The sequence below is a fragment of the Dipodomys merriami genome, unplaced genomic scaffold (assembly GCF_024711535.1).
Source record: "Dipodomys merriami isolate MVZ:Mamm:240054 unplaced genomic scaffold, mDipMer1.0.p SCAF_518, whole genome shotgun sequence".
NCBI classification, from domain to species: Eukaryota; Metazoa; Chordata; class Mammalia; order Rodentia; family Heteromyidae; genus Dipodomys; species Dipodomys merriami.
The window spans coordinates 357,501-469,040 of NW_027206089.1; the positions used below are offsets into that span (position 1 = coordinate 357,501).

At 45.7% G+C, this 111,540-nt stretch overlaps 4 protein-coding genes across 11 annotated transcripts; 1 reads left to right on the forward strand and 3 right to left on the reverse strand.

Annotated features, from left to right (window-relative positions):
• Positions 1-44,688: 44,688 nt before the first annotated feature.
• Znf219 (zinc finger protein 219) lies at positions 44,689-60,755 on the forward strand. Of its 4 annotated transcripts, XM_069998382.1 has the most exons (6): positions 44,689-44,838; positions 46,731-46,889; positions 57,213-57,297; positions 57,578-59,012; positions 59,306-59,437; positions 59,702-60,755. In XM_069998382.1, the coding sequence occupies exons 2-6, from the start codon at positions 46,834-46,836 to the stop codon at positions 60,304-60,306; spliced, it is 2,313 nt and encodes a 770-aa protein (XP_069854483.1). In that variant the 5' UTR covers positions 44,689-44,838; positions 46,731-46,833; the 3' UTR covers positions 60,307-60,755. The 4 variants fall into 4 exon arrangements, with proteins under 4 accessions (XP_069854483.1, XP_069854484.1, XP_069854486.1 ...); XM_069998383.1 differs by lacking the exon at positions 46,731-46,889; XM_069998385.1 differs by lacking the exons at positions 44,689-44,838; positions 46,731-46,889 and adding an exon at positions 51,110-51,286.
• Tmem253 (transmembrane protein 253) lies at positions 45,611-48,771 on the reverse strand. The gene is made up of 7 exons (XM_069998386.1): positions 48,645-48,771; positions 48,382-48,520; positions 47,539-47,649; positions 47,397-47,453; positions 46,773-46,883; positions 46,512-46,658; positions 45,611-46,173 (listed from the first exon to the last, which is right to left on the reverse strand). The coding sequence occupies exons 2-7, from the start codon at positions 48,487-48,489 to the stop codon at positions 46,093-46,095; spliced, it is 615 nt and encodes a 204-aa protein (XP_069854487.1). The 5' UTR covers positions 48,490-48,520; positions 48,645-48,771; the 3' UTR covers positions 45,611-46,092.
• A 666-nt stretch (positions 60,756-61,421) lies between the features above and the next one.
• Arhgef40 (Rho guanine nucleotide exchange factor 40) lies at positions 61,422-80,962 on the reverse strand. Of its 5 annotated transcripts, none has more exons than XM_069998390.1 (24): positions 80,887-80,962; positions 78,267-78,464; positions 76,428-77,652; positions 76,157-76,324; positions 75,905-76,025; positions 75,296-75,392; positions 75,108-75,188; positions 74,863-74,979; positions 73,382-73,477; positions 73,177-73,289; positions 72,597-72,723; positions 70,422-70,544; positions 70,202-70,345; positions 68,418-69,028; positions 68,054-68,288; positions 67,712-67,798; positions 66,891-67,106; positions 65,861-66,031; positions 64,291-64,468; positions 63,325-63,429; positions 62,960-63,103; positions 62,335-62,465; positions 62,043-62,089; positions 61,422-61,919 (listed from the first exon to the last, which is right to left on the reverse strand). In XM_069998390.1, the coding sequence occupies exons 1-23, from the start codon at positions 80,887-80,889 to the stop codon at positions 62,048-62,050; spliced, it is 4,533 nt and encodes a 1,510-aa protein (XP_069854491.1). In that variant the 5' UTR covers positions 80,890-80,962; the 3' UTR covers positions 61,422-61,919; positions 62,043-62,047. The 5 variants fall into 5 exon arrangements, with proteins under 5 accessions (XP_069854491.1, XP_069854490.1, XP_069854489.1 ...); XM_069998389.1 differs by having other exon boundaries at positions 61,422-61,583; positions 73,177-73,292; XM_069998388.1 differs by having other exon boundaries at positions 61,422-61,635; positions 73,177-73,292.
• A 12,079-nt stretch (positions 80,963-93,041) lies between these two features.
• On the reverse strand, positions 93,042-107,036 carry LOC138810964 (ribonuclease 8-like). The gene is made up of 2 exons (XM_069998393.1): positions 106,958-107,036; positions 93,042-94,735 (listed from the first exon to the last, which is right to left on the reverse strand). The coding sequence occupies exon 2, from the start codon at positions 94,728-94,730 to the stop codon at positions 94,260-94,262; it is 471 nt and encodes a 156-aa protein (XP_069854494.1). The 5' UTR covers positions 94,731-94,735; positions 106,958-107,036; the 3' UTR covers positions 93,042-94,259.
• Between the last annotated feature and the right edge of the window lie 4,504 nt (positions 107,037-111,540).

Below are 111,540 nucleotides of genomic sequence, written 5' to 3' on the forward strand. Positions count from 1 at the left end.
TGATCAACATGCATAGTGCTTATAAACTGATATGTTGAATTGAAACCCCTTTGTACAACTACTTAAAGATTATTTTACAAAGGAAAAAATGAAAGAGAGAAAAGAGAAATGTGTGGATAGTGCTGCTGAATACCTGAAAAATGAATCTTTCTTATATACTGGCAGAAAGTTTAGCAATACTAGTGCCTGCTTATGGTACTGAAGGAGGTAGAAAATGTACCTAATGAAATGGCTGGTCTACCAATGAACATGGTCAGGAAAGAATTAAAAGTTTTTCCTGACTAAAAGTCTCTCCTGACTTGGTTTAGTTTCTTGGAGTAAAACATAAATGAAGAGATGTAAACTATATTAAAGACTGTTAATTAAGAAAAAGCAGTAACATGGTTTCCCTTATTTGCAATATCTAGTATAGGTATGAGTCAAGCGGAAAAGGTCAGATAATGTGATGTTAGGAAAATGAACCCTTAAATATGTATTTTAATGTTTTCGTTTCTTTCATGCATGTGTTTCTAATGCATTTATAAGATTATTTCTTTGTTGCTTTGTATGTCCCTCCCCCACAATGTAACCCCCGCTTTCACTATATTTGATGTCAGTATAACATGTGGAGGAGATGGGGACAAACAAGTCGTTTAAGGATTCAGGTGGACCTGTTGCAACAATGAGAAGTACAAAATGTCATGTCAAAACCAGCTTTACAATGTCGGTGTGGGGGGGGGAGGGGGGTATAATTGGGGGGGGGAGGGGGGTAAAATTGGGTGGGGGGAGGGGGGAGGCGGGGAAGGGAAGTGAAGGGTAAACAAAGGAGGAGGCTGCAATGCTTGGTAAGAAATGTATGCATTATCCTGCCCATGTAATTGTAGCCCCCCTGTACAGTATGTTCTCAAATAAAATAAAATACAATTAAAAAAAAAAAAAAAAAAAGATCTGAAAAAAAAAAAAAAAAAGAAAAAGCAGTAATTCCTGGGTTAGAAAATTTCTTGTCTTCTACTGGCAAATAAACGTAACAGAAGCCCATATCAGGGGGGTTTTATCCAACAGCAGCTGAATATAGAATAGTTTTTAATATATATCATGTTATGCCAAAAAATTTTCACCAATTTAAGAAGAGTTAGGCAGCAGTGGCTCATACCTATAATATTAGCTACTCAGGAAGCTGAGATCTGAGAATCAAGGTTCAAAGCCAGCTGGGCAGGAAAACATGAGACTTACTTTAACAGCATGATAAAAAGGTTCCTTCACCAAGATTGTATAGGAAGTTGACTTGGTGGTGTATGCCTATACATTTAGCATTCAGGAGTCCAAGTCAGGAGGATCATGAATTCAATGTAAACTAGAGTAAAACCTAGTGTCTTAAAGAAATCAAAGAGGCTGGGCACTGGTGGCTCATGCTGGCAATCCTAGCTACTCCGGAAGCTGAGATCTGAGGATCATGGTTCAAAACCAGCCTGGGCAGGAAACTCCATAAGACTCTTATCTCCAGTAAACCACTAGAAAACCAGAAGTGGTGCTGTGGCTCAAGTGGTAGAGTGCTTGTCTTGAGCTGAAAAGCGCAGGGACAGCGCCCAAGGCCAGAATTCAAGCCCTACAACAGAAAGAAAGAAAGAAAGAAAAGAAAGAAAGGAAGAAAGAAAAGAAAGAAAGAAAGAAAGAAAGAAAGAAAGAAAGAAAGAAAGAAAGAAAGAAAGAAAGAAAGAAAGAAAGAAAGAAAGGAAGCAAGAAAGGAAGCAAGAAAACAAAGAGAAAAGCTGAACTTCAGTGGCTCATACTTGTAATCCTAGCAATTCACCAGGCTAAGATCTGAGGATCACTGTTCAAATCAGTCCCAGCAGGAAAGTCCATGAGATTCTTATTTCCAATTTACCACCAAAAAGCCAGCTATGGCTCAAGTGCCAGTCTTAAGCAAAATAAGCTAAGGAACAGTGTCCAGACCCTGAGTTCAAACCTCAGTTCTGGCAAAAAGAAAGAAAAAAGAAGGAAGGAAGGAAGATAAGGAAGGAAGGAAAAGAAAAGAAAAACAAAAAAGAAAACACCTTATATAATTTAGGCTGGGTGTCAGTGGCTCACACCTGTAATCCTAGCTACTCAAGAGGCTGAGATCTGAGGTTTGCAGTTTGAAGCCAGCTCAGGTAGGAAAGTCTGTGAGACTCTTATCTCCAATAAAATACTCAGAAAAAGCAAGAGGTGGTGCTGTGGCTCAAGTGGTAGAGCTCTAGCCTTGAGCAAAAAGAGGCTCAAGGACAGTGCTCAGGCCCTGAGTTCAAGCCCAGGACTGGCAAAAAACAAAACAATACAATACAATGCAGGATTTATCATTGGGATGCAAGAAACATCCAGCATACACAAATCAGTAAATATGCCATGCCTACATAATGAAGGACAATAACCTCAATGTGTTTGTCTCAATAGAGGCAGAAAAGGAATTTGACATAATTTTTAATCCTTTCATGATAAAAACTCTAATCAAATTTGGTATCCAAAGAATGTATCTCCACACAATAAGGGCATTATATGGCAAGCACAACTGACATACTTACCAGCACAATGTTGAGAATTTTATGTCCAATAGCAGGACCAAGACAAGGATGCCCTTTCTGTCATCTCTTCTGCTCAACATAGTACTACTGGCAGGCCTAGCTGGAGCAATAGACAAGAGAAAGAAAGAAAAGCCATCCAGATGGAAAGGAGGAAGTCAGCTTGTTTCTATTCAGACAGTGTGATCTTATACATAGAAGCTTCAAAGACACCACTGAAAATGGCCAGTAAACTTGCAGGTCAGAAAAATCCATATGTTAAAATCAATAGCATGTTTATGTATTAAAGATAAACTAAATGAGGTGCTGGTGCCTGTAATCCTAGCTACTCAGAAGGCTGAGATCTGAGGATCATAGTGCAGAGCCAGCCCAGGCAGGAAAGTCCGTGAGACTCTTATCTCCAATTAACCACCAGAAAACCCGAAGTGGCACTGTGGCTCAAGTAGAATACTTGCCTTGAGCTGAAGAGCTGAGGGACCCAGGCCCAGAGTTCAAGACCCACGATGGAAAAAATAAAGATAAACTACCTAAAAAGATTCAAGAGAACACTTCCATTTATAATGGCTACTAACCTTCCCACGACCAAAAACCAAAGAATAAGGTTAACTGAGGATGTGAACAATCTCTACACTGAAACCAATAGACATTGATGAAATCCACTAAGAGAACTGTATCTCAGCACTTTAGAGACTGATTAGAAGGATAGCAAGTTTCAGGCCAGCCTAGGCTACATAGTAAAATCTCTCACACTTATCACACACACACATACACACACAAACACACACACACACACACACACACACACACACACACACACCATGATACTGGCATAAAAAACCCACTATAGAAAAATGGAATAGAGGCCAGAAATAAATGCATACATACACTTATGCTCAATTAATTTTTTTATTATTTATTTTATTTTTATTGTGAATATACTGTAAAGAGGGGTTACAATTACATGGGCAAGATAATGAGTACATTTCTTATCAAGCATTGCAGCCTCCTCCTTTGTTTACCCTTCACATCCCTTCCCAGCCTCCCCCCCGCCCCCCACCCAACCCATCCCCCCCCACCAAAGTTGTAAAGTTCATTTTCAACATGACAACTTGCACTTCTCATTGTTGAAATGGGTCCACCTGTATCCTTAAAGGACTTGTTTTTCCCCTTCTCCTCCACAAATTATGCCGACATCAAATATAGTGAAAGCAGGGGTTATACTGTGGGTCAATTAATTTTTGACCAATGTGCCAGGCACACCTGTTGAAACCTGTTGCAGATGCTGCAACCCGCTGAAACTGGGGACAAGGCAATAATGGAAACCGGACAGTGGAATTGAGGTTTGGGGTGCCAGGGGACCTGTAGCCTTCCACCAGCTTCAGATTACAAGGTTCCATTAACCAAAGTTTTGCATTTTATATAGGGAAGTATGTGTGGTAAGTAAGGTATAAACATGTACATGTGACAATATTTTGTATACAAATGGTAGATGACTTTCTTATTTTGTGGAAGAGAGCTAAATAGTAAACAGCTTACAATTTCCATAAACCTTATTCTTCCCCCAGGCTCCCAGGCAGGTTAGGGTGGAATTAGCTCATATCCAGGATACAAATCTGAATTCCTGTTAAGGCAGGACTGATTGACCTTTCTCGGAAACTCTCAGTGTTCTGAGAGTATGTTGGGAGAAGACCTTCCAAACACCCACTCCTTTTGGGTCTCATAGCTCTGCTTTTCAGGCTCTCACACACACCCAATTGGGAAAGGATAAACTCTTCAGTAAAGGTTGTTGAAAAAAACTGAATGTTCAGGGGCTGGGAAGGTGGCTCAGTGGTAGAGCGCTTGCCTTGCATGCCTGAGGCCCTGGGTTCAATTCCTCAGCACCACATAAGCAAAAAGAAAAAAGCCGGAAGTGATGCTGTGGCTCAAAGGTAGAGCACTAGCCTTGAGCTGAAGAGCTGAGGGACAGTGCCCAGGCCCAGAGTTCAGGCCTCATGACCGGACCCAAAAAAAAAAAACAAAAAACAAAAAACTGAATGTTCATATGTAGAAGGATGATATTAACTCATTACCTTACACTACATGCAAAAATCAATTGAAGAATGAATATAACACTTGAAACCATAAAACTACTAAAATGAAACAGAGGAGAAAATTCCAAGACATTGGTCTGGGCTGTGCTTTTAATGTATAATGACCCCAAAGCACAGACCACAAAAGCAAAAGTAGACAAAAGCAATTACAACAAACTGAAATGTTTATGTATAGTGATGCATAAAATGAAGAGGCAGCCTATGGAACAATGGGAAACATTTGTTAAGCATATCTCTGATAAAGGGGTGATATAAAAAATTATATAAGCCCGCTGGGAATGTGGCGTACTTGTAAGAGTGCTTGCCTAGCATTCATGAAGCCCTGGGTTTGGTTCCTCGATACCAATAAACAGGAAAAGTTGGAAGTGGTGCTGTGGCTCTGTCACTTGAACTCCACCTTCTAGCTTTTTCTGGTTAAATGGAGTTAAGAGTCCCAGGGACTTTTCTGCTGAGCCTGGCTTTGAACTTCAATTCTCAGATCTAAGTCTCCAGAGTATCTAGGATTATAGGCATGAGCCACCAGCACCTGGCAGGACTTTGTCTCTTAAAATGAACAAATGAGTAAATAAATAATGGGCAAGGGATCTGGATAAGCTTGTCTCAAAAGAACACACACAAATGATCAACAGATGTATGAAGTGGTAATCATCACCAATCATCAGGGAAATGTGAATTAAAATCACAGGGCTGGGAAGGTGGCTCAGTGGCATGGGAAGCATGCCTTGCATGCATGAGGCCCTGGGTTCGATTCCTCAGCACCACATAAGCAAAAAGAAAACAGCCGGAAGTGGCACTGTGGCTCAAGTGGTAAAGCGCTAGCCTTGAGCTGAAGAGCTGAGGGACAGTGCCCAGGCCCAGATTCAGTTCCCACGACTGGACTGGAAAAAAAAAAATCACAGTAAGGTATTAACTAAGAGCCAGCCAGAAAAGTCTATGAGACACTTATCTCCAATTAACCACCACAAAGCCAGAAATGGAGCTCAAGTGAGAGAGTGACAATCTTTTGCCAAAAAGTTAAGGTACAGCACCCTGGCCCTGAGTTCAAGCCCCAATACCTACATAAACAAACAAGATATGGATCAGTCATCAAAACAGAACACATTATAGGCCATACAATAAGACCCAAGGGGCTGGAAATGCAGGTTGGTGGTATAGCGGTTGCCTAGCATGCATGAAGCCCTGGGTTTCTCCTCCCTACCACATAAACAGAAAAAGCTGGAAGTGGTACTGTGGCTCAAGTGTTAGAATGGTATCCTTGAGCAAAAGAAGCACAGGGACAGTGCCCAGGCCCTGAGTTCAAACCCTAAGAAGGGCAAAAAACAAAACAAGAGAGACAGAGGAGAAACAAGCAGAGCCACCACTGCCTGGCCCAGCCCACAGTATCTCAACTGAACTCTGATTGCAGCAGCAACCAGCCACCTACATCACACAGTAACAACAACTAGCTCCAAGGTGAGTACCCTGCAGGGGACAGTGTATCCCTCAAGGGAGACCAGAGCTGGTGGGAATCCCCAGACCTTGACCCAGACCCCTACCCCAACACCTGGACTACAGGACCCACTAATACTGGGAACTGTTGAAGAGCTCCACCAGCCCCTGGAGCACATCCAGCTGGCCAGGCTAGATCAAGAGCACCTTGGAAGGGAGCTTAAACACCAAGCCAGGAACAGAGCCCCTGTGTCACAACAGCCAACAGTGGAAGAAACTTGAACTGTGTATTCCAGGCTGTGTAACCCAGGTGGGATACACAGCAGTACAAGTCCAACTGGCATGCACCAGGCTGGGGACCAAGAGCCAGGACTAGGCCTGGGGAGCAGGTGCCTGAGCAACACAACCAACTCCTCCCAATTGAAGTCAGAAGCTGAGCATACGCCTCAGCAGAGGGGGAAATACAGGAACTGCATCCACTGGGAATCACGCCCATGACCCCAAAAGACCTGGTGTCCAAGGCAAGAGAACCAGAAGCCCAAACCCCACTAGAACCCAACCCATATATCCCAGGCTGGGAATTGGCCTAATCAGGCCACCAGCACCTGATAATAGTCAGGAGCTCAGGCTGGTAAGGTGGTTCAGTGGTAGAGTGGTAGATCTGATTCCTCAGCACCACTTAAGCAGAAAGGGCCAGAAGTGGCACTGTGGCCCAAATGGTAGGGCACCAGCCTTGAGCTGAAAAGCTGAGGGCCAGTGCCCAGGTTGAGTTCAGACCCACAACCGGCCAAAAAACAGAAACAAAAACAAAACCTCCAAAATGTCAGGAGCCCATAGCAGACTCCAGCAACTGGGAGAGTACATCTAGCACATTCGGTCTCACCAAGAGCACCTGTAGGAGTAAACAGGAGCAGTCTAGACCACTCAGTCCTTCTAAAGGCGGGAACTGCCAGTGATCTATAGCAGAGAGCTGAGATCCCTATGTGGGTCAGACCAGCAGCTGGAGGTCAGCCCCCAACAGAACCAAAATCAGGTACAGACTCTCTCCACCAGCCCAGAAACAGCAACCAAGCAAAGACAGATATCTAAAACAAAATAAAATTTCAGATTAGACTCCAATAATCCCTGAATCCCCGTTTGAAAATCACAGAAAAATTACAAGGTTTATCAACACCCAGGATAGCAAGCTATCCGCAAAAGCCAGCAGCCAGCCAAGGGAGAGCCCCAGTGGGAGCAAAGCAGGAATGGAAGACAAAAGCTACATCCAAGAGATGCTGGAGGCAATGACTCAAGAATTAAAGTGAAACCAGGCGCTAGTGGCTCAGGCCTGTAATCCTAGCTACTCAGGAGGCTGAGATCTGAGGATCTCAGTTCAAAGCCAGCCCTGGCAGGAAAGACAGTGAGACTCCTATCTCCAATAAACCACCAGAAAACCGGAAGTGGCACTGTAGCTCAAGAGGTAGAACACTAGCCTTGGGCTGAAGAGCTGAGGGACAGCGCCCAGGCCCAGAGTTCATGACTGACAAAAAAAAGAAAAAAGAAAAAAGAAAAAAGAAAAAAGAATTAAAGCGAGAAATAGACCAGAAATTTGCAGAACACAGGGAGGAACTATTGAAAGAGATGCAGGGTCTTAAACAAGAGGTGCACGCAACAATAGAGGCAGTACACATCTCACTAAGAGGTGAGATTAGTACTTTGAGAACCAACATCGAATCCATAAATGAGTCCATTCCTCCATGCAAACCACAATGGAAGCCATAGCTAACAGAGTGAACAAAATGGAATTTAGAGTGTCAGATACAGAAGACAGAATACATCAACTGAACCAAAAAATAACAGATATGGAAAAATCACTTAAATTATGCCCAAAAGAAATCCAAGTGCAAGCGGATAGTGCCAAGAAATTTAACCTTTGTATAATTGGAGTGGAAAAAGTGAGGAATATCAAAGCAAGGGAATGCAACACCTATTCAACAAGATTTATCAATAAAAATTTCCTCCATCTTAAAAAAGAAAATCTTACCTACATAACAGAAGCATATATAGCACCTAACAATCAGGATCCTAGGAGAAACACTTCTAGACACATTATAGTAAAAATGATAGATCTGAATAATAAGGAAACAATCTTGCATGCAGCAAAAATGAAAGAGTTATATACTACAATGAGAAAAAAATTAGAATCACTGCAGATCTCTCCACACAGACACTGAATGCAAGAAAGGCCTGGGAAAGTACGATCTCAGCCCTGAGAACCAATAACTGCCAGCCCAGACTGATACACCTGGCAAAGCTAGCATTCATATTCGATGGAGAATTGAAAATTTTTAATAGTAAAGAAAAACTAAATGAATTCATAAACAATAAGCCAGCATTACAAAGAATACTAAGAGGGGGAACACAACCTGAAGAAAGTAACCAGGAACGGGGACCCGCACCAGACAGGTATTAATAGAAGTCTAACTTATTAAGCACAGGAGGAAAGAGGAAAGAAGAAAAACTGAGGAAAACAGGGAATGACAGGGACCACAATGCATCTCTCTATAATATCCTTAAATATTAATGGACTTAATTCACCAATCAAAAGAAAAAGAACTGCTGATTGGATCAGAAAACATGACCCATCCATTTGTTGCCTTCAGGAGACCCACCTCTCACTCAGAGTGAAGGGTTGGAAAAGGATCTACCAATCAAATGCCCCCAGTAAGAAAGCAGGAGTAGCTATCCTGATATCTGACAAAATAAACTTTTCATTAAAATCAATACAAAAAGACAAGGAAGGACACTATAGGGAATAATCCAAGAGGAGGATATTACCATTATCAACTTATAATCCCCAAATATTGGAGCACCAATATGTTAAGCAAATACCCTCAAACTTACAGAATAAAATAGATCCCAATACGATAATATTAAGAGACTTTAATACCCCACTCTCACCAAAGGACAAGTCTACCAACCAGAGGATTGGCAAAGAAGCTACCGAATTAAGTGAGGCCATACTTCAAGCGGAACTAACTGACATCTACCAAGTATTTCATCCTAAAACAACACAGTACACATTCTCCTCAGCAGCTCATGGAACTTTCTCCAAAATAGACCATATCATAGTTCATGCAAGGAACTTAAGCAAATACAAGGGGATTGACATAATCCCCTGTATCCTATCCGACCACAGTGGAATAAAGCTAATTCTCAAAAACAAAGCATACTGCAGAAATTGCTCAAATACATGGAAATTGAACAGCACACTTCTAAGCAACACCTGGGTAACAGAAGAAATTAAAAAGTTCCTACAATTCAATGAAAATGAAAACACATCACAAAGAAACTTGTGGGACACAGCAAAAGCAGTCCTGAGGGGCAAATTTATCACCTTCAGTGCCCACATCAAGAAAATAGAGACAGACCAAATAACTAATCTCATGTTGCAATTAAGACACTAGAAAAACATAAAAAAATGGAACCTAAAATTACTAGATGGAGCCAGATAATCAAATTAAGAGTGGAAATTAATAAGATAGAGAATAGGAAAATTATAAATAAAATTAATAAAACTAAAACCTGTTTTTTTGTTTTTTTTTTGGTCATGGGGCTTGAACTCTGGGCCTGGGCCCTGTCCCTCAGTTCTTCAGCTCAAGGCAAGCACTCTACCACTTGAGCTACAGCGCCACTTCTGGTTTTCTGGTGGTTTATTGGAGATAGGAGTCTCACAGTCTCTCCTGCCCGGTCTGGCTTTGAACCTCGATCCTCAGATCTCAGCCTCCTGAGTAGCTAGGATTACAGGCGTGAGCCACCAGCGCCCGGCTAAAACCTGGTTATTTAAAAAAATAAATAAAATTGATAGACCTTTGGCAAAATTAAGAAAAGAAGAGAGGAAACCCAAATGAACAAGATCAGAATGCCACAGGAAAAATCACAAGCACTCAAGTTTTCCAAACAATTATAAATGACTATTTTCAAAAGTTATGCTCTCTAAAGAAAGAAAATGTAGCAGAAATGGATGCATTTTTAGAGAAATATAAGTTGCCCAAACTGAGCAAAGAAGAAGTAAATCAAAAGTGGGAGAAAAACAAGGGCGGGGTTAACAATGTTCCACAAAAATGTACTCATTACCTTAAGTATGTAGCTGTAATCCCTCTGTACATCACCTTGACAATAAAATAAAATTAAAAATGTAAAAAAAAAAGAAGTTAATCAATTAAATAAGCCAATATCTTACAACGAGATACAGGAAGCAATCAGAAGTCTTCCAACAAGGAAAGGCCCAGGACCAGATGGATTCACAACAGAATTTTATAAGACCTTTAAAGAACTAATACCCATACTCCTCAAGCTCTTCAGAGAAGCAGAGAAGGAGGGAGCTATCCCAAACTCATTCTACGATGCTAATATCACACTCATCCCCAAACCAGGCAAAGACCCAACCAAAAAGGAGAATTACAGGCCAATCTCCTTGATGAACACAGATGCAAAGATCCTTAACAAAATTCTAGCTAACAGAATCCAGAAATACATAAAAAAAATCATATATTATGACCAGGTTGGCTTCATCCTAGAGATGCAGGGATGGTTTAACATACATAAATCAATAAATGTAATCCAACACATCAACAGAGCCAAGGTCAAGAATCACATGATTATCTATACGGATGCAGAAAAGGCTTTTGATAAAATACAACATTCATTCATGTTAAAAGCTCTGGAGAAAATAGGAATAGAAGGAACATTCCTTAAAACAATAAAAGCCATATATGACAAACCAATAGCCAATATTATACTTGATGGGGAAAAACAACTATCAATTCTCCTAAAATCAGTAACAAGACAAGGATGCCCACTGACTCCACTCCTCTTCAATTTAGTCCTGGAACCCTTAGCCAGGGCAATAAGGCAAGAAAAAGACATTAAAGGGATCCACATAGGGAAAGAAGTTAAACTATCCCTTTTTGCAGGTGACATGATACTATACCTTCATGATCCCAAAAACTCCATCCCCAAACTCTTAGAAATTATATCACTTTGGGGCTGGGAAGGTGGCTCAGTGGTAGAGCGCTTGCCTTGCACGCCTGAGGCCCTGGGTTCAATTCCTCAGCACCACATAAGCAAAAAGAAAAAAGCCGGAAGTGGCGCTGTGGCTCAAATGGTAGAGCGCTAGCCTTGAGCTGAAGAGCTGAGGGACAGCGCCCAGGCCCAGAGTTCAGGCCCCACGACCGGACCCAAAAAAAAAAAAAAAAAAAAAAAAAAAGAAATTATATCACTTTGGCAAAGTAGCAGGATACAAAATCAACCCACAAAAATCAGTCGCCTTCCTGTACACTGACAATGTACAAGAGAGAGGGAAATAAAGGAAGCAAGCCCATTCACAATAACCCTCCCAAAAAAATATTTAGGAATTAACCTAACCAAAGATGTAAAAGAACTATTTAATGAAAACTATAAAAAGTTAAAGAAAGAAATTACAGAAGACACTAGGAGATGGAAAGACCTTCTGTGCTCTTGGATAGGCAGACAATATAGTGAAAATGGCAATACTGCCAAAATTAATGTACAAATTCAATGCAATTCCTATTAAAATCCCAATGATGTACATTTCTGAAATACAGAAAACAGTCCAAAAATTCATATGGAACAACAAAAGCCCTACAATAGCCAAAACAATTCTAGGCAAAAAAGACAAGATGGGAGGGATCTCAATGCCAGACTTCAAACTCTACTATAGAGTCATAATAACAAAAGACAGCATGGTACTGGCACAAAAACAGACCCAAAGACCAATGGAATAGAATAGAAGATCCAGAAATAAATCCACATGCCTACAGTCAGCTGATATTTGACAAAGGAGCCAAAGACATACAATCACCGGTGCTGGGAAAACTGGGCGGCCACATACAGAAAACTAAAAGTGGACCCAAGCCTATCACCATGCACCAACATCAACTCAAAATGGATTAAAGACCTTAACATCAAACCTGAATCTCTGAAACGACTGCAGGACAGAGTAGGAGAGACACTTGAACTTATAGGCACAGGCAGGAACTTCCTGAACAGAGTTCCAGGGTCATAACAAATTGGAGAGAAACTTGACCAATGGGACTACCTTAAAATAAAAAGTTTCTACACAGCTAAAGCTGTTGCAACCAAGCTAGGAAGACAACCAACTAAGTGGGGAAAAAAATTTACCAGCAATGTATCAGACAAGGGGTTAAGATCCAGTATATACTGGGAACTCAAGAAATTAATCCCTCCCAAACCTAACAAACCAATTACTATATGGGAAAGGGAACTCTCAGAAGAAGAGATAAAAATGGCAAAGAAACACTTGAGGAAATGTTCACCATCCCTGGTTGTGAAGGAAATGCAAATAAAGACAACCCTGAGATACCACCTTACCCCAGTCAGAATGGCCCACATCCTAAAGTCAGCCAATGACAAATGCTAGAGGGGATGTGGAGAAAGAGGAACCCTAATACACTGCTGGTGGGAATGTACACTTATACAACCACTTTGGAAAGCAGTCTGGAGGGTCCTCAGAAAGATAAATATTGACCTCCCTTATGACCCAGTCATACCACTTCTAGGCAGCTATCCTGAACAACAGGAACCAGTATATAAGGACACATGCACCTCCATGTTTATTGCAGCACTGTTCACAATAGCCAGGATATGGAAACAACCCAGATGTCCCACCATGGATAAATGGATCCAAAAATTGTGATATCTATACACAATGGAATATTATGCAGCCATTAGAAATGACAAAATAATGGCATTTGCAGGGAAATGGATGGAGCTAGAAGTAATCATATTGAGTGAGGTAAGCCAAGAGCAAAGAGACAAATGGCACATGGTCTCCCTGATAAGTGGATGTTAAATCCAAAATGTAAGGTGATAGACAAAATTAACAAGACTTAAGAAACAAAGGACTTCCACTCATCTGGTCGAATCACTTCTAAATAACCCCATGCTGCTGATCACATATATGGTATATATGTGCACACTGGAGGGAAACCAGGAGGAAGACACAGAACTAGAGGGAATCAGGGAAAAACATACAACAGCTGGACCCATCAGCTGCACTGGACATTGACCAAAATGAACTAAGCAACTCAATGGCAGCGATGGGAGGGAGGGAACAAGTGGGAAAGAGGGAACAGCTGGTGCTATGCAAAAAAAAAGAAATGTACATATCACCCAATGTAGAAGAAATAACTGTATTGCAAAGCTCATAGAACTCATAAATGTTATAGACCATGATAGACAAAAAAAAATGCTATAGGACTAATGCAACTTACGGTATTTGTTAGAAGTTAGATTTCTGTGTAATAGAGGATTGCTTATTTAAGACACAAAACCAATTAGAAATCTGATCCCTTCAGACAACAAATTGGCAAAGGCTTCTTCACTTCTGACTTCTGATAACCCAATATAAAATTAAGAGAACTCTATCCCCTCTAGTTTCATAATTAAAAGGGGTAAAAGGAAAATAAGCCAGAACTTAACAATACACAAGTCCATCAAAACAAGAGTCTTTCTTAACTTAGGCTCATTGCAGAAAGTGAACTCAACAGACTGATTGACTTTTATTTTGGGTAACAGCCTAAGAGGGACACTAGAGTACTCCAGCAGAGACAATGATATGCTCTCTTACAACTGAGGTCTCCTTTGATTAGGCAGAGAGAGTGAAGTCAGGCAGAGCAGGAGTCTAGGATAGTTTGTCACAGGAAAGGGGCAGGATGAAAACAGGGAAAGGGGCTGTTGTGCTAGATTGAATCTTTCCTTGAGTTACAAGGAAGCATCTGTTTTTAGCAGACATGTGCACAAACCATAGGCCCTTCAGTTCACAGGTTATGTCTTTTACAACCACTGGTTATGTTTGGGGAGAGAGAAAAGGGTGGCAGAGGATGCAGATTCAGCAAGTTTGTAGCAAGGGCAGTTTTATGGCTGTGAGGGAAAGGTGCGTGTTTGGAGTTTAAATCATTTTCTTTTTCTTTTTTTTTTTTTGTCCTGGGGCTTCAACTCTGGGCTTGGGTGCTGTCCTTGTGCTCTTCAGCTCAAGGCGAGCGCTCTACTGCTTGAGCCACAGCACCACTTCTGGTTTTCTAGTGGTTTATTTGAGATAAGAGGCTCACGAACTTTCCTGCCCAGGCTGGCTTTGAACCACGATCCTCAGATCTCAGCCTCCTGAGTAGCTAGGATTACAGGCGTGAGCCAATGGCGCCCAGCTATTAAATCATTTTCTATCAAGGGGAAATCAGTTGTACAACCAATTCCAAACATTCATTAAACGATTAACATGTCCACATGTGGAAGTGAGCAGAAATCTGATCCAAAGGTTAAGGTACAGAAGCTCATTTGTATGTGAGTTTGAAATAGTGACCTTTTTTTGAAGTTCACTAAAAGCCAGGGAAATTAAGAGTTTAGTTAGATTTTTCCTTCTTAGACATACACATGAATAAATATACAATAGCTATATGTGACAAGTGCTATGAGAGAAAACAATAGCTTCCTGTGCTGTGAAAAAGAAAGCCAACCTGCTTTAAGCCAGGCTGGTGGGGCAGGGGAGTCATCCTGAGGAAAAATTGGGAAGCACGAGTAAAAGTTGAGCTGAACAGGCTGTACAGGAGAGGATCAGGTAGTGGGAGGGCTCCATGCCAGGCCTCAGGTGGAAAAGAGCCCAGTGGGCTAGTTACCAGTGGCTCACACCTGTAATCCTAGCTACTCAGGAGGTTGAGATCTGAGAATCACAGTTTGAAGGCAGTCAGCCATCAAAAAGCCAAAAGCAAAGGCATGGCTCAAGTGGTTCAAAGCCCATCTTGAATGCAAGATGAGTTCAAGACCCAGTACTGGCACCAAAAAAGAAAAGCTAAGTGAACATGAGGAACAGAAAAGAGTGGGGGCGCAGAGGTGGGGGTGATATGGTGGAGGAAGTAAAGATGAAATATAATATTTGACTTGGATTGTGTAAAATGGATAATGAATGATTTCAAGATATAAATGTAAGTGTACTGTGGATAAGACTTCCCCAGTAACTAGCTATTTTAGCTATTAACTGCAATTGCAACTCTGTAACCCTGGAACTCTGTAACTCTGTGTTTTTTTGTTTTTGTTTTTGTTTTCCAGCCGTGGGGCCTGAACTCTGGGCCTGGGCGCTGTCCCTAAGCTCTTCACCTCAAGGCTAGCGCTCTACCACATGAGCAACAGTGCCACTTTTGGCTTTTTCTGCTTATGTGGTGCTGAGGAATCGAACCCTGGTCTCATACATGCAAGGCAAGCACTCTACCACTGAGCCACTTTCCCAGCAACTCTGTAACTCTGTAACCCTGTAACTCTTGTAACTCTGCTTCTGCTGTTTTCTGAACAATGCAAGCCCTAACCCAGCAAAATCAATCACCACCCTTTGTTCTCTTCCCCTGTTCCCACCAGCAAAACCTTGGAGGGAAATTTAAACTTAAGGTGCACATTTCTTGTAACAATCATTGGCTAAAATCAACACCCAGCCTCCTCCTTTCCCCGCCCTTGCCCAAAATGCTTAAAAGCTGATGTGGGTTGGCACTGGGGGCCGTGTCTTGGGATCCCGATTCCAGGTGTGTTCCTGGCATGTCAGCACTTTTTGCTTAATAAAATCTTTTACATTTTCAAAAACAAAACAAAACAAAAAAACCCCAATGAAACAAAGACGCAATAACTTCAAAAGCATTCTTAGCTTGCAACATTGAATGATGTGTACTACTACTACTAGCTAGTCCCTGTTAATAAATTTGAAATCTAGGGCTGGGAAGGTGGCTAAGTGGTAGAGTGCTTGCCTTGCATGCGTGAAGCCCTGGGTTTGATTCCTCAGCACCACATAAGCAGAAAAAGCCGGAAGTGGCCCTGTGGCTCAAGTTGTAGAGCGCTAGCCTTGAGCTGAAGAGCTGAGGGACAGCATTCAGGTCCAGAGTTCAGGCCTCACGACCGGACCCAAAAAAATTTTTTTTTTAAAAAGTCTATAAAGAAAGATGCCTGGGCAAAAATCAAGAACTCTAACAACAACAGATGCTGGAGGGGATGTGGACAGAAAGGAACCTTACTTCATTGTTGGTGGGAATGTAAACTTGTTCAACCACTTTGGAAAGCAGTATGGAGGTTCCTCAAAAGACTTCACATAGAACTCCCCTATGACCCAGCAATCCCACTTTTGGGCATTTACCCAAATGTTTACAAACAAGACCACACTAAAGCTACCAGCACAACTATGTTTATTGCAGCATTATTTACCATAGCTAAGATATGGAACCAACCCAGATGCCCCTCAGCAGATGAATGGATCAAGAAAATGTGGTATATATACACAATGGAATTCTATGCCTCCATCAGAAAGAATGACATTGCCCCATTTGTTAGGAAATGGAAAAACTTGGAAAAAATTATATTAAGTGAAGTAAGCCAGGCCCAAAGAAACATAGGTCCCATGGTTTCCCTTATTTGTAATATCTAGTATATGTATGAATCAAGCGGAAAAGGTCAGATAATGTGATGTCAGGAAAATGAACCCTTAGATGTGTATTTTAATGTTTTTTTCTTTCATGCATGTGTTTCTAACGCATTTATAAGATTATCTCTTTGTTGCTTTGTATGTCCCTCCCCCACAGTATAACCCCTGCTTTCACTATGTTTGATGTCAGTATAACTTGTGGAGGAGATGGGGAAAAACCAGTTGTTTAAGGATACAGGTGGACCTGTTGCAACAATGAGAAGTACAAGTTGTCATGTCCAAAACGAGCTTTACAACGTAGGTGCGGGGGGGGGGGGGGGGGAAGGAGGGGGAAGGAGAAGGATTGGGATTGGGGGGGAGGGGGGAGGCTGGGAAGGGATGTGAAGGGTAAACAAAGGAGGAGGCTGCAATGCTTGGTAAGAAATGTACGCATTATCCTGCCCATGTAATTGTAACACCTCTGTACAGTATGTTCACAAATTAAATTAAATTAAATTAAAAAAAAAAGAAAGAAAGATGCCTGGGAAATTCCGATGTATTTGGAAACATTTCTAGCGGGCATGGTGGCTCATGCCTGTAATCTCAGCTTTGTGGGAAGTAGCAATAAAGAGGATTGCTTTCCCAAGTCAGCCATGGCAAAAAGTTTACTAGACACTCACCTCATTCAATAGTAAAAAGCTGGGCACGATGGTACATGCATGTCATTCCACCTACATGAGAATCATAGCAGGAGGATTTCAATCCAGGCTGGCCCAGGCAAAAACTTGAGGCCTTAATTTTTAAAATAACAGGAAAAAATAAAAAGGACTTAGGGAAGTGGAGCTGTGGCTCAAAGTGATAGAGCATTAGTCTTGAGCAAAAGAGCTCAAGGACAGCACCTAGACCCTGAGTTCAAGACAAATAAGAAAGAAGAAAATGGACTGGGGAGATAGTTCAAGTGGTAGAATATCTGCCTAGAAAACAAGAGGCACTGAGTTCAATTCTAGTACCACCAAAAACATCTTCCATAACATACCTCTAATTTACTATCATTTTGAAAAGCAAGAAGGTCCTTGGCTCTAATCTAGAGCACAAATGTACATTGGATAACTATCATAGAAGAAAAAAAAAAAAAAAACAGCAGCTGGGCATTGGTGGCTCATGCCTGTAGTTCTAGCTACTCAGGAGGCTCAGATATGAAGATCATGGTTCAAAGCCAATCCTGGGCAGGAAATTCCATAAGACTCTTACCTCTAATAAACTACTCAGAAAAGCCAGAAGTGGTGCTATGGTTCAAGTGGTAGAGCATTTGCTTCTGTATAAAAGCTCAGGGACAGCACCTAGTCCCAGGGTTCAAGCCCCAGGACCAGAAAAAGAAAAAGGAAAAAGAAAAGAAAAGAAAAGCTTGGTTTTCTGATAGAGAAGAAATATAGACAATGATTACATAATTAAATTCAGAGTTAAGGAGAAGATCAGCATATTGTCAGGGATCTGTTGTAGGGCCAATCCCCTCATTCCCAGCTTCTCCAACACCCTATTCCTAAAGGACAGAGACCTTCAGAGATGTTAACTTTACAAAAACCTTAACAGGTCTAATGGAACCAATTATTCTCATTTCCTCATCTGCCTTTTAAAATCTCATTAGTGGGGGCTGGGAAGGTGGCTCAGTGGTAGAGTGCTTGCCTTGCATGCATGAGGCCCTGGGTTCGATTCCTCAGCACCACATAAGCAAAAAGAAAAAAGCCGGAAGTGGCACTGTGGCTCAAGTGGGAGAGCGCTAGCTTTGAGCTGAAGAGCTAAGGGACAGCGCGCAGGCCCAGAGTTCAGGCCCCATGACCGGACATAAAAAAAAAATTAAAATTAAAATCTCATTAGTGAACACATCCTCTCTCCCTTGGCGCCAGCTCCCCAGAGGCAAAGATGGCTCTGGGTATCTCCTGCTGACACAAGATCAGTTATGAGGAGTCCCCAGGAGTGAGACTGCCTCATTCCTCTCACCATGTGAGCAGTTAAAGTCAGTAGCTGGTTCTGATCTCCAGACTCAGTCAATGGATACAATCGTCAGCCTTTGTCTTCATTGTTCTCCTGAAGGATTGTGTTTGGAGCAACAGCTCTACCACTGAGCCATGTACTTTGCTAGAATCAAATGATTTGCTTAAGAACAACATCTCATCTGACATTTGATTATCATCAGGTAATACCTAGCTGTGTGACAATTATTCACCACCAATACATCTTCTGGAATGAAGAGAATGTCCAGGGAAACTAGTCTGGGTACCCACAGGCTGATTTCCCAGGACAGAGAATTCTAGCAAATTAAGAAAGATCCTTTCTTCCTGCCTCCCTGCCTCCCTGCCTCCCTGCCTCCCTGCCTCCCTGCCTCCCTGCCTCCCTGCCTCTTCCCCTCCCTGCCTCCTCCCCTCCTTCCCTCCCTCCCTCCCTCCCTCCCTCCCTTCCTTCCTTCCTCCCTTCTTCCTTCCTTCCTTCCTTCCTTTCTTCCTTCCTTCCTTCCTTCCTTCCTTCCTTCCTTCCTTCCTTCCTAACTTCCTCCCTCCCTCTCTTTCTTTCTTTCTCTCCTCCCCCTCCCCTTTTTCTTTGTGCCAGTACTGAAGCTCGAACTCAAGGCCTCCTGCTCTTTTTTGTGTTTTCACTAACAGATGGTGCTCTACTTTTGACATTTTCAGATTTGTCTGCTAGGGCTGACTTCGAACCATGATCCTTAGATCTCAGGCTCCAGAGTAGCTAAGATTACAGGCATGAGTCACTGACACCCAGCTAGGAAAGGATATTTCTGCGTGGCTCAGGAAGATCTGTATGCTCCTGCAACAACTATATAGGTGAGTGTTTCTCAAAGTGTGGTTCAGAGACCACCTTTTTCAAAATCACCAAATCGAGGGTCCAGCTACACAGTCATTGCATCAAATTTGCTATGTTTGACATCTGGAATCTGCACAGAACAAGCTTCTCCAATGAACTTTTGGCCCAGGTGCTTTACTGGTTATGAACTATGATTTACAACCCCTGTTGCCTAAAGAAACTGGCTGGCTGCTGGTGTTCTTGTCCTCTCCCATGGAGGAAGTCAGGGATTATTGAAGTCCTAAGCTTGCTTTTTCTTTATCTACTGGCTTCAGGCATTTGTCTCACTCCTATCTTCTCCAATCCCTAATTTATTTCCTTATTTAAAGAATTAAGGAGCCAGTGGCTCACACCTGTAATCCTAGCTACTCAGGAGGCTGAGACCTGAGAATTGAGGTTCAAAGCCAGCAGGGGCAGACAAAACTGAGAGACTTTTTTTTTTTTTTTTTTTTTTGCCAGTCCTGGGCTTGAACTCAGGGCCTGGGTACTGTCCCTGTGCTTCTTTTGCTCAAGGTTAGTGCTCTACCATTTGAGTTACAGTGCTACTTCCAGACTTTTCTGTTTATGTGGTACTGAAGAATCGAACCCAAGCCGGGTGCTGGTGGCTCACGCCTGCAATCCTACCTACTCAGGAGGCTGAGATCTGAGGATCGCGGTTCAAAGCCAGCCCGGGCAGAAAAGTCCGTGAGACGCTTCTCTCCAATAAACCACTAGAAAACTGGAAGTGGCACTGTGGCTCAAGTGGTAGAGCGCTCACCTTGAGCTGAAGAGCGCAGGGACAGGGCCCAAGCCCACAGTTTAAGCCCATGACCAACCAAAAAAAAAAAAATTGAACCCAGGGCTTCATGCACACTAGACAAGCACTTTACCACTAAGATATATTCCCAGCCCATAAAAACTGTGAAACTTTTATGTCCAATTAACCAGAAGAAACCAGAAGTGGAGATGTATCTCATGTGAAAGAGCACCAGCCTTGAGTAAAAAACCAAGTGAGGGTGCAAGGCTCTGAGTACAAGTCCCAACACCCATAAATTAAGTGAGTAAATAATCTGAAGGCTCTGGTTAGCTACACTATCTAGTCTGCTACTCTTCCTTAGGGTAGGCTCCTTGCCTATATGCTTCAGTGGAAGCACTGTACACATTCTTACTTCTTTTTCTGGTTTTATTCAATTAGATACTTTCAGAACTGTTACCTATACTGAATCAGTATGTTCAGGAAAGATGTGAAACTTTTTTCCAACAAGTTCTACTCTACTCTTAGTGACCATCTATCCACTTTCTTGAAGTTCCTGTAAGTTAGTTCCACCCTAGGAATTTTACAGTCATTTCTCAGAAGTTCTGTAATTTGCTTTGAAGTTGAGTTGCTTTTGAGATCAATGGAGACAATAACATTTACAATTTTGGATTTAAGCTGTTGGGTTAAGGAGAGTGGGATGTTAGATCCTGGAGACATGAAATGAATGAAGACTTACACTCTATGTGTTCCAAAAGCTCTGAGTTCTAATTTGCACTTACACATTGAGTGCCTGAATTTGATTAGAAAATGGTAGCTTTAGCTGGGTGCTGGTGGCTCATGCCTGTAATTCTAGCTACTCAGGAGGCTGAGATCTGAGGATTGAGGTTTAAAGCAGCCGGGGCGAAAAGTCCCAGTGAAACTCTTATTTCCAATGAACCACTCAAAAACCAGAAGTGGAGCCATGGCTCAAAGTGACAGAGTGCTCATCTTAAGAAAAAGAGCTCAGGGACAACACCCAGCCCCTGAGTTCAAGTCCCAAAACCACCACAACCAAAAACAAAAAAGGAGGAGGAGAAGGAGGAAGAGGAGGAGGAGATGGAGAAGAAAAAGGAAGAAGAAGAAGAAGGAGAAGGAGGCGGTGGAGGAGGAGGCGGTGGAGGAGGAGGTGGTGGAGGAGGAGGCGGAGGAGGAGGAGGAGGAGGAGGAGGAGGAGGAGGAGGAGGAGGAGGAGGAGGAGGAGGAGGAGGAAGAGGAGGAGGAGGAGGAGGAGGAGGAGGAGGAGGAGGAGGAGGAGGAGGAGGAGGAGGAGAAGAAGAAGAAGAAGAAGAAGAAGAAGAAGAAGAAGAAGAAGAAGAAGAAGAAGAGAAAGAAGAAGAGAAGAAGATTCTGGAAATTTGGCCTGGATCTATATAGCACCGCTCTTGCCTCCCCAACAGCTTTTGTGGTTGTGTTACTCTCCTCTCTCCTCAGTGTAATGCCAAGGTCGCAGAACCCCCCACAAGAAGACCACCCAGAGTCAGACTCTACAGCTGTTTAAATGGGCTGTAGCTCGGGCCTCGTCCTACACTCTGACACAGCGGAGCCCAGGAGGAGAGCCCCGAGCTGAGGATTTGCAGGTCTTATATAGGCACACAATCAACCAGGTGTTTTGATTACCACCACGTGTTGCTTAGCAACAACACGTTGTGGTCACTGCCTCAAACTCAGGACATGAAGAAGTGGCTGACATTTGTTCTTTTCGGTCCTACTCAGTCACACCTGCTGGTGCCAGTCTTCTCAACAGAGTCCTCAGCAAACAGCTTTGGGTGCTTAACCCACTTTAGGACCCAAAGGTAATTCAGGAACAGGTGGTAGGTGATGGCAGAAGAGCTAATGATGCAGGAGGGTGTGGTGTTGAGGTAAAGCACCCCAGCCTTGTTCACCCTCTGACAAGAAGAGGTGCCTTCACAAAGTTGGAGAGACACTGATTCTTTTTTGCTGGTGCCAGTATCTGGTCCAGACTAATTCTTTTTTTTTTTTTTTTTTTTTTTTTTTTTGAGGGCTTGGGTGCTGTCCCTGAGGGTTTTTTCCCCTTAAAACTAGTGTTCTACCACTTAAGCCACAGCTCCATTAAAAAAAATTCTTTATTGAGATTTAGTGATTACATAAATTTCACAATATTGTGGGATAGTGATACTTAGCTAAAGTCACAAAAACACTTTAACCTTCACAAGGTGAATTGTCATTATCATGGTCTATAGCTTGTGAACTCTACAAACTTTGATAATATTTCTTCTCAATCGGGTGATATGTACATTTCTTTCCTTTTGCTTAGTGTAAGCTGTTTCCTCTTTCTCTCTTATTCCCTCCCTCCCATCGCTGCCTCAAGTTGCTTAGTTCAGTTTCATCAATGTCCGGTACAGCTGATGGACCCCTCTGCTGTATTTTACCACTTTAGGAAACATAATTTTTAAGCTGCTTGTTCTGAGCATTTCGTAATTCTACCTCACTTTTCAAGCAGGAACACTTTAATGGGTAGGGATTAGAGTAGATTGTCTATAGAGGATCAGGATCTTAATACACTAATTTTCCTTTTTTTTTTTTTTGGGTCCGGTTGTGGGGCCTGAACTCTGGGCCTGGGTGCTGTCCCTCAGCTCTTCAGCTCAAGGCTAGCGCTCTACCACTTGAGCCACAGCGCCACTTCCGGCTTTTTGCTTATGTGGTACTGAGGAATCCAACCCAGGGCCTCATGTATGCAAGGCAAGCACTCTACCACTGAGCCACCTTCCCAGCCTCATTAATATACTAATTTTCTTGTTAAATTTTTTTTTTCTTGCCAGGCTTGGTGCTTGAACTCAGGGCCTGGGCACTGTCCCTGAGCTTCTTTTGCTCAAGGCTAGCACTCTACCACTTGAGCCACCACACCAGTTCCAGCTTTTTCTGTGTATGTGGTACTGGGAAATCAAACCGAGGGCTTAATGCATGCTAGGCAAGCACTCTACCACTAAGCCACATTCCTAGCCCCAAATAATTTATTTCTAATAATAGAGTGAGTACAGTTAGTACGCATACATGCTGTTGCTATTTTTATTCGTTTATTTTAATTTTGTTTTATTTATTTATTTATTTTTGGGTCCAGTCGTGGGGCCTGAACTCTGGGCCTGGGTGCTGTCCCTCAGCTCTTCAGCTCAAGGCTAGTGCTCTACCACTTGAACCACAGCACCACTTCCGGCTTTTTTCTTTTTGCTTATGTGGTGCTGAGGAATCGAACCCAGAGCCTCATGCATGCTAGGCAAGCACTCTACCTCTGAGCCAACTTCCCAGCCCATTGTTTCATTATTTTTTGTTAACACTAGAACTTTGAACTTAATCTCATGCTTGCTTCTTATTACTGGTCGCTATTGCTCTACCACTTGAGCCATGGTTCCAGCTTTGCTTTTTGTTAGATAATTGGAAATGGGAGCTTTTGCTCTAGATCTCAGCTTCCTAATGGTTAGGGTTATAGGCATGAACCTGTGCATAGGTCTGTACTATAGGGCTTGAACTCAGGGCCTGAGCACTGTACCTTAGCTTATTCTGATTCAAGATTGGCATTCTTCCACTTGAGCCATACCTCTACTTCTTCTTTTTGGTGTTTAATTGGAGCTAAGAGTCTCACAGACTTTTTTGCCTGGGCTGGCTTTGAACTGCCAACCTCAGATTTCAGCATCCAAAGTAATTAAGATTATAGGTATGAGCTACTGGTGCCCTATTCATTTAGTTAAATTAAGAGTTCCAGATAGGTGGCTGGAACATGGCTTAGTGGTAGAGTGATTGCCTAGTATGCATGAGCCCTGGGTTTGATTCCTCAGTACCACACAAACAGAAAAAGCCAGAAATGGCACTGTGGTTAAAGTGGTAGAGTGCTAGCCTTGAGCAAAAGACACTCAGAGACACTACCTAGGCCCTGAGTTCAAGTTCTAGGACTAGCAAAAAAAAATCCAGATAAATGACCCAAAGAGAGTAAGACTAAAAAGATACAAATTTCTGTTTGTGCATGTGCATGTGTGGGTGCGCATGCCAGTCCTGGAGCTTGAACTCAGGGTGTGGTGCTGTCCCTGTGCTTTTTTGCTTGTACTCTACTACTTGAGCCACAATTCCACTTTTGGCTTTTTGGCAATTAATTAGAGATGAGGGTTCATGGGCTTTCCTGCCCGGGCTGGTTTTCAACTGAGATACTTAAATATCAGTCTCCTGAGTAGCTAGAATTATAGGTATGAGCCACTAACAACCTGCACGAATTTCCGTTTAGATTCTCTCTTCTGTTGCCCTTAATGATGTCATATGTAAATGGTTAAAGAGTTCATTATCTTGTTGTTTTGCTAAATTCATCTTTTGCAGTCCACTCAAAGATGTGCGTGAATGTGTGTGTGTGTGTGTGTGTGTGTGTGTGTGTGTGTGTGTGTGTAGTGTTGGGAATTTATAACTTGGGAGCCTTGTGTTTCTAGGCAAGTGCTCTCCTGTTTCAGACATACCTCCATGACCCCTTGGCAGTATCAGAGTTTGAAATCAGGGTCTTGAGTCTTCAGCTTGCTACACAAGCATTCTACTTCTTGAGCTATTCCCCTAACCCCTTTTATTTTATTTTTTAGAGTCTTCTGGTTTTTGCCTGGGTAAATCTTAGACTATGATCCTTTTGTCTTCAACTTCTTTGTAGCTGAGATTATAAGTATGACCACCATACCTGGCTTGTGATTGCACAGCTTCATTTCTTTTAGTAGCTTTTTGGTAGTTAATTGGAGTAAAGAGTCTCACATATTTTTCTGCACAGGATTGGCATCTAACTGCATTCCTCAGATCTCAACCTCCCATGTAACTAGGATTACAAGAATGAGTTACTAGTACCAGTCTAGGCTAATTTTGTTCACTGGAAATGACTGCAGTCTTTGTGACTGATAGATGGTGATTTTCTTTTGGCTGATGCTCTCCAGTTCACAATCTCAGTTTGCTCTTTTCTCCATCCCCATTTCTCCTCACTCTCATCCTTCACCACCTCTAGGAAACACAGTAGTGCTTGGCTAGTGCTGAGTTCTCAGGGACGGGTCCATACTAGAGCCAATGTGCCATCCTCAGTGCCTCTGAGGGCTGTCCAGTCACTCCTGCTTGGCACATGCTCTGTCTAAATTGCTTGGTGATAGTTGACTTGCTAATTTGTGTGTGTGTGTGTGTGTGTGTGTGTGTGTGTGCCTTGTGCGTGTGTGTGTGCCTTGTGCGTGTGTGTGTATGTGTGTGTGTGCCTTGTGCTTACCTTTGGCTGTTTTGCTCAAGGCTGGCATCCTATCACCTGAACTACATCAGCACTTCTGACTTTTTGGTGGTTAATTGGGAATAAGAGTCAATTTGTCACCAGGTGCTGGTGGTTCATGAGCTCTGAGGATTGCCATTCAAAGCCAGCCGGATAGGAAAGTCTGTGGTACTCTTATCTCAAATTAACCATCAGAAAACCAGAAGTGAAGCTGTGGCTCTTAGTGATAGAATGCTAGCCTTGAGCAAAAGCTGCTCAGGGACAACACCAGGCTCTGAGTTCAAGCTCCACGACCAACAACAACAACAACAAAATAAGCCAATTTATCTGCGGGAACTGGCTTTGAACTTCAGTCCTTAAATCTCAACCTCCTGAGTAGCTGGGATTACAGATATGAGCTACCATCACACAGATGCTTGCTAAATTTTGTTGCTGTTGATTTATCTCATTATAATGTTTATTTGTTCATGAGGTCTATCCCCTCATGAGAATAATCAGAACTAACGTCCTTCAAAAATTTTCAGTGTGCTAGAGTTGGTTAAAGGAATTTAGTTGAGCTCACTGAATATTTATAATTTTTTTATTTGTTATTATAAAGGTAATGTACAGAGTATTTACAATATTTTGAGATAAGTGATTTTTTTATTATTTCAGAAATGAGAAAAGTAAAACTGGGGAAGCTAAGTTACATTCCAGGGTTTTCATAGCAAGTTGGGGAAAAAGTCTCAGCTTTGAACCTTGGCAGTTTAAACACAAACTGTGTTTATACAAAACACACTTGAATTCAGGGCTGGATCATTGTCTCTAAGCCTTTTCACTCAAGGCTAGTGCTCTACCATTTGGGCCACAGTTCCACTTCTGGCCTTTTGGAGGCTAGTTGTTTGCTCAATATTAGTGCTCTACCATGTTGAGCCACAACTCCACTTCTGGCTTTCTGGTGGTTATGATTCAAGATACGTGTCTCATGGACTTTCCTGACCATATTGGCTTTGAACCTCATAGCTTAGCTTCTTGAGTAGCTAGGATTATAGTCACGTGCCAGCAAGGCCCAGCTCAATTTTCTTTTTTTTCAAGAGGAATACACAGTGTCCCCAAACTGTGTTTTTTCTATCCCCCCATTAATTTGTAATGCCCGTTCTGTCATAAATCAAGTTTCTACAAGTGTACGAGCACTTTCCTGTCTCATCTGTGCATTTGTATTTCTACCATTTATCAGCATGTTAAATATCCCTTATCTGAAATGCATGGGACTAGAGAGTTTAAACTTTTCTTTTTCTTCTGAATTTTAGAATATCGGAAGGGCTGGACACCAGTGGCTCAGACCTCTAATCTTAGTTACACAGGAGGCTAAAATCTGAGGATGATAGCTCGAAGCCACACTGTGCAGAAAAGTCTATGAGATTTTTATCTAAAATTAACTAGCAAAGAGTTGGAAGTGGAGCCATGACTTAAGTGATAAGAATGCTAGCCTTAAGTGAAAAAGTTCAGGCACTAAGTTTAAGGCACACACACACACACACACACACACACACACACACACACACACACACACACACACACACACACACACACACTACAGCATAGCACAGCACACAAAAAATTTTAAGAAGCTGGGTGCTGGTGGCTCATGCCTGGAATCCTAGTTACTTAGGAGGCTAAGATCTGAGGATCATGGGTTCAAAGCCAGACTAGACAGGCAAGTTGTAAGACTCTTATCTCCAATAAACTACTCAAAAAAGCCAGAAGTGGCACTCTGGTTCAAGCGGTAGAACACTTGCCTAGGGCCAAAGAAGCTCAGAGACAGCGCAAAGGCCCAGAGTTCAATCCCTAAGACTGGCAAAAAACAACAATGACAAACAAAACAATGAGACATACCATTAATACAGTGGGAGAAAAATATTGTGTTCAGAACAAGGAAACCGTAACATCACTGAAATATCCACCATACAACAACAGCAATGAAGCCTATAGTCTGTTTATGTGGCTTTGCTTTGCCACAAAGGCTGTTGTACATTGGATTTGGATTTTACTTTAGGGTGAAAACAACATTGGAAGTAGTAGTGTGACCAGGAAGTGGCTCCTGTAGGGATGAACATGAGAATGTATTCTGACCAAAAAAAAAGGCTTTGTAAACTGTCAGATTCCTTCATTTATCTGCTGTGTTAGCAATGGTTATTGTCTCCAAAGTCTCTGACTTCATAAATTCACCTAATTGCTGTATGCCAGTAGCTCATGCCTATAATTCTAGTTTTTCAGGAGGCTGAGACCTGAGGACATTGGTTTGAAACCAGCCCAAGCAAGAAAGTCCATGAGATTCTCATCTCCAGTTAACCAGCAAAAATCCAGAGTAGAGCTGTGACTAAAGTGATAAAGCATTGGTTTTGAACCAAAAAGCTAAGGGTCAGCTCCCAGGCATTGAGTTCAAATTCCAGTAGCAGGACACACACATTTAAACATACACACACGCACACACACACACACTTCACATAATTTCTTGTTTTGTTGTGTCTATCTCTCTAGTTCTTCAGAAAACTCAGTGTTCTCTATAGGCATGTCTTTCCTCCAGTCAGGGTCACCATTTTTACTCACTATTATTCCATCACCACATTTTAGAGCTGTACTGGGCATTTCACAATTGATCAGTAAATAAACGACTGGCCCCTGAGCATCCATGTCATCTGGCTATATGAATAAATCCCGTTGGGGAAAAACATATGGCACATTTTTTTATAAGAATTTCTGGAGGATGAATGGAACAGCTGTCAAGGAACCACAAAGTCTTGAAATCATCATTCTGTTCAGTTTCCCTATAGTATCCCTGAACTGCTGGTACAAAATATGAGAACAAGCCCGACACTGGTGGCTCATGATAGCTACTAAGGAGGCTGAACTCTGAGAATCATAGTTCAAAGGCAGCCTAGGCAAGAACATCTGTGACATTCTTTTTTTTTGGGGCGGGGGGGGAATCCGGTCGTGGGGCCTGAACTCTGGGCCTGGGCGCTGTCCCTCAGCTCTTCAGCTCAAGGCTAGCGCTCTACCACTTGAGCCACAGCACCACTTCCGACTTTTTTCCTTTTGCTTATGTGGTGCTGAGGAATCGAACCCAGGGCCTCAGGCATGCAAGGCAAGCGCTCTACCACTGAGCCAACTTCTCAGCCCCCATCTGTGACATTCTTATCCCCAATTAACCATCAGAAAAGTGGAAGTGGTGCTGGGGCTCAAAGTAGTAGCGTGCTAGCCTTGAGCAAAAGAGCTTAGGGACAGAGCCTAGGTCCTGAGTTCAAGCCCCATGGCTGACAAGAAAAGGGGGGAAAAAAGTGAAGTGAGAGCAATCAGAAAAGAAGTTTCTTGCAATTCTTATCTTTTTGTTAGCATAATAATAGGTTAGTAATAAAATTATTCTTTTTTTTTTGGCCAGTCCTGGTACTTGAACTCAGGGCTTGGGCACTATTCCTGCATTACTTTTTTTTTTTTTTTTTTTTTTGTCGGTTGTGGGGCTTGAACTCTGGGCCTGGGCGCTGTCCCTCAGCTCTTCAGCTCAAGGCGAGCGCTCTACCACTTGAGCTACAGCGCCACTTTTGGCTTTCTGGTGGTTTATTGGAGATAGGAGTCTCACAGTCTCTCCTGCCCGGTCTGGCTTTGAACCGCGATCCTCAGATCTCAGCCTCCTGAATAGCTAGGATTACAGGCGTGAGCCACCAGCGCCCGGCCCTGCATTACTTTTGCTTAAGGCTAGCACTCTACCACTTGAGCCACAGCACGTCTTCTGGCTCTTTCTGTTTATGTGGTACTGAGGGATCAAACCTAGGGCTTCATACATGCTAGTCAAGCACTCTACCACTAAGCCACATTCCTAGACCATAAAATTATTATTTTAAAACAAGAAGAGAGGCTGAAAAACAAAATGAAAACCAAAAGAAAAAACAAAAAGAAAAACAGTTATGAGCTGATCATAGACTGAACCTTAAAACCTAAAATATAAACATTTCCTATTTATAAATAATTGCCTTAGTTTTTATTTTTAAAATATTGTGGTTTATCTTTATTATGAAAATTTTTGGTAAATTGAATCTGTTTTTCACATTTTACCTAATATGTGGTAAAGTCTGAACTTCTTGATTCTGCCTATTTGTTCATCTCATCTGTTCTCTTCTCCATGCTCTAGAAATAAGCATCTGGTGATCCTCATGTGCTTTCTCAAGTGTTGCCCGTAGCACTTTCCTTCCACGGGCTTTAGAACAATTTACATATTCTTTATTGTAAGGTCCATTCCTGGACTACGAACAGACCTCGCCCAGTACCTGCGTTACCTAGGCAACTGGGACACCTGGAAGAGGTCACATCCGCATCCGCTGAGGTCACATCCTAACCTGATGTGGCCACACCTTTCTCCCACCTGATCCCACTTCCCTTTACCTGGACACACCCTTCCCCGCCCTCTACCCTATATAAGGCCTAAACCGCCGCCAGACCGCCCTTTTTTCCTTTGCCAGCCGCGTGGAGTGCCAACCTTGCCTGGTCCCAGCAGGTCTACTGAATAAACCCCTTACCTGAATACCACGTGCGTGGTGCAGTTCTTACTCGGCTACCTCTTTTTAAAAACCTAACATTTATGTTCTTTGCTCAAATGTTACCATTATTTGAAATATCTTCTTGGCAAGGATCCACCCCCCCCCCCCAAAAAAAAATCTGTGGCTACCTCTATTAAAGCAATGATATCAAGTTGCAATATTATAAGATAATTGCTTTCTATTTCTCCACAAGAGGGCAGTGATAGTTTCTTTGCTTTCTTTCTTTCTTTCTTTCTTTCTTTCTTTCTTTCTTTCTTTCTTTCTTTCTTTCTTTCTTTCTTTCTTTCTTTCTTTCTTTCTTTGCAATTTAGAAAGAATTTATTTGGCAAAACAAGATTAAAATATGAATGAGTCATAAAGGGAAGAAGCAAGCCCTGGTTAACATACAGGAAATGGGAGCAGAGAAGTTCAAAATGGCAGTCTTGTCATGGTTATACTTGTACCTTCTGAGAAATGAACTCCATTTTGAACCCCTATCTAGACAAGTAGCCTGAAAAAACTGGCAACCCTTAATCATTTTGCTATGTTTCTAAGGATGGAAATAATGTTTAGAGTTGGAGAACCAAAACTTGGCCGCGTCTTATTGCTCTAAACAAGAAGACAACAGGTGTCACATTTATGGCATCCATTTGCCAGATGTACCTCCACGCAGTGCCTCCTTACTGATTTAAGGACATTGTAACTTAACATTTAAAAGAAAGAGGGATCACGGCAGGGACGATGACTGGTTCCAGTGATTTTTCAGGTTTCATTCCTGCTTAAGTTCTGAATCTATACTTTAAAATATTTTTAATTTTTCCTCTTGCCTTGTCTATCTCACTTTCCCCTTAAATGACTTTAATTCATTCAAATCTTCTCATAAAGTATTATTTTTTCTTTCAGCAAGGGAGCTACTCTGCTATGTACTTCAAATTCCATCCCAGAAGCAGGTCATCTACAAATGGTTTAGTGCCAGATTCCATAGGAATATGAGTTGCATGACAGGGAGGTGCTGTTTCCATACTGCATGTACTCCATTTCCTGTGATAAAAGGCTTTTACACCTGATCCCGTGCTGACATAGAGTGGTAGGACAGTGGCCCAGATGCAGACAGGCCAGGCAGGCAGGGAGGGTAGGGGACCAGCTATCCAAGGCCAACTTAGGCTCCTTCAAAGATGAGAATAGGAACATCACAACAGTGATAGTTTTTTTAGTTTTTTCACTTTTCATTCTGTGTCGGGTCTTCGTCCATCCCAGGAAAGACAGACGGGTCCGAGGAAAGGTTAAGTGCTGCCGCTCTCGTCCAGATCCCCAGCCTCCCTAAACCCGGGAGACAATCAGACACAGCGGGGAGTCAACTCAAGCAGGAAAACTCGTTTTTTAACACAAAGCAAGCCCTTTTTAAAGCAAAAAAGAGCGGGTGGCATGGCAGGGGAGGAAAAGGAACCAATCATTATAAAGGTCACACCCTATCATGCACCTAAGCTTCCACGGGCTGGTTATGCACTGAAGGTAAGGTAAATTGGGCTCTGCCCACTCAACTCCCTCTCAGTGCCATCTTTGCTGCCCATGAGCCCTACAATTCTGTAGTGCAAAAGACTATGCCAGGCTCGTACTACCTACATATTTATTGAGATGAATTTTAATCCACAATGCATTCTAGATCCCTTCTTAGGATTGTAATTATTGCATAGATGACAGTAAATCAGTCTTCTATAAGCTGTGCAGTTTAAGGTTTAAAACTATCTCAAGCTGGGCCTGGTGGCTCACACCTGTAATCCTAGCTACACAGGAGGCTGAGATCTGAGAATCACAGTTCAAAGGCAGCCTGGGCAAGAAAGTCTGTGAGGCTCTTATCTCCAATAAACCACTAGAAAACCGGAAGTGGCACTGTGGCTCAAGTGGTAGAGCACTCACCTTGAGCTGAAGAGCGCAAGGACAGTACCCAAGCCCAGAGTTCAAGCCCCACAACCAACAACAAAAAAAAAAAAACACAAAACAAAACAAAAAAAAACTATCTCAAGCCAGGAGCCAGTGGCTCATGCCTGTAATCTTGGCTACTCAGGAGTTTGAGATCTGAGGATTGTGGTTCAAAGCCAGTCCAGGCAGAAAAGTCCTTGTGAGACTCTTATCTCTAATTAACCATTCAAAATCCAGAAGTGGTGCTATGGCTCAAGTGGCAGAGCACTAGCCTTGGGCACAAAGAGGCTCAGGACAGAGCCCAGGCCCTGAGCACAAGCCCCACAACCAACCTAAATAAATAAATAAATAAATAAATAATCTCTAGGCCAGCTCTTCCTTTCAATAACAAACTCGTGAAGAAACAGAGCACATAGTGCCACTAAGATGGCAAATTAGCTTCAGGTGATGCTCCTTCTGAAGTCTGCTCACTATCACCACTTCTGTGAGAAATCACTAGGGAAACTGAAAACTGTGTGGAAGAGGGTGGGAGGAGACGGGAATAGGAAGAAATAGGGGAGACTCAGTCTGTGGGGAGGGTGACACGGATAGGGTAAGTGGAGAAAAGCTTCTAAAGTTGCTTTGGGATATCACTTCCTGTTCCTTTACAGTAAAACTAATGACCATTAATTGTGTTTTCATCTAATGCTTTTTCCACATCTATTGAGATGATCATGCACTTTTATGTTTTATTCTGTCAATATTATATATCCAATTTAATGGTTTATGTATGTTAAACCGTCTTTGCATCGCAGAGGGAAATTCTACTTTTTAGAAAAAAATGTGCTGGTGCTAGGGTTTGAAACAGGGCCTGGGCACGGTCCCTGAGCTTTATTCACAAGGCTAGTGCTTTGCCATTGGCCACAGCTCCACTTCTGTCTTTTTGCTGACTAATTGAGTTTTACACACTTTCCTGCCTGGGATGGCTTCAAACTGATCTTCAGATCTCAGCCTCCAGCATCTTGAGGCTGATTTTTAATATGCTGTTGAATTCCGTTTATTAGTATGTTGTTAATTTTTACTGGGTTCACCATGGTTAGAGGTTGTAATCTTGTTTTCTTGTAGTGTTCTTTGTTCTTTTTTTTTTTTTTTGGTCGGTCATGGGGCTTGAACTCTGGGCCTGGGCACTGTCCCTCAGCTCTTCAGCTCAAGGCGAGCGCTCTACCACTTGAGCTACAGCGCCACTCCCAGTTTTCTGGTGGTTTATTGGAGATAGGAGTCTCACGGTCTCTCCTGCCCGGTCTGGCTTTGAACCGCGATCCTCAGATCTCAGCCTCCTGAGTGGCTAGGATTACAGGCGTGAGCCACCAGCGCCCGGCTTGTAGTGTTCTTTGTAGTGACTTTGTTATTGGGGTACTGCTGGCTTCATCAAGAGATTTTTTTTTTAATCAGTTGCAGAGTTTGAACTCAGGGCCTGGATGCGATCCCTGGGTTCTTTTGTGCAAGGCTAGCCCTCTACCACTTTGAGTCACAGTTCTACTTATAGGTTTTTGAGTGGTTAAATGGAGGTAAGTCTCATGGGGACTTTTCTGCCTGGGATAGCTTTGAACCACGATCATCAGATCTCAGCCTCCTGAGTAGCTAGGATTACAGGGGTGAGCCACCAGTGCCCAGAGACTCTTATCTCCAATTAACCACCAAAAAGCTAGAAGTGGACTAGGAGCCAAAAGTGACTCGAGTGGTAGAGCACTAGCCTTGAGTACAAAAAGCCCAGGGACAGCGCCAAGGCCCTGGGTTCAATCTCCAGGACTGGTGTGGGTGCATGGGTACCCTCCCCCCCCCCACACACACATTGGCTGCCACTGGCTAACCCCTGTGACCCGAGATACTCAGGAGGCTGAGATCCAGAAAAGGATAAAAAAAATTGAGGTCATCCTGTGCAGAAAAATCTGTAGACTCTGTCTCCAAAATAGCAAGCCAAAAGCAGGACTGAAGGCATGGCTCAAGTAGTAGAGTAGCAGGTGTGAGCCAAGCAAGTGCAAGAAAGAAAGAAAGAAAGAAAGAAAGAGGAAGGAAGGAAGGAAGGAAGGAAGGAAGGAAGGAAGGAAGGAAGGAAGGAAGGAAGAAAGGAAGGAAGAAAAGAAAAACAACATGTGGTTATGCTTGGCAAGGAACCTAGCTTGAACTTGTGGGACTGAGTGATAAGTTAGCAAAATTCAGAAGGAAGAGTGGAATGCAGACACCAGGGAAGAAATTCACTTTAGATATTCTATTTAGGTCTTGTATACCTTTTATTTTCAATGATTATAAAGGTGATTATAGAGGTGATTACATAAGTTAGGTAACGAGTATGTTTCTTTTTGGACAATGTCACCCCTTCCCTCACTCTTTCCATTTTTCTCTCATTTCCACCCACAAGTTGTATAGTTCATTTTCAACATAGTGTCTAGTGAGTACCACTGATACAGTTGTTCACCTTTTGTCCCTCCATTTCTGTGCTCCCTTAACCCTCCCAAAGATCAATACACGAACAAGCAAGAAAAAAGAAAAGAAATCAAAAACAACAACAAAGAAAAGAGCCTGGGGCTGGGAAGGTGGCTCAGTGGTAGAGTGCTTGCCTTGCATGCCTGAGGCCCTGAGTTCGATTCCTCAGCACCACATAAGCAAAAAGAAAAAAGCCAGAAGTGGTGTTGTGGCTCAAGTGGTAGAGCGCTAGCTTTGAGCTGAAGAGCTGAGAGACAGCACCCAGGCCCAGAGTTCAGGCCCCACAACCGGGCCCCCCCCCCAAAAAAAAAGAAAAGAGCCTGTTTCCATTTCCTGGAGTTCATTTCTATAAATATCATTTTATTGTTTTTTTTTTTTTTTGGGGGGGGGTCCGGTCATGGGCCTGAACTCTGAGCCTGGGCGCTGCCCCTCAGCTTTTCAGTTCAAGGCTAGCGCTCTACCACTTGAGACACAGCGCCACTTCCTGCTTTTTTTTTTTTTTTTGCTTATGGGTGCTGAGGAATCGAACCCAGGGCCTCAAGCATGCAAGGCAAGCGCTTTACCACTGAGCCACCTTCCCAGCCCTATAAATATTATTTTATATGGTCATATGCATGTAGAAATTGTGCTTTTGAGTTTCTCTCCTAAGAGTGTCCTCCTTTGGTTCACTGTGTGTATATCCCAGTGTATGTTAGATCTAACTTCCGCATAAGAGAAAATGTGCCCTTTGTGTCTCTGAGCTTAGCTTACCTTACTTAACATGATTTGTTCTAGGTCCATCCATTTCTCTGAAAATGACATAATATTATTCTAATGCCTGTGTAGAATTCCATTATGTATAGGTACCACATTTATTTGATCCATTCATCTATTGTAGGGCATCTGAGCTGTTTTCATAACCTGGCTATCATGAATAGTTCAACAGTAAACATGGATGTGCCATTGTCTTCATGGTATCATGGCTTGTAATGTTCTGTGTAGATGGCCAGGAGTGGTATGACTGTTGCTTTTTGTTGTTGTTTGTTTTTTTTTGTATGTGTCAGTTCTGGGCTTGAGCTCAGGGTCTGGATGTTGTTCCTGAGCTTTTTGTACCAGCTTAGACTGGCTTCAAACTGTGATCCTCAGATCTCAGCCTCCTAAGTAGGTAGGATTACAGGTGTGAGCCACCTACATCCAGCTTGTTCATCTTTTTTTTTTTTTGGTCCGTCATGGGGCTTGAACTCTGGGCCTGAGCACTCTCCCTCAGCTCTTCAGCTCAAGGTGAGCGCTCTACCACTTGAACCACAGCTCCACTTCTTTGTTCATTCTTTGCAGCCCCTCCCCACCTTTTTTTTTTTTTAATTCAAGGACCTTGAGAAATTAAAAACTAAGTGTTTTTTTTTTCCTCTTAGTGTTGGTAGTGGGGCTTTGTAATCTGAGCTGATCCTGAATTGCTAGGATAACAAGTGTGCAATGAATGCCCAGAAACATTAAGTTCTTAAAATCTTTCCTTTTTTAAATTTATACATTGACTTTTTTTTTTTTTTTTTGTCGGCCAAGGGGCTTGAACTCTGGGCCTGGGTGCTGTTCCTCAGCTCTTCAGCTCAAGGCTGAAGAGCTCTTCAGCTCAAGTACTCTACCACTTGAGCCACAGCACTACTTCCCGCTTTTTCTGTTTATGTGGTGCTGAGGAAGTGAACCCAGGGCTTCATGCATGCAAGGCCCTGAGCCACTTTCCCAGCCCTGATTTTTTTTTTTGGGTCCGGTGGTGGGGCCCGAACTCTGGGCCTGGGCACTGTCCCTCAGCTCTTCAGCTCAAGGCTAGTGCTCTACCACTTGAGCCACAGCGCCACTTCAGGCTTTTTCCTTTTTGCTTATGTGGTGCTGAGGAATCGAACCCAGGGCCTCATGCATGCAAGGCAAACGCTCTACCACTGAGCCACCTTCCCAGCCCTTGATTTTTTTTTTATTTTTTTATCATTACTTTGTACCATTATTGTAGCTTAAACTCAGGGCCTGAGTGCTGTCACTTAGCATTTTTGCTCAAGGCTAGCGCTCTACCACTTGAACCACAGTGCCACTTCTGGCTTTTTCAGGGCTTCATGCATGCAAGACAAGCACTCTACCACTAAGCCACATTCCTAGCCCTTATATTAGCTTCAAATAGTTGAACAAAGGGGTTCCAATTCAGCATTACAACTGTTATCTTATCAAATCCTTGTAGAAAACTGCATTTCAAGGTGGGGTGGGGTGGTTTTACTCTCTAAGGACTTGTGATGTCTTGAAATGTTCTGGCTGTCACATGGTGGAAGAGTGCTGCTACTGTCATACTTGTAGAGGCAGGAATGCTGTGGAACACCCCACAATGCACCCAACAGTCTTCCACAGCAAACGGATAAATGGCTCAAAGAAGGTCAAGGTTGATAAACTGCTCTACAGAAATACTAGCCACTTCACCTTTTTTGCTTATGGCCAGCCACTGAGATTGAAGCATATGAGTAAGTCAATTATAAACATCACCACCCAGAGAAACTAATGGAATATTAGTGTTGAAGAGAAATTCAGAGTCATCTAAATAGGGTATGCCCATAATCCCAGCACTCAAGAGGCAGAGGTTGGTGGATCTTAAGTCCCATACCAATGTAGGTCACTGAGTGAGGACTTGTCTCAGAAAACGAAACAAAAATAGCCAATGGGCTGTGAAGGTGGCTCAGTGATAGAGCGCTTGCCTTGCATGCTCGAGGCCTGGGTTTGATTCCTCAGCACCACATAAGCAGAAAAAGCCAGAAGTGGCGCTGTGGCTCAAGTGGTAGAGCGCTAGCCTTGAGCTGAAGAGCTGAGGGACAGCACCCAGGCCCAGAGTTCAGGCCCCACAACTGGACCCAAATAAAAAAAAATAGCCAATCTTCTAGTTAACTGTTCAGCTGAATATGTCCTAATAATGATTAGTGCTTTAGAAAGTACATCAGCCGGGCGCTGGTGGCTCACGCCTGTAATCCTAGCTACTCAGGAGGCTGAGACCTGAGGATCGCGGTTCAAAGCCAGCCCGGGCAAGAAAGACCGTGAGACTCCTATCTCCAATAAACCACCAGAAAACCGGAAGTGGCGCTGTAGCTCAAGTGGTAGAGTGCTCGCCTTGAGCTGAAGAGCTGAGGGACAGTGCCCAGGCGCAGAGTTCAAGCCCCACGACCGACAAAAAAAAAAAAAAAAAAAAGAAAATAGAAAGTACATCAGAGGGTAAGGGGGGAGGCACAGAAATGGAGGGACAAAGGGTAAACAAATGCAGCAGCGGTACTCACTAGACACTATGCTGAAAATGAACTATATAACTTGTAGATGGGGATGGGAGGGGAAAAAATAGGAAGAGAATAAAGGAAGAGGTGACACTGGTCAAAAATAAATGTACTCATTATCTGACTTATAAAACTATAACCCCTCTGTACATCACCTTTATAATAACAAGAAAAATATTAAAAATATAAAGTAAAAAAGAAAAAAGAAAGTACATTACACAAAATACCTCTAACATTTCCAGGGATTTGGAGCTTAAATTTAAAGCAGATCATCTTTAGAAATTAGTTCAGTTTTGGGCTGGGAAGGTGGCTCAGTGGTAGAGTGCTTGCCTTGCATGCTCGAGGCCTGGGTTCAATTCCTCAGCACCACATAAACAGAAAAAAAGCCAGAAGTGGCGCTGTGGCTCAAGTGGTAGAGCACTAGCCTTGAGCTGAAGAGCTGAGGGACAGAGCCCAGGCCCAGAGTTCAGGCCCTGTGACTGGACCCCCCCCCCAAAAAAAAGAAAAGAAAAGAAAAGAAAGAAATTAGTTCAGTTTCTTCTCTTTGATCTAAAATTGGCCTCACTTCTTTTATTTATTTTTTTGGGGGGTGGGGGGTCTGGTCGTGGGGCCTGAACTCTGGGCCTGGGTGCTATCCCTCAGCTCTTCAGCTCAAGGCTAGCACTCTGCCACTCGAGCCATAGTGCCACTTCCAGCTTTTTTCTTTTTGCTTATGTGGTGCTGAGGAATCGAACCCAGGGCCTCAGGCATGCAAGGCAAGCACTCTACCACTGAGCCACCTTCCCAGCCCCCTAGTTTCACTTCTTAGGTATATAAAGAAACTTCTCTTCATCATACTTATCTTTTTTTTTTTTTTTTTTTTTTTTTTTGTCGGTCGTGGGGCTTGAACTCTGGGCCTGGGCGCTGTCCCTCAGCTCTTCAGCTCAAAGCGAGCGCTCTACCACTTGAGCTACAGCGCCACTTCCGGTTTTCTGGTGGTTTTATTGGAGATAGGAGTCTCACGGTCTCTCCTGCCCGGGCTGGCTTTGAACCGCAATCCTCAAATCTCAGCCTCCTGAGTAGCTAGGATTACAGGCGTGAGCCACTAGCGCCCGGCCATCATACTTATCTTTGAGATTTATAAGGCATAAATTCTATTTCTCTTATACTGCAATTTTAGATTTGCCTAAAGCTTAAGAGCAGGTACGTAACACTGTGTGTGTATGTGTATGTGTGTGTGTGTGTGTGTGTGTGTGTATGTGTGTGTGTGTGTGTGTGTGTGTGTGTGTGCGTGTGCTTTACTGGAATTTGAATTTAGGGCATCATGCTAGGTAGTCAGGTTACTACTGAGCCATGCTTCCGGCTTCCTACTGTTTTGGGGGGTACTGAGGTTTGAACCCAGGACCTTGAGGTTGCTAGGCTTGCACCCTATCACTTAAGGCATTCCTCTGACCCTGTTTTTTCTTTTTCTTTTGCTGTTTTTAAATTTAAATTTTATTATATTTTTATTATCTTTAGTAGTTATACAAAGAGGTTTCAATTCAACAAATTTTGCTGGTTATTTTGGAGATAGGATCTCAAACTTTTCTGCCAGGCTGGCCTTGAACTCTGATCCTTATAAGGATCAAAGAATATATTCTTTGATATAAGAATATATTCTTACCAGACCTAATAGTAAGAATTATAAGCATGAGCCACTAGTGTCTGATTTAGCCTCATCCCCCATTTTTTGAGGCAGGGTCTCATTTTTTGCTAGGCCTGCAATTAGACTGTTACCCATGTATTTTGCTTCCTGTCAGAGTTTGGATGACAGGGAAGTGGCACCACATTCAGCCTCAGTTGAGATGTAGTCTCAAGGATTTGTCTACCTGGTCTAGCCTCAAGTGACTTGTGATTTTCCTGGGATGACAGGCTTCTGCCACTGCACCCAGGCATTGGTTAAAAATGGAGCATTGAAAACATTTTCCTCAGGCTGGCCTTGAACAACAATCCTCTGCATCTTAGCTTCCCAAGTAGCTAAGACTGCAGGCCTCAACCACTGAACCCAACTACATTATTTTATACATAAAGGAGACATATGATTATAAAGAGGAAAACAAACTAAAGTCTATTTGGGGACAAGAATCAACAAAGAAATCTTTAACTCTGAATTGAAATCAGGCAGGGGAAAATGTAGGCAAAGAAGAGAAACATAAAAGAACAGATGATTCTGATTCAGCAAATGACATCTGAATTTTAAGAAGGCAGTGCATACAAGGTCAGTAGCAATTTACCTCCAAGTATGACTATTCTTGGCCTGAGGCTAGTCAGAAATTACATAAACAGGTCTTTCCTTCTGAGTTATTGTAAAGAAGATAGCAGGCAAAAACAAACACTCAAGTCTTATTTCTGTCTCTCTTCATCTTATTTTTGTTTTGTTCTTTTTGAGGCAGGGTCTTGCTATGTAGTCCAAGCTAGATTCAAGCTCACTGTCCCCTGCTAGAGTGTTAGGATTACAGGCATGCATTACCACACCCCACTCTTGGTTTGGTGAAAACTGGTTGTATATATTGTTTTAGGAGCTGGGTAGGGTGAGGGTAGTAGCAACTAGAGGACAATTCTAAAACATTGTGAGTCTGTATTAGCAATTGGTATATTTTTTAAGCATAGAGGTGTTATATATAAGCATTATTATTTGGATGTGTGTGTGTGTGTGTGTGTGCGCGCGCGCGCGCCCGTGCGCGCACACATGCACAAGTGTTTGCCAGTTCTGAGGTTTGAACTCCGAGCCTAAGCCCTATCCCTTAGCATTTTCATTCAAGGCTAATGCCCTACCATTTGAGCTGTAGCTCCACTTCTGGCTTTCTGGTGGTTAACTGCAGGTAAAAATCTCAGGGACTTTTCTTCTCAGGCTGGCATCAAACTAGGGTCCTTAGATCTCAGCTTCCTGAGTAGTTAGGATTACAGGCATAAGCCACCAGTTCCTGGCTATCTATAAGCATTATTATAATGAAAACAAAATCAGCACCAGTAAAAAAACATTTTCCTGCTTTCTTTGCTGCATTGAGTTGATGCTCAATTACCAACAGCTTAGCTTAGGACAGTCTCCCAGATCCCCTGGTGATGATTTTAAATCACTCTAGAGCATGAATCCTTTCATATTTATAGGAAACAGGAACCACACACCTTTACCACTGTCAATGGTAAGATTAAGGACAAGATACTGAACACTGAATGTGCCTAGAAAAGAAGACAGAACCCAGAACCCAGATGGGGTAGCTTTACTTCTCACTGAGATGAAGAGAATTCCAGCTCCAGGTGGCAAGTGGCAAGAGGTGTTCTTCAGGCCAAGCCAGTGAGGTCAGCTTGGATTACTGCTGGGCAGTTGAGATCACTGATTTCATGGCTGGTGGCCAGGATTACATAACAGACACCGAGCCCTAAGGGGTATAGATGACCGTAAGGGGCTCTGTGCCTCGCGTACCTAGGGCCAGTCCCATATTCCCCTCCAGGCTGTGTGGACAACCAACTCTGGCAGGCCCACGATGGAGGAGGGGGTCTCAGAGGCCCCACAGAGTGGAGAGAAGCGTCTGCTCAACTAAGCCACTGCCAAACGCCATTTCTTAACGGAAGGCTTTCGACTTGGGCAAGCAAGAGGCCACGAGGTGGCAGCAGAAGACACAGCCTGGAACACAAAACCTGAGCCATCTTGCAAAAACCGGGTCCAAACGGTAGAGGATTCATTAGGGAAGTATGTCAGTTGTCTATATTCGCATATTCAGAGCCAGAAAAAAAAATGACTGCATTTCAAAGAAAATGCGTCAACATGGGGACTTTCCTTCCTTTCTTTCTTCCTCTCTCTCTTTCTTTCTTTTTTGGTTGGTTGTGGGGCTTGAACTCTGGGCTAGGGCGCTGTCCCTGAGCTCTTCAGCTCAAGGCGAGCACTTTACTGCTTGAACTACAGCACCACTTCCGGTTTTTGAGTGGTTTATTGGAGATAAGAGTCTCACAGACTTTCCTGCTTGGGCTGGCTTTGAACCACGATCCTCAGATCTCAGCCTCCTGAGTAGCTAGGATTACAGGCGTGAGCCACTGGCTCTAGGCAACATGGGGACTTTTCTAAGCCATTACAGAATTCAGTTGTATAGGAAGTCTACATAAACATGAGCTGGATAGTTATCATGTGTGTGTGTGTGTGTGTGTGTGTGTGTGTGTGTGTGTGTGTGTGTGTGTGTGTGTGCATGTGCACACTCCAGAAAATTTTATCTGTGCTGTTACTGGGGTTTGAACTCAGGGCCTGGGTGCTGTCCCATAGCTTTTTCCACTCAGGACTAGTGTTCCATCTCTTGAGTTGTAGCTCTGCCTCTGGATTTTTGCTAGTTAGTTGGAGATAAGTCTTAGGGACTTTCCTGTCTGGGTTGGCTTTGAACCACAATCCTCAGATCTCAACCTCCTGAGTAGCTAGGATTACAGGCCTGAGCCATGGATACCTGGCTTCTACAATGCTTAAAAGCAAGAGATAGGGGTCATGACCTTGAAAACTGGTGCCAGCAAGAGCCTTGTCACAGTCCTTTCTTTTTGTGAAGTTCTAATTCAACTAAAGTGACCTCCATAGAGAATATAACACTGATAAGGCAGGCACTGGTTACTGGATAGTGCTGTACCAATTGTAGGCTGTCCAGAGGGTCCAAAGCTGCAATCATGTGTGGACAGGAAGAATGGAGAATGCCTATGACTGACAGCTATGCCCAGGAAAGGGACATTAGTAGCCTGGGAACTAACTCCCAAAGCTTGAGAGTTCTCATTTAATGCTCCTGCCATTACATATTTCCTTCTCCTCTTCCCCTCCCCAGTTGTGGCCACAAAAGTGTCTTCAAGACACTGAATAATATTTTCTAGGGCAAAAATGGCTCTACTCTGAAAACCTATGTTCTAGAAATATAGTAAGGTGTTCAATACATGTTACTATACATGTAAGACTCGTATTTCGCTGTCTACACAAGCCATATTGTACATCTGAAACCTGAATTCCTAACATGTTACTATAGAAACTGACAACTGAAAGACTATACACTAAATCTGGCCATTGAATTTTTTTTTAAAGTTATGTTTTATTTTACTTTATTTTTCATGCCAGTACTGGGGCTTGAATTCAAGTCCACTAGGCTTTTGCTGGCTTTTTGGCTCAAGGCTGGCACTCTACTATTGAGCCACAGTGCCACTTCTGGCTTTAGCTGCTAAACTGAATATGAGTCTCAAGGACTTTTTTGCCCAGGCTGGTTTAAACCTCTATCTTCAGAGTGGCTAGGATTACAGGTGTAAGCCACCAGTGCGCAGTTAGTTATCAATAACAGAGGGTAAATCAGAAAATTTCACATCTATAAAGATGGAGTTCCTGAGTTCTACAGGAAAATAGAAGCTATGGCACTGACAGGCCCAGAATCCTGTAAGGCAATAATTGGAGCTTAGAGGCAATAAACATTCATTAAATAGAACGTGCATTCTCTAGCTGCCACAGTGCCCATCACCCCTATTACCTCACACTCAATCTGTTTTACCCATTCAAATTATTCCTTTATAAGCAATTAGCTTGAACTTAAGTGCCTTCTAAAACTTTCCCTATGTACTTTATGTTAGCCTTATACTCCAGCAAGAAAAAGGATAAATAGGATTATAATCTTCATGTAAACAAATGTAGTTCAAGGAGATCTGACTTATCCAAGCAATAGAACTGGAATCTAAAGTTCTTGACACAAAGTTCTAATATTTTTCTTAGAACTTTTCTGAGGGTTGGGGCTTGAACTCAGGGCCTGGGCACTGTCCCTAAGCCTTTCTGTGCTCAAGGCTAGAGCTCTACCACTTGAACCACAGTGCTGCTTCTGGCTTTTTCTGCTTATGTGGTACTGAAGAATAGAACCTAGCGCTTTATGCATGCCAGGCAAGTATTCTACCACTAAACCACATCCCAGCCCCTCTCTGAGGGGGTTTATAGAATCCAATCAAAGAAGTAAGAACCAGGATAACTGGGAAGCATGATAACAAATTTTTGAACAATTGAAAAATGACCACAAAAGACTACTTTTTCATTTGTTTCTTCTTTCTTTCTCCATTTACAGGTGACTTGCTTCAGCCAATGAACTATGATGGAAAGTAGCATGTGTCCCACTGGGACAGAGCAAGAACAATTCTTCATGCTTATTTCACATTCTGAGCAAGATAATCCAAGAACCCACAGTGAAGCTAGGCACTGGTGGCTCTAATCTGTAAAGGCATATCTCCAATTAGCCAGCAAAAAGTCAGAAGTGGAGCAGTGGTTTAAGTGGTAAAGTGCAAGCCTTGAACAAGAAAGCTAAGGAGTGTCCAGGTCCTGCGTTCAAGATTCAGTACTGGTATGCTGTGTGCATGCAAACCACCTCACAGTGAACTAAGACTCATCATCTTTGAGACCTGGATAATTTACAATGGGCAAGCACGGCTCATTGAGAAATAAATCTTGATAGTTTGAAACCACTAAGGTTTAAGCATTATTACCACAGTAGCCTGATCTGACAAAAGATTATTATTACTATTATTTTTTGCCAGTCCTGGGACTTGAACTCAGGGTCTGGGTACTAGCCCCAAGCTTCTTTTTGCTCAAGGCTAGCACTCTACCACTTGAGCCACAGTGCCAATTCCAGCTTTTTCTGTTTATGTGGCGCTGATGAATGGAACCCAGGGCTTCATGCATGCTAGGCAAGGACTCTACCACTAAGCTACACTTCCAGCCCCCAAAAGGTTATTTGCATAGTCACTGAGGCTGAGAATTAAAATGCAGTTACTACACTTCTGATCTTGTTATTGAAAGCTGGTAGACTAAGAACATTGTGATTCCCCCGCCCCTAACTCATCCACCACCACGTGCTTTGAAGAACATTATTCTTTTCTCAGAGCCCTTCACGCATGAACCCTCCATTATTCAGGCAGTTGTGTGTGTGTGGGGGGGGGGGGGGAAGGTGGAAGAAAAAAGAGGAAGGCCCAGATCTTGTTTTCACCATTCCAGAGCCTGATCCCAGAACTGTCCCCACCCACTAGTACTCACACGTAACTTTGTCATAGGGCGCCTATTACCACTCCCAAGGTGTCACAGGCAGAAAGGAGCAGCAGCTGGCGCCACTGCAATGTCAGGGCAAGGCAGCCAGGCTGCGCTCTCCCCTCACTGGTACCTGGGCTTGGCTGAGCCCCGAGCAGCCGCCTTCTCTAGGGAAAGAAGCCTTCTCAAGTGGGAACAAAAATGAGTGTGAGGCGAACACCCATCCTGGGCACTATTGAATTTGGGGTGAGTTTTCTTAGTACTCCAGCTCTGGTCGGTTTCTAGTTTCTGGCGGCTAACAAGCTGCCCACTGGCGCTATTGGGGCTCCTAATTTTTCTGGGCTTTTCCCAAGCCCACACAAGAGCTTCATCTTGGTACACTTGCAGAGATCGTAAATGGTGGGGGTTGAGCCGCCAGAGCTTCAGCAACCTGACCGCGGCCGGGGATCAAAGGCCCGCGGGACGGCCAAAAGGCTGAGCCTGCGTAGTCCCGCTCCCGCCTAGGAAAGGGTGGCGGCCACGCGGGCTCCTTCCACCGGCGTGCTCGCAATAGGCGGGAAAATCTTAGGTCGGGTCGCGGCTCCCCTCCTGCCCGCCGGGTCCGCCCGCCCGTTCAGCAAGCCTTAGCACGCCCGAGGCGCCCAGGCCGCGGGGGAGGGGGACGAGAAGGGCCCCACGCTTCTGACTCATCATCTCCAGCCCCTTTCTCGCGCGCGCTCCAAGTCTCAGGACTTTGGACCTGGGCACCCGTGCGAAGGGGCGCTGCGACAGCCTCTGCGACAGCTAAGCTCTGCCAAGTGCCAACCGCCGGTCCTCGCTGGGCTCCGCAGCTGCCTAGCTGGAGGGCTTTGCACCCACAGACAGCTCACAGTTGCGTGGCTGATGTGGTCTTGCCCCCGACCTGGACAGCCCGCCCAGGTCCACCCCGCACACTGGGCCAGTGGTCGCGTCCGAGGAATCTCTCGGCTAGGCCCAGACTTCCAGCGCCAAGCGTCACTCAGCAGATGCACAGCGCCCCCACGGTGGAGGGAAGGCTCTTTATTTCCCGGCAGGTCGCGGGGGGGTCGCGGGGGATTCTGGGACTTGTAGTCTCCGCTAGAGTAGGCAGGCCCCGGATCCAATGGAGAACTGGAGCACCCCTGACTTAGATTCAGGGTTGGTGTGCGCTGGAACGGGCATGGAGTGTATAGGGTTGTGAAAGGTGAACAGAAAAGAACAGTGAGATGAGGCAGATGTGAAGATGAATGAGCAATAGGAAAGGAGGGGGAGGTGGATGGGAGGAAACAGTTTTACAGGGGTGAAATGAGTAGGACTCCCTTCCTCTAGAGGGGAAGGCAGAAGAAAGGGCTTGCTTTGAGTGAAAACTGAAAGCACTCTTCTGGACTTCATGCATGACTCAAAGGAGTGCAGCTAGCTCTCTGAGTTTGGTAAGTGAGATGCTGGAGAGTCTGAAGAATGCCCTTTTAGGACAGTAGCACCTGTCTGCTTCCCCTTGCTTGATCACTCATTGGTTCCATTTCCTGTGCTGGCCACTCTGGGACCATTCTCCAAACCAGCAATCTCCTCCATTTCAGAGGGGCCCTGAAAATCAGACATATGAGCAATTGTAGATGTGAAAAGGAAAATCTAGATAAAAGCACCTTCCTCCTTCCCCATTTTTCTTGCAACCCTTTCAATACACATTTAAGGCAGCATTCTAATGTTCACTCACTCTTCTAGCCCCAGTCACATTAGATACCCAATTCTCCTGTTAGGGGAGAATTCTCCACCAGTAGGGGATAAGTAGCTAAAGCCAGAAAGCCAATCAGATTTAATATAAGACCCCTTCATTTCCCTCCTGTTCCATTGTTTTAAGTGACAGTGACCATGATTAGCATGCTACCTGAGCTGCTCCATGCTCTCCTCCTAACAACCAGTACCTCCTGCAATTCCTGGTAGTGCAGACTCTGGCTCCTGAAGCATCCTGGCTTCCTCTGGCTCAACAAGAATAAGGCATATGCTGAGAACAGTACTCCCCCTAGGGTGAAGGCCTCAGCACTGAGCTCCAGTACCAGCAAGCCTGCCAGCTGCAGATAATCAGGATTGAAGATACTGTGAGGATCCAACAAGTGTTTTCCCATGCCCTTTCTCCTCTCCAGTGCCTGGTTCCTCCTCCCACCTTCTCTTTTATTTACCAGTACCTGGGAGGGGGCAGTAGGGGCAGGCCCCAAGGCTGTCTTCATCACCTCCACCACTACCACGATGAAGCCCAAGATCAAGTTGAAGATGTTGAATATCATCATGGCCCGCACCTGCCAGTAAGCCAGTTGAGCCCTGCCCAGACTAGAGGAACTATTCTAACCCAAAGTCCCACCTACAGCCTAGCTAAAAACAAAATTTGGGGCTGCGAGGGTGGCTCAGTGGAAGAGTGCTTGCCTTGCATGCATAAGGCCCTGGGTTGGATTCCTCAGTACCACATAAGCAGAAAAAGCCAAGGTGGTGCTATGGCTCAAGTGGTAGAGTGCTAACCTTGAGCTGAAGAGCTGAGGGACAGCGCCCAGGCCCAGAGTTCAGCCCCACAACCGACAGGGGGAAAAAAAATTGGCTACTGCTTCTCCTCCTCCACATAGGCTTATCAGTCCTCTAACTTTCTTACTCATAGTCTTTTAGATCAGTCAGGGACAGACAGCTGAGAGCTTAAGCTAACACTTAAGAGTCACTTCCTGGGCTCTGTGTGTGTGTGTGTGTGTGTGTGTGTGTGTGTGTGTGTGTGTGTGTGTGTGTGTATTAGGGGGTACGCGGACGGACTGGTGTTTTAGTCTTACCTTCCAAAGGCAGGGTGCTCTGCGAAGCTCAAGAGTTACAGTCCCAGAGAGAAGACCCTAAATGGTGAGCAGAGCAAGTATTGAACTCTGGTCCTATAGGGAGGGCTCCTGAGGACCTCCCTCCCTCCCTTGTGGATCTTACCAAGACTCCAGGCCCCAGTGGCAGTGCAGTGGCCATGTAACAAGCAGAATTCAAGCAGGCAACTGAGATAGCAAAGGGCACCATAGCAATTGCCAGCCATAGCTGGCTTACCTGGATGAAGGTCGGGGCAGGATAGTTTAGGAGTACCCTTCAGAGATTCTCTTTTCCTCCTCCCAACCTTTGCTTCTTCCAGAGATCAGTATGTGGGATGAATTTGAGATAGAAAGAAAGTAGCCAACCAGGGTTAAATACCATTTTGGCCAGAGTTGAGGCCAAGGACTACAAACTTATTTAGCCTAACCTTCTTTCTTTACTTCCTTCCCTCCCTCTTTCTTTCCCTCCCTCTCTTCCTTCCTTCTTGTGCTAGTACTGGGGCTTGAACTCAGGGCCTGGGTATACTATCCTTTAGTTTTTTTCACTCAAGGCTCATATTCTACAACTTGAGCCACAGCTCCACTTTTAGTTTTTTGCTAGTTAACTGGAGATAAGAGTCTCTTGGTCTTTTCTCCCCTTGGCTGCCTTTCAACCATGGTCTGCAGATCAGAGCCTCCTGAATAACTAGGATTACAAGCATGCATGAGCCACCAGCACCTGGCTCCATTTAATTTTTTTCTGCTTCAGGTTGTAGTTTAGTTACTTACCTGTATTCCTAACAGTCAGTGCTCCTGAGAGATTAAGTGTCTTGCCTTGTTTTTTTCTAAATTTCTCCCACCCTCCTCCCACTCAGAGCCTAGCAATTTCTGGCTAGGCACAATTTCTCAGTAGGTGCTCATTTAGCTTGAATGAAGTTGAATTAGGTACAAACAGACATTCTAAGACTGGCCTGGGGCAGCCTGGCCTCACCGCCAGCACCAAGAGGTGTCCACTTTGTCTATGTCTTGCCCAGTGCTGTAGCTTTTCCAGACGAAGGCTGGGTCTCTCCTGATCTTCATGATTAGCTCTGTGTTCCATAGTTCCCTTCACTACAAGATGTGGGTACTTCCTGGGTTAGAAAAATTCATTATGGGACCTGTCTTCCAGGAAATAAGACCTGCAACAACATCTCTTTCAGTTATCCCTCTGCACCCTCCCAATCCAGTGTGGAGGCCCAGAACCAATATACTTACCTAGTCTGAAGCAGCTGCTTTAAAGGGATGGGACCTAGCTGTGTCGTGAAACGTCTTAGGGGATTGGGGGCTCAGAGCAGATGTCCATAACTTGTCCTGGCACAGAAAGGCTGTCAGGACTGGAGTGTGGCAGGGCAAAGGTCCCTATGAATGCCTAAGGATCAGGGAGTGGCCCTGTGTGGTGGCCTGGCCTCAGTTCACACCGTGAGACACATAGCCCTGCCTCATTCTGTTACCATTTCCTGTTGCTGTTTCTCCCCAATATCTTCTACTCACCTCATCCTTTTCACCCTGGATCTCAATCTCCCCTATTTTCATCTAAAAATTCTCCTTTCTTTTTGGCTTTTCAAATTCCTTCTTTCCTAGTGAGATCCTATATAACTGCCTAGATTGCCTCCTACCACTTCCAGCTCTGTGCCCAGGACTAAATCTTAATTCCTGTCTCTCATTTTCTGGAAAGTTTCTTCTTTCTCCTCCTTTTCTTGAAAGATTTACTCTGAGCAGGACACTAAGTAAATGGGGAGACCTCTTTATAGTGGAAATTGCTTTTTTTTTTTTTTTTGGTCCGGTCGTGGGGCCTGAACTCTGGGCCTGGGCGCTGTCCCTCAGCTCTTCAGCTCAAGGCTAGCGCTCTACCACATGAGCCATAGCGCCACTTCCTGCTTTTTTCTTTTTGCTTATGTGGTGCTGAGGAATCGAATCCAGGACCTCAGGCATGCAAGGCAAGCGCTCTACCACTGAGCCACCTTCCCAGCCCCTAGAAATTGCTTTTGACTCAGTGATAACCTGAGCCCAGAAATGGTCCGTCCTTCCTTCCTTTGTTCCTTCCTTCCCTCCTTCCTTCCTGTTTCTTTCTCTCTTCCTTCCTTTCCCCTTTTCCTTCCTCCCTCCTTTTCTTCCTTCCTTCCTTCTTTCCTGTCTCACTGTCTCTGTGTGTATGTGGATACTGTGGTTTGAACTCAGGGTCTGGCTACTCTCCCACTAGATGTTCTACTACTTTGGCCACATTTCCATTTTGGGCTTTTTTTTTTTTTCCTCTGATTAATTGGAGCTTAGAGTCTACCCAGGAGAACCATGATCCTCAGATCTAAGCCTCCTGTGTAGACAGGATTATAGGCATGAACCACCAGTGCCTGGCACTATTTTGACATTTTTTTTTTTTGGGGGTCCGGTCATGGGGCCTGAACTCTGGGCCTGGGTGCTGTCCCTCAGCTTTTCAGCTTAAGGTTAGTGCTCTACCACTTGAGCCACAGTGCCACTTCTGGCTTTTTTCTTTTTTCTTATGTGGTGCTGAGGAATCAAACCCAGGGCCTCAGGCATGCAAGGCAAGCGCTCTACCACTGAGCCACCACCTTCCCAGCCCCATATTTTGACATTCTTTTACCTACTTGAACCTTAATTTGATAATAAAAGGTAGCCATCCATCCATATGCCTAAGAACGGTCCTGGCTTGTACTTAATAACCATTAAACTGATGAAGTACTGAAGAAGCCATACTGTTGTGCTCCATGCCCATGCCATAAATGGTTTGTTCAGAGGCTAAGATGGGGACATTTTTTTTCCCCCATTAAGTAGCAGATCCAGTTGGGCCGGAGGGTGTACTCTAGAGATCAAATGTTGGTATACAGACTGAAGTCTGGAGGCAGAAGACCAGCTCTGTGTTGAAGTCCCAGGTCTATCTGGCTGACCCTGGGCAATCTGGTTAATCTGTTTCCTTATCTGCAATGAGAAGTTAATAGTACCAATCTTTAGGGGTTGTCTTGAGCATTAAGAGAAAAAAATGCATAAAAGCTAGCTTAGTCGGTAAATGTTAGTAGCTATTGTGATTACCGTTGATGATAGAAGAAACTCAATCATAGATCCCTGGGAATCGGTCCCAGGAGATAGGGGCGTGGGAAGCAAGTGGCCTTCCTTAGAAGCCACTTTTACCCTAGCCCATACTAGGTCAACATTACTGTATCTTTGTATCCACTCTTCTTTCTTGGAGAGTGGGAGCCACATTTTAAAGGGATCCAGAGAACTGTTTTGTCTGTACCTCCTTTTCCAATCCCCACATGAATTTAATGACACGAAGATCCCTTAATTTGAAGGGCAGTAGAGAGACTACCCTCGTTTTTCTTATCAGTAACCGGGAACTAATGATATAAGGGGGTTACCGTAAGGGCTAGACATTAAATATGTGAACGAGCCTTCAGTAAACAGTGTCCAAGTCCGAGTATATCACTTGTAAGTTTGTAGTAACCGTCCAGCCGACAATCTCCCCCTGGGAAGGCACAGTCCCATCCCATCTGCCCATGCACTCATCTCCCCTCACCCCAGCGCTGAGTACAGTGCCTGGCACTCGGTAAGCACTCAGTAAATATTTGTTGTACTGAAGAGCCATTAAAGTATCCTAAAGAATGGAAAACAGAATTCCGAGAGCGAGGAACGAGAATTGTTTATCGAGAACAGAAAGGATCGAAGACTAACTTTAATCACGTTTCTTACACGGCAGACATTAACTAGCATTGTAATCGCCCCTCCTCCTCCCCCCCAAAAGACAGAAATTGTGAAGGAGAGGCTTTGAGATAAAACCCCAGGAAGAACTTCCCCAGCCCGAGCGTGTCGGGGCAGAGCCGGCGGCAGCGCCAGCCCCTTCCCTGGTATGTCCGGGTCCAGGGAGGGAGGGGCGGTTCTGCTCGCGGCTGGGGGAAGGACGAGATGACCTTTCAGAATCTCTCCCCGTCCCCCGTACGACCCGTCGGCGCGCCCCACCCCCCCGCTCCCCTCCTCCCTCCTTCCGACAGCGCCCCCCGTCTCCGCTCGGCCCGCACCCCGCCCCTGGCGGCAGCCTCTCCCGGCTCCCGGGGTCCCCAGCCCGCGTCCCCAGAGCCGAGCGCGGCTCCCTGCCCCGCCGCGCCGCCCCCCGCATGCTAATGGCCGGGCCGCCTCCCGCCGCACACAATGCGGGCCAGGGCCGGGGGCGGGGGGACCGGGGAGGGGGCGGGGGCCGGGCCGGGGGCGGGGGGGCCGGGGCCCGGCGCATCTCCCCCGGCCCCACGTAACGCTGACGCCCGCGCCGCCGGCCCGCCGCCCGCCGCCCGCCGCCGCCGCCCGCTCCGCCGCCGCCCGCCCGGGGCTCGTGAGTAGCCGCTCCCCCCACTCCCGGCCACCCCCCCCCCGTCCGCCACCCGCCCCTGGCCCCCTCCCCCCTTCCCGGAGGGGGGGCCTCCCCGCGGGCCCGGCTGGGAGCAGGTGCAGGGGGCGGGGGCGGGGGAGGGGCGCCGGCTCGGCCCCGAGCAAACTTCGCCCAGAGCTCCTGGGGGGCGGGCTGGGGGTGGCGGCCTTAGAAACCTGGAGAGCTAGGGGGGCCCCGAGGGAGGGGGGGCAAGTGGGGGATGGGGGGGCGGACTCCGCCGGGGAAAGGCCAGCGGGGTGGGGGCTGATGGCGGGGGTGGCGAGTGTCTTTGTAGGGGCCCCGAGGCTGGGCGCGAGGGGCCCTGGGGGGGAGGGTGGTTTCAGGGCTGATAGCCGCCAGCCTGAGTGGATGAGCGCTCCCCCAGGCCCAGGTAGGGCCAGTGGGAAAGAGGGGGGAAGGAACCCAAACTCTCCGGGAGTGGGGGTGGGGGGAGGGGGGAGGATGGGGGTGCTTCCCTCTCTGCGTCCCAAACAAAGTGTCACAAAGAGCTCGGCCCGCGGCAGCAGCGGAGGCGGCTGCAACTCAGCTTTTGTTCTCCCTACCGGGGTAGCTGAGCTCTGGCCTCCCTATCTCTCAACCCTGCCCCCCGTCATCGTTCTGGCTTATCTTCCCTGGCTGGGGCCTGGGGCGGCCCTGGAAGAACCTCTTGTGTAGAATCACGGGTCCTACCCTAGTTGCCAACCTATTTCAGGGAGGGGGGGGATCTTCCCAGAGGTTCCCCCCTCTTCCCCCCCCCCCCTTTCCCAGTTTGCAGACTCAACCTTTTGCCAGGTATTCAGACTCACTTTTTTAGAGTCTGCTCCAGGAACTTGTGTCCCCCTTTCACAAATCTAGGTCCCATAGAAGTTTCCGAATTGAGGTCAAGTTAGGACATGTCTCTGGGATAAGATTCAGTATGGCGGGGTAACAGCAGGTGTTCCTTCCTCTCACCTCCTGCTATACATTTAGCAGTCCATGACTGAGATCCATGCCCCCAGTTCAGGACAGTGAGGACTGGAAAGGGAAGCTTTACCCAAGAACTCAGCCTAAGAAGGTCTCTGGCATAGGCAGAGTTATCTGATCCAAAGAGGTTTGGAGGGCTTTGGAGAGGAGACCATAAAAGTGAACTGTTGGCATGTCTGTATGGTCAAGGTGGTCTTGACTCTAGACCACCTACAAAGCTCCCTTTCTCTTTAATCTCATCTATTGCCATGGTTATTGTAATTGTTAACAGACTTGGGAGGTATAGGATTCTTAACAGGAAAAAACATCTAGTGTTAGAGATCTGCTTAACAACTACACCCCCAGAGATCCAGAACCCTTCATCCTTACACTTTGACCCTAAAAACTTTCACACTACAAGCTGAGGGATAATCCTTTTGGCCCTCCATTTAGCAGATGGGTCTGGATACCTGCCTTTGTAGTAAGTTTTTTTGTTTTGTTTTGTTTAAAATTTACCAACCATTCATGCATCCTTACTTATTAGTAAGATTTGGTGGTCCACACCCCCTTCCCCATTAGCTGCCCACTATGTAAGAGTAATTGGCCTGTTGCTTTGCAAACATTTCCCATCTCTATCCCTGGCCCTTCATCCCTATAGAATCCAAATAAGGGCAAGATAACTCCAGATTCCCAGTGGGAGTGGAAAGTAGGTCATTGCCATTAGGTCAAACATTATGATATTTAAGGCCTGTACAGAAAACTGTGATTGTTGTCCACATATAAGTTAGATTTCAAGTCAGTTCATAGAGTACTAGTCTTTTCAGTGCCTTTCCCTATTGAGACCAACTCAGGAGATCAGGTACCTGAGACTCTGATGTCAAGGTGATAGAAGCCATCTTGATAGGGCCTAGGTTGTCTCTCAGTGATTTTTTTTTTTTTTTTTTTTTTTTTTTTTACCAATTTTAGGCTACCTGCTAGTAAAACTTTCCCTGCTGGGGAACTCAGCTTCAGTTTGGGCCTTCTTATATCACTGTATTTCCATTCAGGAAACTGTGTGTGCAATGTAGAGTTTGTTGTTGTTTTGGAGAAAGGAAGTGTTACCCTGTTACTGTTATTTTTTGCCTGGGGTATGAGGCCAGCTTTCCCATGTGATGTTTTGTTTGCTATCCTACAGACAGCTTTAGAACCTAGGATCTTCTCAGAGTCAGAATATATGCCCATAGGTTAGTCAGCTATGACCATGCAGTATTCCCAGCAACCAACCCCCCCTTTCCTGGCCATCTGCTTCCTCTGAATATACCAGATTGGCTGTACACCAGGATGTTCCGGGAATCCCCAGGAGAGCAACAGAATGTGATGGACCCAAATACGATGCCTCAAGTACCTCATTCCAGAATGTACAAACTGTTAACTGTCAGGCCAATCCTTCAGCTAATTAAAATTTTTCAAGTTACATCTATTTTTTATTACCTCTATTTATTTTTAGTGATAACCAGAAGGCCAAAATAATCTCTTGCTACAACTGTCCCCCACAGTTTCCAGATAGGAAACCAGCCCTGGGGCTTGAATTCAGGGTCTGGGCACTGTCCCTGAGCTTCTTTTGCTCAAGGCTAGCACTCTACCACTTGAGCCACAGCACCATTTCTGGCTTTTTTCTGTGTATGTTGTACTAAGCAATCGAACCCATGGCTTCATGTATGCTACTAGGCAAGCACTCTACCACTAAGCCACATTCCAGCCTAGTAATACATTTTTAAAAACCTCTACAACCTTCCATAGTTTTTCTGTTTTTTTTTTTCCCCCCTGCCAAATTGGCAAACATGGCATGGCTCCTCTAGCACTTCCCAGCTCTATCTGTGGCACTGAGGTAGCCAGAGTAACAATTCTGGTAGCCCACTGCACTCTCCATGGTACTGAAGGAATGACCATCTGTCTTAAGATCTCTGGGTTCCAGAAGAGTCTTGTGACTTGGAACCACAAAAGTTTACTGCTGGAAGGGACTGTCAGTGTAAATTGGCCCAGCCTCTTATTTTATAGAATAATTTACTGAAGGTTGTATGGCTACTAATGGTCTTATAATAATCATGTACCCCTTAGTTCTAGGCTAATTCAACATTCATGAAATTATTCAGTGGATCCAGCTATGCTATTGGTCCAAGGAAGTGCATTTATTTAGAGGACCCAAGGACTAGAGTGAGTTCCCAAATTTGAAGCTCCTGAAACACACATATTGGGTGGTGAAGGTGCTTGTCTAGTGACCCTTGGGTAAGGACATTTTATTAATGAATGTCCTGCTAATAATACTCCCAGATTCTGCATGTAACAGATACTTGCTCCTTCAGTGGAGTCCACCAAGTGTTATAATTAAAGAAGCCTTGGATCTCCAGTGCGTTTTCCTTGCTGATAAACAGACCTGACTCCTAGCTGAGTTCTCGTCTGTTAAAGATGTGTAGCCCGGCGCTGGTGACTCACACCTGTAATCCTAGCTACTCAGGAGGCTGAGATCTGAGGATTGCAGGTCAAAGCCAGCCTGGGCAGGAAAGTCCGTGAGACTTATCTCCAATAAACCACTCGAAAACCGGAAGTGGCGCTGTGGTTCAAGTGGTAGAGCGCTAGCTTTGAGCTGAAGAGCGCAGGGACAGCGCTCAGGCCCAGAGTTCAAGCCCTATGACCAATCAAAAAAAAAAAAAAAAAAAAAAAAGATTTGTAAGCAGGGGCTGGGAAGATGGCTCAGTGGTAGAGTGCTTGCCTTGCATGCCTGGGGCCCTGAGTTCCATTCCTCAGTACCACATAAGCAGAAAACCCAGAAGTGGCACTGTGGCTCAAGTGGTAGAGCATTATCCTTGAGCTGAAGAACTGAGGGACAGCACCCAGGCCCAGTGTTCAGGCCCCATTACCGACCCTCCCCCCCCAAAAAAAATGTAAGTAAAGTAATGCTGAAGTCCTTTTCTTTTCTTTTTTTTTTTTTGGGTCCGGTCGTGGGGCCTGAACTCTGGGCCTGGGCCCTGTCCCTCAGCTCTTCAGCTCAAGGCTAGCGCTCTACCACTTGAGCCACAGCGCCACTTCGGCTTTTTTCTTTTTACTTATGTGGTGCTGAGGAATCAAACCCAGGGCCTCATGCATGCAAGGCAAGCACTCTGCCACTGAGCCACCTTCCCAGCTCCAAGTCCTTTTCTTTCTTAGTAATATATTTCCATTTCATAATGTCAATTAATTGTAAGAAGAAAGTTCTTTCCATCTCAAATATTCTATCTTAGGAAAACAAGAAAGGAAAAACAAAAGTCTAGGCCTGCATGTTGTGTTTAGCCTTGACCAGCTAGATACATATGGAAGCAAGGCAGTAGACTGAATGGCTGGTCAGCCCTGAGGCCTATTCCCATCATTTTGCATCCTGGGGTTGTTTCTAAGTCCAAAATCTGACCTCCTTTGCAGCTAAGTATGAGTCCCCTGCCCACCCCCATCCTGTTTCTTTCCACGCTCTTCTTCAGCTTTGGAGCTCGGCACATCTCAGGCCTAGGGAATTTTAGCTGGAGAATTTTAACCTCTTCTTGCTCAGAGCTGTGTGGAGCCCCTATCTGTGCAGATGGCCCCGCCCCGCCCCCCCGTCCCTCACTCCAGCCTCTTGAGCTCAGAGCCAGTGTAATCCTCCTCTTGTGTGAGGAAGCCTCTCCCCTGCAGAGAGGAGGAAAGCCTGCTTCAGAACAGCCCTGGACAAAGGGGCTGAGATGCCCTATCAAACCATAGGCTCCAAGGTTTGAAACAGGGATGAATCCTAGATGGTATTTACAGTTTTTAACCCCTTTCCTAGCCTGGCGGTGCCCCTCAATTTCCATTCCTCCCCCAACTCTTCATTCCCTCTGTAGCTCTCTCTCTCCTTCATGCCCCTCCCCCTCTGTCTGTCTCCAGACTCTGTTGCGGGGAGGTGTTTCTCTCCCATGCATGAATGAGTCTCTGTAATGAATGGAAATGAATGGATCAGGAATCCAGGCAGAGGGAGGGAGAGTGAGGGGGAAGACAGGGTAAGGGTAGAAGCAAGGACCCAGGAACCTGTGAGAATGTTTGGCTGGGTGGTTGGTCAGCGGTGTGAGAGTACTGGTCCTAGTTGGTAACTGGGGAGCATGGCAAACCTTTCCTGTTTGTTTATCAAGCTATATAGTCTTACTGCAATGAAAGAGGGGTACACGGTGATGGCTGCTCCTGTCACCAGGGGGTGAGGAGGAGGAGGTAGTGGTGGTTCTGGATTAGGCTTTTAAAAAGTATAATTTGGGGGAAGAAAGCTGGGCTATCAGAAAACTTTTTGGTCTTGGCAAAACAAGGGGGTAAAGGCTTTGAGGACCCAAGCAGGGGGGTGAGCCGCCTCATGCCACTAGGAAGAAGGGGTAGGTTTTAGGATTACAGGGTGCAGGGTTGGGTTGGGGGTGACTTTCCATTGCTGAAGAAAACTTTCCTCTAATTCTTTTCTGCTTTAGTGCCTCAGCACCTGTTGCCTTCATTAGCAGCTTTCCCTCTTCTCTGCACCTCTCAGAACCAAAGAATGTGAAGGGGTCCATGGAGGTGAGTGATACTCTGTCCTGAACCTATAAGTACTTTCAGTGGTACTCACTCCTCTACTATCCCTCAATTTTCGATGTCCAGTTATAAACAGTCTCTCCTTTGCTGGCCTTAGCATCCAATTCCCACCCATCTCCCAACTTCCAGAAATAAGTGCTCCCCTCCTCCAGGCAGGCTAAAACCAACCCTCCCTCTTGGGAACTGCCTCTCCCCCCAATGCCCTCTATTCCTTCACAGGTCACTCTTCACCCTTTGCTCCGTATATGTGTATCTTTTCCCACAGGGCTCACGTCCCCGCATCTCTGGTGGCCACCTAGCGCCATCGCCACCGGCGTTCGACGGTGAGCTGGATCTTCAGCGCTACTCCAACGGGCCCAGCGTGAGCGCAGGGTCTCCTGGGATGGGAGCAGTGGGCTGGTCTGAGAGTCGTACAGGTGAACGACGCTTCCCCTGTCCTGTGTGTGGGAAGCGCTTCCGTTTCAATTCCATCCTGGCTTTGCACCTGCGAGCACACCCGGGAGCCCAGGCCTTCCAGTGCCCACATTGTGGCCATCGTGCTGCGCAGCAGGCTTTGCTGCGCTCCCATCTCCGAACGCACCAGCCAGAGCGCCCGGAGCGTGCACGTAGCCCTGCTGCCCGCCTGTTGCTGGAATTGGAGGAGCGTGCACTGCTGCGTGAGGCCCGACTGGGCAGAGCCCGAAATTCCGGAAGCATGCAGGCCACCTCTGCCACTGAGGGCCTGGCACAGCCTCAACTTCCTTCGTCATCGTCTGCCTTTCGTTGCCCCTTTTGCAAAGGCAAGTTTCGAACCTCTGCAGAGCGCGAACGCCACCTGCATATCTTGCACAGGCCTTGGAAATGCAGCCTGTGCAGTTTTGGCTCGAGCCAGGAGGAGGAGCTGCTGAACCACAGCCTGACGGTCCACGGGCCGTCCCCTGATCGCCCCCTGGTGGCCACCTCTGCTGGGTCCCAGCCTCAGCCTTTGCCCCAGCCAGAACCCAGATCTGCCCCTGAACCAGAGCCCCGGCCCAGGCCTGAGCCTGAACATGAGGCAACTCCTGCCCCAGCTCCTGCAGCTCCAGAGGAGCCTCCAGCGCCCCCTGAGTTCCGCTGCCAAGTGTGTGGCCAGAGCTTTACACAGTCCTGGTTTCTCAAGGGCCATATGCGCAAGCACAAAGCCTCCTTTGATCATGCGTGTCCCGTATGTGGCCGCTGCTTCAAGGAGCCTTGGTTCCTTAAGAACCACATGAAGGTGCATGCCAGCAAGCTGGGTCCTCTACGTGCCCCAGGGCCTGGCTCTGGGCCTCCCCGGGCACCTCAGCCTCCAGACCTGGGTCTGTTGGCTTATGAGCCACTGGGCCCGGCACTACTTCTGGCCCCGGCGCCCACCCCAGCTGAGCGCCGGGAGCCCCCGAGCCTCTTGGGCTACCTAAGCGTCCGAGCTGGTGAAGCCCGACCCAATGGCGAGGGTGCTGAGCCCGGAGCTGGCCGCGGTTTCGGAAGCTTCCGCCCCCTGCAGTCAGCTCTCCCTGCCCGCACTCACCGGAACCGGGCAGAGGAGCCCGAGGAGGAAGAGGAGGTGGTGGAGGCTGAAGAGGAGAACTGGGCCCGGGGCAGGTCGCTCGGCCCTCTGGCTTCACTGCATCCGCGCCCCGGTGAGGGGCAGGGGCACTCGGCACCTGCTGGGGGGTCCCAGGCAAGATCCACAGCCACGCAGGGTATGTCGCAGTTCTGTTCTCTCAGGGTTTATGCATCTAGTCCTCTTAATATTCTGCCACCACCCCCATAAAAACAAACCTGTCTTCACCCTCCACCTGTCATTTTTTCCCACCCCTTAGAAGGTGGTAACCTTCTGAGGACACATTGCAGTTCACAACAAAGCCCATCTTTCAAGTTCCACCAAAATTTCCTGTTTCCTCTTGGGCTCTGAGGGGAAGCAATCTAGTGGGTAGGTGTGGGGGATACTCAAAGCAAAGGGATCCCTCTAACTTCCCCTTTTCATGTATTACAGAAGAAAACGGGCTGCTGGCTGGAAGTACTCGGCCTGAAGGGGGCCGGGGGGCTACTGGCAAGGATTGTCCTTTCTGTGGAAAGTCTTTCCGCTCAGCGCATCATCTCAAAGTGCACCTGAGGGTACACACAGGTGAGGGAGGCTGCCCTCCACGTGGGGAGGGAGTAGGGGGGAACTAGAAGACAGAATAAAGGGTAGAGCTACTGGAAACACTGGAGGCAGCCTTCAGATTGGCCAGAGATCACGTGGGAAATGCTCATTTACAAAGTCAGCCAGCGAGGGAGGCAGTTTGTTTCTGGTCCTTAGCTTGAAGTTTGTAAATGGAGAAAAAGGGATTGAGGGGTGAGGTGTTCAATGATGGTGACCTCTAGAGCTTATCTGACCCACTCTCCCCAGGTGAGCGTCCCTACAAGTGTCCACACTGTGACTATGCGGGCACCCAGTCTGGCTCGCTCAAGTACCACCTGCAGCGTCACCACCGAGAGCAGAGGAGTGGTGCAGGTCCTGGACCACCCCCAGAGCCACCACCCTCTTCCCAGCGGGGTTCAGCTCAGCCATCGGGAGCCAAGTCGGCTCAGCCCCCTGCGACTTGGGTGGAAGGTGCCACGGGCCCTCGGCCTCCTTCAAGCAGCTCTGGGCCTGGGTCCCGTCGTAAGCCCACCAGCCCTGGGAGGACCCTGCGCAATGGGCGAGGTGGTGAGGCAGAACCCCTGGACCTCTCCCTAAGGGCGGGGCCAGGGGGTGAGGCTGGGCCAGGGGGCTCCCTCCACCGCTGCCTCTTCTGCCCCTTTGCCACTGGAGCCTCTGAGCTCATGGCCCTGCACCTACAAGTGCATCACAGCCGCAGGGCTCGAGGCCGTAGGCAGCCCCAAGCCGATGCTTCTCCGCCCTATACCCTAGCACCAACGGGAGAGACCCCACCCAGCCCTCCACTGGAAGGGGAGGATGGCCCAGGGCTGTCTAGACCGGGAGAGGCGGGGCTAGGGGCACAAGAACGGTAGGGTGCCCTCTTAGGGGCAATTAGCTTAGCGAGCTTACCCCGCCGGAGAGGGGAGCCTAGAGGTAGTTGGGTAGAACAGCCAGCAGGGGGCATTGTGGGACTTGTATCCCAACCCCAAGCAGACCAGAGGTGAAAGGGGCAGCAGGTGGAGGTGGGCAGGCAGTCCCCACCCAGCCCAGGGGAGTCACAGTGCCTTAGAAGTGGCAGAGGTGAGGGTCAAAGAATGGGGTCCCAGGGCTGGCAGAGGGTTATATCCCTGTTGAGGAGCTGCTCTGCCAGTTTTTGCTGGTCTCTAGGAGTGAGAATTTATTTTTATACAAGGGGTGGGGGTGGGGGGCACTGTACCCTTCTAGCCCCATCAGGGGCCCTGTAGACGTTGATATTTTTGGTACGATTCCTGTCATCCCTGTTGCAGTCGTGTCCCCAAATAAACAGGTGTCTTGAGGCACAGGGCTCTGTGTCTGTCTTGCTATGTCCTGTTTCCCTTTTTGCTCTTCTGTGTAGAAAACTAAGTTACCTTCTCAGGTACTTAGAATTGTCACTGGAAGAGCCTGGTAAAGCAAGCTGTATGCCTAAAGTTCAAATTCCCAACCCCCCCTCCTTTCTCCCTCCCTCCCTCCCTCCCTCCCTCCCTCCCTCTCTCTCTCTCTCTCTCTCTCCCTCTCCCTCTCTCTCTCTCTCTCTCTCTCTCTCTCTCTCTCACACACACACACACACAGAATCTTGCTTTAGCCTCCAGCCTTCTAATTCAGTACCTGGGTGGAGCCTATGAATTATCATTAAACAAGTACCATAGCAGGTTTATAAACTATTAGCCAAGGACCTCAGTGGAGAACTGCTGTACAGTGCTAGACCCATTTTTTTTTTTTTTGCTTTAAAAAGTAGATACAGAAAGGGAGGAGGAACTTCAGAGTTCATGGAGCCTCTGGGAGCCACTGAGGAGAAGGCACATTCTCCTAGGCTCATGCACAGTCAGCTTTAGGCCACTAAGAGATAGATGGCTGCCTTCCAGCCTTGGGTTTATTGTCTGTGTTCTAGTTAATAGTTGAGGGGAAGTGTTTAAGTTAGTAGGAACACTGTAATTCAGAGGACTGCTTTGGCTCCTGAGAGGCAGAGTATGAGTAAATACATTTAATATAACAATAGTACAATAAGAATAATTACATATATAAAGTCTGCAGTTCCTGGCCCACTCCTTCAATGGTTTGTATAAGCTCCCTTTCCCAAGGCACCCCAGAATGGAGTCACCAGGAACTCCAAGGACAGCTCAAATCTTCTCTGGGAGAGTCGTGGGATAAGAAGAGAAACAGGCTGTCAGCAGAGCTGTGTCCTGTGGGGTGCAGTGGCACAGGATGGGGAAGGACTGGAAGAGGGATAATTTCCCCACCTCCACAGGGTAAAGAAGGCTAGCAAGTGTGGTTGCTCTGTTGTTGAAGCAGAAGGCACCAAGCAGGGGAGAGCTAGAGATAGCAGTAGCAGGGGCATGCTGTGGTCCTCCTCTGTCCAAGAAGCAGAGAGAATTCAGAGCTCTCCTAGTCCTCCATTATGTCTCACTGGCTTCCCAGCCTAAAATGTGCTGAGAAGGGGGAGCAACAGCCAAGTTCTGGATCTTCTCTAGAAGCCAAGAGAGAAAAGGAAGATAGGTTGGAAGAGGGAAGAAGCTGACTACTGAGTGAGTAGCTGAGATCAGGAAAGAAGGCATTTGCTGGGTAAGGTAGAAAGGGGACACTGACTCACCTGGGTCACAGAGGCGTGGTAGGGTCACTCAGGGCTCGGGCATGATTCTGAGGGCAGAGAAACTGAAATGAATTTAGAGGCATATTTCCTATGTCTCCCAAGTACACTTCATCTTGAAGATTGCTTTTTACCTTTGACCCTGATGCCTTTTAGCCAGGGAGAAATGCCAAGCTGTAACTGGAAGCTTAAGATTACAGGTTCTCCTACCCTCCAAAGGGTCAAATTATCAGAAATGCCCACCCAGAGTGACCAAAGAGAGCACCCTATTCCCAGACTAATTGCAGAGACTTACCTGTCGAGATAGCCCTAAGATCCCTCCACTGGCCAGAATGGGAGTGCTGCTCCCAGGATGAGGGGATTGCAAGCTGGGGCTGTTTCTTGGTCCTGGGGACACATCTCCAGAAGAGTCAAGTGTTTCTGGGGCTAGAGGGGAAACTTGGATGAGAACAGGGTATAAAGCCCTTCCAGATTACCTTAAGCAACCAAGCTATTTCATCAGAGAAGAAAAGGCTCCATAGCAACAGGAAGCTGTAAGTCACCATAGCAATCCAGTTTCAAGAGAACCCCCCTACCAAGAGGCAGAAGCGTCATTAGAGCAACCAGGGAGGAAGCAACAGGAAACTATAAGGATTGCTGTGGTGAACCAGGAGGATACAACAGGAAGCTGAGGCAGTTTCCATAGAAACCCAAGGAGAGCTAGAGAGAGAGGTACAGAGGAAGTGCTTCTTAGCAAAAAGCTGCTGTAAGCATCACCCTAGCAACCAGATGGAAGGCTCTTTTAGCAATGGGGAAGCTGTACACAGTTGTCATAGCAACTGGGCTACTTGGCTAGATAAAGGACTTGCTTAGCAGTAGACAGCCTGAACATCACCATGATGACCCAGCTGCTGGGGGCCACCCCTTGAGAGGTGCCTCACCCAAGGAAATTTGCTTGACGTCCAGATCCCAGGCCTCCTCCTCGACGCGAGCAGGCAGGGAGCAGGCTCCCGGCGAGAAACCGGGAAGGGAGGGGCCGGCATGCTCAAAGGATGACACGGCCACTGAGGCCCGGGTGCGGGCGGCTGCAGAGAGTGGGGAGTGGGGGAGTGCTGGTGTGGGAAAGTCCTCCTGGCTTCTTACAACAACTGCCAGCACAGAGGGCCCCCCCAGTCAGTCCCACAGGTTTTGGAAAGAGGCCCACTCATTACTCTTCCTGACTTTCCACCACACCGCCCCATTGACCTGCACCAGTAGTTAAGGTCTGACTTCTGGGGGCTCCCCCACACAGTACCCTGGCCCTCACCTCTTCCAGTGAGCAAGGCACTCAGTGTCCGTTCCCCAAGAGCTTTGATGTCCAGGAAAGGTTTATTACCAATGCCCATGGAGACCATCTGCTGCACTCGGAGCTCTAGAGAATAGAGACCCTGTTAACCATCTCCTGCTGCCCGGGTCTAGCTTCAGTGGTATCACACTGTGTTGACTTTTTCTTTTCCAACTCTCATGATTCCTTTCTTCCTCTGTATCTTGACATGTAGTATTACGATTATTTTTTGTGTGTGTGCCAGTACTGGGGCTTGAACTCAGAGCCTATCACTCTCACTTGGCTTTTTTTGCTCAAGGCTAGTGCTCTACCACTTGGAGCTACTTCTGGCTTTTTATTGGTTAATTGGAGATAAGAGTCTCAGGGACTTTTTGCCTGGGCTGGCTTTGAACTCCAATCCTAAGCCTCCTGAACAGCTAGGCATAAGCCACTAGTGTCCCTTTTTTTTTTTTTTCTGGCGCTGATACTAAGGCTTGAACTCAAGGCCTCTTGCTTGGCTTTTTCACTGAGGCTGATGCTTTACTACTTGAGCCACAGCTCCATTTCCAGCTTTTTAGTGGCTAACTAGAGATAACAGTTTTAAGGACATTCTTACCTAGACTGACTGCTAAGCCTCCTGACTAGCTAGGATTACAGGTGTGAACCACTAGCATCTGGGACATCTCCTAATTCTTCCTGTGTACTACCACAAAATGGATGATGATAGTCATCTTTGATTTCCTCCTCCAATTTGTCTCTTCTCTTCCATATATTCTGTCCTGCCCACATGCCTTTCCTTCTAATACTCACTTCCATTTATCTTGGGCATTAAGAACAAACCTCACATTTTTACTATCTTTGTAGTTTGGAAAGCATCCTACAAAGCTTTCCCAAGCAATTCCCATATTCCACAAAATCTCCTGTTAGAACCCTGATTCCAAATACAGCTTCCCTGTCTCTGTCCAGTACCCTTGTTATGGGCTGCCTGTCTCCATAGCAGCTGGGCAATAGAACTTGTCCACTTGAGTTTGATCTCTGGTGAGGTTGCCTGCAGAGTGTATGCCTCTCGTGCACGCCGTCGCCGAAACCACAGCTCAAAACACAGTCCACTTTCCCCAATGTTTTCTGTCAGCCCCATGTCAGCAGTCTGAGGAAGAACAGAGGGGAATGGTGAAGGAAGGAGTCCTTGCCCTATGGGCAAGCTCTATGTATAGGCTGGCATCTGGCAGATGTTCCATAATTTGCTGAACACCTGTGAGGTACTAAGTGCTCTACATGTAGTCTTCTTAAGAACATGATTTACAGAAAGAGGACATGAGGCTTAAAGATATGAATCAACTTGCCCAAGAGCTGATAGATTATTAGAGACGAAAGATTCAAACCCATGTCTGGTATTCCAAACATAGGCTCTTTCCCCCTATATTACTTCCTGTTGAGCTGGAACTAGTGTAGAATGACAGAGTTCAGAAACCTTAAGAATAACTCCATACTACCTGACCATAGGTTGCTAAGGTTGGTTAACTGGCTGCTTCCCTAAATCAAGGCCTGCCTTTTTTTTCTTGTTGGCACTAGGCTTTGGATTCAGGACCTCATGATTGCTAAGCAGGCACTCTACTGCTTAGCCGCATATACAGTCCTTTTTGGCACTGGTTATTTTTGAGATAAGGTCTCACTTCCTTCCTGGGGATCCTTGGGCTGTGATCTTCCTATTTTAGATTTTCTGTTGTAGCTGGAATGGCAGGCCTGTGCCACAGGCTCATATTCTTCTACTGAGATGGACTTTCATAGATTTTCATGGTCTAGAGCTATGATCCTTCCAATCTTAGCCTTCCACATAGCTTGGATGATAGGCATGCATCACTACATTCAGCTATGGGTTGAGAAGGAGTCTTGTGACCTTTGCTGTGGTTGGCTTTGAACCTCAGTCTTCCTGATCTCAGCCTCCCAAGAAGCTAGGATTATAGGGAGGGCCATCTGTGCCTAGCTAAAGCTTTTTTGTTGTTGTGTCGTTTGGGTATATAGTGTCCTTTTTCCTGTTACCCCAGGACTACCCCTAACTTAAAAGGCATGTGTGTTCTTTTTTTTCTTTTGTAGGTAGTGGGGCTTGAACTCTAGGCTTGGGCTCTATCACTTAAGCCACAGCACCACTTCCAGTTTTCTCATGGTTTATTGGAGATAAGAATCTCACAGACTTTCTTGCCCGGGCTGGCTTTGAACCATGATCCTCAGATCTCAGCCTCCTGAGTAGCTAGGATTGAGCCACTGGTGCCCAGCTGGCATGTGTGTTCTTAATGAGGAAGGCCCTCTTCCATTTGGCCTTGAAATGCCTCACAATATCTCCTGTATGAACTATAAGGAAATCTCCATGGAGTAAACTAGCTGCAAGGAGCTCTATCATTCCCTGGCTGATATCAGGTCAAAGCCTATCTAGATGATGCATCTGAAATGGGATTGGAGTTGAATTTCCAGAACATTCTGAGTCCACAAAAGAGATGAATCCTACCCCCCTATGCATACATACTCACTCCAAGTAATGTACCTTAAAAGCCTGCTTGTAAACAAAGGTCTCCAACCCGCCATCAGAGCCTTTGAGTTTGCTGAATAGAAGCAGGTGTTCAAAAAGAAAGACATGGCGAAGGCATTTCTTCCGGCCGCAGACAACAGTGAATGGGTCCCGATGCAAGAGCTGCCCCTGCTCCTTCAGATCTATCTGGGGAAAGGAAAAGGAAAGGTTGTTGACCCAGGGGTCCTTATAGGGCTGGGAATGTGGCTTAGTGGTAGAGTGCTTGCCCAGTACACATGAAGTCCTAGGTTCAATTCCTCAGTACAACATAAACAGAAAAAGCCACAAGTGGTACTGTGGCTCAAGTGGTAGAGTGCTAGCCTTGAGCAAAAGAAGCTCAGGGACAGTACCTAGTCCCTGAGTTCAAGCCCCAGGGCTGGCAAAACAAAACAAAACAAAAAACCAACAGATTTATAGGTCAAGGGATCTGATGTACTGGTCCTCACACAGAATCAGGAAGTCAGGGTCATCCTTAGCCTAGAACCCATCCACTGGTCACCATGCCCAGCACACCTGTCTAGAAGCACAGCTCTGCCTCTGAAGATGGGAGGAACATGGCACAATAGAACTTACAATAGGTATTTGCATACTGAGAACCCAGGAAGAGACCCAACAAAGTGTAGGTCTATCCCAGAGGAAGTAGGTTCAGGAAGCCTACTTTTGGAGTCACAAGAACCAGGAAAGACTAGGTAGAAGAGAGTAAAGTAAGTGTTGGGTGTTGAGATGCAGGCAGAAGGGAAAGATAAGAATCAGGATCAGAATAGGGTAGCACAAAGCAGATGTAGTAGGATCATGAGATGTTGAACAAGATATGGCTTTTTTATTTGCAGATGAGGAAACTTAGGACCAGTTAAGTTCAATGACTTAGTGAAGACTACCCAGCCCATTAGAAATCAGAGCCCAGGGCCCTCAGACCTGGAGTCTGATTCGTAGCACCAGCCCAGGTAGCTTCTGAGGCCACAGGGTTAGGCAGTAGGAGCAGGAGTGACTAGAACCAGGACCTTACCTCACAGCCTCGCACTGCTTCCACAGCTAGCAGATCTCTACCTCGGGCCTCTTGTTCCCGGAGCAACTGAACAGCAGCCCCAAGGGCCTGGCGCTCAGAACTCAGCTCAGGCCCAGCTTCACGCAGGAGCTCCTCCAAGAGCCGTCCATATCGAGCCAGCTGTTCCAGGGGCTGCTGCAGGGCTCGAGGCAAACTAGGACCACTTTCCATGGAGCCCTAAGGTGAGGAACAAGAATTAAGGGGAGAGGTAGGAACTCAAGCAATAACCTCTTATAATCTCTCGCATTTAGCTTCTAAAATCATTTTCACTGTTTGTGAGTCTGTCAGAATCTGGGGCTTGGGAACTATCCTTTAGTTTTTTTTGTTCAAGGCTGATACTCTACCACTAGAGCCACACCTCTATTTCCAGCTTTTTGGTAATTAACTGGAGATGAGTCGAATGGACTTTTCTATCTGGGCTGGCTTTGGACCTCCATTCTCAGATCTCAGTTTCCTGAGCAGATAGGATTATAGGCAGGAGCAATCAGTAGCCAGCCACTTTAGCATTTTTTTTTTTTAACATGAAGTCCTTGTGAGTGGGACATTCCATGTGAGTGGGACAGAGTAGACATTTACCAAACACAGAAAAGGAATCAAGAATCTTGCCCAAACTTACATAGGGGGGACCCAGAAAAGAACCCAGCCTCACCTGGCTCTGTCTAGTATTGGGAGATTATTGAAAAGAGAAAATCTGAGGGATTTCAAGGTGGGGTGAGTTTTATCCTTCCCTAGCTGTTCTCTTTTTCTGCCTCCCTTCTCGTGAGGGCTGAAAAGAAATTTACCTTGGCTGGGGGGCTGAGCACAGCCAGACCATTCTCTAGTTTGTGTCGGTGCTTCACGAACTGCGCATAGAGGCTGAACTGGTCCCCCTGCACAGGTAAAGAAGAGGAATCCTTCGTGAGGCCCCTCCTTTTCCTTCCTCATCCTCACTGCAGCCCAAAGGAGAGGCTGGGTTCCTAGGATGCACTCAGCCTGCTTGGAGTGAGAGAAAATCTCCCTGTGGAGAGCAAAGTCCAGGAACCACTTTGAGGGGATAGAGCTGTGCCTCTCAAGGGAGAAGTGGGCATTGATACCGATGGGGGACAGGTGGAAGGGGCCAGAACACTGGAAGAGAGAGGACTTACATGTCGAAGGAAGCAGGCCCCGATGCGCAGAGGGTGGGCGGCGCAGCCCTGAAGCTCCCGCAGGAAATGTGTGCGGTGGAAGCTTCGAAGTCTCTCCCGGGTACTCAGGGCAGCAGCCCAGGTGCCCCGAAGTTCAGGAGTCAGCTCAGGCCCTGGGGGTGGCACCGGCTCACTCAGAATGGTCACATAATCTTGCTCACAGGCGATCAGTTCAGACACCAGGCGCTGTTGGGCACTGTAGGCAGAACCAGAGCAGCAGCAGAAGTGTTAGCTGGGCACTGAATTGCTGAGCTGTTACCCTGCTACCACCCACTGGTAGGTAGTTGGGTTTGCCTTTTGGGAACCAATAGGGCTGGGTTCTCACCTGATGCTTCGTTTGCGTTCCATCCGAGGGGTGCCTACTCCCCAGGGACCATCTGGCCCCCCAGCCCGGCCCAGCAGTACATGTTCCCGAGGTGAGCACGTTCTGTCTACCACCTCAGTACTGGTGACCTCAAGGCCTCGGATTAGCACGGTTCTTGGGGGCCTGCTGTCAGCTTCTGGAGCCAGCTCAAGGACCTCATCCTCATAGTCTTCCCCACAGGGGGCCAAGGAGCAATGTGATGGGGCTGCCCGTGGCCCAGGGCTGCTGGTCAGTAGCAGAGAGCTGAGGCTGGGTGAGGGGCTGTGGGAGCCCTGCTGGGCCCCTGCGCTGCTGGCACTGTCTGCCCGTCGTCGCCGGTGGCCCCGAGGACTGGCCTCTTCTCCCAGCTGTTGTTGAATCCTCTTTTCCAGCTCTTGGCAGCGGGCTCGGCAGTGGCCCCATTCTCGAAGGGCTGCTGGGCTGCCCAGGTCCAAAGCCAGAGCCCGCATCTCCTGGAAGGTGCCAGCACTGGGCTCTGGGGCCCGACGCAGGGCAAGGGCTGCCAGCACAGACTCACGACTGGGCCCAGCTTCTGCTAGTTTAGCGAAGCCCTCATCCACCCACTCGTGTGCCTACAAAGCCAAAGGGGTTGGAGATAAGAGAAGCTGAGAGCCTGTGCCACTCCCAAATGCCCACCACAATAGATCTTACTTTGCTGATGGCTCTCCAATGCCTGTCACATTTCTGTTTTCTTACTGTCCCAGCATCACTGCCTAACCATGTCCCTTGAAGGCACGCTATGTTACCATGGCATGGAGCCTGAGGAGCCTGGAACAGTTAGTACTTATACAGAGGGTATATGCTGCAGGATTGGTACTACTTTCATATAGGCAGATGTCTACAAAGGCACATTGGCTTTAACAGTCATTCAGCAAATTGATGGCTGAGCAAAGAATCAAAGCTGAGAAGATCCATTCCTAAGTCTCTCTTCTTTCTCTCTCCCTCTCTCTCAGTACTGGGAATTGAGCCCAAATATGCTAGACAAGCAGTCTACCACTTATGCCACACCTCTAGTCTTTGGTTTTTTATATTCATTCATTTATTTATTTACTTATTCACTTATTTGTTCATTGAGCTGGTACCAAGTCTTTAACCCAGGGCCTTGGTCTCGCACTTGGCTTTCTTGTTTACAACTAGCACTCTATCACTTCAGCCTTACCTCTACGCTGGCATTTTGCTGATTAATGGAAGATGGAGTCTCAAATACTTTTTCTACTCAGGCTGACTTTGAATCTCAATCCTCTAGGTCTCAGCCTCCTGAGTAGCTAGGATTACAGGCATGAGTCACTTGTGCTTAGCTTTTTATTTTATGTTTAAGATAATAATATTGTATTAAGACAGTGTCTTAAAACCTTTTTGCAGGGCTGGGAAGTGGTTTGGTGGTAGAGTGCTTGCCTTGCATGCATGAGGCCCTGGGTTCTATTCCTCAGTACCACATAAGCAGAAAAAGCCGAAAGTGGGGCTGACACTCAAGTGGTAGAGTGCTAGCCTTCAGCTGAAGAGCTGAAGGACAGCGCCAGGCCCAGAGTTCAGGCCCCACAACTGACCAAAACAAAAACAAAAAACAAAACCTTTTTGCTTAGGTTGATCTTCAATTCGGGATCCTGCTGCTTCTGCCTTTTGAGTAGGCACAATTAAACATGAGCCACCACACCTAGCCCTTGCTCTTAACCACTACTAGATCAGCATCTCCAGGCTGAAGAGAGATGATAGTGAGCACAGGAAGGTGCTCTGTACACACACACCTGCTGGAAGAAGCGCTGAAGCCTCAGGGCCCGATGGAGGCCACTTTCCACCTGCTCCAAGCGCTGTTCAAAGGCATCCAGAACCTTCTGAGAAGTAGTGTCTTCCTCCAGATCCAAGGCTTCCCGGGCCTGAGCCAGGCGTTCCTGGAAAAGGGAGGCATGCTCAGGTCTATCCTCTCTCTTTCTACTGACTTCCCCACAAATTCTTCTTCCCACTCACCTGAACCTCAGTGTTGAAAGCCCGGAATTGAAGCTCTGTCTCTTGCAAGGCAGACAGGGAGTCACCAGGCACAGAAAAGTTAGCCAGCTGCTCCTTGCCTGGGCCTGTGAGCCATTGCAGCACCTGAGGCAAATGGGATGGGATAGCAGGGACCATGAGGGAAAAGAAGGCTATGAAGCAGAAAGGCTGAGCACCAGCTCTAGTTCCATGACCTTGACCTATAGAACTATTTTGTTTCATCAGTAACATGAAATTGATAACAATGAGTGGTAGCAGTTTCCACAGGACCCTGTGAGACACCAGGTAAGAAGTCTTTAGTAGTAGAAGGGATGTTGCTTAAGTGGCAAAGAACATGCCTAGCAAGCACAAGGCCCTTAGTTCAAACCCTACTATTGAAAAAAAAAAAAAACCATCCAAACTCTTTAGTAGAGAGCCTCATGAAGCACTCAGAGTAGGTGAACAGATAAAACTGGTATGAACCAAAGGCAGGAAGGAAGATCCTCTGGACAACTAGAGCCAGGAGAAATTTCACACTCACTCTGTCTGGTGATGTGGGCAGTGTCCTAGGCCCCAGGGCTGGAGAGTGGTCCATGGCCCAGATAGTGGTTCTGTGTGTGAATGTGTATCAAGGTCTGGCTGCTTGTTATGCTGCCATTAGAAACCCTCATGCTTGCTTTGAGATGTTTGAACAAAAAGAGATGATAAGTTTTTCCTCAGAAGAAAGGGAGGAAGCTATGGTAGGATAGCCTGAAGATGAAGCCTGAGAATGTCCCTGAACAGCTAGTGCCAACAATAACTACTTTTAGAGTTCTTTGCCAAATTCATCTCATCCTCCTAACTCTCTTGTACATCATGTTACTATCCTCATTCTGTAGACTTGAAAACTCAGAGAAGCTTCCTAAGTTGTTAATGTCTTACACATATGGTAGCTAGAACTCAGGCTCATCACTTCCACCTCCAAACCCTGTTTTCAAACAGGATTTATAAAAATACAGGAAAGCTAATAAACAGTAGGAGATGACTTCTTGGATGTTGGAATAGAGGAAGCAAGTGTGCCACAATCTTAGAAACAAATGACTCTGAGATGACCCTTTCCCTGATGCCCACATAGGCATCTGTGAGGAACACACCATGCCATGCTTAGGAATAAGGAGGAGGGCTGGGAAGGTGGTTCAGTGGTAGAACGCTTGCCTTGCATGCCTGAGGCCCTGGGTTCGATTCCTCAGTACCACATAGGCAAAAAGAAAAAAGCCGGAAGTGGCACTGTGGCTCAAGTGGTAAAGTGCTAGCCTTGAGTTGAAGAGCTGAGGGACAGCGCCTAGGCCCAGAGTTCAGGCCCCATGATTGGACCCCCCAAAATAAAAAGGAATAAGGAGAAATAACCATATTTCAAAAGCTCACTCCACCCCACATAACAGGGTAAAGAACAAATCTCTGTGGGGTTCTTAATCCCAGGAAAGAACAATTAAGGTTAAGAGAAGCCAGTCTTGTTCACATATCTTGTCATAAGAAGTCCAGTGGTTGCTTTTAGACCTTGCACTGCCTTCCTGCCAAGGTGGAGGGAGACAAGGCCTTTCCAGCCTCTACTGGGGACTCTACTGCATAAGGAGTTGAGGCAGCAGATATAGCTGGCAACTGATTACAGACTCACACCTGAAATCCAAGCTATGCAGGAGGCTAAGAGCTGAGGATGGTGGTTTGAAGCCAACCAGGAAGGCAAGTCTGAGAGACTCTTACCTCCAGTTAACCAGCAAAAAGCTAGAAATGGAGTTGTGGCTCAAATAGTAGAGCCACAGTGCCCATGCCCTGAGTTCAAGTCCCAGAACCAGCACACAAAAAAGTATCAATAGGTATTTGTTATCTTTATGCGAAGGAGGTAAACCCTTCAGCTAGCTTTTTCTAGGATCCCTTGGACAATGAGCATCTCTCAGGATCCCAGATCACACACAAACAGTGGGGACATCTAGCCTTTTTTTTTTTTTTTTTTTGTTGGTGTTGAGCTGCTCCAGCTCTCTTGCTGAGTTTCACACTTACTATGACCAAGCTCTAGGAAAGATGAGAAGAGATGGGCATTCACTTCGACAGGTTATATTCACCCCATCAATATGAAGTATCTGTAGAGAAGGGAGTACCAGAGGCTCCCAAGCTCCAGTAATGAGGACTATGAGTTCTTACCTGTTGGAGTCGGTACCGGCGCTGCTGTTGCTCTTGTTGCTGAACATGAAGGTTGGAGAGGCGCACAAGCTGGTGGATGGCTTCATCCACCTCCTGGTATAGTGTGGCTGGACCTGGGCCCTCCAGCCTGGAGAAGGAGAGACTAGAATGAGCCCTTGCCCTTGTCAAGCCCCTGGATTCTTACCTATTTATTTATTGGTTTATTTCTGTGCCAGTATTAGGCTTCAATTTAGGGAAAGGGTATTCTCCCTTTTTTTTACTCAAGGCTGGCACTCTACTACTTGAGCCACACCTTGTTGCTAATTGGAGTTAAAAGTTTGGACTTTTCTGCTCAGACTAGCTTTGAACAAGGATCCTCAGACCTCAGCTTCCAGAGTGGCTAGGATCAGAGCCTAAAAATCCTTATAATGGCAACTAGTGTGCAGGAATATTGCAAAAGTTGTTAAGTGCAAAAGCACACTTTGCCCAGACATATGTACAGTAAAAACAATCTGACAGCTTCAATTTACCAGTGGCCATTCCACCTTGGGTTTGTTATCTCACCCTCCTATATATACTTCTGCACACCCAGCTCTCATACTTGCTGCTGTGGGTGGAACGAAGTCTCATCAGGATGGCTCCTCCGTCCCTCTGTAAAGCTGTCAGCCGAGAATCTGCTAGTATCTTCTGCAGGGGTTTAGGCATTCCCACTACCTGCTGGGGACAGGGAATGATAGATGAGGCTCCACTAGAGACAGCCTACACCAATCTAATCCATAACCCCCCATTGTCCCATCTTTTCATACCTCTCCCTCTGGCTCCGCCGTTCCCTTCAGCTCCTCAATTGCTTGTTGTACAGAGCCCAGCACACCCCGACACAGGGTACATAGCCTCGCCACTTCCTGAAACCCATAGGTAGGGATGGAGTTGAATATGAGGATTCAGGACAAGGAACTTATTGTGAGTGTTGAGCAGTGCTGGAGACTCATGGTTGGTGCAGTACCTGACTTCGTTGCTTACTAATTATCTGACTCTTGGGCAGGTCCACAAACTCTAAACTTCATTTTCTCCAGCTATAAAGTTGAATTAAGAGGGGATTTTATAAGTTTTAAAGAGATGGTATCAGCCTAGCACCTGGATGGGCCAGGCACATTGTACAGGTTAGTAAATGTGAGCTTCCTTTTCCTTTGTCTGTATTGGGTCTCTGCCCTTCCAAATCTCCTTTTCTGCCTCTTTCAGACTCATTTTCCTTCTGTCATGCAACTTATAGATTGAGCTATATAGACTTCTGCTCATGCTCAGCTCAGATCATATTTATTTCTCTCTTCCTGAATACTCACAGAACTTAAACTCATAAAAGATATGAGCAGGAAGGACCTTTAGAGATCACCAGGACTGATGGACTTTGTGGATGAGGATGCTGAGGCTTGGATATGGGAATAGGGAGCAAGTACAGAAATGGGTACCATCTTCAAATGTGAGAAAAAGGTAACTTGTTCAAGGCTACATGGAACAAAAACTAACCTTTCAACTCCTAGCACTTTCCAGAAACCACATGATAATATATTGTATTCTTCTCTAGTTAGTTGTTTTGTGATTTCATCTTTCATCAAAAAAATTACACGTTTCCATATAAAGAAGTTCACATGCTCCTCTTATCTCAGCAACAGCTCTCATGTTTTGTGAGTAATAAGTGCTTTCTGAACTAAGAGGAATGGAAAGTACTTTCCTTTTCTTTTTTCCAGTCCTGGGGCTGGAACTCAGGGCCTGGGCACTGTCTCTAAACCTCTCTGTGCTCAAAGCTACCACTTGAGCCACAGCACCACTTCAAGCTTTTTCTATTTATGTGGTACTGAGGAATCAAATCCAGGGCTTCATGCATGCTAGGTAAGCACTCTACTACAAAGCCACATTCCCAGCCCCCTCTTTTTTCTTTTTTCTTTTTCTTTTTGGTTCTGATACTGAGGCTTTAACTCAGGGTCAAAGTGCTATCCCTTAGCTTTTTCACTCAAGGCTGGCACCCTACCACTTGAGCCACAGGTCTACTTCCAACTTTTTTGCTGGTTAATTGGAGATGAGTCTCATCTGGGCTGGCTCTGAACCTCAAACCACAGATCTCAGCCTCTAGAGTAGGATTACAGGTGTGAGCCATTGACACCTAGTTCTGCAAAGTACTTCTTTTCAACCTATGGTTGTATCTTGGGTCTGCAACCTAACGTAGAATATGCTCATTCTAGCTGGCCCATTCCTAGCTTTCAGGGTCATCAGTGATAGAAGGGAAACTTACCTGATGTACCTCTACCCAGTAGCTTGGAGAGAGGTCCCTGTGACCTCCTAGGTCCCACTGCAGTTCCTCTGGCTTGGCCACTCTTTTCAGTTCATTCTCTGACAGCAACTCAGCACCCTGTAGATAAGTGAGGGCAAGGAATTCTACTTGGGCCCTCAGGGAGCCATAGACCAACCTGGCCCTTCCACCAGCCCCTTCTCTCTCCACTACTGATGGAAAACTAGGTGAGAGTGAGTGGCTCAAACCTGAAATCCATAGAGTTCAGTCTGAAGAGCATCCTGGGTAAGAATTAGTAGCCGCTGAATAAGGGGAGGGTCTCCTGAGTTCTGAAAAGAGAGAGGAGAGCCCTAAATTGTAGGCACTTAGATGACCTAGAAAGGCCGCTAAGGAAGTTAAGATCTAGAGGAACTGCCTTTCTCAAAGGGTTGGTTACCTGAAGTTGATTCAGGATGGGAATAAGTGCAGAAGGCAGGGAGGGTGTGTTGCGAAGGTCCAGCAGAACCGACAGCCCCAATACCTGCAGATCAGGCCTGTGGGGCAAAGCAGAGGCGTTGGCTTGGATTTAGTGTTAACTGTCTTTAGGAATAGCTAAATTGTTAAATTGTGCTTGCCCAGTACATTTGGGAAGCAATGGGGAAAGGACCAAACCCTAATGTGTGTCTAACAGATAGTAATTGACCTAGCAATCAGGAATCTACATTCACATGGCAGCTGGGTCAAGGAATGAAAGTCTAGAAAGACTTGTGTTCTGGAATAGTTTGGACTGAATGTCATCCTGTAGCATGGTGCCTAATAGGTAACATTTGTCGAATGAATGAACCAATCCCCTGATAATTCAGGTAGTGTCTTAGATATTGAAAGTCAGCAATGCTAATTTGGGGGATTAATAAAGGTATCCTAGAAGTTAGTAAGTTAGAGGTCAACAGTTTGAAAATCTGAGAGGTTCAAGTAAGTGTCCCAGAGGCAGAGGGTCAGTACTCTGAGGTCAGGTCTTCAGGATTCAGAAAGTTAATTTCTAGGGGACTGAGATGCACATGGTTACCTGAGCAGTGAGTGCAGATAATGAAGAACAGTGCTCAGAGTGTCTGGAGAGGTTGGGGGCTCCTCAGGAGGGCATGGAGGGGTAACGGTCAGTAGAGCTCGTCCACTGTGGTCTATCCCACCTAAGACACAAAATGGCCAAGGCTAGGAGCAGTCTTTGGCTCCCTCCCTCCTTCCTTCTCTCCATTCCTCTCTCGCAAGCCCACCTTGACTGTTTATCTCACTCCCAGTGCTTTTCCCTTTGTCCACTGACCAGTCAGGACGAAGAACCCAGATGCCATCAAGTCCCAAGCTATATCGGGGTCATCAGAGATGGGGGCTGAAGGGGTCTCTTCTGTAGTGTTCTCTCCTTTTACTTCCTGCACAGTCTCCAGGGGTTGTGTTGGGGGTTCGGACAGGAACTCCTCTGGACCTGTGGATCCTGTACAGACACAGGCAGAGCTCAAGCCTGATCTCAGCCTAATTCTACTTCTCTACCCATCCCTAGGCCCAGTCTTGTGCCCTGGGCCTCAGTTTCATCTCACCTGCCATATGTACTGGGCTCATGTCCTCTTGCTTTGTCTCTCTGGCACCCTCTTCTGTAGGCCCACAGTCTTCTGGGGGCCTACTCTCTTTTTCATCTGCTGGTGTGAGTTCTTCTGTTGGCTCAGATTCCAACTTCCTCAAGCCTTCGTTCTCCTTAACCAGGCCACATTCTGGAAGCTTGTGTTCATTTGGTGAGGGCATATTGATACGGGTTTCCTGGTATCTGGTCTCCTCCTTTTCTCCAGGGCTATGAGGGGCACTGTCCCCTCCTCGGCTAAGAGCCCCTCTGCCTGCAGCTCGCTTTTTTCTCCTGTTTCCCTTGCCTGTTCTTCGAGGGGTACCAGGTGGTACTTCAGTCCCCGGGCCTGCTCCTCCAGCCTCCCCTGGCTGAAGGGGACAAGATTCCGATGTTTCTTCCAGGTTCTCTGCTGGGGGCTCAGACCCCTCCAGGACAGTCTCAGATCCTGGGGGAGACCCAGGGGAGGTTCTAGTACTGCTCCCCTCACCAGGTGGTCGTGCCCCATCCTGGTCCCGAGGCACGAGGCCCTTCTGGTGCATCCATGCCCTATGTCTCCGGTGGCGGCCCTTTCCTCCAGCACTCTTGCGAGTAGGTACTGTGCGGGTCCTGGAGAGACCTGAAGAGCCCTCAGCATCCATAGGGTTCCCCCTTGCAGGCAGCGTCACCTCCAACAGCTCCACATACTCACCCTCTGGGCCTTCTGCAGGAGCATTATGCCCATCCCCAGGACTCCGGGTACCCAGCACCTCCTCAGGGAGTGGCGGGCTGGGAAGCCCTGGGGGTCCAGATGGCAGTTCTGGGGGCAGTGTGCTTGGCTGATGCCCAACCATGAGGCCCTCTTTGTGCACAAACTGTGGACAGATGAGCTCAGCCCAGGGCAGCCGCTGAATTCCAGAAGGTGCAGAGAGCAGACAGGTGCTGAGACGACCTGTTGGCCGGTCCTTGTTGATGCCTTGTAGCCACTCAGGTGTGAACAAGTAGGCGCAGGCCTCATTGGGCACAGGCAACTCCTGTACCCTCCCACCCCCTGGGGCCAGGCATTTGAGTGCCAGCCGAGGTGCTTGGGCTGCTGAAGGTACCACCTGCAGGTAGAAATCTCCTGGGCGCAGCAGCTGCCAAGGCAAGGCTGCTAGCTGTACCACCACCTGCTCATGCAGGCAGAGGGGCCAGCCCTCATGGAAGAAGAGGAATCCACTGTACTGGGCCTGGGGAGAGAAGTGGGGGCTGCACTCAGACCTCTGCTGAAGAAACTATTAGGGGAGGCAGTGAGAATAGGGCCACTCTGGGAAGGCCTTGTCTAGAGGGGTGGGGAGGGAGAATTAGGGTTGATGTGGGGATTGGAACTTGTCCTCTGGGGTAGGATGCTTCTCTAGGGAACCAGTTCTGTATGTGGGACTTATGAGACCATCACTACAGAGGTCTGGTCAGATGCCATTGGCTTAGAGGAATCAAAGACTCAGTCTTTATGTCTATAGAGTGAAGGATCTCTGCTGAGTCATATCTGAGGGAATTAGCATCTTCACGAATTCCTAATGAGATAGAAATGTCTAGAATTGGTTCTGGAAGGTCAGGATCTTTTTTTTTTTTTTTTTTTTTCTTTTTGGTGTTAATGTTGGTTAGGGGTCAATGCTTGGAAAAGATGAATGGACATGTCTATGTGTTAGTATCTAGGTAATCAGTATTTGTGAGGCCCAAAGTCTGGGAGCTCAGCAAATGACACTTTAAGTGACCCTTTGGGATCAGTAGAGTCCTGGCAAATCTAGAGTGGGTCAATGATCTTAGGAGAAGCAAAATATAGATGCAAAATATAGCCACTCACACAGGCTTCCTGCTGGACCTTGGCAAGCAGGTGCTTGGCTGGAACCAGGAAGTCCAGTGTGTATCTCAGCGCATCCTCCCGGTAAGTCCTCTCCACCACCTGGAACACCTGACCCAGCAAGGTGGGGGCTGTGGCTTCAAAAGGTGGGTACAAGGCAGCAAGTGTGCTCTGCACACAGTCCTCAACTGGCTCAGGCTCCTGGGAGAGACAAGAGCAGACTACAGATCCCTGAAGATCACCCAAGCTTATCTCCTTGGGGGCTGCACTGGTCTGAAGTTAGCTGTTTCCTGCGGGGGCCCTCATCATGTGTGCCCTCATGGGCACTCAGGAAATGCTGGTGGGATGAGCCAGGATGGGGGGAGGGCTGGGCCACCACAGTCTACACACCTACCAGGACTTCATGCTTATTAAAATCTGAGGCCTTGGTTTTGGAGATTCTGGGAGTTCTTGGGATTGTCTCAGATTAATGTTCATGACTCCTAGTGACTGCATAGGGTCTCCTCAGGAGACAAAAGACAGTCTCTGGGACCATCAGGGGATTGAGTTGATAGAGGTTTCACAGATCCATTCTGTAAATTGTTTCTCTTAGGGTACCCATCCAGACCTCTACACCCACTAACATGGATGGGAAGAAGGAGGATAGAGAGACTGGCATTCTTTATAGCACTCTTCTCTTCCAGAATGGCTCCCAAGCAATCACCCATTCCCAGAGTCTGTGGGATTGAGTTACAAAGAACTGGGTGGGGGCATTTAAAAGAGGAAAAAGGCACAAAAGGAACATTCGCGGAAGGGAGGAGGAGGCCTTAATAGTATGCATTCCAGCTGAAATCTTTTTCTAATTCCAGTGGGACCTCTCTCTGCCAACTTAGACCTGGAGCCACCAGATCAGCTCAAAAGACTCACCCAGACTGGCCTCCTCCAAGTGAATTAATGTGACATCTTTCACCATCTCACACTCAAAACAAAATCCCCTTGAGCTATTTCTTTGCAAGTTTCATTCCCTTTTAAGATGGACTTTGAAATTCATTTTATTAGATTTTTTGGTCATAAATGGGAAAAGGGGTACTCAATGCAAGTATTTACCTAGCTCTCTACCCACCCCCATCACTGCCCACATGCCTTGCTTTGGCCTCTAGACAAAACTGCATATTTTACCCTAAGTCCCTCCAGTCAGAGTAGCCAGCATGTCCCAGCAGTCTAAGAAGCTAGGGCAACCACTCCTGAGTCAGACATTCTGTGCGTAAGCGCCCAGACCAGGCCCCAAGGTGTGTGGGCGAGCAGACAGACCCTTAGTGTTCCTAGGACCCTGCCAGCTCTGTGCGCGTGGGTGGGGGGATGGGGGTGGTTAGGAGATGGGCTGGGATGAGGCTAAGTGGGCCTCAGCTTCAAGGCGAGGGGGGGCGGGATTTAGGGCCTAAGCAGTGAGGCAGCTGCAACCCATTAGGGGCGGTGAGCTCATGGCTGGGCCAGAGTCATAGCCACAGGAAACAGCAGCGGCAGAAGAGGAGGAGGGGTCTGGAGCGGGCGACGGCAGGCTAGGAGCTCAGAGGCCAAGCCTCCAGTCGGCCAGGACCAAAGGGGAGACCAGAGAGACTGAGTCAGCTTTCCTTGGCCCAGTTCCTCTTTCTTCTAGCTACAACCTCCCCTCGCAGCGGAGCAGACCCCGTTCGTGTTCCTGCCCCTCCTCCACTCCCTGCAGTGAGCGCCCTGGCAGGGCCTCCCCCCTCCTTCGTTATGCAGTGAGCACCCCCCCTTGGCTGCACCCCAGTGCAGTGGGCGCTCTCCCTGGCAGTGCCCACTCTTGCAATGTTTCTTCAGGAGTACTTCTGGACTGAAAAGTTCCCAGGAAAGTGTTAGCTCCTGTTGATGCAGGGGCTTCCAGTGCCCCACGCTGCCGCTCCAGGGGCCTTGGCCTCTTTCGGGGAGCTCCCGTCCGTCCGAGCTCCTTCCCTTCTGCAGCAGGAGGCAGCGCTTCCATTCCCTGCAGCGCTGGGCTGGGGGCTGGGGGGTGCTGGGGAACCCCACATCTCTGCTCTGCTCTGGCAGCGTCACGCCCCCTACCCTTGCCACGGCCCCGTTTTCTCGGCGGGAATTCCCCTCTTTGGCCGTGCCCCTGGCCCCAGCCCAGCCACAGCTGTGTCTGGTCCCCCAGGGCCGGATGGGTGGGCCAGCTTCACCGGGCTGGGGACAGATGGAAAATGGTGGCTATAGCAGGTCAGTTCTCATGACCCGAGGCAGTGCCATTGCAGGAGAGCCGCAAGAACAATCCGTGGGGGTCTACGGAGGACAGAGGGCTGGGACCCGGAGGGCGGGGGAGGGGAGAGGAGAGCCGGAAAAGAAAGCGCTGCCCCGGACAGGCAGGGCGGGGGAGGAGTGCGGACTAGGTGAGAGACCGGCGGGAGGCGGGGGAGGGCCGGGGAGGAACGCGGGAGAGGGTGAGGCCGTGCCCGGGGCGGACAGCTCGACCGCGGGCCGGCGGGCGGGTCCACGGGAAGCGGGCACCGAGCGGACGAGTCCCAGGAGCGCCGAGCAGGCGAGGCAGGCGCAGGAGGCACGGGGCTGGGGGCTACGGGCTTCCCGACGGCCGGGGGGACACCGGGGGGTGCGACGCGAGACTCACCATGGCTCGGCGCCGGCCGCGGCAGACGCTGGCTTGGGCGGGCGGGCGGGGCCGGGCGCGCCGCCGCCTCCCTCCCGCCGCTCGGGCCCGCCGGGTCTGGCTGCGGGACAGCTCCGGCCTCGGCGGCGGCTCGGCCCGCTCCAGCGCCCCGGCCGCAGGGCCCCGCCAGGGAGGGCCGAGACGGCCGCCCCTCGCCGCCCCGCCCCTCGCCGCCCGCCCTCGCCTCCGCGCGGGACCCCTTGCCGAGACTGCTCCCCCAGACGTCCCCAGCCAATCCGCCCGTCTCGCCCGAAACCCTCTTCGGTCTTCGCTCCGCCCTCCAGTGGGTAGCTCAGACCCCGACCCCTCGCGGCCCGCCTCGCCGAGGACGCCCCTCTTTTTCCCGCCACCGCCTTGTTCCCTGCGGGGTCAGTTTAGCCTCGGTACTGGACACTCCAAAAACAAGAGGCACGCGCGGATTCCTGAGGTCCTCTCTGCCAGAGGCTGGGGTTGCCTGGCCGCGAGAAGCCCCTGTGTCTAAGTTGCCTAGGGCTCTCTTTTCCCTCGTGCTTGCTAGACTTTGGCAGAGGACACCGTCCCTTGTCCTCTTTGGGAAATGTGGGAATTCCCCACATCAAATGGGGGGGGGCATCGCATGCCCTCCTTCCCCTCCCATCTCCTCGGGCCTCGAGCGTCCAGGCTACCACAATGGGCTCCTCTGTGCTGCCCAGAGAAGGTGAGGGCGTGGGGGAGTTACCCAGAGTCGACTTTGGGATGGGACGTGGAGATCGCAGCTCCAGAGGCCAGGGTCCAGAACCAGGGCCCTCTTGGAGGGATGCGCACCTGGGAGGAGATTTTTCGAGTTCTTCCTCTCTGGCTCTTCCCCACCACATCCTCTATACCTCTTCAGCTAGCAGGGAAGGTTTCGGCGTCCCGATCAGACCCCGCAGTTCAGTGCTAGACGCCAGCCAGCCCCTTCCTTCTTGTGCGCTGGCGATAGTGGCCTCCGCCGCTAGGGCTCCCACGATGCCGACGAGTGTCTAGCAGTAGACAAAGGGATTTAGGCTAGTTGAGAAAGCTCCAGTCTCGTCTCCCTCTGCCCCACCAACAAACCACTAGCATCCTCTGCCGTGTCTGGATAATCTCCCTGGAGCGCTGGGGAAGGCAGCACAACCGGGAGATGGCCTCGCCTTCCTCTTTCTAAGCCGGGCCCCAGAAAGCGCGCCGGGCCGGCCAAAGAAAGCCCAGCAGTGCCTGAGAGGGGCTCGAAGGAATGTGCCACCGTGGTGTGGTGAGCCACATTAACACCTAGTTGGGATGAAGTTCCTATGAGACCAAGAGGCTGGAGCTTCTGCATAGTTATTGGAACAGCAGGAGGAGAGGCCAGGTGAAGTTGTACCTAGGCGACAGACGCTTTCACCTTCTCTCCATGCTGAACCCCTCCCGTTTTCTTTTCCTCCGGATGTGGAAAAGAAGAGAAATTGCTCCTTTTTGGCGATGAGGAGAGCCGTCTGCTCTACAGAGGCAGGGAACCTCAGGGGCCATCTTCCCAGAAGTTACATGGGACCTTCCAGGCAAGCAAATTGTCCAGACTCCTGGTGATTAGTGCCTGGGAGCCAAGATAATGAGATTTTGCTACCCCCTGGTGTCCACTTGGTAAATACTGCCCAGTAGCTTAGTGAAAGGTCCAGCACTTGGAAAATTCGCTCAGATTCCTATGAATCTTATTCATCATTTATTTAAAAATAAGCTCATCCATTCTGCCTTAAGACAGGGTAAACCTCTTTATTGCCTCTTATAGTCCTTCTACGCAAGCAGTTTGTTTGAGGGATACTTTGTAGAACCAAGCTGCTCTACAATTAGGTAGTGGGCTATAAACTAAGCTGACTATGGGAGTGTAGGAACTTCTGGAAAAAAGAAGCCGATCATTCCTTCCTGCCCCACTCCCACGGAAAAAAAAAATGGAGCCAAATAGTACCCAGAGGCTGGAGTTCCCTCCTAGAGGCATGTAAGTTTTTGAGCCAGTTGATGGGTAAGGAAGTTTGGATGCAGTTACTCCATCTTTCCCGGAGTTTGCAAATCTGGGCTCAATTATGAAGATTTATTTTTAAATATTATATATGTATATATATATATATATATATATATATATATATGTATATATGCCTGTTGTGCTTAAATGCTACTTTCTCCAGAGAAGGCAGCTCTGGCCTAGAAGTCTCCTCCCTTTCCTGCCCTCATATGTGTTTTGGATAGGGAGTGTGTGTGTGTGTGTGTGTGTGTGTGTGTGTGTGTGTGTGTGTGTGTGTGTGTGTGTGTGTGTGTGTGTGTGTGTGTGTGTGTGTGTGTGTGTGTGTGTGCCTCTACTAAGGCTTAAATTTTACTCTCCTTCAAGGCTGTTGCTCTATCACTTTAGCCACAGCTCCATTTCCAGCTTTCAGCTGGTTAACTGGAGATGAGAGTCTCATGGACTTTTCCCTAGCTTTGAACTTGAATCCTTAGATCTCAGCCTCCTGAGTATGCTAGGATTTCAGGCATGAGACACTAGTGGCCAGCTTTGGTAGGAATATTTAATAAGATTATACTGGAGAAATTAGAGGCTCAGAGACCTTCTCCTGCATCCACGAGTTCTTACTATATTGTATCACTTTCAGATTCTTTTATTTATTTGTTTATTATTTTGCCAGTCTTGGGGCTTGAACTCAGGGCCTGAGCACTGTCCCTGAGCTTTTTTTGCTCAAAGTTAGCCCTCTATCACTTGAGCCATAGCTCCACTTCCAGCCTTTTCTGTTTATGTGGTAATGAAGAATCGAACCTAGGGCTTCATACATGCTAGGCAAGTACTCTACCACTAAGCCACATTCCCAGCCCCTCACTTTCAGATTCTTTGGGGCTTATCAAACTCCCATTTCATGGAAGAAATCCTGGCTTATTAAGTTAAGTGGCAAATGGAGAAAATATTTACTATCAAAATGAAGTTGAGCTCAGGTAGTCTGACTCCAGTCTTTATTAAAATAAATTTTATTATTATAAAAGTGATGTACAGAGGGTTATTACAGTTACATAATTCAGGTAGTGAATACATTTCTTTGTGGCAATGTTACCCCTTCCCTTATCTCTCCCAGTTTTTCCCTCCTCTAGAGTCTTTACCATAGGTTGAGGTTATAGTGCTTTATCTAAGTTGTAAAAGTCCATAAAAGAACTTAACATTATGTTAGCTTTTCTTACACCTGGCCATAACATTAAAATATTTTAACTTCATTTTTTTGTATGTCAGTGCTGAGAATTTCTTAAAATGATTGATAATATCCCTGTGGATCAGAGAAAAAAATTTAACTTTTTCCCTAGACTTGTTCTAGAATAGGTAATAATTAAAAATAAGTTCAATCAGGCACTAGTGGCTCACACCTTTAATCCTAGCTACTCAGGCTGATATATGAAGACTGAGGTTCAAAGCCAGCACAGGTAGGAAAGTCCATGAGACTCTTACCTCCAGTTAACCATATAAAAGTTAGATGTGGAGGTATGGTTCAAGTAGTTTAGCATGTGCCTTGTTGTGTGAAAAAGCTAAGGGACAGCACTTAGGCTGAGTTCAAGACCTAGTACTGTCCCTCCCCACCCCCACCCCCAGTTCCAAGCCCCAATACCAGTGCATGTATACACACACACACACACACACACACACACACACACACACACATCCAAGATGTTTCTTGTATAGTTCTAGAAGTAGTGTTATGCCTAGTGTTTTACTAATTAAAAGGGAGATAGAAGTGTTTGTATGTTTATTTCCTGGTTAATGAGAATGGAAATTGTCATACTCTGTAGACCAGGGCTTTAGGCTGCTCAGTGTTTTTCTACCTAGAGAATAGCAGGAATTGGCTCCCTGTTTTGTGCCTCAAGGTACAAGGGAAATTTTGGGGTCAGATTTAAAAGAATTTGTTCTTGTTTGCTGTGCTTTCCAAGGAATAAAACCATAGTTGTTTTGGATAAGAAGGCTGTGTGATGCTAGGTGCTGGTGACTCAAGCCTATAATCCTAGTTACTCAGTAGGCTGAGATCTGAAGCTTGCAGTTCAAAGCCAACCTAAGCAGACAAATTGGAATGACTTGTATCTCCAGCTAGCCAGCCAAGAATAGAGACGTAGAACATTAACCTTGACCAGAAAAAGCCAAGCAAAAGCTTCGAGTTCAAGCCCTAGTACACACCCACACAAAAGTTGCAATGTGTGTGTGTGTGTGTGTGTGTGTGTGTGTGTGTGTGTGTGTGTGTGTGTGTGTTGGGTATATATTTTCTATTACTTTTTTTTTATTTTTTGGCAAGTCATGGGGCTTGAACTCAGGGCCTAGGCGCTATCCCTAAGTTTTTTACCCAAGACTAACACTGCCACTTTGAGCCACAGTGCCACTTCCAGTTTTCTGATGGAGATAAACATCTCATGGACTTTTCTACCTGGATGGCTTTGAATGGTGATCCTCAGATCACAGCCTTCTGAGAAGCTAGGATTATAGGCATGAGCCACTGGTGCCTGGCCTCCATTAGTTTTTGTTTGATTTGATTGGTAATATTTATAACTTGTGTTCTCTGAACTTGTCTGAACTAGGTCTCACCAAAACTCATACCACCAGCATCCTGCCTTTGCTAGAGCCACTCTGGTCTCCTGATAAACCATGCTCTGAACTGTAGCCAGAATGAATTTATCATAATCTGAACCAGAGGGCTGGGAATGTGATAGAAGACTTGCCCAGCATGCACAAAGCTCTGTGTTTGAATCTAGCATGCCAAAAATTAATCAAATAAAAAAATAAAAAATCCAAACCAGATCCAAACCCTTTCTGATGATTGCATCATGACTTTCTGCCTCTCTCCAGCCTCATCTCTTTCCTCTTCTTTGATGTGGAAAGTCACTAGTGACTCTCTAGCCGCAGTGATTTTGCAGGTTTGTTTTGTTTTGTTTTGTTTTTTGTTTTTTGGTGCTTGAATTCAAGGCCTCATGCTCTTGCTTAGCTCTTTTGCTCAAGGTTGGCATCTGTCTAATAGGGGATAAGAATAGTCTGCTTGGCTGGCTTTGAACTTTGATCCTCAGATCTCAGCCACTTATATAGCTAGATTCACAGAAGTGAGCTACTGGCTTCTAGACTGGTCTTTGTGTATGTGTGTGTGGGGAGGGGGAGAAGGGGTTATTTTACTTAATTGTTTAAGATAGGGCCTTATTATGTAGCCCCAGGTGGGCTTTGAACTCATAATCCTACCACAGATTCCTGAGTATTGGGATTGTAGGCATTCACCACCATACCTATAGTTTTTTGTTTTTTGTTGTTGTTGTTTTTTTTTTTTTTTTGGTCATGGGGCTTGAACTCTGGGCCTGGGCATTGTCCCTGAGCTCTTCAGCTCAAGGTGAGTGCTGTACCACTTCAGCCACAGCACCACTTCCGGTTTTCTGGGGGTAATTGGAGCTAAGAGTCTCACAAACTTTCCTACCCCAGGGTTGGCTTTGAACTGCAATCCTCAGATTTCAGCCTCCTAAGTAGCTAGGATTACAGGTGTGAGCCACCAGCTTTATATATATATATATATATATATATTTTTTTTTTTTTTTTTTTTTTTTTTTTTTTTGTCCGGTCGTGGGAACTGAACTCAGGGTCTGGGCGCTGTCCCTCAGCTCTTCAGCTCAAGGCTAGCACTCTACAACTTGAGCCACAGCGCCACTTCCGGCTTTTTTCTTTTTGCTTATGTGGTGCTGAGGAATCGAACCCAGGGCCTCGAGCATGCAAGGCAAGTGCTCTACCACTGAGCCACCTTCCCAGCCCTATATATATATTTTTAATTAAAGGTAGATTTTATTCAGACTACTGCAGTAGCAGAAGAAATTGGAGTGCAGACTCATCTTGATTCCACCAAAACAGAAGGCAGAGACTGATTAATTCCTGAGGTAAACTAAAGGAAAAGAACTAAAGGGTTGAGAGGTGTATCAATATGATTAGGCCATCTAATGCCTATTATTTATGCATACTATTCATCGCTAGCTGATTACATATTTATTTGCTTATCTGTTTTTTTTTTATCATAATAGATCCACCTCCTACCACAAATAATCTAAAAATAATTATATGAAATCAGGGACTATGTCTACTTTTGTATTGCTCTTTTTTTTGGCGGGGGGGGGGGGGGCGGTCGTGGGGCCTGAACTCTGGGCCTGGGTGCTGTCCCTCAGCTCTTCAGCTCAAGGCTAGAGCTCTACCACTTGAGCCACAGCACTATTTCTGGCTTTTTTCTTTTTGCTTAATGTGGTGCTCAGGAATTGAACCCAGGGCCTCAGGCATGCAAGGCAAGCACTCTACCACTGAGCCACCTTCCCAGCCCCAGGCATTGCTCTTTTCTAGCTAAGTGTTTGATCAGTTCCTCAAAGGTATTACCAGATGCAAGCTAAGCTGTGAGGGGGAAGAAAAGCTCACTGAACAAGATTGGGGGGGGGGGTGGGGGGGTGGGGGTGGGGGTGGTGGGGGTGGTGGGGGAGGGAGCAGAAGAGAGAAGGGGGGAAAGTGAGTGGGGCAGGGGTCAGCTGCATAGCTTTCCCCTCAACCTGGACTCAGCCCTCACAGTACTTTGCCCCTGAGTGGATGTGTACAAATGGAAGCTACACAGGAATAAAAGAAACAAACAAACAAACAAAAACAACATAGGAACATCTTCTGGCTTTGATATAAGTTCATTTTGTTATGAGAGCCTGCAAGATACATGTCTCCAAAAGACATTTGGAAAGACTCCAAATTCACTTATGGGTTTGATGAATGTGTGAAAACAAGCATTTTGATATATAGTTGTAATCCATTAGAAAATAAAGTTTTGTGTTTTGTTTCTTCACATGTCATTGATATATTTCCATACATCAAGATAAGGTGTAAGGCAGGCACCGGTGGCTCATAGCTACTCAGGAAGCTGAGATCTGGTTCAAAGCCAACTTGCTCAGACAGAGACTCTTATATACAGTTGACCAGTAAAAAGTCAGAAGTAGAGACATAGCTCAACAAGGAAAGCACCAGCTTTGAGTGAAAAAGCTAATCAAGAGCTCAAGGCCCCGAGTTCAAACCTCAGTATACACACCCTCACAAAAAAGATATAGTATAGTATACTACACAAGGGCATTGTCTCACAAAGAAGAAAATCTCTAATGTATCAAATATTGCACCTTACTTCCCCTAACTCTCCAAGAACATATACATGTGAATGCATGTGTGCTCATGTACATACACACACACACACACACACACACACACACATATACACATTTCTAGACAAGCACTCTTAGGAGCTAGTTTCTTAATCATTTTATTAGGGAACTTTTCTTGGTAAAATATAGTTTCTGAATTCCAAGTTTGGCCAACAAAGAAAAGTCCTTACTGAGGACAGCATCTGAATTCTAAATATTCTTGAAGTTTACTTTGCTGAACTTGTCTGCTACTACCACTCAGCCACAGGGAAGCTCAACTTCCCTGTCCAATTCTGTCAGAACTTAATGGAAGACTGAAGGCCTTAATTGGGGGGGGGGGTGTAGGGAGGGCATTATGGGGAAGTAAGGAGTGGAGCTGTTTCTGCATTATCAATGTCCTCCTTTTCTTTTAAAATCCCCAGAAAAATCAACACATGGAACCACCAGAGAATACAATTTCCTAAATCAGCTGTGAAACAGGTGAAAACCTGGCTTTGAAGTCATGATTCAAAGTCAGCCCAGGCAGGAAAGTCCATGAGACCCTTACCTCCAATTCACCACCAAAAAGCTGGAAGTAGAGCTGTGGCTCAGGTGGTAGAGGCCAATCTTGAGTGAAAGGCTAAAGGAAAGCATCCAAGCTCTGAGTTCAAGCCCAACACACACACACACACCCCTCATATTTCTTCAGAGGACCATTTTGCTTTTAAAAAGTTATGTTCGGGCTGGGAAGGTGGCTCAGTGGTAGAGCACTTGCCTTGCATGCCAGAGGCCCTGGGTTCGATTCCTCAGCACCACATACGCAAAAAGAAAAAAGCCGGAAGTGGCGCTGTGGCTCAAGTGGTAGAGCGCTAGCCTTGAGCTGAAGAGCTGAGGGACAGCACCCAGGCCCAGAGTTCAGGCCCCACGACCGGACCCAAAAACAAACAAACAAACAAATAAAAAGTTATGTTCCCCATGTTAATACTGCAAACCAGAAACTTAGTTTTTCTTTTAAGCTTTTGTGTTTAACTACAAAGAAATAAATTGTAATTACCATCTTTAAAGGATTGCATTTGAGCCCTAAGAAAGTTGGTATCATGGGCTGGGAAGGTGGCTCAGTGGTAGAATGCTTGCCTTGCAAGCCTGAGGCCCTGGGTTCGATTCCTCAGCACCACATAAGCAAAAAGAAAAAAGCCGGAAGTGGCACTGTGGCTCAAGTGGTAGAGCACTAGCCTTGAGCTGAAGAGCTGAGGGACAGTGCCCAGGCCCAGAGTTCAGGCCCCACGACCGGATCCAAAAAAAAAAAAAAAAAAAAAAAGAAAGTTGGTATCATCAGTATATTAGTGAAACTCTTTAACCACTAAAATATTTTTATAAATGTACTATTATATTATTTCATGTTTTTATAAAGTAATCTAGTCACCTGGGATAGTCAACCAAACAGTTCTGAGTATTCTTAGAACTTTTAGACTACCTCTAAAACTCTTAGAAATCTAACAATTTATAAATAGTGTAATTTAATTTCTATGTTTTCTTAAATGTTCCAACACTAATTTTAAAGGAAAGTTCCATTTCAAATCAAGTACGTTGAAAATTAGAATTACAAGTTTAATTTCTATCTCTTCTTTGTTTTTTCCAGTCCTGGAACTTTAACTCAGGGTCTGGCCACTGTTCCTGAGCTTCTTTTGCTCAAGGCTAGCACTCTACCACTTGAGCCACAGCACCACTTCTGGCTTTTTCTCCTTATATGATAGTAAGGAATCGAACCCAGTGTTTCATGCATGCTAGGCAAGCACTCTACCAGTTAGCCACATTCCCAGCCCTACAAATCTACTTTCTACCTTTAATAGATTAAATTCATGTCTCTGTGTCTGTATGTGTCTCTTTTCTTCTTTCCCTCACCCCCTCAGTTTGAGCTTAGCACCTTGTACATGCTAGACAGGCACTCTACCATGTAATTACACACCCAACCCTAATTTCTCTTAATGTTAAAATACCTAAAATGCTCAATATATACAAACTCTTTAAAGAACATTCTAATGCTGAGTGCTTGATTTGATTTAAAAATATTATTGTCCTTAATCCTAATTTTTTTGACATTAAAATATACTTACCCACTATGAGATAATGAAGTCATCACAGATGGCTGGGAAGCCTCTTCCCAAGAGATATTCTTGAAACATGTTTTCAGTGACTCAGAGCAAACGCAGTAAAGATTTTGCCCCAAAACTTTGGGCAGCCCTTCTCAGGATTTTCCCCCACTCCTAAAACACACTGAACCCTGTTTCATGGATGTTGTGTCATTACTCTCTGAAGGGGCCAGTTTTATAACCTATGGCTTCTAGATTCAAATTACACTCCATCTAGTGCTTCAGCCTACGCCCGGAAGTCAGAACCTCCTACCCTGGTTGCTACACTACTTGTTTGGATATAATTAGACTAGTTGAAGGTTTACTCCATTCTGAATTCTTTCCACATGCTTTGTAGCTGCTGGGGCCATCAGTCTTACAGATATTGAATAGTTTTCTCCTGGTGTTTCCTGAGTTCTGTTATAGATCTAATGTTAGTCCAGAGAAATGAAAAAAAAAAAAGACGAACCCTCTAGAGATAGTGAACTTCTGTCCAGAGAGTGAATGAGACTCTAGGGTGATGAGAAGAAAAATGCTGTGGAATCCATTTGTTGCATAGTTCTTTTCTAACTGTCAAGTGATAAAGTTTGGTATTATTCCTTGTTACTTCCTATCTGTAACTTCACTAATTTAGGTGTGTATCCCTCACTCCAGCTCATTCTGAACTACTGTTCCCTTCAAAACCTCAGACACAGATAAAGATTCTGAGCTATTTAGCAAAAGGAAAATGGAAGGCAGGCACAAGTAGCTCACACCTGTATTCCCACTGCTTGGGAAGCTGAGATCTGAGATGCTGATTCAAAGCCAGCCTGAGCAGGAAAGTTCATGCAACTCTGAGCTCCTATTAACCAGCAAAAAGCTAGAAGGTTGAGGTTTGGCTTAAGTGGTAGAACACCAGTCTTGAGTAAAAAAGCCAAGCAACAGAGCAAGGTCCTGAATTCAAGCTTCAGTACTGGAATGTGTGTGCATACACACACACACACACACACACACACACACACACACACACACACACACACACACACACACACACAGAGTGCATGCACTGTGTGGGAAAAAAAGAGCTAAGAATAGGACCTTGAAAAACCCCACATTTAAGGTGCAGGCACAGGAAGGAGCCTGCCTATGATTCTGGGAAGAAGCCAGAGTGGGAGAAGACTGCTATTTTTTCTCTCACTTTAGGAGTAGGCAATCAGTGCTAGTGATGGACAGAGCATGGTGTGCCCAGGCTGTGGGGTTGCTGTGGGGGTGGGGTAGGAAGACATGGGGTAGGGCAGTTCAGCTCAAGCCCTAGAAGGCTTGAAAGGGGGTTGGGAGTTAGAATTTCTGGATTCTATACTTTCTCTGCCACTTCATGTTTCCACAAACAAACTTTGGTTATTCTGAGTCATAGTCTGTGTAGGAAAATCTCTTTGAAAATATGGGAAGGGAAGTCTGGAAGCGTGGTTCAAGCAGTAAATGGTGGAGGAAGAAGAGGAGCTGCATGACTATTGAGTGTGTGTGTATACATGTGAGACTGTGTCCCTATTGGTGTATGTGTGTGTGTGGGAGTATGTGTGTCAAATATATTGTGTTTGTTTATTTAATTTTTGTGCCAGTACTAAGGCCTGGGTGCTGTTCTTTAGCTATTTTGCTCAAGGTTGAGCTCTACCACTTGATCCACAGCTTCACTTCTGGATTTTTGCTGGTTAGTTGATGGTAAGAGTTTCACAGATTCTTCTGCCAAGACTGGCTTCAAATCTCAATCCTCAAATCTCAGCCCCCTGAGTAGTTAGGATTATGGGTGTAGCCACTACCACCTGACTTTAATTAAAAAAATTTTTTGTAGCCGGGCGCTGGTGGCTCACGCCTGTAATCCTAGCTACTGAGGAGGCTGAGATCTGAAGATTGGGGTTCAAAGCCAGCCCGGGCAGGAGAGACCGTGAGACTCCTATCTCCAATAAAAACCCACCAGAAAACCGGAAGTGGTGCTGTAGCTCAAGTGGTAGAGCGCTCACCTTGAGCTGAAGAGCTGAGGGACAGTGCCCAGGCCCAGAGTTCAAGCCCCACGACCGACAAAAAAAAATTTTTTTTGTACTTCTAGGGATTGAACCCAGGACCTCATGCTTGCAAGCACTCTACCATTTGAGCTATGGCTCCAAAATTCTTATTTCTCTTGTATTTTGTTTTTGGGACCTTTGCCTGGGCTGGTTTTGAACTTGAGATCCTCTTGCCTCTCCCTTCCTATGCTGGGATTATAGACATGAAACATCATGCCCTGTTATGTGTGTCCTGTGTTGGTATATATGTGTAATCTATGTATATTTTTCTCTGGGTGAATATCTATCAAGTACAGAATTTGAGAGGAAGCAAATTTTTATAGCAATTGACATGGTAATTTAACAATAGTTAACTTTAGTAATAAAAAATTTAGGCTTATCATTTTCTTTATCTGTATGTTCTAACCATTTCCTGGAATTCATTTTATTGTATTACAGTATTGCATTTTAACAAAGTATTAGTTTAGGCAGATTGCTTGTAGTGGGCTTCTTGTAGTAAAGAGAAGCTAATTAAATAAACACTGATTAAGAATTTTTAGTTAGTCATCCTAGCTACACTGGAGGCTGAGTTCTAAGGATCACAGTTCGAAGCCAGCCTGGGTAGAAAAGTCTGAGAGACTTATCTCCAATAAACTACTCAGAAAAAGTTGGAAGTGGTTCTGTGGCTCAAGTGTTAGAATGATAGCCTTAAGGACAAAGAGGCTCAGGGAAAGCACCTAGGCCTTGAGTTCAAGCCTCAGGACCAACAGAAAACAAAAATTAGTTAGCATGCCCAAGGCCCTGGTTATGATCCCCAGCCTAACAAAACAAAGCAAAACAATGAGCTTAATAAACATTTATTTTGGATGCAGATAGAAGGATTGAAAATTTGAGATCAGCTGGGACTACATAGTGAAACCCTGTCTGAAACAAAACAAAGCAAAACAAAACCTTACAACAAACCAACAAAGGTTGTTTTGTAGGTCCTGATTCTAAAATTTCCAAGGAAAGGAAATTCATTTCTGGATCATCTCAGTGAAGTATACACTCAGGTGTGGATCACAAATACGAGTCATTCTTTAGATCTTTGCTGGAATGCTGGGGCTCAGCGTGTTCTTTCTCGCCTTCCTCCCCTGCATGGAAAATGGGACCACTATATTTCTGTCAAAGGGACAGACAAGCTGGCCATTGGATGCCTGTATCTCTCATCCATAATTCTAGGAGGCTGAGATCTGAGGATTGCAGTTCAGAGCCAGCCTGAACAGAGAACTCTATGAGACTCTCATATCTAATTAACCACCAAAAAGCCAGAGGTAGAGCTGTGGCTCAAGTGATAGAGTACTCCAGCCTCGAGTGGAAAAACCTAAGCAAGAGTGCATAGTTCTGAGGTTAAGCCCCAGTACTGGCACAAAAAAAGGGAGAAGGGTGGAGACAGACAACAGAATAAAGGCCAATTCCCAAGTCTGAGCTTGCTCAGGTCACTGCCAGTTAAAGCTAATATCTCAAGCAAACCCTCTGCTTCCTTCCAAACGGTAACATGCCAGGTGAGGAATTGCAGTCTTTCATTTACTAAAATGTTCCTTTGTCTAACACAGAGCCTGGCACACATTCTCCTGACCACTTAAATAATTCTTGAATTCTTAAATTCTTAAATAATACCCCTGCGTGGCATTCCTCTGAGCTGTTCCAGGCCCTAATTCATTTTGCATTTGTTGTTTTATATTCTATTCTTATAAGAGAGTTTCCAAAAATCCATAAGCCTGCATCCCCACAGAACCTGGAGTTATCTTCACTGAGATCACAAGCACTTGATTCTGGAGGAGCCACATAGTATCAGACAGTGAGAAAGCAAAGGAAGCCACAGGGAAGAGTTAAGGAGAAGGTTTTCCCACACCATGCATAGCATCATAAAGCCCCTAAGGTATAGTGAGGCGAGGCTGGTTTTGTGGGAGGCACATGGTATTTGCAAGGAAGGTAAGGATTAGTGAAGTGTTCTGAGGAGGAAAAGCCCCTGAAGCAAAGTCTGCAGTATGGGCAGCTGGGGGTGGGGGAACAGGCCTTAGACAACATTATCGAAGTGCACAGGAACCAGTGAATATTGCAGGTCATCCTTTTGCTGAGGAGGGTCACAGGCTATGATGAATTGTGCATTCAGATGCTTCTCTCTGTACCTGCAGTTTGGATACTTCCCTGACACGAGTTCACAGCTTGTCAGGGGCACAGGCTTTTGGCTCTGGTGACAATTCTCCCTGCCATTCTTGCAGGCTATATTGGGCGTCTGGCAGGTGGTGGCCACGCTGGAGAAAGATTCATGCAGGAAGGTATTGAGGTTTTTGCAGTGTTTGGTGTACTTGTTGATGTGCTCCATGGCTGAGTTGCATGCTTGAGGACTGGGCTGCACATGCTGAGTTTCAAACCACTGTGCTGAGGTCATGTGGCTGGGCCTGGCACTGACTGGGACCTCAGCCACCCACAGCCCCAGCAGCAGGAGCAGCAGCAGGGACTGGAATGCTGTCTTGACTGGTGCCATTTTTCCTAAGAAGACAATGGAACAGAGAGGAAGTGATGAGCAGGTTATCATGACTTGCTAGTCCTTCTTAGAACCTCATTGCCTAAGTCAAATACCTTGGCCTACAGGTACCTGTATTTATAAATATCACCTGTATTTATTATTGTTTGGTCCAAGCAGATAATTTTTGTGTGTATATATGTGTGTACCAGTATTGGGGCTTGAATGCTGGGTCTGGGCACTGTCCCTTAGCTTTTTCCTGTAAGGCTGGTATTCTACCACTTGAGCCATGGCTCTATTTCTGTCTTTTTGGTGGTTAATTGAAAATAAGAGTCTCATGTTGTTTCCTGCCCATGATGACTTTGAACTGAGATTCTCAGATTTCAGCCTCCTAGTAACTTTCCATTAACTATTACAGGTGTGAGCCACTGGCACCTGGAAACAGATAAGCTTTTTATGCCTTTTACCACTTATGTTTAATCCTCACCATAGTTATATTAGGTGAGCATAATTATCATATACATACATATATATATATATATATATATATATATATATATGCATGACTGGGAAGGTGGCTCAGTGGTAGAGTGCTTGTCTTGCATGCATGAGTTCCTAGGTTTGATTCCTCAGCACCACATAAACAGAAAAGGCTGGTAGTGGCGTTGTGGTTCAAGTGGTAGAGTGCTAGCCTGTTAGCCTTGAGCTGAAGAGCTGAGGGTCAGTGCCCAAACCCAGAGTTCAAGCTCCACGACTGTCAAAATAAAAAATAAATAAGCAAACTAAGTCCCAGCACAGTTAAAGAAATTCCCCATCATCATTCAGCCATAATGTCTACTATAAGATTTTATTGGAGGCCTCTCAGTAGCTCAAACTCTGTTCTTTCCATACTCTTCCTCCCTCCTTCCCTCCCTCCCTCCCTCCTTCCTTCCTTCCTTCCTTCCTTCCTTCCTTCCTTCCTTCCTTCCTTCCTTCCTTCCTTCCTTCCTTCCTTCCTTTTGCCAGCCCTAGGCCTTGAACTCGGGGCCTGAACTCTGTTCCTGAGCCTCTTGGTGCTCAAGGATAGAGCTGTACCACTTAAGCCACAGCACCACTTCCAGCTTTTTCTGTTTATATGGTACTGAGGAATCGAACCCAGGGCTTCATGCATGCTAGACAAACACTCTACCACCAAGCTATATTCCCAGCCCTTCTGTTTCTTTTTTGAGTCTCTGAGATGTCATCACGAAGGGAAAGCAATCACTGAAGAAATGTAGGTCAAAGCTCTCCCAGGCTGGCTTTGTGCTCTTGAGAGGGTTGGGATTAAGGTTGAGGAGTCAGCCTCATTTTTCTCCATTCTGTGGCCTGGTTTCTCACTGAAGCAAAAGAAACATGGTTGCTCTGAATCAAAAACCACTGCTCCAGCTGGCAGAGCAGCATGGTGAGTTGGGATCGTTCTGTGACTGGTATTCTGCCCCATTGGAGAGTGGAATGATAGAGTCAGAGCTGCAAGAAACTCTCAATGTATGCTAGAAGAGACCCTCAATCTGTAACTTCATTTTACAGACACAAGAGCTCAAGTTCCTGAGAGGGCAAGTGTCCTTCCTAAGACCTCAGAGTGAGTGGCAAAGCTGGTTTGGAGCTTCCTGACTTTCACCTGCTTTTGGTCTAGTGTCAGCTGCAAGAGGAGGGAGAAAAGACTTCCTGGAGAGGTAGGGCATAGTGAGTGCTCTCTGTGCTTTTAGGTGGTATGTGAACATTGCCTTGCCTTAAAATTTTCCCCTTAATCTGTGTGTGTGTGTGTGTGTGTGTGTGTGTGTGAGAGAGAGAGAGAGAGAGAGAGAGAGAGAGAGAGAGAGAGAGAGAGAGAGAGAGAGAGAGAGAGAGAGAGAGAGAGAGAGAGAGAGAGAGAGAGAGAAGCAAGCACATGTGTGCTGGTACTAAGCACTTGCTTGGCTTTTTCACTCAAGGCTAGCACTCTACCAATGAAGCCATGTCTCCATTTTTGGCTTTTTGCTGGCTAATTGGAAATAAAAGTCTCATAGACTTTTCTGATTGGGTTGACTTCAAACCATAATCCTCAGATCTCAACCTTCTGAGTAACTAGGATTATAGGCGTGAGCCATCAGTGTCTGTCTCTTTTACCTGACCCCCCCCCTCTTTTTTTTGTCAGTCCTGGGGCTTGAACTTAGGTTTGGGGCACTGTCCCTGAGCTTCTTTTTAAAGCTAGAATTCTACCACTTGAGCCAGAGCGCCACTTCTGGCTTCTTCTGTTTATGTGGTACTGAGGAATCCAACCCTAGGCTTCATGCATGCTAGGCAAGCTCTCTACCACTAAGTCACATTCACAGCCCTCTTTTAACCCTTTTGACAACATTTGGGATAAAGTATCCTCTTAAAGCAAGAAGGTGAATTCTGTTCTCTCTAATCTTTCTTTCTCTTCCTTTCAATAGAAACAGAAGGTCTTGGCCTGAATTTTCAGCTGAAGCAGTATCTGTAAAGAATTTTTCAAAAATTGGATGATATTTATTATAATTGTTTTTATTTCTGTTTATTAAGCAATCTTAGTGTTCTATGAAAGACAACATTGCACATTTCACTTTCAAAGACTTACTTGGATTAAATGAGTGCAGTAGTGGCTCATGACTGTAATCCTAGCTACTCTGGAGGTTGAGATTTGAGGATTATGGCGCAAAGCTATATGGTGCAAAACCAGGCAAGAAAGTCCATGGGATTCTTATTTCCAATTAACCACCAAGAATCTGAAAGTAAAGATATGGCTCAAGTGGTAGAGTGCCAGCCCTAAGTGAAAATACTAAGTGAGAGTGAGTGAGAGGCCCTGAGTTCAAGCCCCAGTACAGGCACATACAAAGGGGACGTACATATTTATCGTTAAAGGAAAAAAAAACAAAGGGAAAACTCACCCTGAGCAATAGTTTCTTAGGGGTATGCCGGTGTCTTGGACACCATCTAGTACCTTTACCACCCTTACCTCTGGGACTGATGTGATTGCATTGCCTTTAAGGGGGAAAATGCTCTTTAACATGGTAAACAAACAAACAAACAAAAAAGGCTTCTAGGGTCTGAGATTCTGAAAGTGAGACTTCAGAACTGTTACTTCCTGCCAAACTGGAGTCAGCTTCCCTAACAGAATTTACTTTCACTGTAGTAGGGAGTCATCATGGTCCCCTCCCACAAGGCAAACAAATTGTTGTTGAACCCAGAAAAATATTACCCATTAGGCATTTGGGCACAAGAAGTGAATCAATATTTCTTTCTTTCTTTCTTTCTTTCTTTCTTTCTTTCTTTCTTTCTTTCTTTCTTTCTTTCTTTCTTTCTTTCTTTCTCTCTCTCTCTTTCCCTCCCTTCCTCCCTCCCTCCCTCCCTCCTTCCTTCTTCCCTCCCCCCTTCCTTCTTTCCTTCCTTTCTCTCTCTCTTTCTTTCTTTCTCCTTTCCATTTCTTTTTCTTTCTGCTCTTTTTTTTCCCTCTTTGCTATGAAGTTATTTTCTCTTGTAGGTCCTTACTTGAGACTGCCATTAGGATAGAAATATTACCAAGATATTACTTTTGGTGTGTGTATGTATGTTGGTCTTGGGGCTTGCTCAAGGCTAGCATTTTGTCACGTTGAATTACAGCTCCATTTTCAGATTTTTGATAGTTAATTGGAGGTAAGAGTCACATGGACTTTCCTGCCCAGGCTGGTTTTAAACCTTGATCCTCAGATCTCAGCCTCCTGAGTAGCTAGGATTACAGGTTCCTGGATGCCAGTGATTTACTTTGTAACAGCCTCCAGCATGGCAGTAGTATTCACCTGTAATGCGCATACTCAGGAGGCTTAAGACCCGCTTGAGCTACATGTTGTGAGATCTTGTTTTAAAAAAAATAAACAACAGCAGCAGCAGCAACAACAAAAGCAGCTGCACACCCAAGCCACAAGGCTTTGGGTGGTATTGGCAGCAGAAGCTGAGCACTGGCCTAAACATTTTTTGCTGCTTAAGATATTGACTACACACTATGCAATATCTGAAACTAATTAATTTGTAAAATGTGCTTTCCCTCAAGTAGATGCTGGCCTCACTCAGGAGGTCCAGAAAAGGGATTCCCTGCTTTTGCATTTTGTTTGTGCCTGTCTGATGATTTCAACTCAAGGTCTGGGTGCTGTCACTGTTTAAGGCTGGTACTCTACCATTTGAACCACATTTTCACTTCCAGATTTTGTTTGCTGGTTACTTGGGGATACTTTTGGTTTGTTGGTTTTAGCTACCTTTGAACCTTGATCCTCAGATTTCAGCCTATTGAGTAGCTAGGGTTACAGGTATGAGTCACTGGCACCGTTTTGCTTTTGTTTTTTTAGCAGTACTTGAGTTTATACTCAGGGCTTACTTCACAATGGATAGGTAGCACTTTAATGCTTGAGCTATGCCTCCAGCACTTTTTGCTATGATTATTTTTTTAAATCATCTTACTTTTTCTTGTGCTTGCCAGGACCATGATCCTCCTATTTACACTTTCTGCTGTGGGTGGGAAAAGAGGCACACACATACACCACTGCACCCAGCCTTTTCTGATGAGATGGACCATCTTGAACTTTTTATCTTGAGGTAGCCTCAAACTTTGATCCAATTGATTTCTATCTCCTAAGATTGTAGTCATGAGCCATCAGCACCACACCAGATTATGTATTTTGATCCTAGTTATTCATCTTGATTCTTCCCAACAACCACAGGATCAGAACAGCTCTATCCACTACACACTGGAGACTCTGTATCTAAGGATCTGAGAAGTGTTCAAGGGTCTACACTATCTGAAACTGAGAAAAAAATATCTTTGCATAGAATTTACTTGGTCATAGGTGTTGTAGATAATTATTTCAAGCATAGGGGAAAGATCAATGCAAAATCAAAGGAAAACTACTTATCTGCTAACATAGTAACTAAATCAGTTTCATTTGTTTGAAACTCATGTGCATAAGAAGTGTATTACACAACAAGTTGGAGAGAGACTCGACAAATGGGACTACCTTAAAATAAAAAGTTTCTGCACAGCTAAAGCTATAGCAACCAAGCTTGAAAGACAACCAACTAAGTGGGAAAAAATATTTACCAGCAGTATATCAGACAAGGGGTTAATATCCAGTATATACAGTGAACTCAAGAAACTAATCCCTCCCAAACCTAACAAACCAATTACTATATGGGAAAGGGAACTAAAGAGAGACTTCTCAGAAGAAGAGATAAAAATGGCAAAGAAACACATGAGGAAATGTTCACCATCCCTGGTTGTGAAGGAAATGCAAATAAAGACAACCCTGAGATACCACCTTACCCTAGTCAGAATGGCCTACATCCTCAAGTCAGCCAATGACAAACGCTGAAGGGGATGTGGAGAAAGAGGAACCCTATTACACTGCTGGTGGGAATGTACACTTATACAACCACTTTGGAAAGCAGTCTAGAGGGTCCTCAGAAAAATAAATATTGACCTCCCTTATGACCCAGTCATACCACTTCTAGGCATCTACCCTGAACAACAGGAACCAAGATACAAGGACATATGCACCTTCATGTTTATTGCAGCACTGTTCACAATAGCCAGGATATGGAAACAACCCAGATGTCCCACCACAGATGAATGGATCCAAAAATTGTGGTATCTATACACAATGGAATATTATGCAGCCATTAGAAATGACAAAATAATGGCATTTGCAGGGAAATGGATGGAGCTAGAAGAAATCATATTGAGTGAGGTAAGCCAAGAGCAGAGACAAACGGCACATGGTCTCCCTGATAAGTGGATGTTAAATCCAAAATGTAAGGTGATAGACAAAATTAACAAGACTTAAGAAACAAAGGACTTCCACTCATCTGGTCGAATAACTACTAAATAACCCCATGCTGCTGATCACATATATGGTATATATGTGTACATTGGAGGGAAACCAGGAGGAAGACACAGAACTAGAGGGAATCAGGGAAAAACATACAACAGTGGGACGTATCAGCTGCACTGGACATTGACCAAAATGAACTAAGCAACTCAATGGCAGCAATGGGAGGGAGGGAACAAGTGGGAAAGAGGGAACAGCTGATACTATGCAAAACAAAAGAAATGTACATATCACCTAATGTGGAAGAAATAACTGTATGGCAAAGCTCATAGAATTTATAAATGTTATAGACCATGATAGACAATTTGTCCTATGAAAATTGTAATGTGTTTGTGACTTTAACTAAGCTTCACTATCCCACAATACTGTGAAACTTGGGAAATTATGTAACCAGTTAATCACAATAAAAAATTTGAAAAAAAGGAAATATATTACACTGGAAAATGACCTTAGTTTAGCTTATCTCATTTTGCAAGAATCTTCAAATCTCCAAAGTTTGTAGTATCCATCATAAATTACTTGTTAAAAATTTCAGGGCTGGGAATGTGGCTTAGTGATAGAGTGCTTGCCTAGCATGCATGAAGCCCTGGATTTGATTCCTCAGTACCACATAAACAGAAAAGGCCAGAAGTGGTGCTGTTGCTCAAGTCGTAGAGTGTTACCCTTGAGCACAGAGAGGCTCAAGGACAGTGCCCGGGGCCCGAGTTCAAGCTCTAGGACCCGCAAAAAAAAAAAAAAAAAAAAAATTCAATAGTAGCCAGGCACTGGTGGCTCACATATAAAATGCTATCTACTCAAGAGGCTGAGAATTGAGGATTGTGGTTTGAAGTCAGCCGGGGCAGGAAACTCCTTGAGACTCTTCAATTAACCAGTAAAAAGCCAGAAGTAGAGGTGTGCTCAAGTAGTAGAGCACCAGTCTTAAATTTTAAAAAGCTAAGGCGCCAGGCGGCCCTTCTGGCTGCAAAGACTGGCTCGGGGTCCTATCAGCAGGGAGCTGCCAGCAGTGGGCGGGCCTAGTGGGCCCTGGGCTCCACCCCTCCACCACTGTTACACACAGACTCTTGTGGGTTCCTGCCAGGCTTGAAGAAAAACTATCTGAATCTCCTCTGTTTTTTATTTTGGTTTTATTTTGTGCTTTCTTTCTCTCTCTTTTTGGATATTCAGAGTGGGACGGAACCCTAGGAGACACAGTTACCTCTCTGTTGGCATCATTTTTTTCCATACTAGGAACCCAGCAGTTCCAGCCACTTGACTGAGAGACAAAACGGATCTTAATGCCGGGCGCTGGTGGTTCACGCCTGTAATCCTAGCTACTCAGGAGGCTGAGATCCGAGGATCGCGGTTCAAAGCCTGCCCGGGCAGGAGAGACCGTGAGACTCCTATCTCCAATAAACCACCAGAAAACCGGAAGTGGCGCTGTAGCTCAAGTGGTAGAGCGCTCGCCTTGAGCTGAAGAGCTGAGGGACAGCCCCCAGGCCCAGAATTCAAGCCCCACGGCCGACCAAAAAAACAAACAACAACAACAAAAAAACAAAAACACAGAACTTAAAAGACAAAAACCAGAAAAGAAGAAAATTGGGGGGGGGGGGAGGGGAAGAGAAAAAGAACCAAAAAGCATTAAAAAAAAAAAAAAAGCAAATAGCAAATTTCTTGATGAAAATGAAAAATAAAGGTTTCCTTGTATTTAAATAAATAAATAAAAAGCTAAGGGACAGTGGTTAGGCCCTGAGTTCAAGCTCCAGTATTAGCCCAAGAGGAAAAAATGTAGGCAGGAGGGAGAGAAGAAAAGAAAGGTCAAAGTGCTAGCAGCTAGACCAGAAAGAGAGGAACAGCCTTATAGAAACCCCTGAGTGATTTAAAAGTAGAAGAATAAGCATTTATTGCCTCAAAATAATACCCCCCTTTTTTCCCAAGATACTCCAGGAAAGGTGGGTGAAATTGACAGACAACTTTCTGCGTAGCCCTAGGGCTAGCAGCTCCATAGATGTAGTCTTTGAATCTCAAGAGCACTTTCCAGTAGTACTCTTCAAGCCTTATTCTCCAAAAACATCCTGGTGGTGAAAAGATGACCTTCAGAAGGAGTATTCTGGGGTAGCAGGCTGATGCAGTGGGGCCATTTCCCTTTTGAATGCCCCATGGTAGCTGAGGGGACTGGAAATCAATTTTTGAGTCCTCTGCTTGGGGCTTATACAAAACTGTCCTTAACTAATTCTTGATTCCTCAGTAGAGGACCATGGCAGGATCTGTGGGTAGAGGGTGGGTCCTAGGAAATGTAGGGTTGCAATCTACATTTAGCAGGTAAAGGCCTATGATAGGGTGCAAGAAGCTCTCTCTAGGCACCAAAGCTAAACCCAACTAGCAAATAGAAGGCCTGCAGTAAAATTCACAGCAAACATTCTGCATTAGGATAGAATGGGGGCTGGGAATGTGGCTTAGTGGTAGAGTACTTGCCTAGCATGCATGAAGCCCTGGGTTTCATTCTTCAGTACATCATAAAAAAAGCCTGAACTGGCGCTGTGGCTTAAGTGGTAGAGTGCTATCCTTGAGCAAAAGAAACTCAGGGACAGTGTCCATGCCCTGAGTTCAAGCCCCAGAACTAGCAAAAAAAAAAAAAAAAAAAAGTAGAATGTTATTTTCAGGAGGCTGTGGTTACAGATAGTTCTGTTTCTCAGGATGCAGCATAAGGGATGTTTAGTTAAATTTCTGCCAAACAGCTTGTGGATGCCTAGAACCAGGACAGGTGATTGTGAGGACATTTACTTTTGAAGCTGGACTATGACAAAGTCCTGGCATCTGACTACCAATCACCCCATCATTTTCTGACTGTGAAACATGGGCTGTAATGCGAATTTGAAAGCCAGGCTGAAGTTGTGAAGTGTGTGTGTGTGTGTGTGTGTGTGTGTGTGTGTGTGTGAGTGCTGGGTCTTAAACTTAGTGTTTCATGTTCTTGCTTAGCTTTGTTGCTTATGGCCTGTGTTCTACCATTTAAGCCACACTTCTCCTTCAGGCTTTTTGCTGGTTAGTTGAAAAAGTGTCTCAGGGATGTGTCTGCTTAGGATGGCTTTGAACTGTGTTCCTCAGCTCTCAGCCTCCTAAGTAGTTAGGATTACAGGCATGAGCCACCAGTCCCCAGATCATGGTTGTATTTACCCACAATACACTCAGATACACTTAGTGAGCATCTATAATATCTCTGAGAAAGAGAAGAGATAGTTAAGGTGAAATAATGCAAACACAATAAAAATCTAGGAAACTACATAGAGGTAATCTATGGCTGGGAAAGCCAAGATAAGAGGACTCAGAGCAGTGTCCTGCCCAGAGCAGCTGAGGAAAATAACAGGTTTGTTGCTTTTTTGATTTGTCCCAGATTCATTCAGTGTTGTATTTGATCCATTTGCCTGGGATCAGAGGTCTTGGCAGAGTCACTGATCATGGCTAGGTGATTAGGTTAGTCTTGGAGTGAGGAAGGAAGCTGTCAGAAGCTTCTAGAAATGACAGTAAATCCCTTTATGAGGGAGTTTCCTCTAAGTGGGGTGCCTGGCTCTGAATCCACTGGACTCTGGTTTATAAATTGAATCTCTGAGTTCTGCCACATCCGGTTGCTACAGGACTGGGAAGCCTCATTCACTTCCCTATGGCTGATGTTGTCCTGCTAGGCTCATTTTTCTTATTGTATAACTTCTGGTTTTTCTCAAAGATGTGGGTTGCCACCCTGATTGCCTCAGTGGGTGGATTGTCTTCTGTTCTGGACTCCCTTTTGTCCTCAGGAAGGAGAGAATGCTGTCTTTAGAACTCCTGTCACATACTACTCTGGCCCCCTCCACCTTCCATAAGCCTAGATATAGCCTTCAGAACTCTAGGATTCGCATGAGGAAAACAGTCTTGGTTTTCTCTGTTTGAGTTACTATCCCAAGGGTGCTGTGTAAATTTTCTTCCTTTTTATACACATAGGACATTACTACTACATGTGTCTTGTGATCAGCCTATCTCCTTATCTCTTCACTCACCTTGCTTGCTTTCCCTTCCTTCCTTCCTTCCTTCCTTCTTTCCTTCCTTCCTTCCTTCTCTTTCTTTCTTTCTTTCTTTCTCTCTTTCTTTCTCTTTTCCTTCCTTTCTTCCTCCCTCCCTCCCTCCCTCCCTCCCTTCCTCCCTCCCTCCCTCTCTTTCTCTCTCTTTCTCTCTCTCTTTCTCTCTCTCTCTTTCTTTCTTTTCTTTCTTTCTTTCTTTCTTTCTTTCTTTCTTTCTTTCTTTCTTTCTTTCTTTCTTTCTTTCTTTCTTTCTTTCTTTCTTTCTTTCTTTCTTTCTCTCCCTCTCTCTCCTTCTCCCTCCCACTATCTCCCCCCCCTTTCTGTTTCAGAGTTTGAACTCAGAGCTTTGAGGCTTGCTAGGTTGGTATACTACCACTTGAGCCATATCTCTAGGCCAGCTTTTTGCTGGTTACTTGGAGATGGAGTCTTTTTGACTTTTTCTGCTTGGGTTGGCCCCAAACTGCCATTCTCCAGGTCTTAGCCTCCCTAATAGTTAGGCCTGCAAGTGCGAGTCACTGGAGCCTAGCTCTTATCTTGAAGAGGAATTTTGTTCAGATATAAAAACCCACAGATAATAAGTTAAGGAAAATTTCACTATCTCACTAAAGCTACCCACCCCAGAAAAAGCCAAGGTACACAGTCTCATAAGGCAAATGTCCTCTTTATGTATTTTACTGAAACTATTTTCTGTGAACAGTAGAGGAATCATTATTACTACTACTACTACTACTACTACTGCTACTGCTACTACTACTAGTAATCTAGGGTATCACATGTACAGACAAACATTATCACTGAGGTTCATCCTCACCTCAGGGGGAATAATTTATAGTATAGTATTGTTTTTACAGTGAATAAAACTCCATGATGGAGTATATTGAAAAATTCAAAGAATTTTTTTTTTTTTTTACAATTTCAAAGTTGTTGTTATTGTTTTCTGCTTGAACTCTGGGCTTGGACGCTATCTCCGAGCTTCTTTTACTCAAGGCTAGAACTCTACCACTTGAGCAACAGTGCTACTTCTGGCTTTTTTCTGTGATTTATTTGGAGATAAAAGTCTCACAGACTTTTCTGCCCCAGATGGCTTCAAACTTTAATCCTCAGATCTCAACATCCTGAATAGCTAGGACTACAGGCATGTGCCACTGGTGTCCAGCTAATTTTTTTTTTTTTTGGGGGGGGGAAATCTGGTCATGGGGCCTGAACTCTGGGCCTGGGCGCTGTCCCTCAACTCTTCAGCTCAAGGCTAGTGCTCTACCACTTGAGCTACAGTGCCATTTCCGGCTTTTTTCTTTTTGCTTATGTGGTGCTGAGGAATCGAACCCAGGGACTCAGGCATGCAAGGCAAGCACTCTACCACTGAGCCACCTTCCCAGCTCCGTGTCCAGCTAATTTTAAAGATTTTTACTTTAAAATAATTTCAGGGGCTGGGAAGGTGGCTCAGTGGTAGAGTGCTTACCTTGCATGCCTGAGGCCCTGGGTTCGATTCCTCAGCACCACATAAGCAAAAAGAAAAAAGCCGGAAGTGGCGCTGTAGCTCAAGTGGTAGAGTGCTAACCTTGAGCTGAAGAGCGCAGGGACAGTGCCCAGGCCCAGAGTTCAAGCCCCATGACTGACCAAAAAAAAAAAAAAAATCTGAGGCCTTGAGTTCAAGCCCTTGTCCTGGCACCAAACAAAAAGTTCAGAAATAGTAGAATTCCTCTATATATTTACTCTGTATTCTCCGATTGTTGACATTTTTGAGCTATTTGAGAACAAGTTATAGATGCCTATTACCCCTTACTACTTAAGTGAGTATTTCCTAATTACAAGTGCCCTTGTCTACATACAGGAAATCAACTCTTATCCATTGTTATAATAAGTGAAATCTTATAATAACATCCATGGCTGTTTTATAAATATTAGTTGTGATAGAAGGTGACTTTAGTGAACACTCAGGCTTGTTAGGTACACTTGCATTTTAATTAATTCTTTCCTTCTACTTGCACTTTGAGGAAAAGTCTGGAAAGCGCAGGTTTTAAGGCTCTAGTTGACTATGAACACTCCAATGTAGTTGGGCACCAGTGGTTCATACCTATAATCCTAGCTACTCAGGACACACAGATCTGAGAATCACAGTTTGAAGCCAGACTGAGCAAAAAAAAACTCTATGTGACTCTTAACTTCATTTAACACCAAAAAGCTGGAAATGCAGTTATATCTCAAGCAGAATGCAAGCCTTGAGATAAAAAGCTAAAGGACAGCATCCATGCCTTGAGTTCAAACCGGAGAACAAACACAGATAACAAAACAACAAAAAAGACACCACTTTGGAAGTGTCAACCTAAAAGCAAAGAATGAGGATACTTACCAAAGATAAAACACTGCCAGCCTTGTGGGCCCACCTGAGTACCACCAGAGAGGACCTCTGTAATGTTTTTCCCCGTTCTTGAACTTGATGGGAAGTTAAGGCCTTTGCTCTTGATGATGGTCCTTATTTATGTCTCCAATAGCCAATGGCATGGCTAGGGACATGCTTGACTAGTTGACCATCAAGTCACTAAGTGTTATTTTTCCCTAGCTGATTGACACATTTAATATTCAGGTAAAGGGCAGAAATATAAGCAATGCCAGGCTCATAGGCACTTTGAGATGGGTATGTTTTTGTCTGAAACCTGAAAGTCTGCCCATTTGCAGATTGACTTGCCAAGTCTATGTGTTGTGGAAAATGTCTAAGATCCATTTGGGACCATTAATTAAAGTGCTGATTTGACACCATCACTGAAATGGTTGAAAAGGTTTAAGGCCTCACTTAAACTATCCAGATGATCATGGGCACATGTTTAAATTCTGTGTCTTATTTTTCTCACTTACTAAATGAGGAAGGCAGAATTAGATCAACTCAGAGGTCACTGGTAAGACATCTTCAACAGTACAATTTTGTGACTGTCTACTGAAAGAGCCCCAAAGCCATGTACATGTGTGGCATTCCATTTTGTGCCCAAAGCAGGAATTTATGCTAATTTGTACATTGGGGCCAGGTTTGTTTTTTTTAATGGTGCCAATATTGGGCTTGAGCTCAGGGCCTCAAGCATGTTTTTTCCACTTAAGGCTGGTGCTCTACCACTTGAGCCACATCTCCATTTCTGGTTAATTGGAGATAAGAGTCTCACAGAGTTTCCTGCCTAGGCTGGTTTCAAACTGTGATCCTCAGGCTCTTAAGTAGCTCGAATTACAGGGATAAGACACCAGCACTCAGACTCAGTTTATGTTTTATGTGTGTTAGTTCAGTTATGGCTATGGAAGGCTATAGAAAGAAATGACCCTGATCTTGTCTCATGGCTACTGAAGAGCAATAAAAAGCAGTGGATGGTTTGAGCATGGGCATCGGTGAGCATTTTGAGAACCAAAGATGAACTAGAAAAATAGAGCTAAATTAGAAGGAGAGAAAAACAGAGATCTTCTATAATGGAGGGAAGGGGACAGTAAACTTAGTTAATATTTTAAAATCTCAAGAGGGCTCAAGTGGCTCATACCTGTAATACTAGCTACTCAGAAGATTGACATCTGAGGATTGCAATTTGAAGCCAGACCAAACAGGAAAGTCTCCTTAAGACTGTTATCTCCAATTAATCACCAAAAAAAAAAAAAAAAAAAATCCAGGAGTGGAGTTGTGGCTCAAGTGGTAGAGTGCTAGCCCTGAGCAACATAAGCTCAAGGACATCGCCCAGGTCCTGAATTCAAGCCTCAGGTCTGGCACGCGCACACATACACACACACACACACACACACACACACACACCAAGACACCAAGACACCAAGAGAGGAAGCTGAAAATGTCTTACAGCCTTCCTGCTATTAATTGCTATGATAGTTGAATCTTTTAGATAGATGGAGAGACAAAAGGTATCCTCAAATGTTAGTGGATATTGTTTGTGTGTGTTATTTTTTGTTTTGTGGTTTTAGGAGGGTAAAGAGGAGGTATAGAAAGGGAGGAAGGAAGGGTGAGCAAATGCAATCATGGTATTCAGTATACATTATGTGGAAAATGAATTATACAACTTGTAGGAAGGGATCGAGGTGGGAAACTGGGGGAAAGAAAAGGGAAGGGTGACATTGTACAAAAGAGAAATGTATACATTACCCGAATTATAAATTGCAATCCTTCTGAATACATCTTAATAATAACAATAAAATTTTATAATAAAAAAGAAATATGTGAGAAGTTGTGAAATAGGAAAATAAAAGCTAGTGGTCCTATAACCTCAAACTTCTTTCCTTTTTTTTTTTTTTTTTTTTTAGATTCCTAGGATCATGGAGGGTCAAGATAAGAAAAAGTAAAGTCTTAAGGGAAACTCTTTTTTTATTGACATTTATTAGTCTTACAAGGAGAGTTTCATTGTGACATTTTTATACATATACAATGTATCCTGATTAACCTCACCCCCTTATCACTCTCCTTTACCTAACTCTCCTTAAAACAACTTCAACAGGTTTCATTATTCTATTTATTACATGCAAATAAACTACGTTGACCTTTTAACTGTATTTTTTTTTTTTTTTGTCGGTCGTGGGGCTTGAACTCTGGGCCTGGGCGCTGTCCCTCAGCTCTTCAGCTCAAGGAGAGTGCTCTACCACTTGAGCTACAGCGCCACTTCTGGTTTTCTGGTGGTATATTGGAGATAGGAGTCTCATGGTCTCTCCTGCCTGGGCTGGCTTTGAACCGTGATCCTCAGATCTCAGCCTCCTGAGTAGCTAGGATTACAGGCATGAGCCACCAGCGCCCGGCTCTGTATTTTTTTTTTTTTTTTGTCTTTTCTTTTTTGGTACGGGGGATCGAATCCAGGACGTTGCACTTGTTAAGCAAGCGCTTTGCCACTGAGCTACATCCCAGCCCTACGTTGACCTTTTAAACAGACCTTTTTTTGTAAAGTTAAGCAATGATTTATTTTAATATAGCAACTTTAAAGGAGGAAGAAAGATACATTGTCTGCTCCGGTGCTATTGACTCAGGCCTGTGAGCCTAGTGACTCAGGATGCTAAGATCTAAAGTTTACAGTTTGAATCCAGCCCAAGTATTTAAGGCCATGAGATTCATCTCCAATTAGCTACCAAAAGGCTAGCAATGGAGCTGTGGTTAAGTGGTAAAGCACCAACCTTGAGCCCAAACACTAAGTTTAAGCCCCAGTACAGGTGTGTGTGTGTGCATGTGGGCACGTGGGCATGCAGGCATGCGTGCCCCCCCACACACACACACATGAAGTTGATACCTGCTGTCTCTGAGCCATGAGGCCTAGCAACCCCCAGCCATCAGATAGACAATGGTTTGGGGGAGCCAAGACGGATGTTACTTAATATTCTTTTTTTTTTTTTTGTCAGTCATGAGGCCTGAACTCTGAGCCTAGGCGCTGTCTCTCAGCTCTTCAGCTCAAGGCTAGCACTCTACCACGTGAACCACAGCTCTACTTCCGGCTTTTTCTGCTTATGTGGTGCTGAGGAATGGAATCCAAGGCCTTATGCATGCAAGGCAAGCACTCTTCCACTGAGCCACCTTCCCAGCCCCGCTACTTAATATTCTTGAAAGAAGTTTTTTTTCGGGGTTTGGTCATGGGGATTAAACTCTGGACCAAGATATTGTCTCTAAGCTTTTTTGCTCAAGGCTGGTGCTCTACTATTTTGAGTCATGGCTTGACTTCCTATTTTCAGGTGCTTAATTGCAGATAAGAGTGTCACAGACTTTCCTGCCTGGGCTGGCACCATCCTCAGATTTCCTCAGTAGCTAGGATTACAGACATGACCCACTGGTGCCTGGCTTGAAAGGAATTTTTGATGGCTTTTTTCTTTTGTCCCAATTAAATTCATCTTCCCCAATCTCTGAAAATGAGATTACCTAGAAAAATTACTGTATGCTATCTTTTTTTGTCTGACTTTGAACTTGTGATCTAATCTTGGCTAGGAGCCTCTATGGCAAGAGGAAGGTAAGGAGGAGTTTGGCCTCCTTTGTTTCAAGTCTATCCTGTCTGGAGGTCAGGCCTGTTCCACTCATCACAGGTTTAATGACTTGACATTTGACACCACTGTAATAAATATACATGCTAACACTTCTCAAATTTTCCTTACAGGCCAACCACTGTACTAGTTGAATTATATGTCCATTTAATTCACATAATACTGCTAGGAAGTGTCTCTAGGTAAATGAGATAACTCCCATTTCCTTAAATTAAGAGGCATCTCTGTCATCATGTTTATTTCTGTCATGGAAGCCATCTTTCCTTACATCCCTCTTTGTAAAAGTTGGGATTCTCACAAGGACTCATTGCCAATGTGTATTTCTCATGCTTCTGTAAGTCCATGGATATTGCATAGCTCACTGATTTTGAGATTTCTCTCAAAATCAGGTAAACATTCTGATAAAAGTTGTAATTCGGGGCTGGGAAGGTGGCTCAGTGGTAGAGCACTTGCCTTGCATGTCAGAGGCCCTGGGTTTGATTCCTCAGCACCACATAAGCAAAAAAAAAAAAAAAGTTGTAATTCGCTGGGCACCAGTGGCTCAAGTCTGTAATCCTAGCTACTCAGGAGGCTGAGATCTGAGGATCACAGTTCAAAACCAGCCTGGGCAAGAAAGCCCATGAGACTCTTATCTACAATAAACTACCAGAAAACCAGAAGTGGCACTGTGGCTCAAGTGGTAGAGAGCTTGCCTTGAACTGAAGAGCTAAAGGACAGCTGAGGGACAGGTCCACAGATCAAGCCCTACAACTGACAAAAAAAAAAAATTGTAATTCTCCCTCCACCTGGGTAGATTTAAAACAAAAATCTGGAGTCATACATTGGAGACTCATGTCTGAAATCCTAGCTACACACAAGGCTGAGATCTGAGGATCACACTTTGAAGCCAGCCTGGGTAGAACTGTCCAGAAGACTCTTACCTCCAATTGAACACCCCTCCCCTCA

Bases quoted from the DNA above. Each gene is read 5' to 3' on its own strand.
- LOC138810964 (XM_069998393.1), bottom strand. From the start codon at position 94,730: ATGGCACCAGTCAAGACAGCATTCCAGTCCCTGCTGCTGCTCCTGCTG.
- Tmem253 (XM_069998386.1), bottom strand. From the start codon at position 48,489: ATGGAACACAGAGCTAATCATGAAGATCAGGAGAGACCCAGCCTTCGT. The intron at 46,884-47,396 runs GTAAGACTAAAA...GCTTACTGGCAG, and splicing joins GAGCACCCTGCCTTTGGAAG to GTGCGGGCCATGATGATATT. The intron at 46,659-46,772 runs GTACTGGTAAAT...GATTATCTGCAG, and splicing joins CCCCTACTGCCCCCTCCCAG to CTGGCAGGCTTGCTGGTACT.
- Znf219 (XM_069998382.1), top strand. From the start codon at position 46,834: ATGAAGCCCAAGATCAAGTTGAAGATGTTGAATATCATCATGGCCCGC. The intron at 57,298-57,577 runs GTGAGTGATACT...CTTTTCCCACAG, and splicing joins ATGTGAAGGGGTCCATGGAG to GGCTCACGTCCCCGCATCTC. The intron at 59,438-59,701 runs GTGAGGGAGGCT...CACTCTCCCCAG, and splicing joins GCACCTGAGGGTACACACAG to GTGAGCGTCCCTACAAGTGT.
- Arhgef40 (XM_069998389.1), bottom strand. The intron at 75,393-75,904 runs GTAACCATGTGC...TTTGCCCCACAG, and splicing joins TATCTGCACTCACTGCTCAG to GCCTGATCTGCAGGTATTGG. The intron at 62,466-62,959 runs GTGAGGCACCTC...TTTCCCCTCTAG, and splicing joins CGTCAAGCAAATTTCCTTGG to CCCCAGAAACACTTGACTCT.